Source organism: Cannabis sativa, chromosome 8, assembly GCF_029168945.1.
Source record: "Cannabis sativa cultivar Pink pepper isolate KNU-18-1 chromosome 8, ASM2916894v1, whole genome shotgun sequence".
NCBI lineage: Eukaryota > Viridiplantae > Streptophyta > Magnoliopsida > Rosales > Cannabaceae > Cannabis > Cannabis sativa.
Genome location: NC_083608.1, coordinates 15,729,782 through 15,873,960, shown reverse-complemented (window position 1 = coordinate 15,873,960; position 144,179 = coordinate 15,729,782). Strand labels below are relative to the sequence as shown.

The following is a 144,179-nucleotide window of genomic DNA, read 5'->3' as shown; positions in this document are numbered from 1 at the left end:
AAATAGTGATTCGAATTGTGTGTTGATTTCATAGAATAATACATATTTATATACAGAGTTAGGAGACTAAATATCTACTAAATATCTACTAAATATCTAACTCTCTTACAGCTAATATACACCTAATATCTAACACTCCCCCTCAAGCTGGAGCATAGATGTTAATCATGCCCAGCTTGTTACAAAGATAATCAACCCGCACCCCATTCAAAGCCTTTGTAAAAATATCTCCTAGTTGTTCTCCGGTCTTCACATATCCTGTGGAGATCAGACCTTGTTGAATTTTCTCACGAACAAAATGACAATCAATCTCAATGTGCTTAGTTCGCTCGTGGAATACGGGATTCGAGGCAATATGAAGAGCAGCTTGATTATCACACCATAATTTTGCTGGAATAGAAGTCTTAAACCCAAATTCAGTCAAAAGCTGATAAATCCATATTACCTCACACACAGACTGGGCCATAGCTCTATATTCTGATTCAGCACTGGATCTAGATACAACATTTTGTTTCTTACTCTTCCAAGAGACCAGATTGCCCCCAACAAATACACAATATCCTGAAGTGGATCGTCTATCTACCTTGGAGCCTGCCCAATCTGCATCAGAAAAACACTCAATCTGGGTATGTCCATGATCCTTGTAAACTATACCTCGTCCTGGTGCTCCTTTTAAATAACATAAAATTTGTTCTAATGCTGCCCAATGATGAATTGTTGGAGAAGACATGAACTGACTGATAACACTAACCGGGAATGCAATATCTGGACGAGTCACAGTTAAATAATTCAACTTTCCAACTAACCTGCGATATTTCTCAGGATCTTCAAATGGTTTCCCATCACGTGTAAGATGCACAGCTGGATTCATTGGAGCATTGCAGGGTTTTGATCCCAATTTCCCTGTCTCAGTTAGCAAATCAAGTACATACTTTCTTTGAGACAGAAAAATACCTTGTTTACTCCGAGTAACTTCAATCCCCAAGAAATACTTGAGCTCCCCTAAATCTTTCGTGTTAAACTGGGTGTGAATGAAAGACTTAAGGGATGAGATGCCTTCAGTATCACTTCCAGTAATAACGATGTCATCAACATACACCACTAACAAAATGATACCAACAGTTGATCTTTTATAAAACACAGAATGATCTGACTTACTTTTCAACAAACCAAACTTCTCAACAGCCTGACTAAATTTACCAAACCAAGCACGAGGGCTTTGTTTCAATCCATATAAAGATTTGCGAAGATGACAAACTCGCCCTAACTCCCCCTGAGCAACAAACCCAGGAGGTTGCTCCATATATACTTCTTCCTCAAGATCTCCATGAAGAAAAGCATTTTTAATATCAAGCTGATGCAAAGGCCAATGATGAGTAGCTGCCATGGAAATGAACAGTCGAACAGATGTGAGTTTAGCAACAGGAGAAAAAGTATCACAATAGTCCACTCCATAGGTTTGAGCATAACCCTTGGCAACAAGACGGGCCTTTAAGCGAGCAACTGTGCCGTCTGGATTGAATTTAACCGTGAACACCCATTTACACCCGATGGCCTGTTTTCCGGAAGGTAAATCAACCAAGACCCAAGTACCATTCGCAACCAAAGCATTCATCTCTTCTATCATTGCAGCAAGCCAACCAGGATGAGACATCACTTCTCGAACAGTTTTAGGAATAGTGATAGAATCAAGAGAAGCAATAAAAGAACAAGAAGAAGATGAGAGATGATTATAAGACACAAAAGAAGTAATAGGAAAAGTACATTGGCGTTTACCTTTACGTAGTGCAATGGGAAGATCATCTGAGATTTCCGGATCTGATGACGAAGATAGCATAGGTGTAGGAACAATAGTGCCAGATCCAAGAACAGAAGCTGTTGACCCATCAGCTAAGGTGACAACAGAAGTGGGACTATGAGACTGAAAAGTGGAAAAGAGACGGGAATTACCTGTCATATGATCTGTGGCACCAGAATCAATGACCCATTTTGAGGATTTGGAAAGAAGGCATGCATTAGAGTTACCTGATTCAGCAATCGCAGTGACAGAAGAAGATGAAGACTTAAGTGTTTCCTGATACCTTGAGAACTTGGCAAATTCATCAGCAGAAATAAGGACCGATTTGTCAGATGCATCACTAGTGCTTGCAATATTGGCAGAGTGTTGTTGTCGATTCTTAAATTGTAACTTCCTACACTCAAACTTGGTGTGGCCTGGTTTCTTACAATAATTGCACATGATGCTCCCAGAATTTGGTGTGCGGTTATCAGGTCCTTGTGAATTACCTCCTTTAAATCCACTTGGAGTAGAGTTTCTTTCCGGTGCAGAATTATTACGACTCACCAAGGCGCTATTCAGAGGAGTTGAAGAGGTAGTCTCTGTGCGAAGAACACGAGTAAACACATCTTGTAAAGAGGAGACATCAGAACCAGAGAGAACTTGTGACTTTGCAGAGTCAAATTCAGATGAGAGTCCTGCAAGAAAACTCATAATAGCCATCTGTTCTCGTTGGCGCTGTTGAACTTTTACATCAGGACTAAACGGTAATAGCACATTAAGTTCTTCATATGTTTTCTTGAAAGCCATAAAATAATTCATAAGAGACTTATCTTGTTTCTCCGCGCGATAAAAAGCTTTGCAAACATCATATATGCGAGATATGTTGTCTTTGCCAGAATACAAAAACTCCAAGTAACCCATTAGTTCTTTAACCAATTCACAATGATTAATCAAACTAATTACCTCATTATCGATAGAATTTCGAATTTGAAGGAACAAGCGAGCATCCTCACGGAGCCATATTTTCCTTGAATCGTTTGTTTCTTCAGGAGGATCGTCAGTCAAGTGATCATCTTTGTCAATACTCCTCAAATACAGTCGAATCGTCTTACTCCATTCCAAATAATTCGAACCAATCAACTTATGATCCGTGATTTTAGACATCACGGGAACAACATCAGAAACAACAACTGATTTTGAATCTAATCTTATCTCTGCCATAATCTCAAAAACAAACACAAAGGACAGAGAAAAAGAACAAAAGAACACCAAGGAATGAACACCCAAACACGAAGAAGACAAACAAACACCGAATTACAACCTAGAACAGATGCGAGTGGGCTTAGAAGAACCCAGTGAAGAATCGGCAACAGACCGCCGTCGAAGGCGCCGTCACACGCGCCTCCACGCGCCGGCGCGTGAGCCCCACGCGCAGAAGCTTCAGGCGGCGCGTGAGCCCCACGCGCGAGGAATCCGGCGACCGGACTGCGGGGGTGTGTAGATCGGCGGGTACAGGCGATCCTCACATGTGGGCGGTGAGAAAAGATGTTCACTCCAAATAGGATTTTCGAAAACAACCCTAAACTCAAACCCTAATTTTTTTTTTTTTTTCAGAACCCTAATTTCGAATTTCGAATTTTGAATCACAATGCTCTGATACCATGTAGAAAATAGTGATTCGAATTGTGTGTTGATTTCATAGAATAATACATATTTATATACAGAGTTAGGAGACTAAATATCTACTAAATATCTACTAAATATCTAACTCTCTTACAGCTAATATACACCTAATATCTAACAATTATGTTTCCTATTTCTCATTTTTTTTTTTTTTTTGCATGTTTTTTTTTTGTTAGTCCTATTTTATAGTTTTCTGTTTGTTTGACTCTGTGTCTTGTTGTTGTTTTGGTTTTATTTTGTTAACTCTTAGAGAAAGGGTAAATATCAAGTGAAGATTGTTCAATCAACTGATCTGGTTGAAGACATAATTGGAAAAAGGGTTGTTGAGGTGTGTCATTTAATTTTTTTCAATTTTAATGTTTTTTATGCTTGTTTTTTATGTTCTTTATTTATTTATTTTTTTTTTTGTGTTGTTTTAATTTTGTTTTAGTAGTGTTTTCTTATATTTTTTTATAGGATTGGGAATCCAAGTACACCCGATCGGAATACTACCATTCCAGAATTTTTTTATGCTTGTTTTTATGTTCTTTATTTTTTTTTTTTGTTGTTTTAGTAGTCTTTTCGAGCATTGTCACATTCTCTTGAAATAATTATGTTCTTTTTCCCATTGTCCATTGCTCTTTATGAGAACTGGTATAGATTCTATGTCCTGTCATTTTTCACAATATTTCAGTGACCTTTTTTCATATTAAAACAACAGTAAAATAACACTACAAAATAGTAATTTGTTCTTGATTTAGTAATTTTTTCTCTTTGCCAGATTTTATGGTTTTTTCCTGGTGTTTCTATGATTCTGGTGTTGATTTGTCCGTCCCCAACCACGAAGGAGAGGTGCTGTTTGTGTTTTGTTACTGTTTACAGTATAAAAGTAAATATATTGGGCCTGGGCAGTATAAAAGAAATAAAAATGGGCTTGGACAGTAAAAATGTAAAGTTTGCCGTGTCCCAGTATTTTTGAAAACATTTGGTAAAAAAGTAGTATTTTTGTAAGTTTCCCTAATATTATAATTAAATTGGGTATATTATTTTTTACATGGTAAAATTGTAGTTTTTCTGTAGTATATAATTGTAAAGTTCCCAATATAAATACAGTAGAATATTTATTTAAAAATACATTTGAGATCAAGCAAACTATATTTTAATTTAGAGGTTATAACTAAATAGAGATACACTAGACAAAAAAAATTACCAAAAAGTATTAAATGTAACAACAATAACAATAAATAATCCTAAATGATATGGGATAATTTCAAAAAAAAAAAATACAAAAACAAAAAAAAAATTATAAAAATACGGTTGTACAGAATTTTAAATATTTTTACGGGTTTTAAGATTTTATTTACATAAAATACGGTCTTTTGATGTATTTTTATGTTGTACTCTTGTTATTTTGTTATTAATTTTTTATTATTTGTATATTATTTTTTATGCTGTTATTTTTCTGTTACTTTTATTGGTTTTCTTATGTTTTTATATAATCCTGTAAAAATGTAGAAATAAAACTTTGAAGGTAAAAGTGTATATATTTCACTGAAAATAGCAATTTATGTAATTTTTTCTAATATAATATCATAATAAAATTATTTTAATTAAATATAATATTTATATATATATTACAATTTAAAATAAAAATATTAATTCTACATAAGTAAATTTATAATCTACATATTTTTTTTATTAAGATAAAAATATTCTTATACAGATTTATACATTCTTTAGACAGGACTTTAAAAATGTAAAACAAATTATGATTTAAAGATTATTCTTATTTGTAATTGACTCAATTTCGAACTTAATTTTTTATAATAAATTAAAAGTTATTCTATTGTAATTTCACACCTATAAAAAAAAGGCTATTTACAAAAATGTAGGAAAATAAAAGTAAGTTTTGATATATATGGCATAAAAACTTAATTACACTAAATATGACATTTTTTAAAAAAACTTACAAATATGGGAAAAAGTCACGAGGAATGCCATAAAAAACTTTAAATTTGTGTTTCTTTTTATTTATTTTTTCTTTTTAAAAAAAAATAAAATACTAAAATAAATAAAAAATGATCTCAACTATAGATATTATTTCTTTTACAGAAATTAAACTTGTTTTTTTTTATTTAAACTACTATTTTTTTCTTTATTTTTTTTGTTAAAAACTAATTATTTCATTAAAAGCAGCAGAAAAAAAAACCAGTTTCATCAACATCATCCTGAAAAAAAAAACAATATAAAAAATTATAATTTAAAAATAATATAAACTTTAAAAATCAGTTTCATCAACATTGAAAGAAACAAATAATTTCATTAAAAGAATAAAAAAATAGTTTCATTATGTTATTAGAAATTTTTTTCAAGTTACTTTTTTATTATTTTATTTCTAGGTTTGAAACTTACACTTATATTTTGTTATTAAATTATTGGTATGCATTATGTGTTGTTTTGATTATATTTGTGATTAGTTTTTTTTTTTTTTGTATTTTTGTGTGCGTGTGTGTGTTTTTCTATTTGATTGTCTGATGAAACTGGTTTCAATTAACTTTATTATTAACATTTGTATTTTGTTATGATTTTTTATAACGTCAAAACTGGTTTCACATGTCGAAACTGATTTCACAGGTTTTAACTGTTCTGTAATGGGGTTGCTCCGTTTTTATGATATTATTGTATATTTTTTAGTTTGTATAAAACTAGTTTTATTATTGTATGATATTTGAACAACAATTTTTATTTTATTTTAATTAATCAGTTTCTAAGAAACATATTATTTTATTATTTTCATAACTGGTTTTTTTTAAGTAACTAGTTGTTATAACTGATTTTTTTTATTGTTGTTCATTATTGAGTTTTATTCAATTTTTTATTAATTTATTTCAATAAACTGGTTTTTATTCGTTTGTTTTTATTTTGGTTGTTTTACTAACTGGTTTCTCACATTCCACTGTTTTTTTTTGGTTATTTTTTTATGGTTTTTATTGCATTTTTGTCGCTTTAATTTTCTTTGTTTCTTTTTTTTTCTCTTTGATTTTAATTTATGATTCTCTTTGTTATATTTGCTGCATATTGTATGTTTAAATTAAGTTTAATTTTTGAGCAAGAAAATAGAAAATTAAATGCCAAAATAAAGAATGAAGTTAGAAGTTTGATTATTAGGTATTGATATAAAATTTATAAGTTCGAAACTGGTTTTTAAATTTAGTATCGTTTGTAAAAGTTTAGTTATTAGGCATTGTGTATTTTTTATTATGTTATTGATGAAACTATTTTTTTTTTGCCTCTTTTAATGAAATAATTCGTTTCTTTTAATATTGATGAAACTGGTTTTTAAAGTTAGTATCGTTTTTAGATTGTAATTTTTTTCATTATCTTGTTAATGAAACTATTTTTTTTATTCTTTAAATGAAATTATTAGTTTCTTTCAATGTTGATGAAACTAGTTTTTAAAGTTTGGATTCTTTTTAGATTATGATTTTTTATATTGTTTTTTTTTTCAGGATGTGTTGATGAAATTGGTTTTTTTTTTTTTTCTGCGGTTTTTAATGGAATGATTAGTTTTTATCAAGAAAAAATAAATAGTAGTTTAAATAAAAAAAAATAAGTTTAATTTTTGTAAAAAAAAAATGAAATATAAAAATGTACACTTATTATATATATTAAGAGAAAAAAATTAGTTTGAGAAAAAATATTAAAAAAGAAGAGAGACACGAAGAGAAACTAAAAAAAAAATAGAGAGAGATAAGAGAAAGAAAGAAAAAAAAAAGTAGCAACTAACTTAAAAATTGAAAAGAAAAAAGAAAGCCAAAATTGACTAAAAAATATATAAAAAAGACAAAAAAAAAAACTTTATGAAGCTTCAATAAGTAAAAAACAGTACAAAAGAAAAAAAAAATTAAGAAAAGTATAAAAGTAAAATGTTCTTGTCAAATTAAAAATGTAATATTTGAAAAAAAAAAAATGTAGTATTTGGTGTAAATTTTCCAAATAAAAAAAAAAACCTTAAATGTAAATATAAAATAAATTAAAAAATAAAATAAAACTAATTAAGCTAAAAACAAAAACATAAAATATGGGATTGGATAATAAGTTTATGAAAATATGGCATATCAAATACCATAAAAAAATCTTAAATGTGAAAAAATGCTATAGAAGAGTAGCAAACTTATAAATGCCATATTTTTCTAACTTTTTTTATAAAATTCCATATTTAATGTAATTTTCACATTAAAAAAAAGTCCAACATTTTATATGTTTCCTAGGCCCATTTGTTTATATTTTGGATATGCCTACTTTTCCATTCAATTGTATATTTTTTGGTATGGGTGTTAAAACATCATTCTCTCTAGTTATTTGCGTACATACACACGCATTTCTAGCTTGCCAATAAAGTGATATGAATAAATTTTTCTCACAAACATTTCCCAAATTCAAAACCAAACTATTCTTTTTATAAAAAAAAAAAATAATAAATAAAAAAAGGGGATATTATTCTAATAGGATGTTTCCCAAATTCATGGAGTAACTTAAATCTATACTTAACATTACATATATACATAAGTAAAAAATATATTAGATTTTAAGGTTTAAATATTTGACATTTGCAAAGACAATAGAAACCACAATTATAAATCTCACTCACCAAATCTCATAATCAAATGTACAATAATTAGACTAGACTATTTTAAGTCAAATACGATAACACAATTAAAGGCTCGCTTATGACTCAAATTGACTTACAAAATTTAATAAAGGAATAATTATATAAATCACTATTTTTTATAAAAAAAAAATACATTTTTACGTTTACAAATTTTTTCTTTTTTAATTTTTACGGATTCCATAGAAACAACACGAAAACAACAAGAAACTATATAAAAATAACATCAAAACAACAACAATAAATAACATACATATAAAAAAAAAATCAACAACAAATTATCAAGAGTACAACATAAAAAGTCCGTATTTTCTGTAAATAAAATTAAAAAATCGTAAAAATATTTAAAATTCCGTAAAATCGTATTTTTGTAATTTTTTTTATTGTTTTTATGTATTTGTGAAATAATCTCTTAAATAAAAGAGGAAATTACACTTAGTATGTGATTTTAAAAGTTCTTATGATAAATATGACACATTTAAGTTTGGCCAATTTATATGGTATTTTTTTTGTTTTTAGGTTTTTTTTTGTGGTTTTTTTTTTTTTTTTTTGACAAAGTGATTAAAATCACTCATGAATTTACTACCCCACGTCCGCCGGCTGGAACCTCCTCGAACCAGGATAGCTCATCGTCTAACCGCAGAGCATGCTTTGCCAACCATGAGCCGCGAAAATCTTAGAGCGAGCCCCATGGGACAAAACTGCCCCCGGAAATTTAGACAATAAAGCTATAGCATCTTCAAAAAACGCTCCTAACTCAATAAAATACTGAAGTTCCACCTGAAAAAAAAACATAAAAATAGCATAAAACTTTAATTAGAAAACTATTCAAACTGAAGAGAATCAACCAACCACCAAAACTAAGCAGCTAGATCTCCCTCTAAAATACTAGAACTAGCCAAAGGGATTACCCTTTGGCTAGTTACAACTAAATTATAACATTATATTTCATAACCTTCATAGGATACCTATTCCTTAATTTTACCCTTTTAAAATCAAACATAAATAAAATTTTCCTTTTAATACCTATTATTCCTTAAATATTCAAAATATTATATACTAATTATTTCATTTTATCTCTTAAAAATATTACTTATTTATAGACTAAAACATGTCAAAATCCTTAATAAGTCAAATTATTTATTATTTTATTTATAGCGTAAAACATAGTATCTATAATCTTTATTCAACTTAAATTAAACCAAAATTATATTAATATCCTTAAAACTTAATATTGCAATTTTCACATTCAAAAGTACCATTTTCCTATTACCACTTCATCATACATTTAATTAATAATATTAAATTAATATTAATTAATCCAATTCGGTATTATGACATAATGCTTCCTTAATTATTAATTAAATAGATAACCTCCTAATTATTATACCATTCATATTATTATAAAAACTATTCATATTAGTATTTTCCTATACAACTAATAAGGCAATAATCTCAATACTTCATTAGCATTTACTTTCCATTTATTTCAATATCTTTCCAAAAATAAAAAATAAAATAAAACAAAATATTCTCAATTCACAATTAATGTCCCTATCTCCAATTTATTACAAAATCCCACATTTATAATTTATATACCAAAATTAATATTATGTTATCTATAATAAACTCATATTTATATTTCATATACCCAAAATTAATATTATGTTATCTATAATAAACTAATAAGGCAATAATCTCATAATTATATACCATAATTGTTAGCTATTAAATTTTATAATATTTTTAAAATTCATGATATTTTATAATTTTAATCAATTAACCTAAATAATTAGGGGCCAGCCATAAATCATGCGCAAAAACCTTAAAAGGCACCAAAGCCATAAATAATGGCGCAGCTCATCCATCAAATTTGTACTTCCATTTCTTCCATCAAAAAACTAATAACACTCATCCAGAAACTCTTTAAAAATACAAATAATAAAATAATTTTGGTACATTCCCATAATATTGAGAACAAACTAAATTTTTATAATAATTTGCTTCCCAAATATATCTAAACCAATATATTAACAATTAGTGTTTCCACCTCCCTTTATTACAATATCCTCAAGATTCTTATTCTTCATTTTACTTAATTAACTACAATATTAAAATCTGAATACTAAAATTCCAAAAACTTTTCTTTTTTGCTGAAAATTCCTAAAAAATATAAACCAAAACATAGCTAATAAGAATTAGCGTTTAAAGTAAAACTTCTTAAACCTTATTTCAGTTTAAAATATTCTTTAAATCATATCTTAACCAAAATAATCCTTTTATTCTGACTAAATAAATCTGTATAGTGCATAACTTATTAACTTTAAAATATTATTGTGTCAAAATTTTCTTATACATTCAATACCGAAAAACGTGAAAATTTAAACAAACTACCCTAAATAATTAGGGGCCCAACCATATAATAGGTGCTAAAGCTTGTAAGGCGCCAAAGCCATAAATAATGGCACAAAATAGAACAAAATCAATATAAAACAAACCTATAACAAAAAGAAAAACATTGAAAAAAGAAAGAATATAAAAGAGTTGTGAAACAAAAAAGAAAGAAAAACATTGAACTCATTTACAACAATAAACGATAGACAAAGAAAATTAAAATAGAAACCTCTTAAGGTAACTTGAAGAATGAATATGATCAAGAGTCTTCACTTTTAAATAAGACAAATATATGATGATTGAAAAATGTTAAAGAAAAGAGAATAAATCAGATCCCACTGGAAAATGACAAACAAAGGAATTGTAAACAATGACTCTGTAGAGTAGAGTATTAAAGGAGTGCTTAGCTTAGAGACTTGTTCTTGGAGATGATTCCATAAGAAAGAAGCAGATCCTATAACAACAACAGAAACCGATCGATACCTATTCCAGTCCAGGTTGACGAAGACGAAGACTGCACGCTATAAGAGAGACCCTGCCAATGGAAGCTTGAATATATGAGGCTTTTAATTTGATTCGAAAGATAAATAAACAAAAGGATGAGAATAAAAACCATAATCTTTACAGGGGTTGAGCTTTTTGAGAGAGAGAAAGTGTTTTTTTTTTTTTTTTTTTTTTTTTGAGAGAGAGAGAAAGTGTTTTTTTTTTTGTGGTATTTGATATGCCATATATATGTAATTAGGTTTCTAAATCCCATATTTAATGTTTTTATTTGTTTAGGAAGTTTTATTTGTCATTGATGCCGGAAAAGTCACCGGAGTTTGCTGCCGGTGCCGAAAAAGTCGTAGGAGTAGCGGTCGGTGCCGGAAAAGTCGTCGGAGTTGCTCCCGGCGCCGGAAAATTCGTCGGAATTGGCATTGTCGCCGAAAAAATCACTGAAAAATCACCAAGAAATCGATTTCTTGAAGTCTAAGAAACTGGTTTCTTGGTGATTTTTTTGTTGACAATGCCAATTCTGACGACTTTTCTGACGCTAGCAGCTACTCCGGCGACTTTTCCGGCACCGACAGTAAACTTCAGAAAAGTCATCAGAATTGGCATAGTCGCCGGAAAAATTACCAAGAAACTGGTTTCTGGTTTCTTGATGAAGAAACCAGTTTTTTGGTAATTTTTTCGGTAATTTTTCTGACGACAATGGCAATTCTAACGAATTTTGTGGCGTTGGTAAGCAACTCTGACGACTAATACACCGGCAGCTACTCCGGTGACTTTTTTTAGTACCGACAGTAAACTCTAGAAAATTTGTCAGAATTGGCATTGTCGCCGGAAAAATTATCGAAAAAATCACCAAAAAACTGATTTTTTTTCTTCATCAAGAAACCAATTTCTTGATGAAGAAACCAGTTTCTTGGTAACTTTTTTTCTCTATTTGGTTGATTGATGAAACTGGTTTCAATTATTTTCAATGTATATCATTTTTGTTTTATTTTCATAATCTTTATTATTGTTGTGTAACAAAATTAGTTCCTTGATGAAGAAACCACTTTCTTAGTGAAGAAACCAGTTTCTTGATGAAAAAACCACTTTCTTGGTGATTTTTCTAATGATTTTACTGGCGACAATGCCAATTCTGACGACTTATTTTACGCTGGCAATAACTCCGACGATTTTTCCAACACCAGGAACTACTCCAGCAACTTTTTCGGCACCGACATCAAACTCCAGAATAGTCGTCGGACTTAATATGGTTTTTTTTAGGAAAAAAAACCATATTTTTAGTTTGATCATTTACTTTTTATATCATATTTATAATAACCTTAATAATTTTTCCCATATTTTTGAAAATAACCCTTAATAAAACCACAATAATAATGAAATACATATTCTTACACCAGTTTTTTTCTAATCATTTTTATATAAATAAAAAACACAAACTTAATGAGTAAATTATAAACATATCAATTCAAAACAAACAAAATTCAATTATCACCCACCCTTCCTTTCTACCATACTTTTACAAGTTGATTTTTTTAAAAAAAATTATTAGTATGATTATTATTCTTAAAATAATGTCAAAAACCAAACATGGTGGCCGCTAATCCTCCTAATTATTTAATGGTAAGAAGGTTGGTCGTTTGTTTCGACATGAAAAAGGCCTAAACTTGTTATATTGTGTGGTAGTAAAGCCAGCGTTCATACATACACATTTGCCCATATGGGTCATATAGGCCATAATATAGGCGTAGTAGGTAAGGATATTGCAGTCTTTTTAGAATATGCACCCACAAATTTCTTTTTTCTTTTTTCTTTTTTTTTTTCCATCTTTGTGGTTGGTGAATACAATATATATTATATCATTTTAGAAAACTAGTCCAACCCAATGATTTTGACCCCACTACTTCCCCACCCAAAACTACCCTCACCAACCCCTTATATATAAAAATCTATACCATTATATTATCCATCTCCAACAACAAACTGCAATATTTATTTTTTTTTTCTCCATTGGCCAGACCCGACTAGACTACTAATTTGATTTGACTTTCAAATTTTGAAAATATGCATCATAATTCTATTAAAATATTAAGTCACCAGCCTAGCTTGTTTACAGCAGTCATTTAATAAAGTATGTTTATTGCATGTGGCAGTGGCACCCTTATTTTTCTTTTTATTAAGGGCTCGTTTCTTGACTATAAATTTCAAGAGAAAAAAAAAAAAGAAGAAGAAGAAGAAAGGAATCAAAGGATTTTATTATTTCCTATTTAGACGGAAGTAGTGAATTAAGAATTTTATTTGAAAATAAAAAATAAAAATTAAGTTTAGTATAATCTTATGAAAAACATTTTGCTACTATTTGCCGTCTTAAGAATTTTTCTTGGTAAAATCCAAATTCTAAACAAAGCTTAAAATAAGTTGTCTAAATTTATAAATTGAATTTTGTTAAAAAAAAAACCCAATTTAAGTACTTACAAAATCTTTTCTAATTTATCATTATAGGACACATAATTAATATCCAAATCCTAACCATAATCAATGAACCTTACATTTTTTTTTTCTCAAAAAAAAAACATCATTAGGGTAAAATCACTAGAGTGTTGATTAATCAAAACCAAATTAAGATTTTTTTTTTCTAACAAAAGAAAAAACAATTTTAAATTATTATTACTTTTTTTCTTTCCCAATTCTCCTTTTACACACAATAATGTTTTCCCCATTCTACCCCTTTCACCAACCGCACTATCCAACCAACTAAAAAAACTTCAACTATATCATCACCTCCCCAATCCACCATAGCTCCTTGGGGCCTCAATCCATTTCCCATAACACAAACACAACACAACACTTAACATCGATCAATTCTCTTCATCTCATCATCATCATCATCAAAAAAATGGCACTAGTTACCGAAATAACAAAGCAAGAACAACAACAAGACATAATATTTCGATCAAAGTTACCAGATATTTACATCCCAAAACACCTCCCATTACACACATATTGCTTTGGCAACAAAACACAACACGACCTATCTCACCCCTGTCTCATCTACGGCCCCACAGGCCAAGTTTTCACCTATGCCGAAGTCGATCTCACCGCCCGAAAACTCGCCTCCGGTCTCAACAAGCTTGGAGTCAAACAAGGCGACGTAGTAATGGTTCTCCTCCCTAATTCACCAGAGTACGTCTTCACCTTCTTAGGAGCTTCATATCGTGGCGCCATGACAACAGCCGCCAACCCTTTCTTCACAGCTGCAGAGATTCAAAAACAAGCCAAAGCTTCCAAGACTAAGCTTATAGTGACTCAAGCTTCTTACTACGACAAAGTGAAGGATTTGGATCAAGAAGGATTGGTCAAATTCGTTTGCGTTGACTCCCCTGTTCCTGAAGGTTGGTTTCATTTCTCCGAGCTTTGTAATAATTCAGATGAGAACGACATGGGTGAGGTTGAAATAAGCCCAGACGACGTCGTTGCGTTGCCTTACTCGTCTGGAACGACTGGTCTTCCTAAAGGGGTTATGTTAACGCATAAGGGTCTTGTGACTAGCGTGGCTCAACAAGTGGATGGTGAGAATCCCAATTTGTATTACAGCAAAAACGACGTCGTTTTGTGCGTGCTTCCTCTGTTTCATATCTATTCTTTGAACTCGGTCATGCTTTGTAGTCTTCGTGCTGGGGCTACGATTTTGATTATGCCGAAATTTGAGATTGGTTCTTTGCTTGGGCTAATTGAGAGGTATAAGGTGAGCGTGGCACCTATTGTGCCACCCATTGTTTTGGCCATTGCTAAGTATCCTGATCTACACAAATACGACTTGTCGTCGTTGAAGGTGCTCAAGAGTGGTGGAGCACCATTGGGGAAGGAGCTTGAAGACACGGTCAGAGCTAAGTTTCCCAACGTCACGTTAGGCCAGGTATATACTCTTTTCATTAATTAATGATTTAGAGTCAAATGTTTAAATTGAACTCTTAAAAGATACTATTAGTACCTAATATATTCTTCCATGTTATACCAATATTAGTTATTGGGCGTTCTATATTACTATGAGGGACCAATAGTGTCTAACATCTCTAGATTTGTTGTGTTACGAATGGTTAGCAATACTCTTTAAAAGTTATTACATTAAATTATATGAGAAACGATACTTAATTGGATCAATAGCAATAATGATACATAAAAAAATTCTAAAGCACCGTAGTACTTTTCTCTAAAAAAAAATAATTTAAAAGAATATTGCTAATAAATTATAAGGCGCCATGTGCTAGGCACAAGGAATTGAGTATTCAATTTGTATTTTAATAATGAATTACATTAATTATATTTGAATTATTAAATTAGATTATTTTTAAATTTTAAAATATTTTTTATTTCTAATAGTATTTATTATAAGTTAATTTTAATATAATATTTTTATTTAAATAAAAAATTTAATATTATTTGAATTTATATTTAATATTTAATTTAAAATTAGTTTAAAAATAGAAATAGAAAATTCAAATATAAAAATAAAGAGATTATTAAGAATAGTGAATAGAGATAAGAATGCCCATAGGGCTCTTTAATATTTTTTTTTTGAAAGCAGTGCTCTTGAATATTAAATCTATATGAAACTGCTAAATACATATAAAACATTAGTAAGGAGTATTATATAGTTATCGTACAATTCAATGTAAACAATATTATTTTACTTTTTTTGGATTGTGTTGGCGCATTAGAGTAGCAAATAAGTGATATGGTTAAAAAAATGCAATGTAATATAATAATTTTGTTGTTTCTCAAGTTATCACTAGAAAAAAAAAAACATAAAAGTAGATAATCCACTCAAGGAATTAAAATGTATGTATAGTGCATCAAACTTTTTTAGTTAAAGGAAAGTTGAAAAACAAACAAGTTAGGTGTGTCTCAATGTTTGAAGGAACACATTTAAAAAAATGAAAATTAAACAGTCAACACCCACCCTCGACCCAATTGAATATTAGAATATATGTGAATCAGAGGTGAGTGAGCATGATATCATTATCTTAAAAAGCTTGGCTATAGTTTAGTGAAAAAGACAATATCTTGTTTTGGTAGGGCAAGCAAGATGGTAAAGAATTAATTATGAAATATGACATAAAAATTTAACTAGCCAAATTACAGGACAAATGTCATGTTGTTGGTAAGTTGGCACCTAAATATGACACCCCACACACACTATACTCTCTATAGTCATTAATGTACATATCACTCTCATATTAAAAACAATTATTTTCTTCATTTCAAGAAAGAAAATAAGGGTCAAAACTATGTTATCCAATACGCTACATTATGAAAGTAATTAATGTAATAAATATTTTTGGTTATTAGGGATATGGAATGACAGAGGCAGGGCCAGTGCTAACGATGTCGTTGGCGTTTGCAAAGGAAGCTTTTGATGTAAAAGCTGGGGCTTGTGGAACTGTGGTAAGGAATGCAGAGATGAAAATTGTTGACCCTGAAACTGGTTCCTCTTTGCCACGTAATCAGCCTGGAGAGATTTGCATTAGGGGTGACCAAATCATGAAAGGTATATACACATATATATGTTTTTGGGAAACTTACACAAATTTAATTTAATTTTTATAAAAATACTGTCACACGGATTTTATTTTTAAAAATAATGTATTTTTATAAAATGACAGTGAAACACAAAACAGAATAACTAAAAACAATAGTAGAACAAATAAAAAGCAAAAGTAAAAACTTAACACAATGCACAGTATTTTAGAAAAAAAATATAGTATTTTTGAAAAAAATTCTGCCACACAATATAAAAATAAAAAAAAAATGAAAATTTCAGTATCTGGTGTAAATATCCTATATTTTTGGGGTAAGTTGAAAAATGCAACTTTTATTAATCAATTGATTAAATTTGCCTCTAATTTATATTTAATTGAAACATACTTCTTTTTATATATATTGTACCCAAAATACCCTGATATAAGAGAGTCACATGGAGAGTATCTTGAAGTGACAGGGACAAAATTGGTACAATATTTGAAAAAAGAGGTAAAAATGATAGACTTTAAAAAAAAAAAGATAAAAATAAAAGAGGATATATAGAGTGTAATTTCCTCTATATTTTTTGGTGAAGCCCACCAAACTTGAAGGCTGGGGCCGGGACATAATAGAGATGTTATTAAATCGATGAATATATTATTAAGGAGGAAATTACACTCTATACCCTTTTTATATTGTCCTATTTTATTTTTACCTTCTTTTTTAAAGTCTATCATTTTTACCTCTTTTTTTAAACATTGTACCAATTTTGCCCATGTCACTTTAAGATACTCTCCATGTGACTCTCTTATGTCAGGGTATTTTGGTACAATACATATACAAAGAAGTATGTTTCAAATAAATATAAAATTAGAGGCAAATTTGATTAATTGCTTAATAAAAGTGGTATTTTTCAACTTACCCCATTATTAAGTATGGTCATGAGTTGTAACATTGAGGTGGGTGGGTGTTGGGTGCATATATATGTATGATTAAAGGGTATCTTTTCTTTTGTACTAATAATGTAATTGGAATGATGGATGACAGGTTATTTGAACGATCCAGAATCAACAAAGAATACAATAGACAAAGAAGGATGGCTACACACAGGAGATATAGGGTTTGTGGATGATGATGATGAATTATTCATTGTTGATCGATTAAAGGAGCTTATCAAGTACAAAGGCTTTCAAGTTGCCCCTGCTGAGCTCGAAGCTTTGCTTCTTACTCACCCCAATATCTCTGATGCTGCTGTTGTCCCGTAAGTAGTACTTAATTAATATCAATATTAGTAATTAATTAAGTAGTCTTTTTAATTAATTCATATTTGTTGTTATGTGGTTTTCAGAATGAAGGATGAAGCAGCTGGGGAGGTTCCTGTTGCTTTTGTGGTGCGTTCAAATAACTCCGAGGTCACTGAGGATCAAATTAAGCAATTTATTTCTAAACAGGTATATTTTCATTTTCTTCTTTATGCCTTATCACTCCTAATTATGAAAACAAAAAATCATCTCTTTCATAATAATAAAGATATTAAGAAAGGTGTATTTAACTACAAATAATATAAATAGATTTGTGCTTAAGCACTACACTTAATCGTTAATATCTTTCTAGAGGAGTTTTAAACAAAATACTTTTACTGAAAAATAGATATTTTTTTATATATATTTTTAGAGATTATAATTTACTTTTACGGATTTATATTTTTACTAAAAATATGTAAAAACAACATTAACGTAGCAACAATATGCAAACAACATAAACAATGTAAAAAACAATAGTCGGTATTTTTATTTTAAGAAAAAATCCATAAAAATGTTATAAATCCATATTTTTATAATTTTGGTTATCTAAACAAAATATGAAAAAAAAAAAAAAAAAAATCCCCTTTTCTAAAATATACATCGGTTTTAGTAGTTTTAGGGTCTTGTGTTTTAAGTAACAAATTTTGCGAATTTTTCGGATTTTTCTGGGCTTCAGGCCCAACTGAAAACGGGCTCATTAGCTTGGGCTCAAAAATCTTTAATAATGATGTTTTTTTAGAAGAATACCTCTTTTTTTTATACATTAATCAAATTTATTTCTAAGTAAAATTTAATTTAACTATTGTACCGAAATAATCTTTACACACTCACATAACTGATACGATCTCAAACATAATATATTTGTATTCTTTGTAGATGAATGTGTAAGTTTATTGAAAAGATTGGGTTAAATTTTAATTAGAGAAAAATGAAAATTAGTGTAATTTTTCTTTTTTTTTTCTTAATAACTTCATTTTATCATAACATGAATATTTTTGTTTTGTAAATTTCAGGTTGTGTTCTACAAGAGAATAAGTCGAGTATTTTTCATTGACGCCATTCCCAAGTCACCATCAGGAAAAATCTTGCGCAAGGACTTGAGAGCAAAACTTGCTTTGGGCAATCTTTAGAATGAAATCTACCAATTTCTTTCCAATATATTGAAAACTACTACTACTACTCATCATCATCAACATTATACATCTTAAGTTCAATCCCTTCTTCTCTACCTCCAACTCCACCACATTTATGTATTATTCACCATTCACTTCATTTGAGAAAGAATGTTAATAAAAACAATTTGTTATCAACAACTGTAATTTCTTCACAATATATATAATGTTTAATTATTATGATTTCTTTTTAACATTCCCAATGTTTCTTATTAATGCTCAAAATCACACATATATATATATGTATACATAATATAAAGTTTTTTTTATTATTTTTTTTGAACAACACATATATAAAGGGGCTTTTTTCATAAATGTACAACAAAAATAAAATAATTACAAAAAATGTGCAAAAAAAAAATATTTTAAAAATTTATACATTTTGAAAACTTATTACATGAAACCATACATTTTTAATATGTTTATTAAACCTAAAAATAAACAATTTCGTAAAATTAATTAAACAGTTTTATAAAAATAAACAAGTTAAATATTTTTTTATTAAAAGATAAATGTTTATTATCTATTTTAGTATGAATTATTATAATTTAATAAGATTTGTTTAATAAAATACAATATCAAAATTATAAACATTAATGTATATAAATATAAATCAATACTTAAAATTACTAAAAATAAACATGACACGTAGAGTGATATAATAAACATATGTGAATATTATTATTTTGTTTATTAAAGTAGTATGTTTAATAAATAGCAAACAAAATAAACATATATATACAAAGTATTTTATATTATTAGCATGTTTATTATAATTGTAAACATAAAAATAGATATAGTCAATTTATACTATACTAAAATAAGTATATTTTCTTTCTATTGTTTCTATATATTGATTATTTTCTAATGAGTTAGTGAACGAGTTTTTTATTGAAGTATAATTCTTACATTAAAAAATAAATAAACAAACATAACTTTATAAATACCAAAAATTATTTAATTAAAAAAAATAAACACGACACAATTAATAAATAAAGAAAAAGATAAAGATAAACAATTTTTTTTATATATATATATTATTTATTTTCTAAAAAATTACTAAAAAAATAAACATAACACACGTAGAGTGATATAATAAATTTATGTGAATATTATTATTTTGTTTATTAAATTAGTATGTTTAATTAATAGAATATAAAATAAATACATATAAAAAATATTTTATATTATTAGTATGTTTATTATAATTGTAAACATATAAAAATAAACATAGCCAATAAACACATATATAAAATGTTTTATATTATTAGTATGTTTATTATAAGAGGAGTGCTAAGGGAACTCTCTATCCCACTCTCTTTTGCACTCTCTCTTTAATGTGATGACAAATGTCATATTTTTAATAAGAGTTAGTTTTACTTAATAATTAGTTATAATATTTTAATGTTATTACAATTGTGCCACTGCTACTTCTATTATAATTATTCTACTAATTTTAAAAAATGTATATATATACATATATTTTAAAATAAAACAAAGTAACAATTAATATTTATATAAAAATTGTAAGTTTTTTTTTTCTTTTTAAGAAATTATGCAGAATAAAAATTAATACAACTTAATTTTTTTTTTCTTTCTGTAAAAGTAATATTTTTTTTATGATTATTATAATTATATTATTTATCAATATAAATACACCAATAAACCATCTAATATATTTATGTATGTAATTAAAGACTTTTATTTATTTCTTTTGTGGTATTTACATGTATTTTTCTTTTCATATAGAGTATTGCATATATATATATACTTGTTGAATAGACACATACCATATGGTGTACTCATCCTAATATTAATATTTTCTTATTATAATTTGATATATAGTAAAATAGATATGTATACAGATAAATTATAGTTCAAACATTTATCTATATATTCTATAGTAAAAAGTATAGCAAATTTTTTTTTAAAAAAAATTGAATACTATAATGCTTTTTTTTTTCTTTTCTATCGTTGATATTTTCTTAAAAAAAATACATCGTTGACTTAGTATATTAATTTATTGAACCTCATTTTATGCTATATTAAATAAAGAAAATAATTAAAAAATATTTAAAAAATACTGTATTAGAAGTAGATTGAATTTTCACTTGTATAAGAAAAATAAAAAACAACTTAAAAATAGAGTGATCAATTCGAAAAAAAAACTAGTACTGTATAATAAAAAAACTAATAAAATATAAATAATACAAAAATATTAATAACAATAGTTTTAAGTCATTGATTCTTTTTAATTGTATTAACTTTTGTATACATTATACTTATTATAGTTTTTATTTTCTTATTATTTTTTTTAAAATAAAAACTTGGAATTAATCTATGTATAATTTAAATATACGCATTGTACTTTTTTTTTTAATTTTTTGATGTGTTATTTTTTTTTCTAAATATATATATATATTCTTATAATTAAATAAAAATAAAAAGTTAATGAAATAATTAGATTATAATAAATAACTAGTTATTATAAAATAATTTAGTTAGAATGGCATAATTGTAATAATATTAGAATATCATAACTAAATATTAAACAAAAACAAACCTTACTCAAAATTTGATATTTGTCATTACATCAAAGAGAGAGTGCAAAAGAGAGTGGGATAGAGAGTTTCCTTAGCACTCCTCTTATTATAATTCTAAACATAAAAATAAACATAACCAATATTACCATATATATACTAATCAATAATTATTACCATATATATATATATATTATAATAAAATTTGAAAAAAAGTTTTTAATTATATATAAAAGTGTATGAGAAAATGATAATAAGTTTTTTTGCACATATTTTGTAATTAATTAAAATAATGTATACAAAATTGTAAAATGCCCTATATAAAGTTACCTAAGACTAATTTTGGACCTTGTGTTTTATAAAAGTTACTAATTGGACCCTTTGTTTTGTTAAATGACAAAATAGATCATGTATTTTCTAAAATAGTACAAATAGGACCTGAACTGATTTTTTGTCAAAACAAAAATTAATAATAATCTGATCTAAATATGTTATGACAAAACTGTTTACATTTTCTGTATTTGTTCGTGTTAGGAATTGTCTTTAAGTTGGTTATATTAAAAAAAAAAAGTTGTCGAAAATAAAACTCAGAATCCTATTTTTACCATTTTGGAAAATACAGGGTCCATTTTATCTTTTAACAAAACATAGGATCCAATTTGTAACTTTTTGCAAAACACAAAGTCCAAAATGGTATTTACCCTTTAAAAAATATTGCTAACTAATCTAGGGGTGTCACTTATAAAAGACACTAGGTACTTCTAGTGTCCAATAGCAATGCTTTAAAATTAATGATGCTTTGAATAGCTTTCAAACTTGGTGAGTTCACTAATGGGTCTATGATGCAGTTGAAAAAAGAAATTTGATAAAACATGCTTACATTAAACAAAAAATAACAACATATAACTAAAGTTAAATCACTTTTGGCAATGTAGGTTTATTTTTCATATCTCTTCAAATTGCCCTTCATATATCAAAAATCTCATCCACTCTTTTCTTAGTAATTCTTACTTTTATAACAAAAATTTTAAGCACCTATCAGATCATATTGTGCATTTTATCAATTATTGTACTACTATCAAACTATTACCAGATCTTCATCCATAACTTCTAGATTACACTACTATTGTACCCACCATCATACCCTATCGGACTACACACAAAAAAATGACAAAAAATGCAAATCTCACCAAAACTCAAACTTTTACCAAAAAATAAATAAAAAATACAAATAAACCACAAAGCGTACTCGTGTGTCCATTCGACGACGATGGTCATGGGTTGTTGGCCACGCACAATGGTGAACCAAAGAGGGAGGGAGGGTCGTGGGTGGTGGTGTGAGAATAGAAAAGGCATTTCTTTTTTTAGTTTTTTGAAATAAAAGGACTAATTTAGAAGTATTTAAAAAAAAAAAATTACACATAAAACCTATATACATTAGCTTTAATATTTTTTTTTGAAAAGGATATTAACTTTAATTTAGGTAGTTAATTTTAATCTAAGATGCACATTTAATCTATTTGCTTGCCTCAATGATAATGACTTGTACCAGTTAATACTCAGATCAAATATTATGATACTGTGCTGTGGCAGTGGCACTCATCCCTAAAGTTGAGAATTGAAGATTTCAGACCCATAATTAGCTAGCATATCAAAATAGTTATTATATATACACAATTTTTAAGACCTAATAATAAAATTGTTACAGTAAATTGAAGACCGTACGTTAGAAATTAAGAAAAATAAATAGATAAGAGTTGAGAGTGAAAAAGTAACAGTAAATGTTTCCATTGATCATACCACTTTTGATATACACACCCATGAATGCATATATTTAGGAGGCTTTTATTGAACAAGTACTGAACTATATTTGATGCTACTTTGATATTATTATTTCTGTCAATGAACATTATTAGCATCAAAATAGTTATATATATATATATTCTGATTGGTATGTGATTATAGCGATATATAATTACTGTACTCATATCATATATATATATATATATTATGGATTGGGTGATGAGAAAGTAGTTGATTATTGGTGGTTTGTAGTTTGGTTAGACCATACAAAAACTCTGGGAAACAATCTGTGCTTGCGCTTGGGTTGATGATCATTAAGATTATTGTTATTACTTCCTAACATTTCTGATTCTGTTCTTTGTAGTATTTCCCACATTACTTGAACATCTTCATAACCACACATTTGTACATCATCATGCAGCTTCAATAGCCCAACACCTACAAAATTAATCCACCCCAAAATTAATATACATAACATATTTGCATAACAACTCACTTTTCATTTTTGATATTGTATTTATTTAAAGATATTTGAGGCGAAACCCCCCTTGACATTTGTAATTGTTAGCCTAATCAAAAAATTGTGACAAAAGTACATTATTTTATAATTTTATTAAAGTCATATCTTTTTTTAATTGTTAAGTGTCTATTAAATCCATTAAGTGGCAACTCAAAAACATGTGGGGACATATTTTCTTAACTTATTTAATATGTGGTCCAATAATATGTCGTCACATGTTTTTGAACTGACACTCAATGAACAAAAAAAGATACGACCGCAATAAAATCATAAAGTAAAGTACTTTTATTGTATTTTTTTAAGGTGATTTGTGTAACAGTTATTAGAAAATTTCGTCTCAAATATCCCTATTTATTTATACCCTTTTGTTATTGGAGTTTATAAATATACTCAAATTAAACCTGAGTGAAAGAATTGAAATAAACATATTAAAAATACTACATAATTTCACATTTTCAAGCTAGTAAGCAAACATAGTGCTTAAATTCAAGCTAAAAGTTGTGATGTCATAGAAATAACCCACCTTAGTTCCACCATATATATTAGTGCAACTACACACAATTATGATGTGACAAAAGGTTCAATAATAAATTGATGTCATATTTAGTGTATAAATTGATGTCATATTTAGTGTATATAGTTACTTACACCACATGTTGTCATTAGATGAATCTATTCATAAGCACCACTACTAAATTCTTATATATTATTAGATGGTAATTATGATCACAATAATCAAACAAAGTAGGATTTATTAGTTAGAATGTGTGTTGGGGATTGTTTGTGCAAAAAAAGTTAAATGTTAGAATAATTTGCTTTTTTGAATAATTGGTCACTTTGGTCATGAGAGCATTTACTAAAGCGACTTGGGCATAAAGTTTTGCACTGCAAAAGACATTGATCCTATCATCTATGGACCCTTCTTTCGGCACTATGACAAAATAAGTATTGGGTATTTAGTAATAAGTAATGGGTAGTATATAAAATAATATATATATTTATATGTATAAATTAACACCAAAATAAGATTTGTTTTACTTTTTGAGTATATTTAATTTAACATAGTGATAGGTCCTCCTAGAAATATTGATTTTCTTCTTGTCGATAAAGTGGATTTAGTCTAGTGGATATAAAAGCACTCATTCTCTTTGTGTCTTATACCTATACCATTTTGTTTCAACATAAAAGTTTAGAAATATATAAATAAATAAACTTTATCATACTAGTAGTAATTTGTGTTATGTTCTCTTCTGTGAGTGTGTTTAAATTTATTGTTACTTTCTCTTAAGGAATTTTTATTATTATTTTCTATTTTCTTTTCCTCAACTTATGATTTTTTTTTTTTGGTAAAGAGGTCATTTTTATTGAGAAGTCATGTGTATAATGATAAACTAATTAATGGGTCATATGATATGATATCATATATGCTGTGGACAAAATTTCTGTCTACATGGACCACAAATTGTAGTATCTTTTTTTTAATAATCTTGATATATAAATAATTGAGAATTAAAATACTTTGTATTTTCTTATTGAATAAAACGTGGGATATCTAGATTGGGTATCTCTATTTATGTATTTAAAAATATGTTTATTTAAAGATGTAACATTAGTTAAATAATTCCACGAAAAAACATTTATCTTTTATTAATGCAACTTGACCATTTAAACAATAAAAAATGATGTCTCCATTGCATCAAATAAATTAAAAATTAAGAGAAAAATATGTGCTTGTATGTTGAACCAATAAAATTGAAATTGTCTATATTTTTGTTAGTGCTTTGCTTGATGACAAAAATGAATTATTCCACTAAGCCTGCAAATTAATTTCTTTTTTATATAATAAATATACTAATTACCAATTAATAAAAGACAAATGTGCCTTCTAAATTATAATGATATAGAATATCAAATGAAATTAACCTGAATTAATAAATACTTTTATGAGTAATTAAGGTGTAATGATCACCCAAAATTAAATCAAACTTTTATCTCTTTAGTTTTTTTTTTCCCTTTCATTTTAACAAACTATGAATTATATTTAAACTGTTTTGATTATAGGAAATTAAAAAAGGTGTTTGGGAAGAAGGAAAAAGAAAGATCACATACCTGATTTTTGAGGCTTAAGACGAGAAGTAATAGCAAGAAAAACTCGACGAACAGGGAAAACCATCTTGTTCCAGAAATCCATTAAACTATCTCTCACCTTCTTCACTTTCCTTCTACTTTTCCTTCTTCTTTTCTGCTGATAATTCCTTCCACCTATTCTAACTACTATACTCCTTAACCAGGCCAGAACTATAGTACGTAGTACTACTGATTATTAGTTATTAATTTCCTTCGTGGGAGGAAAACCAATTTCCCTCCTCCAAAGGAAAGAGAGAACTGAGAGAGAAATTAAGAAAGAAGAGATACTAGTAAGAGTTAGTTGTATATATGATATATGAGGTTTGAAAGGAAAAGAAAAAGAAGAAAAGGAAAGTTGTGTTGTTCACTCAAGTCATGTGTGGAGTATTTATTATTATTAAAATTTGATGATCGATTTCTCACCGACACGTGAGGCTGCTCTCCATACAAATGTCACTGCTTTTTTATTTAGGTGGATCTATCATTTTCACTTTACTTATAAATATATATATAATTAATTTGTTACCTGTTCTTTGGATTATTATTGTATTTAATATTATATAGAATTGCTGATATTTTGTTATTATTATACAGTTTATTAATTTGTCTAGTTGTGGGGTTAATAGGTAAGTAGTTTATTAGTCGATATTTTTCAATGGAAGTTATTATAGAATATTTGTTATATGGTAAAAAATTGATTATTTGGTAATGGACTAAAATATTCTAATTAATGATCATCGTTTAATTATTTAATATTTTACTTACTATTTTTATATAATTTTTTTTTTAGATTTTTATGTTTTAAGATTTTTTTTTATATTTGTTCTATGAAATAATACTAAAATAACAAAAAAAAAATTACATAAAAATAACAGAAAAATAACATCAAAACAATAATAAAAAAATCAACAATAACTTAACAAAAATATAACATAATAAAAATACATTAAAAAACCATATTTTGTGTAAATATAAAATCGTAAAAATATTAAAAATGTTACGATTACAGAGACTTTGCCGATAAGTCTAATTCAAGAATTGTCTCTTTTGATACTTATTATTTCTTGGTGTTAGTTATTTTTCAGGTAGTATTACAAGCCAAAATTTGTGCTCTTTTGCTATCAAACAAATGAATGATATTTTTTAGTGAGTTGCAAGTATTGTTTGAGGTTGCTATAGCTTTATTGTTTATATTTTTTAGAGCAATTTTGTCCCATGTGACTTGTGATATTCTGCAGCTATATAGCTCATAATTTAGCAAAACATGCCTTCAGTTAAATAATAAACTATCCTGATTCGATCGAGGAGGTGTCGCCACCAATTATAAATTACTTATGTGTTGTGATTTTGATCACCACGTTTAAAAAAATAATAATCCCAACTTGTGATAATATTTACCCACTAAACATTCATTTCCTTATTGTTTCAATAATATTATAATTATTTAATTCCTTCTTCATCATCATTTTGCGTTTTGGGACACGGCGGTGTTTAATAAAAACCAAAACAATAGAATTAAATAGATCGGTCAATTCTAAATCGATGGCTGGATTTGAAAACCTAACCCCAAAAGTGAATTCTTAGTATTGAAAAAATTTACCGTGTGCTAATTATTGTATATTTTACTTAAAACAATAGTGCCCTTCTCATTATTATTGGTGGCATGCACTAAAAAAATACTTCTCTATGTATTTGTTAGAGAAGTGCTAATTATAACTTCTTATTATAATTTTTTAGTCAAACTTTACTTTCGAAATCATATGCCGAATATTTTTTCATAGCAATATTCGTTATAGTTACAATATCATCCCTGTAAATTTTTGAAAAATTCCAAATAGTTTACAATGCCGAAAGAGTTCCTGATATTCCAGTTTACCACGCGTGTTCAAAAAACTTCAAACGTACTTTCAGCACTGTAAACTATTCGAAATTTTTCAAAAATTTACAGGAATGATATTGTAAGCGTAACGAACACCGCCGTGAAAAAAAATTTGAAAAAATTATTTCCACATGTGTTTTTGAGTGTAAAGATTGACTAAAATTTATAATAAGAGGTTGACGATAGCACTCCTCTTTCGTCTTATTAATATTAGTTACAATCTAATAATGTTTTATACAATATATTGAGTTTTTGTGAACTTAAGTTACAAAATTGTTTAGCTTGCTAGTTTTTATTTTTATAATAATCAATTTTATTGTTGAAATTCATATAATATATTGGTTATTAATATTATACATGTATTGTATTACCATTATTCACATTATATGTTGAAGATATATACTCGTAAAAAAGCAAGAAACTAATAAATCTAAAAATAATCCCATTGGAAAACACCCTAAAAAAAGAATAGACAAAATTGACAACAACTTCAACATCAGAGCATATCAGCGTCTCTTATATATTTTTTAAAATACCTTATTAAAACTCAATTTTATTTATTTTAGCTCACACTTTTACATAATCTTTTGATCTATATTTTCTTTTATAACATTATAATATTATAATTTTTATTAATTAAAATAAGAAAAAAAATGTAAGAAATAGAAAATAATAAACAAATAATTAGTGTTGAGATAAAAATTAAAAATGAAAAAAAAATTGAAAAAAAAAAATATTTAAAAAAGCTCAAAGTATGAATAGTGTTTGAGCTAAAATGAGGAAGGATTTAGCTCACTTGATGTATCACTATTTTATCATTTTTTTAGCAAAAAAATTAAAGATGAATTATTTTAGCTACACTAATACGAGTGCTCTCATCTCTACAAAGGAAGCAAAAAAATTCAACGCATTGAACAACTCTGGGCATGCATGAGGAGAATCTTAGCAGTTGAAGGTGAGAATTGACTCCCTCGAAGAAAGAAAATATTTTAACTGCAAATAAACAAAATATACATTAGTAGAATAAAAAAAAGAAAATAATAATCATAAAATAAACATTGTTACAAATTTTGTAATACATTTTCACTACAAATAAACATTATTGATAAATAGTAACAATAGTTGTTCTATATGGAAAATGAGAAAACTTTTTTGTCAAATACAAACATTACTTCAAATAATTAATAACTTGAATAACTCAATAACTTTACCACTCTAATAACCAATAACTAATAACTTTGATAATAATAATAAGATTAATTATGATTTTTGTCCCCTGAATTTTGATATTTACCAAATCATGCCCCCTGAACTTTTAAGGTCGTTAAAAATACTCTATGAACGATTGAGATTGTTGGATTTATTGACTTTCATCTAATTTCATTCAATTTTACTATTTCAGTAATTGTTTATGTACTAAACTATGCTCATCAGATTTTGATATATACCAAATCATGCCCCTCGAACTTTGACATATACTAAATCATGCCCCCTGAATTTTCATCCATGTTAAATTTTTTTACTAAAATTGGACAAAAGTCCTTAAATCCAACAATCTCAATAGTTTAGTGGGTATTTTTAACGACCTTAACAGTTCAGAGAGCATGATTTGGCACATGTCAAAGTTCAAGGGGCAAAAATCCTAATTATATATGCTCGTTGCACGCTAAGTTCTTTAAGCAAGGTGACTGGGACTTGATTAATAAGGGTGACTTTCAAAGTCTCGTGACAAGGAGTTATGATCTCATGCACTCAGTTAGTTTTTCTTCATTTTGTATTCACATATAATATTTCTTTTCATGTCCTATCCTGCTGACTTCGCTTTTTGCAGGCATCTCATCTGTCTTTTGTAACTTAACAAAGGGACTTTTAAAAAATCAACTAGCTAGAAACAAAACTTCGCAAGTCTAATGAACAATGTGAAGTTGTTGCGAGGCAATGGAATAATTCTCAAAGTGAGATCTCTCTGTAGAAGAAGCAAGTTGAAGAACAAGAGAAAAAGGAGAAAACCCTCAAGACTGAACTTGAATCTGCCAAAAAACAAGCTGAGGATCTCACTGGGGCTCACCAGAAGACCGGGGAGGTGCTTGACGAAGCCAACAAAAAGCTTGAAGAGGTCGAGGACAATGCCATAGCTAGGATAAATTTGATCGCCAAGCGATCTATTTATCGAGCATGGATAAAAAATCCAAACATGGACTTAAGCTTTCTGGGGGAGGGAGCCGAGAGATGCTTGCTTTTTGCGAGAAAATATAAAAGGATGAAGCCAAGGATGCCAAGGATATTGAAGAAGAAGTCCCTACTAAATCTCCAATAATGTAGATTTAGTTTTCATTATTTTATCTTTTGAGCAATGGACTTTTAGGTCGAGACACTTGTTTGCCCCTTGTGGCATTTTGTAATATTTAAACTTTGCTTTATTGATGGTCAACATTGCTAATTTATATATATTTACTGTTATGCCATTTTATCTTGCTTTTCTCGAGCTAATAATGTTTATCTATTGCGTTTTTATTCACAACAAAATATTTTTCTCAATTTAGCTTTGGATATTTTAGGTCTAGGGGTGTTCACAAAGTATCCGATCCAATCCAATCCAATCCACAAAATGCGGATATCCGCACTTGTGCGGATTGGATTGGATTGAAAAATCTAAAATCCGCACTTGTGCGGATTGGATGTTGTTTGACCTCAAAAATAACCGATCCAATCCAATCCGCAGTTAATTATATATATTTTTAAAAAATTATAATATGTAATATATATATTAATTAAAAAAAGACACAAACTTCTAATTTCTTAATCTTTTTTAGTAATATATTGAGTTGGTGCATTTTATTTATTTTGTAATAAAAAACACAAGAAAAATAATTCTTATTTACATAGACACATACACATAAAGTTTAAATATATATATATACTAACTTATTTATTTTAGTAATTAGATACATATATATTTTAGTGTAAATATAAAGATAAGTATATACATATATATTGATATATATGTATATTGGTTTAATTTATATATAAATAGAGATGGAAATAGATTATTATTGGAGATTAAGAAACAATAGTCTTTTTTTAATTTTTTTTATGAAATATTAAATAATTTATTATTAAAAAAATAACCGATCCAAAATAACCGATCCAATCCGCACTATTGCGGATTTGATTGGATTGGATTTAAACTCTTATGCGGATCGGATTGGATCCAAAATATGAAATCCGCACTTAGTGCGGATTGGATGTTGTTTGACCAAAAAAGTACGGATAGGATTGGATGAACACCCCTAATTTTAGGGTTGCACGCGCACCAATATGTTCTTATCCTATTATTTCATATACAAGTAGTTAATATTCAGCTATGCTTTCTACAAGCAGTTAATAATTTGCTATGTTTACTGCAAACTTTAAATATTTTGAACAATTCTTTTAAAAACTATTTTTGAATACTTTTTGATTGTTCATACGAGTAGTACCTCTATTCATACTTAAGCTTGTGTATTATCTTTTATTATCCTATTCATAATACATGCTATATTATGCGATCTGTTATTTATTCAAATCACACTTAACTCTTTGTTGTTTTAAGAGAAAAATCTCACTTACAATGATATTTCAATTTTCACTTAAGGGAAGGTTTTTCAATTCTTGACTTTTGTCAAAATGGCATCCTTTCCTTGGTGAAAAAAATTTAATTTCTAGGTTTTAGTATTTTTGCATATATTTCTTGGTGGAGTCTAGTTATTATACACATATATGCCCCCAAATAATTTTAAAAAAATTAAACTTTTTATAATTACTTGAAATATTCAGATTTTTTATTCAAGACAAGGAACTACTATTACAAAGATTAATATAGCATTACAAGATAAATTAGTAGTAATAAGGTCATAGATGCTCGTTGTTCCGGTAATTTTTTATTAGCGAGCTATTGAGCCAAGCTAATTTGTAAATTTTGATTCCAACTACAACTTTAATGATGTACGGACCTTCCCAGTTTAAGTTAAACACTCTAGCTGCTAGATCTCGCGTCTTTGTAAATAGACATCTTAACACCAAATCTTCTACATTGAAGAGTTTCTTTCAAACTCTTTTATTAAAGTATCTAGTGATATTTTTTCAAAAAAAAAAAAGTATCTAGTGATACAATATTGATAAGCAACATTAGTTACTTGTGACTTGGTGCGATTTTCTTCAAGCAGATCTAATGACATACTCAAAAGTTCTTAATTTTATTCTTGATTGTAGAATTCACGTCTGTAGGTCGTAATATTTACATCTACAGACAATATTACTTTTGAGCCAAATACCAATAAAAATAGTGTGTGCCCTATTATTATTTTCTCACGCAATTCTATACTATAAAATGTGCTCACCCCATAAGTCAAAATAAGGTTGGTACTATAAAAGTGTCTTATATATATAATGTAAGTATGAAAAGGGTAAAAAAAATATGAGGCTTTTTTATTTTTATACTTGAAAATAATTTTTTTTTTTTTTGTATTTTTACAGAATTTTACGTAGAAATTTTTATTGCAACTAGCGCTGTAACTCAAATTGCAACAAAAAATCGTATAAAAATCCTTATTGCAATTAGCGCTGCAACCACTTTAGAAACTCAAATCGTAAATTAAAAAATTAATAATAAAAAAATAGTATATAGAATACTTCTTTACAAAAAAAACATGTTCATTACAGTAATCATTTGTTGGGTTGTTAATAGAAATAGAAAATGTATGATAATTTGAATTTAAGGTGAATAAATATGAGCCAGTCCACTGAAGTGTCCAGCCAGAGAATGAGTGTCGGTGGGTTTATAGCCACGTGTTTAATTTCCCAATAAAAGACACCAATCTTTGGTCAACAACCATTCAAATTATGAAACGTGTCAATGTTTTTTTCTTCTTTTGTCTTTTGGCAATGTCTTCCAACCCAAAGTTTAAATTTGTTGTTGTTCTTGTGAAAAAAAAAAGTTTGAATTTGTTGTTTATACCACCAGCAACAAATTAGAGCTTCATATAAACATAACACAAAATTTAAAATACATATATTAGCCTCCATTTTTTTACTATGGAGAATTACTTTATATACTGTTTTTTTTTTTTTTAAAATTTACGGTTTGAGTTTCTAAAATGGTTATAACGCTAGTTACAATAGACGTTTCTGTACAATCTTTTGTTACAATTTTAAATTGCAGCACTAGTTAAGGGTTTCTATGTAGAATTCCGTTAAAATACAAAAAAAAAAAAAAATTGTTTTGAAGTAAAAAAATAAAAAAGTTCCTTATTAATATTTAATTTATTTTAGATAAAACAAAGTAATTTTACTAGAATTACCAAACCCCATTTTAGAAGAGTTTTATTTAAAAAAAAAAAAAAACTGTTACTGAATATTTGCCACAATTAGCAAACTCTCATATGGGAGCCTTTATTTTTATGCAAAGAAACTGCACAAGAAAATAATTAGCTATTAACATATATACAACAATTTGCTTTTCCAAAGATTCTCTTTTTCATTTTTTCTATATAAAGGAAGGCAATGCTCTCTCTTTATTCTCTTAGTGGCATTAATTACAACTAGAAGAAACTCTCATACTCTTTTTGTTGATGCAATGGTTAGAGAATTGCATGCTGTTGCGGCTGTCATTGTGCAGGATAGTGTGGGAAACATAGCCTAAGCCCTCACAATTATGTTTAGGAGTCCAACTACTTAGAGGTGGTAAATATTAAGTGTTGCCTCATTTTGCATGGTACATGGTTGATATGAGGTAATGGTGGATTCAAAATTAAAGTTGAGGGGGTGTACTTTTTTTCTTGAAATGTGTGCTGGGGAGGATCGAGGAGAAGTTCCCCGCCAAGCTTAAATATTAAAAAGAAGAATTATTTGCGACCAAACTCTCTAATGTTTTGATTTTATATACTTTTTTTATTTTTTTAGTGTAAAAACCCTGCTTATGTTTATTTTTCTTTGCAAATTTAAGGTGTCAGCTAGATATTACCGTTAAATACTAACTGAATTATTATTGTATTAGCTTCAAAGTTTTACTTTCACGTATATACAAATGTACACAGTATTCATCCGATTGATATTTAACAGTGATATTTAACTGGCGTCTCAAATTTGCTAAGAAAAATAAATTTAAGAGGATTTTGCCACAAAAAAATAAATAAATAAAGAAGTTAAGTGTATAAAAATTAAAATATAAGGAGATTTCGCCACCAATTACTCTAAAAATAAAGATGCTTGTGAACCTTCGACCTCTATTATACGTGTAAAATAGCTCAAACATTATACTAAAATTAGTATTATATTTATATTTATCACATTTAATTACAAATATATATTATAACTAAAGCGAGCAACTAACTACCTCTCGACTCTATGTGGGTTCTGTTAGACTGTTATTTGGGCTTACATTAAATTTTATTGGTTTTATTAAAACTTAGGTTGATTGGATAGTTCTTTGCTGTGTTAGCCCATGTTGTTGGTGATCAATTGTTAATGGACTTAGCATCTGTGTGTAAAGTCTAGGTAAAGCAGAAGTGTGAGCTTTTCTAGTTGACTGAAGCTTTTGATGAGCAGGCCCAACCCAACTAGGGTTTTGTAGCTAAGTCCCCTCCCTAAATCTATAAATACATATTGTCTCATCACAATTGTATACCTTTTGATAATCAGATAAATAAACTGCTTCTGATTTAGAGATCTAGGGAGGAAGACTTAGTTAATAATAGGGGTGTACGTCGGTCGGTTTAGTCGGGTTATAGCATATTTTTATCAACCCAATATAAATATCGGGTTGCAAATATTTAACCATAACCCGCCCAATCAAAAATTAGAGAAAGTTCAACCCGCCCAATGATTTCGTCGGTTTGGTCGGGTTAACCCGTCCAAACCGTTCTTCACTTTTTTTTTTATAATTATTATTGTTAGTTTCTACTATTCAAATAATTAGATTTTTTAAAAAATAAAAATATATTATTTATATTTCAAGTTAAAAAATACTATAGTTTAAATTAATTTTAAAAACCTTAATATAAGATAAATATAATTGAGTAAACATAAAATAATTGAATAAAAAAAGTAATAAAATATGGTAGAGATTTTAAACTTTAACTTCAATATCCAAATACAATAAAAACTATTAACTATAAAGTCTAAGTTTTAAGTTAAACACTAAAATGTTTAAACTTTAAATACAAAATAGTTTAACTAATAAATGTAATTTATGTGATATAATATATACACTTTTATAAAAAAATATATAAATCGGTTTAATTCGGTTTATTCGGGTTAATTGGGCGGTTTAGAATAATTTGTAAACCACCCAATATATTCATTGGGCGGTTTGGATTTTTATTGTATTATTTCGGGTTGTATTTTTTATCGGTTTATTCGGTTTGGTTTGGGCGGTTTATTCGGGTTGGGCGGTTTGTAAATTTTATTGAACACCCCTAGTTAATAATATTGCTCTATCGAATTGGAGTAATTGCTGTAGATCGAATTGAGATAATTGCTATGGATCAATCAAGTACACATACCTAATTATTATATATTACTATTGTATTCTATGTTATATACAAATAGATCTTTGGTTAATTATTAATTTTTCTAACATGTCCACCCATGGTCTGAAGTAATCCTAGTGAGTACTGGCAAGATATTTGTGGATGGAATTCACCTCAAGAAAGCTCCAAATTGGCGATTTACTGAATCTTTTTGGATTGTTTTTGCCATTAATGGCAATGGTCATAATTTTGCTGTAAGACATCTTTCTTTGACTTTTTGAGTAAAGAGGAGGTGAGACCCCTTGTTCCCACGTTAAACTTTGGTTCTTCAGCTTTTGTTGTGAAGCTGATGGTTTTTAATATAAGTTTTCTTTAATAAAATATGTATAAAAAAACATAGGATTACAACGTTATAAAGAAAACACCAAAGCTGTTTATTATAACACTAAATGACAACTAACAAAAACAACTAATCATAAACAACTTGCTAACTGAGTTGGTTATAGAAAAAGACCATAGCTTCTGTTACATTAGGTTAGAATGTAATATGAAGCTTAAATTCTTTTTGAAGTTATAAGACAACATTTTAAAAGTTGCGGTGAGTCTGTAGGGCCAGCCCTGAATTGAAATGAGTCGTAGACAAAAAAAAAACTTGGACCCTTACTATAAAAATAAATGGTATTTTTAAAAATTATTAAAATAATATGTATATTTTTTAAAAGATTTTTTTTATTTGGGCCCTAGGCCCGAGCCTAGCCCGCCTTAACCTAGGACCAGCCCTGAATTAAAATGGGTTATAGACAAAAAAAAAAAATTGGGCCCTTACTATAAAGACAAATGATATTCTTAAAAATTATTAAAATAATATGTATATTTTTTTAAAGATATTTTTTTTATCTGAGCCCCTAAAATGGGTGGGCCCTAGGCGCGGGCCTAGCCCACCTTAGCCTAGGGTCGGCCCTGTGTGTCTTCACAATGTGCTCCAATCATCCAAGCATCTATGATAGATAATTATAGGACCTGTTTGTTTAATGTTTTCTAAAAATAATTTTTTAGATTTTTTTATTAAAAAAAACATTTCAATACACCAGATCTCAACACGGACCCTAACCTAGTCCAGACCCAGACCCCTAACTCAACCTTGATCTCGGTCTATGCCCTTGACTCGGACTCGGACCCATGCCCAGACCTCGAACCCTATACCCAAGAATGGACCCCCAGTGCATGATCAAGTCGTGGCCTTGGACCCAACCCGATCCTAAACCTAGACACTAGAGCTCGGATGAAACCTGGACATACATAGCTCCAATTCCGGCTCCAGGCCTAACCTCGATTCTCAACCCTGGCCCCAAATGCAGTGTCAGCCTCGAATCAGGCCCCAAACTTGGCACTTTCCCTAAACTCGACCTCAGACTCGATCTCAACCCTACCCAAATGCCGAACCCAAACCCCCAAACTGTAAAAATGATATGCTAGATAATAGAGAAAATAGTGAGAGAAAGTGATGTGAGAGAATGGAGAGAGAAAATGACGAGGAGAGAAAAAATAATATGAGAAAATAATATAAAAAAAAAAGTGATGTAAGAGAAATTAAAAAACAATATCACAAAAAATAATTATTTGCTAAAATAAAAAGTAACATTTTATTGTTCTCAAAGTTTTTATTTTTGTAACTATGTTTTTTTGCTTAATAAGACTAAACATTTGTTCTCGTAGAAGAGTTGAAAAAAGAAAAAGCAAACAGTTACTTATACTTTTTAATAAGAGTTAATTTGTCAGTTACTTGGACTTTTTATTAAGAGTTAATTGTTTTTTTCCCCTAATTATTACATGCTAAGTACACATTTAATTTAGTGCACAACATATTCATGAAGTGTGCAAAAATACACTAGATTTCTTTCATCAAGTAATAAGTCGAGTTACTCCCATTCCAGAATAGCCAACTAGCCATATCAAGATATGATCAAAATCTAACTAGAGTCATTAGGTACAATATTTGGCTTAAAATTGAATCGTTAATGTAAAAAGAAAATTGTGTATCATTAGTATATTATCTAAGCTAATATTAATAATAATAATAATAAAAAAAAAAAAAACCATTTGGAAAAACATATCTAATAACTTTCCTAGAAAATTACTAAAAACCTTGTAAACAAGACTTCTCTACAAAATTTAATTTAATTTTAACAACTTTTTTTTTTTTAATTTTTTAAAAATCAAAAATATTTTCCAAAAAAAAGAGGACCTTTTAGTCTCCACAATATCTACCACATTACTATTAGGAAAACAAAATCTTTTCATGACCTTAGCAGCCAAAGAGTCAGGGAAGTCATACAATGGTGTCGCCTGCTTAGCCAACAAAGATTGATTAGATAAGAACATATCCTGAAAACCCACACTACTATCAGACTTATGCCAGCAAAGACGAGACCAAGTACACCAATACATCTTTTATTTCTCCAGGTCACTCCCACTAAAATCTGGCATACATACGATGCATCTCATTAATAATACCTACAGGAATCCAAAACAACCCCATTGCATAAGTAGGAATGAATTAAATTACTGAATTCAAAAGGACCTCCCACCAAAGGAGAAATGTTTCGACTTCCACCCAAAGAACTTCTTCCAGATCTTGTCCTTAATGGACTGAAAGAGTCCACTCTTACTTTTCCCAGCAGTACAAGGCCCAAATACTTATCATGGCACGACACAAGAGGAACACCCAAATCATAAGCCAACGTAATACACAAATCCCCATGCATACGAGGAGAGAAGCAAACCGCCGATTTATTAAGGTTAACTGACTAACACTACTACGAAAGGCATAATTCGCGACAGTCCCAAAAATGCTTTTTTTTGAACCCCGTCGCTAAAAAAATGGTGTAAGTGTTTAAAACGGTCGCCTATAGTACACTATAGGCGACAGTTTTAAACACTTGTATAAATTAAGCGACAGTTAATAAATGTAGAGAAAAAATTAAATAAAATATAATCAAATACTATTCCCCACGGTTTAGAACCGTCGGGCAAAGTATTAGCACCCGTAGCCCATACTTTGCTCCACGGTTTAAAACCGTCGGGAAAAGCCCTTTATAATAAAACGCGCGACAAACCCTCTACATTTCAGATCACGTTTTCCCTCTTATTTGCTCCAAACCCTCTCATTTGCCCCAAACCACGGTAAGACTCTCTCTCGTCCTTTATCATCGATTTCACTCACAACTCTCTCTCTCTCTCTCTCACGGTGACGCAGCTCTGCCACCACCGGTGACGCACCACTGACGCCTCTCCACTGCCGAGAGCCACTCCGCCGAGCGCCACCATCGTGTAAGCTGACCCCAAAAATCCCAAAGCCTTTCGCCCCTTAATTTTGATTATCTAGTCGTTTATGTATCCTTTTATCTTTGTTTATAATTATTGTTTTGTTTCTGGGTTTTGCGTATAATCTAAATCTACTATATGCTTCTTTGACTGGTTTTTCGGTATCTGGGTATATTATTAATTTTGTATAGTTTTGTAGAAGAAGTGATTTTTCTTTCCTCACTTGAATCTGTATGAATGGCGTTGCACTTTTATTTGTATTAACTCAATAGAGTATAGTATCATTTAGACTTGTTTAGGATTTATTAGGGTTATTAGCTATAATAAGGGGGGAAGGGCTTTGATTTTGTTTATAGATGTTAGATTTTGACAATTGTTTCAGGGATTTTGAGGTCATTAAGTTTACCAATTTGTGATTGGAAATAAATATTTTTTTCTCAGCGGCCTTACATAAATTTTATTATAATCTATTTCTTATTTTTTCTAGTATTTATACAAGCTTTTCCAGATTTTGGGATTATAATATTACCTCATTGTTTATTGCTGTATCTAAAAAGAACTGGTTTATACTCAGAAATTTTCTGTTATTTCAATTGGGTGTAATTATATTATTAGTTAAATTATTGTTAATAAAATGGTAGAATGTGATATTGAACCTTGATCCAACATATATATAATATATGCATATTTTAATATGTGATTATTAAATAAAGAAGTACAACAAGACATTCATATTCATGCAGAAAATTATAGAAGGGTGCATGATGTTATATGTTAAAGAATTTGAAAAAATTGATTAGTCTCAATTAAACATGTTAATTAACAATTGATGCATATTTTAAATTTAACTTTTAGGTATCGGGTCCGTTGCGTTGATTCAAGATTACACAAGTAGCTAGCTTTATTGGAGAAAGGTATAATCATTAAAACTTCAAAATTCTTTATTTAGTGGAGTTTGAATATCTTAGATATTTATCCGTAGTGAAATAGGTTCTGTGATTATACATGTACTGTGGTCGGATGGGTGGATAGTTTTAGTATTGTTAATGTTGTTTTGCATTGTTTCGTATTGTTTTGTGTGTTTGTTTTTTGTTTTTGTATGTTAGAAATTTTTGGGAACGTCCAATTACACTTGTTATGTTGCCGAAATTTCTGTTGTATAAGAATAAAATACATTAAAAATGCATAAATTTTAAATAAAAAATGTTAGAACTTAGTTAAAATTTATATGTGTGGTGATTAATGAACTTAAGATATAAATTTCTATCAGTAAAATTTATTTTTATAGCCCCATATCTATGATAATAAAGAATTATCAATTCAAAAAAGAATGTAGTGTAATGTACAAGGTCTCCACTCTTGATATCTTGTGACATCTCTGTTGTTTGAATATTTAGATTTGAACTTGCATTTGCATTAGAATTCAATGACTTAGGAGCTAAGGTTAGAATAAAGAACATGTTCATAAGCTTTCTTTTATAAATTTGATACATATGGTCTTGTTTAGAAGCATTCTGAGGCTCTATGTTCATTTTATTGTTTGGTAAGAAGTTTTTTTTAATATAAAGGCTTGTTTTGTGATAATTGGTATAAAACTTTATTGAATTAAAATTAATTTAATGAGTTTGGCTTAGTGAAGCTAAGAGGCTTTCATCATATTGACTGAGAGAAGAGTTGTGCAATGGCCACATCTTACTGTCACCATAGGAAAGCCATACCAATAGCATGGTATTTGGGCCTATTTTCCTTTGGAATGATATTTGGTCAAAGACTTTGCTTCTTTTTTTTTGTGCACTGCTATAGGAATGTCATACCATGGCTCCCTATTTAGCTAAGTTGGCATTTACTTTACAAGACACTAGTCTAGTGGCCAGGGATCTCCTCTGTATTTGGGCTTGATGCTATTAATAATTAAAAAGAACTTTACTGCAATGTTTGCATGGGAATGTGATAAATCATAATTGGGCGAATCACCATGTGAATAGTTTGTTGAATGCTTTGACAGTTGGTACTTGACAAAATGACATCTAGGTTTGGTTGGCAGTCAAATTAAGGACATCAATCTACAAGTATCTATATAAATTAAAAATAAAGTATATAATAAAAGTAATGATAAATGTATGAAAGGATATGCCTTGTTGTGATTCTATTCATTGGTATTACTCCTCTTTCATCGCATCTCATATATATACCCTCAAATGTTGCTTTGGATGTATGGACTAACTGTCCACCATATAATATATATAGCTATTCCTATAGTCCTTTTGCATTTGTAATGATTTAAAGATTATTTTTCATGTTTTTTTCTCTACTTATATTTTTTATTGTCATATTTAAGTCTTAATAACTAGTGTTGTATTGTCATTCGTTGGCTATTTTATATTTGATTCCCCTTGTTTTTAAATCTGAATGAGAATTTAGAAAAAATAATTTATAAACAAGCTATGTACCTAATTCAAGTTTGGTCTTGGTGCATTGTATAGGATTCGGTTGATGATTGCTTAGTTTATAATAGTTATTAAGAGAAAGGGCCTTTTTGTTTTATGTTGTTCTTATGCCAAATTAAGGGAATTTTTTAGTTTTTTTTTTCTTAGCTGGAAAAAGGAGTTTCATAGTTAATCTCCTTTCCCCTCTGCAAGCACATAGCTCCTGACAGTGCTAATTTGTGTAATTAAAATGTTACGCAATTTAAAGAGTATTTTTATGCTCAAGTCTTGGCATGATTCTAGAAGGGTGCATTAAAAGGGTAAAGAGGCATCTTAGAATTTTTTTTTCTTGAAACGAAGTTAGTAAAATTGACATCATAGTGATTATAAATAGATATGGAAATATGTGTTGCTAAGCTAAAAGATCCATTAGAAAAAAAAAAAATACAAGGAGCACTAGAAATTTATAGCCACATATATATTACTAATTAATATATAATTTCTTTCTATTTTCTTTTGTAGGGTAAGAGCAATCGTACTCAAATAACGAGATGAATATTCCGCGTGATCAGTGGATTGAATAGGCCCGAGCACACGCAGGGCGACAAGGGCTATTATGATGATTAGTTTTTATTTTTGTTTATACTTTACACTATAACCAGTTACTTTCATATAACTAAAGATTAATTAATATTTATACTTTATCTTTGAGTACGTAGTTTGTATATATTTCAATTTTTGTTCATTTTTAATTTATGTTTATACTTTATCTTAACTAATTAGTGACAATGTATAAATTAGTAAAAATTAATTAATGCGGAAGAAAAAAGTAGAAATTTTTAATTTTTTTTCCCTTTTTATGCAACTCAATGACTGGCAAAAACCGTCGTTGAAAAATACGAAATTTAAAATTAATCTGAAAATTTTACTATAAACGACAGTTTAAAACCGTGCCTATACCACTATAGGTGACGGTCTAAAACTGTGGCCTATAGTATAGGCCACGGTTTTAAACTGTAGCCTATACTATAGGCCACAGTTTTAAACTGTCGCCAATAGTGTTCATAATAGGCGACGGTTTTAAACCGTGGCTTATACTATTTGCCCGACAGTTTTTGACCATCGTCTATTCTACTCAGTATTCGCGACACTCGTATAGGCGACGGTTTTATGGACTGTCGGGAATTCTTTGGCTGACAGTCTAAAACCGACGGGAATTCCAGGTTTTTTAGTAGTGTAACCTGATGCTAGGGGTGCACACAGGTTGGGTTTTCGGATTTTCGGGGTTTCGGATTCGGGTTTTCGGGCTTCGGGTTTTGGAAGTGCACAACCGAACCCGGTATTCGAGTGTGCGGGTGCGCCGGGTATCAGGTCGGGTTTTTTCGGGTTGGGTGTAGTCGGGTTCGGGTCCTATTGGTATTCTATTAAATCAATTTTTTTTTTTTTTGCTGAACCTATTAAATCTATTTACTACATACGATAGTAATGATATTTTTTTTGTTTTTTGAATAATAGTAATGATATTAATTATTAGGGCCTATCATAGCATCTAAAGATGTGTGATAATAAATTAGTAATTATTTATTACTAAAAAAATGGTGCACGCCACATTGATATTTGATACAGTAATAAATTAGTATGTAATAGGCTTAGCTGTCAAATACTGAAGAATACCAAATTGGCTTCTTTTTGAAATAATATTAATTAGTAATGAATTAGGGGTGCACACGGCTTGAGACTTTGTGTGAGGGACTCGGTATTACCAATAGTCCAGTAAGCTTCTTTTTGAAATAATATTAATTATTAAATTAGTAATTAAGTATAATAATTATAACCCGACCAGGAAAAAATAAATAATCAAACCCGAAACTCGTTTGGCGTCTTTTCGGGTTGAACCCGACCCGACCAAACGGGTTTTTAGGTGATCGGTTTTTTTGGCGGCGGGTCGGGGCGGGTAGTCGGGTTTTCCAGGTTTACGGGTCTAAATGTGCACCCCTACCTGATGCCTCTTCATAACCCGATGCCCAATGATTTATTAAGGTTAACTAACTCACCTGATGCCTCTTCATACAACTCTCTTGATTTTCTTCAAGAAAGAAAAAACTATCATCAGCAAACAATAGATAAGAAATCATTGGGCTACGCCTCCCACAAACAAGATCCGTAATAGTTTTTTGGCCAATCTCATGCTTGATAATAGATGAAAGATCATTATCACATATAAGGAAATGGAATGGGGAAAGAGAGTCTCCTTGTCTAAGTCCACAGGTAGGAATAATATTCTCAATAATGTACCCATTAACATTCAGAGCATATGAAACCGTTGTAATGCATCTCATTACCAAAAATAGATCAAATGTATACTTCATTTTTATTTATAAAGAAAACGTAATCTAAAACAAAATTATATATTTCTTTATACATACAATTTTTTTCTTTTTTTTTTTTTTTGAATTTTTTATTTATTTTATTTTATTGTTGGTGGCATAAAAAAACAATAATTTATTTTATTTCGTTAGTAGTTATGTGATTTTTATTTTGAGTTATTATTTTGCAGTGTATAGTTAATTCAAAATATGGAATATACATTTAGTATGAATCAAATACACTTTAAATATAAAATAATACGAATTAAATTAAATTAAAAGCCCTAATTTCATACATATCTCCTTATCTGTATCACCATTTTGAAATGCAAATTTCACATCAACTTAATGTAAATTCACTTTAATACCGTACATTCTAACAATATATCCTTAATGTTTAATACTATCAATTGTTCTTACTTAATACTTATTATGGATTTTTTATAAATAGATATTTATTATCATTATAAACTAGTACAAAATGTTGTGTGTAATAATCTAGATATAATCATATAAATATATCTTTATATATTAAAAGTGTCTATCTAACGACAATTCTTGGTTTAACGTCAATTCTTGGTTTAACGATATTATTTTGTTTCCTCCGTTAACTTTAACAGAATATTCCCAATTAATTATTATTTTTTTAACAAAAATTTTATATTATTTTAAATCATTCGTTTAAATTGATAGATTGAATTCTTCAAATTTAATAACTAACACTAATATAAATAATATTAATAATAGGAGATATTTAGGATTTTAACAATATAATCCCGAACTCTCTGTTTGAAAAATAAAAATATATAATATAAGATAGAAATTTCAGTCGATTATTTTCTTCTTCTATTTTTATTTTTCTTGGTGAACTGCGATTTTGGGCTTCAAATCTTAACACCTTCTCTCTCCTCTCTAGATCTTACGCCACCGTTGATGGCGGTTCAGCCCTCTCCAACCAGAATCTCCTCCAATAGCTGTGTTCACCAGCAGTAGCAGTGTAGTATCAGCTTTTCAAAGAATATATATTTACTATGTATGATTACTATGTTTTTAAATATTATATTGTGCCAGAATATAAAATATCATTACACATTATAGATATCTAATAAAGCAGTGTATTTATGGGAATTGCATTTGGAACTCAGTGTATTTTTATTTATATATACTGTAAGATCCTTTCTTTTTTCTATACAACCAAACAGAGTGATACTATATTCATCGAACCGGAGAAGCTACAGTCGCGCGTCCCCGTCGATTGCCAGAGCAGGCTGGCTTTTGGGTCTTGGAGAAAAGAAGAAGACAAGCTTGCCCGATATAGTTAACGCGAGTTAGTCAGTTTTGCACGAACCTGTGGAAGAAGTTGAAGTTGTGGGTTAGGCTCCACAATGCGACAAACTGCGGAGGCTCGACAGTTCGATAAACGACGAGAAGAAAATATAATCGGTACACTGTTTCATAGTTTGTTTGCATCTCAGAATCGTGTACTATACATTGATAAGTTTAAGGTTAAATGCACCAATTAAATTTTTGTGAGATTCTGTAATTTATGTAGCTATGACCCTTATATTATTTGTTATCTTTTTTATCTGGTACAACTTATGTACTCAAATTTCATATATATTGTTCATTGGGTCTACATTAATTTCATTTTTTTTCTTTAATTTTGTATTTCATTTGGGTGATTTGATATCAGAAAGGAGATTTGTAAAGAGCAATGTCATCTTCTTCATCGAAAATATTGGATTTGGAGAGGACTTCTACCAAGATTCTCTCACATTTACGGTGTACACTTCATTTTCTCTCAATTTAGAGTGTTTTTCACTGAAATTTTGTTAGATTCATCAAATTAATTCCTTTATTTAATATAATAGTTAATTCACTCTAAATGTTTGTAGAAATGTCTCACTGATTTAGTTCTAAACCCATAAAAGTAGGTGAAGAACAAAGAAGACAAAAAGGAACAGCTGGTTGGGAGAAAAATTCTTTATAGCTTTTGGGTACTAAATCATGCTTTTTCTAAATAATTAAATGGGTTTACTTGAAGCTTTGAGTAAATTTGTATTATGTTTACCAGAATATGCTCAATAATTGTAATTTTGATTTAATTTCAGCGATGTAATCTCACTAATTACATGATTGTAAGAAGGATAATTGAGTGTGGTATATTTTTGTTTACAATATTTATTAATTGTTATTTAGACTTTTATTTTATGTGAATTAAGATACTCTACAGGTCTGAATTCGAAGAACACAAATTTAATTTTAGTTAGTTGCTTACAGTAGGAAGATAATCTTATACCTGGTTGGTTTTGTATTTAATTCACATTCTACATTTTGAACTTTGAGCTACCATCCTATTCTTTGTAATTGAGTTATGTTTGGAATCATGATGAATTGTTATTTGAGTTTTTCTATTCCATCAGCTTAACAAGCTATATTTTAAATGGCAGATGGAAGTGTTGATTCTAACATTTATTAGAGTTGTGGATCTTTACAATTATGCAAGATTAATTCTGAAAAGGCAAAGAAAGGTAATAAAGGTAGTGGATTAGTCATGTGTGGTTATGAAGATATAAACAAACCTTAGACTTCAATTACACTTCTTGTATGTTCTCTTAAGTTATACACTGCATGTAACTTTTATATCCTTTGCTCTGATTTTCCGTCATTGTAATATGTTTTCGTGTGTATGCACATTTAATTAATTCTCTCTTTTTCTTTTACGGAGCTGAGAGCTTTTTTTCCCTTGGGAAGTTTTGAGTATTTCTCTATTTTCATTAGTGTTGCCTCATGATAGTGGCTGTCTCTGTTCAACTCTGAGTGTTAGTTTTCAGCTATGAATAATTAGAAAAAGATCTGAATGTGTTAGATACATTCACCTTAATTTTTGTAATTGGGATTATGGTATAAGTATATTTGAATCATTATGATGTATAAAAGAGGCATTTTCTCTCTCTCTTTTGGGGATATAGTTGATTAAATAATAATATAAAAAAGTAACATTTAGATACTCTTTTAATTTAATTTTATAAGATTAGTTTATGCCATGACAATGAAAAACACCATCATATTTCAAAGTAGCACGATCTAGCCACCCAAACAATTTTGATTCAAAAATCAAATGCTCAATCGTAACATCATAATCGTAGAACACGAGACCAATTTCAATCATAGGTTTATATATATAATTATGGCATAAAACAAATCGTTTTAAAAAATAACTTACAATTAGTTATCGAATTCTTAAACAAAAACCACTAGAACTTAAATAAAACTAATATTTACGTGGCTCGCCACGTAACTTTCATCTAGTATATATATATATATATTTATATATTTATAAATCGTGTCATACCGAAGCAAATACATTTATAAACCATATTGATAAATTTACAGATGACTATAAGATTATACAATATTGCGGTTGACAAAATCAAATTTCAACCATTAAAGAACTACCAATTATATGAATTTTGTTATGATGAATGTGTAGAAGTTGAAATCGGCCAACATTGGATGGTATTGGACTAGGGAAATTTGATTTTCTATACTTAGAAAATCAAAAAAAAATTTCTCTAAACCAAAAATTTAAAACCTAAAAAAACTATTCCTTTTTTTTCAAAACTCCAAAAATACCCCGCTCACAATATTCTCTCTCTCTGCATCATCTCTCTCTCCCTCTATCTCACCCCAACCGCCCACCCTCACCCGAACCACCCTCACCCACCCACGTCAACCCCAACGCCGATCACCACCCTCACCCCCGTCGACCACGACCCCAACCCCTCCGACCCCAACCCCAACCCGAAAGAGCAACCCCAGTCTCTGAAACTTTTTTTTTTCCTGCGATTTGAGAGAGGGAAGAAGACAGAGGTCCGATGGTCGGACCTTGGGGGTCCGATGGGTCCGACCATCGGACCCATCGGACCTTCAAGGTCCGACCGTCTTTTAAATTTTTTTTTTTTTCTGCGATTTTGGAGAGAGAGGAAGAAAGAGGTCCGATGGTCGGACCTTCGGGTCCGATGGGTCCGATGGTAAGGTCCGACCGGCTTTTAATTTTTTTTTTTTTTTTTTCCCGCGATTTGAGAGAGAGGGGAAGAGAGAGGTCTGATAGTCGGACCATGGGGTCCGATGGGTCCGATCCATCGGACCCCATGGTCCGACCATCGGACCTGGGGTGTAGGATTCTTGGGACCGGCTAGATAGAGAGAGAAAGAGAGATAGTTTTAGTTTGGGGGTATTTTTGGGGTTTTGAAAAAAAAAGGTATAGTTTTTTTAGGGTTTAAATTATTGGTTTAGAAATCAAATTTTTTGATTTTCTAAGTATAGAAAATCAAATTTCCCTTGGACTATTGGTAGTGTGGAAGCCCCCTTTTGGATGTTGTGTGGGGTTCTTTTATATTATAGATATAGAGGAGGACCACTAGTTCACCCACACCTAGCTAAATCAGTGGGATAAAGTCACTTTCATTCAAGTCTTTTCTTTGTTTTTTTAGCTCTAGAAAGGTCATAAATCTACTATAAAATCTTGGATGTTAATTATTGATGTTTGCGGTTGGCACCTAGCGTGAATATGGCCTCTAAAACACACTATTATGTCGTCAATCCTATGTGGGCCATTTCTCCTCTAATGTCTTCTTCTTTTGTCTAAACATTCATTATTTATGGCATATATAGTTGCAGAAACATTCTCGAATGACTCGAATGTTTCATAATTCTCCAAATTTCTTGCAATTAATTTAATTATATTGAATTTGGGTCAATTAAATGTTAACATTGAATTTCAGCCTCTACCAATGGGAAAAAAACCATGGAATTAAATCAACATTACAACTACAAGCCTATTGTTTATTGTATATACAAACCCTCACTATAGCCTCCACAACTTGATCATTTCATGATAGAATATGAGGGGCCTGTAGACATTTGAGAAAGTGCTCTATTTTTTAATAATGCTCATTTAGTTAATAACAAATTTTATCAATAAAATCAATATCTTAGTAATTAAATTTGATATTATAACCAACATAACTAAGTGTAATTTGGTCATATTTATAAAATTTTATGGCTCAAATTTTAATAAAAGGTATTAAATTTGTATTTCGATAAAAAAAAAAAAAGTACGAAATTAATATTATTGAAAATATAAATACACATGATACTTAATGAGTACTTACCAGGGCCGAACAATTAGGACCCCGAAATTGTAAAAAAAAATATATTAATATATAGATAAAATATTAAATAAAAAGAAAATATAACAAATATTGTTTGGTGTAGTGGTAAAAAGTCTTCCTTTAAACTAAGAGATCATAGGATTAATTCTCAACCTCTATTTTTTAATTTTTTTAAAAAATATTTAATGTGTAATTATGGAGGATTGAACCTTGTAGCTAAACTCTTTACCAAGCACTACAACTATCATTTATATAATAGTTAAACTATATATATAAGGCCCCAAAATTAATTTTACCTTAGGTCCCATATACTTTAAGACCGGCCCTCGTAGTTACCCTAAGAAATTGATGGACACATAGGTCATCAATGTCTTGTATCAAAATGTGAATATTGAATTAAAACTAACTGAACAATGTTAACATAGATATTTGTTCCTACATAATTTGTGAAATTTATATTACACTTAATAATTTTCAAACCTAATCCTCATAATAAGATTTTGGTAGTTAGATAGATAAAAGCGTGTTTTGTGTGATTAAATTCTATAGAAAATTAAAAAATAAAAATGTTAACATAGATAATGAAATAAAAGAGGAAGGACAGAGTTGGAGTAATTAGGATTATAAATCCTTGTAACTGTAGTCATCTGAATATTTACAACTTAAAAGAGTTAAGCACTGAAAGTAGTACACACCACAAACATGTGCATATTTTAATATCACATTTGTGAATCTAAACAGAGAATCTTTAACATGGTATTTAGTAAAGCAGCCTAATGCTTTCACCATACACAACCATTATTAATTCTTTTCCATGGTGGGATACTTCAGAGCAGAAGGGCTAGTAAAAAAATTGTTCTGCATCAATCAGATACTGATCCCGAAAAGAAAAAAAGAGTCAGACCTGAAATTATGAGCTAGAATCTACGGTCATTGAAAGTTTAGGAACATGTTAGATGGTATATGAAGTATTATCTTGATTTTCTGTTGTTTTATGTTGCTCATCTAGGCTAGAGAATAACCTACATATGGCAAAAATAACAAAATCTGTCATAATTTTCAAGATAATAATCATAATAACAGCATGTATGTACCCGTTTTAGTACCTCCAATTCAATTCAGCTATCTCGTGAAGTAACTCTTTTTCCTTTTCGTAAGCAGCTTCAAGCTACAATAGGGTAAAAATACTCCAATTAAAGCCACATAGCATGTCTCAATATCATTCATAAATAAAAGTAAAAAGCTTATAAAGTATTAGAAGAAGATCAGTGTAACACTACAAGAACTAATTTGGCAAGTTGCATCAATTATATTGGGTCGTGAATTATTATTCGTTGTACACTCATAACATGCCTATAAAACAGATATTTAAAAAACTGGAGTGAAACAAGAAGTTTAAATATTTGGCAGGAATGGGAAAAGTAGAGCAAACAACAAGAAGCTCCATTTCTTGTTGAGCAATTTTAGATTCGATGGTGATCCAATTTTTCGAACATAAATTTAATGCATCAGCCGTCAATCCAAGTTATAATTTGAGAAAAACTTCATTCTTAATATAGGACATGTAAGGGTCTGAACATCAATAACAAAATTTCAAGAAACCTTTAGAGCAAACAACACTCCCTACGTTGCCTTTTTGAAGTTGCATCAGTAGACTTCAAAAGTATATTTTCAAGCATAACAGGCAGATACTAGAAAAGAAAAGAAAAATCACAACTTCTGAAAGTAAATAGCAATTAACATAACCATGTCATTACATACCATAGCTCTTTCTGGGATAGCACTAGCTGTGCATCCTCCATCTGCTCCACATGGTTGGCAAGAGACATTAGAAACAAACCAGATAAAAACTATAAAGTTATTGAATAGACATTAACCTGTACACTTACCTACACCAATGTGCTTCATTAGACTCAATATACTGTCCTGTTGAGAAGAAACATAACTCATCAATAAATTACTCATTTTGAATGTCAAAATCAGAAATATATGGATAAAATATACCCTCTGTACAATATTTGTCTCCAAAGCTGTGTACAACAACGAGAAAAGAGCGTAACCATACTGATTCGATGAAGAAGCTTCACATGGTAATGGAAGACTCGGTAGAAGAGATGGAACAGGTGATGGTAGAGAAGTTTGTGGAAGTGGGGTAATCACCTACATGACACAACATATTTATGAGATGTTGGTCATCCAATGATTTACCTTAGGTACTTAAACTCCCATATTTACATCTGTTGAATCCAAAACCACTGTAACTTTGTACTGCATGCTGAATAGTAATAATGTTGGAATGCCCAAAAAAGTGCTACTCTTACAAAAAGCCAGTTCATACATCAAATCAAATCTTTTCATTTTTCCTTGAAAGAGGAAGAATGCAGGAAGAAAAAACAACATAGTGTTCTGATATTTTTGGAAGACCACTAGTCTGTGTTGTCAAGGGAATTGATTAAGTTCAAACCCTTAAAATGAATCTAGATGCTTTATCAACAAAACTTAAGATAGCACAGAGGAACTTCTAATCGAAGCTAAAGATGCCATGAACACAAATTTAGTGAAGGTGCTTGAAATAGTTGTGTTGGAGGCCAACAAAAAGATTGGATTGCAACCAAGAAATAAGTAAGATAAAATAGAAACGTAAAAAACTCTTAAGAATTTTTAAATCCTGATTTTACATAAAGCGATTATCAAAGATAAAATCTGCAGATAAGAAGTTTAACAGAAGTGTAGGAATTATAGGATTTTAATTGTATGCATAATGATCACCATAAGAACATGTCCTGGAAGTATAATAAGATATAAAGCTTTCAAATGTCAAGAGAACACGAAAGAAACTCTCTCATACATGAATTATAATTTTTTTCGTTTTCTTCCTAATTTTAGTGAGCACGAAAGAGGGAAGAAATGGGAGAGGCAGATAACTAAAATTGAGCATTATAGGGAAGGGTGCAGTTGCAAATCTAAGAGGTAAAGTTACTAAAGTACCACAATTACACTTGCCAATCACAAATACCAACCTGCATACTGTTACTTTTTTGCATTGTAGGAGTAGGGGCCGCCTGAAATTAAAGAAGTTTCTTTTGTTAAGAAAGAAAAAAAGATAATACAATATATTTTCACAAGAGATGGTTTGCATGAAGTCTAATTAATCCAAGTCACCTTATCTATGTCAACATTCTCAGATGTGACTTTGAAACGGCCTTTTTGCTGAACAACAGGTGCCTTTGCTTTCTCATCAAGTTCATCACTGTCTGCTTCAGCGTGATAGATTTTACCAAATTGAAAAAACATAGATTAATTAGAAGATTTATAAAAGTACAATTTGTAAATTTTGTCAGCATTCTAAAATAATGAGGAATAAAAAAGAATCAGCACTTGCCAGGTGATTTCAATGCTCTTGAAGGAACATCAGAAACCACATCATCTACAGGATGCGGAATTGTTGCTGCATTACAATTAAAAATAATCTGTGGCTGACCTTGCAACTTATCATCACTGAAAATTCAGAATTGATCCAAGAAAGTTCTTGTAAATCACAGTTCATAATACAGTACCACATAGAGACAACAATGTTTTTCATGATCTTTAAAAATTTGATATACGAATAGGCACAAAATCTAAAAGAGCCCTTTGATATGTTCATATGAAGTACTGAATAAGAATGTTGATTTATTTTCGATTGTACAAAATCTTTCTTTTTTTTTTCTTTTGACATATTAAGAGTCAGTAGCCAAAACATTTATGAGTCATAAATCCTATAGATGGAAAGAATGGTCATCCACGTATCAATGTCAAAATACAAATTTGACATATAAGAAATAATATAATAATATAGTTAGGCATGTATGTTGAATGTTTATGTGAAAGAAATATGTTTACATATAGTACTTGTCCTCATGACTAGTTGATTCCGGTGATGACAAAATAGCTGATTTAATCTGAACAGGTGATTGAATATGAGCCAGATAATGAATTTCCTGTTCACCACCATCAACAAGAACTCGATAAAAACATCAATATAAGATAATATGCTTATCCAGTGTACAGATTATATTAACGCATTTATTTAAAACATGAAAGATGATAATTTAATATTGTAATGTGTCTAAATTAATTTATACAAATACACAAACATATATATGTGTAAGATAATACCGTCTCAGAAATGTCACGTAAGCTTTGGACTTGTGATTGCTCTTCACTCCCGTCCAAAGCACCGTCCAAAGCAGACAGAGAACCTGAGCTTCCTGTTTGACTATTATCAGATATTGAGCCATCGACATCCTCAATCTGATAGAAAGACAAGTATATTCTTCCATAAGAAAATTGATTATACTAATAATGATAGATTCATTCTTATTATCATTTGAGAAATAAGGATGATAATTTACATACCAAGGAAGCTTGAGCCTTAACAAAATCGATATCGAAATGCCAGCCACTAACTCCCCGTTTATATTCATTCTACAACAAAATTAGGAAGGTCAAATATGAGTCATAGCTATTCATAATCACAATAGCATTTAGGGAAAAAGTCCTACTGGGTCAATGTCCAGACACAAACAGGGAGATATGACCAAAAACAGCATTTGCTGTGACACTATGAGTAGCGGTAATAAGAATCATTATATTACTTCTATGTTTAAAAGGTGATTTATTTTTAAATTCAATTTAATTTGTTCTTGCTTGCTTCTGTACAATGTATTTAAGAAACTTAAAATACTCACATATAAGTTTCAAATAACAAAACTCTTTAACATAGGCTGATTTTATTAAATTTTATTTGAAAATTGATAGATCTATTCACTATTGATATTTTTCACAGTTGGGAAGTTTGTAATACTCGTTGTTGCAAAATTTAATGACCGATTAATGGGTATCACATATTTTGGGTCTGCTATCTTCTTTTCTAGAAATCTTACATGAATTGAATATTATAATATTTAAGCTAATCCTTAGAAATATTTATTTTATCATGTATAATAAGTAGAAAAAATTTGCAACACAAATTAATGTAGCATGATCCTACTGAAAATGAGAAACCATTAATAAACTCTACCTGAGACATCTCCTCCCTCTGATCATCTGGTACTTTCCGTTGTGCAAGCAAATCTTCGTCCTTCCTCTATAATTAATACAAACAAAATGTTAGATTATGGCTGGCTAAATGGTGAACAGCCTCAAGAGTCAAAAATCAACAAAAAAAAAGTGATCATAATGTTAACCTTCAATTCCTTAATGCGGTCACCAAGAACAGGAAGCCCCTCTAAAAGTTTCCTTTGGATATAATCATTTGACCGAGCTTGCTTGAAGAACGAATGCTTTAGCAATTTCTTTGCAGAAGGGCGCCTTGAAGGGTCTTTTATCAAGCAAGAAGCAACCATTTGCCTAAAGCTCTGAAGAAAAACGCCAAAGAAAAAGAAGCTCATTCACATGTACAATTACAATGAATGAAAAGTATAAATAAGATATTAAAAGGTAAAGATCATACATTAGAAAACCTATCATCCGAAGGATTAGTAAGACCAGGAGGTCCACTTTGCAGCGTCATTAGTAGTACCTAATCACAAATTAAAAAATGGTTCAGATAAAACTCTATTCGCAATTAAAGTGATTATAGAATAGCAGATTGAGCAAACTATGAACCTTCATTGGAGGGTATCTTGAGAAAGGAGCATGACCATGAGCAAGCTCTATTGCAGTTATACCAAAAGACCAGATATCAGCTCTGTACCAAAGAGGCCAACCAAACATATACGGTTAAAAGGAAAAATGCAGAATGCAATGAGCTACAATTTTTTTTAGATAGATAGACTTACTTGAAGTCATAACCATGCAGCTGCTCCATGACCTCAGGAGCCATCCTACAGAAAAAGTTCCATAATTTATTGATTTATATATAAATAATGATATTGTGAATGAAAATGAGTGATTTCTTTTTATGGTAACTTGTTCATCAAATGACCATTGCTTGGATGATATAATTCCCTCCAATCAAGTCACCTAGAGGAAACTAAGACCCTGACTTGATTCACCTAAATGTGCATAAATTACAAATATTAGGATTACAGTCATACCAGCAAGGTGTCCCAACAAATGTGTTCCTTACGCGTTGCCTATCCCCTGAATCATAAAGGCAAGCAGAAACACCAAAATCCCCAAGCTTTATTGCACCATGTGCACCAACCAAAATGTTCCCAGCCTACAAAATCATGTATATCAAAATAACAATAAGCATTTGATGCAGCAAAAGAAAGTTTGAAAAAAAGCTAACAATGAATTGTGACAAAAACATGAATAATGACCAATGAAGAATAATAAAAGGGGACTAACTTTGACATCTCTGTGTATGTGGCCGTGAAGATGTAAATATACTAAACCATTCAATATCTCACGCAATATTGTAGCTATAACCACTTCATCAAAACCATTTGGGTGGGCAGCTTTCAATATGTGAAGACAAGATCCTCCGGCCATGAAAGGCATGACTACCCAAAGAAATTGACCATTCACAAAAGAGCAGTGAGACTTCAGTACATTAGGATGGTCCACCAGTGTCATAGTCTGTGCTTCACGAAAAATATTATCCTGTTGGATAATAGCATTCAAATAAAGAAAACAAAATACAAGAAATATTCAATTACTCATCTAAATATTACAATGACATAAAAAAACAGAGCATTTAACACATAAAACTTTTTGTACTTATACATGAAAAACATTGTCTAATGGCCCATAGTCACAGCAGAGCGAAAACAACCTATCCACTAGGATCTAGATATCAGAATTTTACCATTATTATAAAATGCAATTCATACAGAAACGAATGTCTAGAAAAATATTGTGCTATTAGATCAGTGGCTCTAATTAAATAAAAAAAGCTAGAGAAAAACACCACTTTTCTATTCATATACATACAGTATTGTATCAATATAGTTTGCTCATAATAGCAAATCAACCATTGCCTTATATCACTCATAACATAAAGATTGAGTATTTAGCTAGAATAGAATTATGACTATTTTCACCACTTTCTGGTCACTAACGAAAACAATAATAACGAAATCATCACCCATATTTTTAATTTTGCAGATCCCAATATGCAATTTGTGTATATTTTTTTTACACAATACCAAATCTCAAAAATTTAACAATAAAAAAATAGCAATGCATAAACTAATAAAATAATAGCTATACTTAATTAATTCACAATTAAAAATTTTGTGCGTTGGAATTAACAATAAGAAAGGAACGAAAAAGTACCAAATCACAATTCTCGCGCTCGAAATCAAGAATTTTGATGGCGACAATCTCATTTAAGGGCTTACAGAGAGCTCGATGTACAGAAGCGCTAACACCATGGCCAACCTCCTCATAGAGCTCATAATGCTCAGCTCCAGTCGGATATATCTTCTTCTCAACTGGCTCCTCCACACCACCACCTTTCTGATTCTTCTTACTCTTCTTCTTCTCCATATTTCCTCTGTTTTTCCCCAAAATTCAAAACGAAACCTAAATTCTCTCAAAACAGAAATAAATTAATACACAAGGAATTAAATGGAAGAAAGAACATGTTTTGGATTCGGATTCGAATTGAGATCATGAGAATTAATATTAATATATGTATAATGTGATCAATGAGTCACATGATGATGAATTAAAAAGCGAGAGAGAGAGAGAGAGAGAGAGAGAGAGAGTGAAAAGAAAGCGAAAGCCATTGATGAGTAAAATTTGTTTGAATTCAATTCATGTATAACAGAACAGCTAATTAAAAGCTTTCTCGTGAATAATTAATTCCAAAAATAAAAATAAAATAATAATAATTCAAAAAGAAGAACTTATTTCTAAGAAAGAATTAAATAAATAATAATTAGAGAGAGAGTTTATCGGATCACCATTCAGCGATGGAAGCGGGTTAAAGAGAAGAAGTTTGTATTGCATGCATGAAAGGGAGTATTCAGTCCTCACGCCATTTATAGTTACCAACGATCCAACACTTGAAAACAAAATTTCACATTATCATAATCACACCTCTCACTTTCACGTCCCCTTTTTCCTTAGATTAGATATTTATTTATAGTTAAATTATATATCATGTATTATTTATTCATTTTTAGATTTTTTTTTTTTTTTTGTTACGTGTATTTTGGGTTACCTACCTACCTTAATGTTATTTAAAGAAAAACATTTGAATCTGATTTTGAATTTAACTCGATTAATTAATGGTTATTCTTTGTGATAACTGAATTTTTGTGGATATATTTAATTTTATTAATCATATGTAACATGAAAGAAAATTATAAGAGTTTACTTTTTATGACATAAATAAATAATACTATAAGGTTATAGATTTTTTTTATTTTTTTATATTTATATGAATTTTTTATGTCATATTTTTATAAAAAAAAAAAGATAGAAATATCATATTTTTAAAACAATAATAAGTATCGCCAGAAAAATTGTCGAAAAAGTTAGTGTCGTCGAAAAAGTCGTTGAGAAAGTTGTTTGAAAAGTCACCGTCGCTGAAAAAGTCACCGTCGCCAGAAAAAGTCACTGGAAAAATCACCAGAAGTAGATGTCTCAGATATAAATAAAAATAGAACTGATTCTATAACATAATGAAAAAAAAAATACAAAATAACTCAAACCGGTTATAATTGAAATATAACCGATTTTGTAACATAATGAATAAAAACAAATAACACAAAATAACTCAAACGAGTTATAATTAAAATAGAATTAGTTCTATAACAGTGTTATAATGAATAAAAACAAATAATACGAAATAACTCAAACCGGATATAATTAAAATAGAATGAGTTATATAACATAATGAATGAGTATTTTTGGGTAGATATGGTATTGCTGTAATTATTTAGTGTGTTGGAACATGTTGAATGGATATTTTTGTTTAAGTTATTTTATTTAACTGGTTTTTATGTGTGAGTTTTTTATCTTAGTTGTTTTACATAACTAATTTTTTTGTCTCAAATTTTTAACTAGTTGATAAATATAACCAGTTTCTTTATATTATTTTTGAGTTATTGTGTATTATTATTTATCAACTAGTTAAAAATTTGAGACACACAAATATAACCAGTTGTTTTAATTTATTCATTATAACACTGTTACGAAACCTGTTCTATTTTAATTATAACAGGTTATGTTACAGAACCGGTTATATTTCAATTATAACCAGTTTGAATTATTTATTTTTATTCATTATGTTATGGAAACCGGTTCTATTTTTTTGTTTATATATGAGACATTTACTTCAGGTGACTTTGGCGATTGTGACCTTTTCGGCAACGGTGACTTTTCCGACAACACTACCTTTGCCGGTGAATTTTCCAGCACCGACGACTTTTTCGACATCGGTGACTTTTCCTGCGAACCTTATTATTACAAGTTTTATCAAATTTATTTATTGTTTTTTTCTCATATTTTTTACTTTAATTATTTTTTTAATCCCATATTTTTTTGCATTATTTATTTATGCCATAAAAAAGTAAATTCTACTATATTTTCCATATTTATGAAAAAACCCCTTATAATTATTAGAAATAATATACATCTATTTTTAGCTTTAAAAAGTATTCTCATGATTAGGTATGGCCTTGGGTAAATTAAAAAATACCTCTTTTATTTATCAATTAACCAAATCTACCTCTAAATTATATTTAATTGAGACATATCTCTTTTTATATGTACTGTACCCAAAATACCATAGCATAAGGGAATCACATGTAAAGTATCTTGAAGTGACAGGGGAAAAATTGATATAGTATTTAAAAAAAGAAGCGAAAATGATTAACTTTTAAAAAAAGGGTAAAAATAAAAGAGGACAATAAAAAAAAAAGAGTATAGAGTCTAGTCGTGTTAGGCCTATGTTTAGAGCCCACTTAGTCTAGAGGGCCAAAAAAAATCTTTTCCTTTTAAAATATTAGCGATAAGTTGAAGAATACATTTTTTTTTTTTGTATTCATTAATCAAAAATACCATCATGTTATATTTTATTAAAATATACCCACTTTTGTGAGTGGGTTGCCCAATATATATTCACCATCTACTAAAGTTTAGCATATAATTTACCTTAATCTAAAGGGTATAATGGAGACATCATTTATAAAAGTGGGTATATCTTAAAAAATATAAAAATAAAAGTAAAAACTAAAATAAGTAAAATAAAGTGGGTATACAATGTAATTTCCTTAAATATTTATATAATTTTTTTTTGCTGATTGTAAAAAATACCACATTTTTTAAATAAGGGCCCAAAAATAATTATTTTCCTATGTGTTGCTATATTTTTAAACACTACGCAAGTATACGCAATCAAGTAGTAAATCTCACACAGGTGAGGTCGATCCCACAGGGAATTGGATTAAGTACCACTAAATTATACTTATGATTCTATTCGGTAAATCAAAAGCAATTATGATTTAAAAACAAGAAATATGAAAGAAATTCGAAAACTTAATAACACACTTTAAAGTCGAGCAAGATGAGGCAATAGGGAGGAGAATCCTGTTGTTGTTTACCCAATTTGTTAATGATTAATTACTATCCTATTCTTGGAGTGAATGACAGATTATGAAATAACCTAGCTCCTTTCAGATCTTCTAGATTCTAAATCACATGTTATCTAATTAATTCCTTAATTAAACTAACATGAAATCAGCATTAAGTAATAATCTACTCGTCACATAAGTCATGTAAATACTTTCGTTTCACATAGAACATCGATTATCTTAATTTTAGCATTCTCAATTCTCACTTTTCAGATTTTGAATTGAGATCATAGAACATGCACAAGGTGATCAATCTTAAACATGAAATTAAACACAAATTAAGATAATTTCACACACAAGAATTGAGGAATGGTAATTAAACATTAACTAGGCAAAACATTAAACAACAATCATCATCCTCCCTAAATGGGAAATTTAGTTCAGAAACAAATCCATAACCATTCCTATAGCAATATTCAACATAAATAAATTAAAGAGGAATAAAGAAAAGAACTGTTGGTGGATGAATCTGGATCTTCACTTTGATTTCCTTTGCTCTTCTTGCCTCTTTCGCCGTGTTTTAGTGGTTCCAAATCGCTCTCCATGACTTCCAATCGCAAGCTTTTCTATTTATAATTGAAATTTAGGGTTCGATGGACGAAAATGCCCCCGGTCCGTACGGATCTCGCCGCGGCCAAGCTCCTCTCGCCGCGGCGAGAATTTGCCAAATTTAGGCTCTCTCTCGTATCTCGTAACTCGCCGCGGCGAGCCTCTTCATCGCCGCGCCGTATATGCAAAAACTCAAAAATTAAGTTTTTCTTCTGGCCAAAGACGTCTTTTAATGAATTTCTCGCACCCGAGACCTCTTTTACTCCAAAGAACCCGAAAACATAGAAAACAAGCGTAATTCCGTCCCAACACAGCTAAAAATGCACATAAATTGGATCCAAAACATAGGCTAAAAATAGCCTAACAAACTCCCCCAAACTGACTCTTTACTCGTCCCCGAGTAAACTAAGACTAAACTAAAAAAAAAAACTGACAATGATAGCCGAACTTTCCAACAATTTAATTGTTACCACCACCTGCACAACTTCAATCCATCAATAACCAGAATTTCAACTTGCCAACTCTAAGAACTAAGTTGAATGTGCCCTTTACAAGTAAGTAATTCATACAAACATAAAGCATCGCAATTTCCATCAATATCACAACTGTTCTAACTTTCCAACATCCCACTAACACATGATCAATAAGTTTGAATGACATACCTCTCTCCACTAATGTTGACAAATTTCTATCTGGAATCAATAGGTCTTTTTCGGTTAAAATCACATGGCTTAGATACATGGGTAGGTGAGAAGTCATTTAGGCTATACTATACCATAAGCACAATTATACCAAACAAGCCTAGACATTTATTTTGCTTTCTTTCCATATATCCCAAAAACAGAAATAAGAGATTGCAATTTTTTTCTTATGTGTGTGCCTCATAATTTTCTTAACTTTTTTTTTCAAGAAGCCACATTTTTTTCTTTTTTTTTTTTTTCATAGGCACAACACACAATATTATTCTCTTTTTTTTTCAATCTCTCATTCCTACACTTTATATTTTTTTTCACTTACAGCACTTATTCCCCCCAAACTTGCTTCAAGGCTCATGGCATAATAAGATATGTTCAGGGTGAAAAGAGTTTAAGATAACGAATTCAAATTTCGCTTAAGTGGTGAAAAAAAAAAAAAAAAAAATTTTAAAACAGGCTAAGGCTCAACTTTGGGTATACTAAGGATAAAACTTTTCTAGGTAGGCTTGAAAGGCTCAATCGTTCCAAAGAAAACTTGCCTAAATCACTTTCCAAACAAAAATCATCAAGGATTTCGCTTCAAGAGAGTATGTCAAACAAATTCTATTCCATGTTCAATCAGTCATTCCACAATCCAAATAGAACACAAGTGATATGTGAGAATAGCAAATGTTTTAAATCTACATGAATCACTTCCTAGCACACATCCAATTTAATTCAAACAGTTGCAAGTCAAGCACACAGTTATGTTTCAATCCATTGCACAAGTGAATAACAACAATTTAATCCATCTTTCAATTTAGCTATCACACAAGACTAAAAAAAAACGAAAACAAACTAAACTAAAACAAATAAACTAAACTAAAACAAATAAATGCGAAAAAAATAAATTAAGTTTCCCCCCCCCCCCCCAAACTAAAATGCACATTGTCCCCAATGTGTCAAAATAAACCAGGGTGAGAGAAACTTACCTGAGCCCCATCAGAAGGGATCAAGTCCACCCTTTGCATTCAAAAGAGCCCTCGCACTAAATGAAGAAAATTTACCACCAATAGTGTTGATTTCGCAGTTTTGCACAAGAGTAAGCTCACCTTCGTAACTACCACACATCAATCTTTTCCAACGACGCTCGAATCGTTCGAAGTCGCTCTTTAGGCTTTGCTTTCTTCTTATCACTTTAACAAAAGAACCCTTCACCACCTCAATCTTGCAACGTAGGAATGTCACGCTGGGGCAAAAACATTAAAATTGACCTCTTCATCTTGGACTCGCAACTTTAACTCCCCCTTTTGAACATCTATTAATGCTCGACCCGTGGCCAAGAATGGTCTTCCCAAAATAATGGGAATAGTTGAATCTTCCTCCATATCAAGAATTAAGAAATCAGCAGGGAAGATAAACTTACCAACCTTCACCAGTACATCTTCAATTATGCCACGAGGATGAGTTAGAGAACGATCCGTTAGTTGTAGAGTCACTGTTGTGGGCTTTGCTTTTCCCAATCCTAGCCTTTTGAAGACGTACAACTAAGCATTAGATTAATGCTTGCTCCCTGCATCACATGTAGCTTTAGTTTCCACCGAACCCCCCTATGTAGCATGGAATATCGAAACTACCCGATCTTTAAGCTTGGCGTAGTTTCTTTTGCAAAATGGCGCTACACTCCTCGCTAATGCCACCGTTTCATAGTCCTCCATTTTTCGCTTCTTAGACAATATCTCCTTCATGAACTTCACATAATCCGGGCATTTGTTCCAAGGCTTCAAAGAAAAGGAATGTTGATGTGTAGTCTTTTGAAGACCTCTAGAAATTTTGTAAACTCGCTTGTCTAGATTGGTCTTTCTGAGTCTCGAGGATAAGGTATTTTCACATGATGATCAATACCGATTGGTGGAGATCGTTGTTCAGTGGTGCGGGACTATCGCAGCCTTCTTTTCTATCGACGTTGGAGTTGGTGCCGATTGATCTTTAACTTCTTCATTGAATGGTTGTACCACATCGTGCCCATCATAATTCTTTCCACTCCTCAAGGAAATTGCTTTACATTGCTCTTTTCCTTTTGCCTCACTAGTGCTAGCTCGAATTTCGAGCTTGGTTTGCCACTTGAGTAGCCAATTGTTCCATTTGAGTTTCTGTGAGTTTTGGTCAGAGGCTCTAGTTTCCATCATGAATTGGAGCAATAAATCGCCTTGGATGTTTGGAGCCACTGTGACTTTGTTGTTGGTTTTGTCGGGCCGATTTCTCTGCCTAGAACCCCCGTTGGTCGTGCCCATAATTATTATTTTGGAGTAGTTCCCAATGGCTTTTGCTTGATCCATTGGCAAATTATCCACATCCGCTCGACACTCGAAAAGTGATGGTTGCCTCCACATATCTCACAAATAACTCGGGGCTTGTTTAGCTTGCCCCGCAATGATTTTAGTCAATGCCTCAACCCGAGCCGTTAACTTTCAGTGATGGCATCAACCTCTAAAGCACACCGGCCTACTTTCTTAGTTTGACTCCTTTCGCCTGGCCATCGCTGATTATTTAGAGCCATCTCCTCTAATAGATCGTAAGCCTCATTAGCACTCTTTCTCATAAAAGCTCCACCAAACTCGCCGCATCTATTAAAGTTCTAGTATTACCAACCAGCCCGTTATAAAAGTTGTGAACCAGCATCCACTTCTCTATACCATGATGAGGGCATTTTCTGATTAGATCTTTAAACCTTTCCCAAGCCTCATGGAGAGATTCATTATCTTGTTGGCAGAAGTTGTTTATTTCTCCTCGCAGCTTTGCAGACTTTGCTGGAGGGAAGAATTTAGACAGAAATTTTGTTGCTAAGTCTGTCCATGTTGCTATAGAATTTGGTGGCAAGGAGATCAACCAACTCTTGGCTCGCTCTCTCAGAGAGACTGGACACAGTCTCAATCGGATGGCGTCATCACTAACCCCATTGACTTTCAAGGTCCGACATAACTCCATGAAGTTCGATAGATGCGTATTGGGGTCTTCGTAAGGGAGTCCACCAAACCGAACCGAAGATCGCACCATTTGAAGGATGGCAGCTTAATCTCGAAATTGTTTGCATCCATCGCCGTGGCCCGATACATGACCGCACTCCCGTCGTAGTAGGGAGAATGTAATCTCTCAAGCTACGCCATTAGCTTGATCTTCCACGCACCTCCATTATTACCGTTATTACCCCCATTGTTTCCGCATTATTGTTCACATTGGCAAATTATGATCTTCGATGTTTCAGCTTGCCGAAACTCTTTCTTGCCTCGTTCTTTCGATTCTTCCTGCAAGTTTTCTCAATTTCAGGATCAACTGGTAATATGACTGATTGTCCTTGACGGCGCATGCACTTAGGATTCCTGAAATAAATAAAGAAAATATTGCAAGAAAAAAGGTTAGAAAAATCAGCAAGAGAAAATATACCAAAGTAGAAGTTAGTATAATTTTATGTAATATTAATCTTTAACAATTCTCCTAACGCGCCAAAACTTGTTGCTATATTTTTAAACACTACGCAAGTATACGCAATCAAGTAGTAAATCTCACACAGGTGAGGTCGATCCCACAGGGAATTGGATTAAGTACCACTAAATTATACTTATGATTCTATTCGGTAAATCAAAAGCAATTATGATTTAAAAACAGTAAAATATGAAAGAAATTCAGAAAACTTAATAACACACTTTAAAGTCGAGCAAGATGAGGCAATAGGGAGGAGAATCCTGTTGTTGTTTACCCAATTTGTTAATGATTAATTACTATCCTATTCTTGGAGTGAATGACAGATTATGAAATAACCTAGCTCCTTTCAGATCTTCTAGATTCTAAATCACATGTTATCTAATTAATTCCTTAATTAAACTAACATGAAATCAGCATTAAGTAATAATCTACTCGTCACATAAGTCATGTAAATACTTTCGTTTCACATAGAACATCGATTATCTTAATTTTAGCATTCTCAATTCTCACTTTTCAGATTTTGAATTGAGATCATAGAACATGCACAAGGTGATCAATCTTAAACATGAAATTAAACACAAATTAAGATAATTTCACACACAAGAATTGAGGAATGGTAATTAAACATTAACTAGGCAAAACATTAAACAACAATCATCATCCTCCCTAAATGGGAAATTTAGTTCAGAAACAAATCCATAACCATTCCTATAGCAATATTCAACATAAATAAATTAAAGAGGAATAAAGAAAAGAACTGTTGGTGGATGAATCTGGATCTTCACTTTGATTTCCTTTGCTCTTCTTGCCTCTTTCTGCTGTGTTTTAGGGTTCCAAATCGCTCTCCATGACTTCCAATCGCAGTTTTCTATTTATAATTGAAATTTAGGGTTCGATGGACGAAAATGCCCCTGTCCGTACGGGATCTCGCCGCGGCCAAGCTTCCTCTCGCCGCGGCGAGAATTTGCCAAATTTAGGCTCTCTCTGTATCTCGTAACTCGCCGCGGCGAGCCTCTTCATCGCCGCGGCCAGATATGCAAAAACTCAAAAATTAAGTTTTTCTTCGCCAAGACGTCTTTTAATGAATTTCTGCACCCGAGACCTCTTTTACTCCAAAGAACCTGAAAACATAGAAAACAAGCGTAATTTCGTCCCAACACAGCTAAAAATGCACATAAATTGGATCCAAAACATAGGCTAAAAATAGCCTAACACTATGATCCACTAAATTTTAGAACCGACCTGCTCTTGGTGTGATAATAGTTATACGCTAAAAGTTTCATACTTCTCCTCAAGTTCAAATTCTACTTTCCCAATATATATATCTACTCTATATAAAGTGTGCCTATATAACAGAATTCTTAGTTTTTGAGAAATTCATGGGTGACTTTTTATTTATATTAAAAATAAGATGGTTTATTATTAAAAAGAAAATAGTTTATGAGAAATTCATGGGTCACTTTTTATTTATATATAATAAAATAAAAATAAAATAAATCCCATTAAATCCAAAAAAAAATAGGGTTATAGATTTTTTTAATTACCGTATTTCTAACCCTATTTGATTATTTATGCCTCTTTTATAAACCCTATTTGATTAAAGTTAAGATTATAAGATTAATTCAAATTATTATAATCTTAATATATGAACAATAATTTGAATTAATCTTATAATTTTAACTTTTTAATTCAATTAATAATTATTTCTCACGTAATTATTAAGTCTTTTTCCTCTAATTTTCTTTTTGTTGATGATGCTAATTTATTCATTTTTGATTTCTACAATTTTTGTGTTCAGACCATTAAGGTAGTGTTCTACTAGGGGATCTAACGAGTTTCAACCCTTTGCTAATGGCCTCTAAGAGTTCAAATTCCAGTATTGTATAAATCTTCAATTTGTTCTATTTCTTATATTAACTGAAATTTTGCTACTTTATTTTTTTAATTTACAACTTTATTGTTTATATCTTATTAGGGACATTCATAGAAATTTGGGTTTCTTTGAAATATACAATTAATGAGCATTACTTTTTGATCATAGTGTGTTGTCTATGGCTGAAAACCTCAATAATCTCTATCATTTGATATCAAATAAAATAAAATTATCATGATGTATACATTATAGTTATTTAATGAGTAATTAGTGTGTTGAAATTGTCAAACTGATATTTAGAATTGTTTCTTTGTCAAAATTAATATTAAGTATATTTATATGTTTATAGGTTTATCTATTTTCTCTTAGATCAATCATGCTCATATAGCAAAAAAATCATACTCATATAGACATGTTATTTTCATTTTGTAATTTAGATCTTCTTAGTCATTATTTAGTTCACTTAAACCTTTTCCGATTAGGGTAACTGAAGTTTTGTTTCTTTTAAGTACTCTATTACAAAGATCTGTATTACATGTATTATTTATTTTTAACTATGAGGAGGTGAATTTCTTTATTGGGAAACATATAGCGTGACAAATTATTGTTCATATATTGAATAATTATTTTTGATTAATGGGATTCATATATATAACTGATTAACTGTGTATATTGAATTCTTTATTCAAATAATTATTTTTGATTTTTACATGATTATTTATTGTTCATATATCTAGAATCCTATTTGATTAAAGTTAAGATTATAAGATTAATTAATTTGTGATTTCTTCCTATACACATAATAATAATCTCACCTAATAACTAATAATATTTTTTCTTTAATTTTTAATTGTATCACTTTCAAATAAAATAGAAAAAAACTAGCATAAAATTTAGTATACGTGCCTCGTACATATCTTTTTACTAGTATATATATATATATATATATATATATATTAAAAAAATGGTATCCTAATCAAATTCTCACTTTAGTATACTATTTAAAAATTTATATCCAAATGTAAAAAACACATATTATTATTATGAGAATAATATATATTTTAGTATTTAAATATGTAATTTAAGTGTGTAAATTTTTATATATATATATACATTTATATCTATTTATATATGTTATATATATATATATATATATGTAAAACTAAGATATAAGACAGTCACATGATACTCTATAATTACTCTAAATGCTCATATAAAACAAAATATCTATCACAAAATGATGCTTCTATCACAATAACTAATAAGAGCAGTCCTATAAGGCGTCGAAGCTTGAAACTTGTCAAGTCACCAACCAAGAAGAAAGTTCCCTAAAGCGGAAGGGAGGCCCGTAATTTGTCAATTATATAGAATTATCTGTCTCTCGTGATCACATTTATGCTATTGAAGAACACAAGAGTGTATTCAAGAAACCGCCATTAATCAGAAGCAATCGTGACAAGAGAAACCCAAAAAAATAATTGTAAGTTTTATAATTACATATAATTAAATATAATTTATTTTTGTTTGTTATGTATAATTTTTAAGAATATAAATTTAAATAAAAAATATAAAAAACTAATATAACTAAATATATTTTTTTTTATATAAAATAAAAGTTATTTATTTATTTATTCTTTTTTTTTTTAATGAAAATAAAAGTTAATAAATGGAGAGTGTTAATAAAACTGGGTAGCACAATCATAAAGAGTATCTCCTAGCCGTTACTCAAAAATCAAATCTGGCGCCCTATTTTGTTAGCCCAGCTCAACTATATAAAAAACCAAAGAGGTTTCCCCTTCATTCTACACTTGATATTCTTTGCCCTTACTCAATATTCAAATTCCTCTCTCTATCGCGCCCAATTTTCTTAGCTCAATCATAAAAACCAAAGAGGGTTTCCCCTTCATTCTACACTTGATATTCTTTGCCCTTACTCAATATTCAAATTCCTCTCTCTATCGCGCCCAATTTTCTTAGCTCAATCATAAAAACCAAAGAGGGTTTCCCCTTCATTCTACACTTGATATTCTTTGCCCTTACTCAATATTCAAATTCCTCTCTCTATCGCGCCCAATTTTCTTAGCTCAATCATAAAAACCAAAGAGGGTTTCCCCTTCATTCTACACTTGATATTCTTTGCCCTTACTCAATATTCAAATTCCTCTCTCTATCGCGCCCAATTTTCTTAGCTCAATCATAAAAACCAAAGAGGGTTTCCCCTTCATTCTACACTTGATATTCTTTGCCCTTACTCAATATTCAAATTCCTCTCTCTATCGCGCCCAATTTTCTTAGCTCAATCATAAAAACCAAAGAGGGTTTCCCCTTCATTCTACACTTGATATTCTTTGCCCTTACTCAATATTCAAATTCCTCTCTCTATCGCGCCCAATTTTCTTAGCTCAATCATAAAAACCAAAGAGGTTTCCCTTTTCACTCTATCCTTGATATTTTCAATTCAAATTCTTCACTGATTGCAGATAGACTATAGGTACGTTTATTTCTTTTCATGATGAATACCAAACGTCTAATTTCTTGTTTAGGGTTTGGTTAGTGGATCATTATGTTCTACGATAGAAAATTTGATATCGGTTGGGTTGTTTCTCGGGTTTGATTTTGTCAAATTGAATTGAATTTCTTTTTCTGATCGTTTGGGATGTGTTGATAACTTGATTTATCTATTATTACAAATTACCCTGTTTTGAGAAGTTTTGAACCAAGACAATACTTTTATGTTTTCTTCTCCTACAGGTACTATGGGTAAGAGAAGTTTGGAAGAGGGAGAAGAACAACAACAACAAAAAAAACAAAAACAACAAAAAAAACCCTCTAATATGCTTGTCAGTTTCTCTAAGAGACGAGATGGGCTTTTCAAGAAGGCGAGTGAGTTGTGCGTCAAGTGCGGCGCTCAAATCGCCATTGTCATCTTATCACCAGCGGGAATTCCTCATGCTTTCGGTCACACGTCAGTGGATGAAGTTCTCCAACACTACCTTCATCAAACTACAATCATTCCCCGTTGCCTCACTGATGAACACAAACACCAAAACCGGAGAATTGAAGGTCTCAAGTACAGCCGAAAGCAAGAGCGGAAACTAGAGAGTATGGATGAGGAAAGTAAGGTGGTGATGGGACTCAAGCATTGGATTGAGAATGAGGTTGAAGATGATTGTAAGACTAGTACTGATGTGGAAGAGTTGGAGTTTTTGAAGCAAAAATATTTGGTATTGCTTGACCAAATTAATCAGAGAATATTGGGATATGATAGCTCTACTTGGTCTGTGGAAAGTGGAAAAGAAGTTGTTACTAGTAGTGGCTGCACTCCTTTTAGTATTGAAGAAGTTATTACTAGTAGTAGCAGCAATCCTTTTACTACTGAAGAAGTTATTACTAGTAGTGGCAACACTCCTTTTAGTACTGAGGAAGAGTATTTTGACTTTGACTTTGACACCACTTCTTTTGAGGAAGAGTTTGGTATTTCCTTGGCTGATTTATGGTCTTGAGAGAAAAAAGTCTTGTATTGATTATAGTTAAACAATATAGCTAGCTTAAGGTGGGGTATATGTCTATATGAGATTAGGATATTCATGAGTCGGAATGTTACTAATGCAGTAACATATTTTGAGTTATAAATGTATGTTCATTCTTTGTTTTCATTAAATTTGTAATTTTCATGCCTTTAAATGGAAATAAAATAGAACCTTTATCAATAGAACTAAGAAATTATACTTGAGAAGTTATAGATAGAATTATACTAGAAAAAGAAAAAAATCAAAACACCACAATATATTATTTTAAAATAAGTTTTTTAAGCCTAATTGATTCTAAATTAATACCATATTAATGTAATTAATTAAAATAAATAAGAAAGTGTGTTTCTATGTAAAGTTTATTTTTTTACACGATGTAAAGTTTATTTTTTAACTACCCATTACATTCATTTAACTTTACTAAAACACTTTTTTAAATAAAGTTAGAGTCATTTATAAATGACCTATAATTAGTGTAAAAATTTAACAAGATAATAAAACTAAGTAGTTTTTACGCAAAGCAATTCATATAAACAATTTAGAACAATTTTAATTATCATGTTTCTACTATGAGATGCGTAACAAAAAATTACGTGGGATTTTCATAAAAAGCATAAAATGCATGAACATGTTATCAATCTCATGAAAATAAGTATTTAAATAATTAAAATAATTAAATAAACAATAAATGTTTAACCGAATGCTTTTGGGTATTTTTAATTTTACAACCTTTTATAAAAATAAAATTAAAATGAAAAATTAAGAAAGGCTTGATGATCTCCATCGAATTTCTTCACTTTGCTTTCGGAAGGATATGTATCATTGGTCCAAAATAATTATTTTTTATTATCTTTGATTAAATAAAAAAATATTTTTAAATAATCAATTTGTTAAATTAAAACCCTTTTAATATAATGTCTTTAATTAAAAAAATAATTTTAATAAACCTATTATTTTAAACTTCAAAATTATACTTCAGCTTGGGTTGAGACGGACTGTTTGTTGGTGGTCCAAGCGCTAAGGAACTCGACTACTCTGTCTTCTCAGTTCGGGTGTGTGATTCAGGAATGTAAAGCCATGTTGGCTAATCTAAATGATGTTTATTTTTGCTTTGTTAAGCGGTCAGCTAATAGAGTCGCTCATGAGTTTGCTAGGGCGTCTTTATTATATCCTGATTGTATGTTCAGTATGGAAAATATTCCAACTGAGTTGTTACCAGTTTTGGTGACGGATTTTGAAGGTTAATAAAGATTGATTTTACCTTTCAAAAAAAAAACTTCAAAATTTTAAAAATATATCATATAACAAATTTATCTAATTTATATATATTAGATATCTTAACAATCAGGATTTTTAACAAACAATAATAAAAAAAATATCAGATTAATTTTAAAATTAAAAAAAAAAAAAAAAAAAAAAAAAAAAAAAGACTAATGACGGAGAACACGGGGCAGCAAAACGGAGCCAACAAAACCGGGTCATACAGGTCCGTACAGTATGAATTCGTACAACTTTAGCAATGTTGGTTGGTCTTAATTGAGCTCATATGTGTGGTCTTCCCATTCATGCAGTTTATTCAAATTCGTTTGCTTTGGTGACAACTATCAACAACGGAAAGATGTATTTCAACGAACTAGGAGCGTTGTTTGAAGATATTATAACTTTATTGTCTAAATTTTCAAGAGCAATTTTATCCCATGTAGCTCACTCTAAGAATTTAGCAGCCCAAGGCTTGGCAAAACATGTTCTGCGGTTAGACAATGAACTATCCTAGTTCGAGGAGGTTCTAACGCCGGTAGCAGACGTTTGCGTCGTAAATTCACGAGTGATTCTAAATTCTAATCACTTTGTCAAAAAAAAAAAAACATGAAAAATTTTGATGAGCTACTAAAATATTATCAAAAATGATCTTCTCCGAAAGTCGAGCACCATGAGAACTTGAGATTTGAGATGAGGACCATCACAACATGTTTTAATCTATTAACCAAGATTCTCAAAATGACTTTACAAAATATAAGAGAAATTGCATTACGTTTTTTGTGGATTAGGAAAACTATTACTGTTGATCCATCAATAATATATATCAATGATTTTTTTCTTTTTTTTCCCTCTTTAAACCTCACAAAATAAATGATCCCCCAATACAAAGAGAAAAAAAATCTCAAAACACATTAGTAACTAATATTTCACCAGGGCAAAATTAATCATAATAAATTCACTAACCCTAGAAAAGAAGCGGAACTTAGCTCGGATCCAACACACTAAAACTATGAATCCAATGGTATAGTGTTGAGTAATCAATCCTCAAAATCCGCAGCATTCTCCAATAGGTAATTTGCTGCCAATTCCTCATTACGATCGCAAGCCAAATATGCTTCAATGACTAAAGCTCTGTCAAATCCCATTCCCTCAAGCTATACAGAAAAACAACATCAGCTATCAGTAAAATCTTTCTCGAATAGGATAATCCTCTAAGCAAATAAGTTGTTCATCCACTCTAAGAGCATGCATAGCTAATCCATAAACTTACAAATTTTGCTGAGTTAGCAGGTTTACATCTCACAAAAAAAAAAAAAAAAGTTCACCGATTCACAAAAAGTAAGCATACCCGTTCTATAGCTTCCTGCTCAGCTGGGGTGACATTGATGGCATGGGGCATGTCTTGATCAGGCTGATCAAATAAGTCACTGAAACCAAAGACAAACTATAGATGTTAGTTCCCATTGAGTACAAATGTTACGAGCATATGGTTCGTATCTTTTGTCTTTCTAATTGAACCCTCAAAGATTCATCTTCCAACAATGTGATGAGAAAACAAAACAGAGAACTTCCAAATATTACTACAGTTAACCCACCAAACAAGAAAAAAAACAAGAAAACAAAAGGCTCACACTTCTGCTTTGAAGTTAGGTTGAGAGTTTCTATGAAAGCAAGTAATTTGTAATTGAGTTTTCTGTCCTACTGTTTGATGTACTCGCAAGTGCCAAACAATAACAGAAAGCTAAAATTGGTTGAGAATTAGAGTTACTTATTGAATTGAAATAAAGAACAGTAAGACCCAGGTTTTCAAGAGACCTGGTTCTCTCACAGAGCCAAGGTTGACAAAACAAGATTCAAGCTCCTTCCATCTAAAACCACATTGCTGAAATAAACCAGATCTGGCCATTACAACTTTCCATATTCATCCCTATATAAAATCTTCCTAACTAAATTCACCCACGTTGTGCATAGGTGTACTTATTTTTATTTTATTTTTTATTGAAAAAACTCGGGTACTTATTTGAGATCCATCACTGTTACACATGTCCACTTATATCTTATGAATAGTTAAGTATGGGATGGTGTAACAATGGGTAAATAGAGCTCGAGTGATAATCCAAAATCCAGAAAGGGGTCTGGCCCTATTTATTGTGGGAGCTATTTGTTTTGTTAGGCTTCGTCCAGTACAGTCTTTACCTAACTATATTTGTCCAAGGTGATGTCCTCAATATTGAAGCCATGATTTCTTGTCGTAAGAGCTTAAAGGAACAATCCTGGTACCACTTCTCAAGATGGAGGTCATGTACCATGCCAAAATTGTAGTGCGTAAAGCATAGCACGACAAATTGTACCCACCCTTATTATTCACCTATCTACCAAAATCTGTGAGATATTTCAGATTCAGAATAAGGACAAAGTGCTCACCCTTCAGAACCCTCAAGGGGTTCATTTATTAGCTGAAGGAACTCTGCATGGTTCTCCTCGATTAATCTCAAAAGCTGGGGGTTTTGTTTTCCAAGCTCCTGAAGCATGGGCTGTAAGAGTAGAAGCAAGCAATAAAGCTTAGAAAATATATTAAAAAAAAAAACAATTAGACTATAAATGTAATAAAAGATTATAGACCTGTAAAATTTGTGGATTAGATTGCACCATTGATCGTAAAGTCTGAAACTGAAATTTAGAAAAGAAACCAAAAAAAAAATCAGTTGCCAGATCTCCAACAATGACACTGAGGAGCATAAGACTACTTGACAAAAAGCTTTTGCTTGGTGGGGGTATGCAGTTGTGAAAGCCCATAATATGGCAGAACAGAATTATAAACAAAAAGCAATGAAAAATTATTTTACTTGAAGCCAACCTGTGGATTGTTCCTTAGGAAATCAAGAGTTCCAAGTGCTCCACCACCATCACCAGCAAGTGTTTCCTGAAGAAAACCAGTTTAATTTGAACATACACACAGAAGAAAAGAATGCAAGAAAGATCCTTATATATCAGAAATCTTACCTGTGGGAACATATTTAATGGAGATGAGTTAGGAGCACCAGACACTGGAGCAGTGGTTCCACCAGTTTCAGTTGCCTGATTTGCAGGGAAATGAGCCGCTGGAACTGCAACTTCTGCTGCTTCTGGAATACCCTGAAGAGAAAACATCAATAGTTAAAACAAGATAAAACAGGTGTCAACAGATTCAGTGAATTTAAACATACAGAGTACAAATAGTCGACTGCGCGTTCTGGATTGTTATATGCTGCTCGAAGTGCACGAGTAACAGTTTCTCTGTCCCAAGTTCCACCACCCATGTCCATTAATTGTTGGACAGTTTGCTCAAGATTACTACCAGCAACCAAATTTGAAGCAGCTTGGCCATAGGTATCAGCAGTATCACTGCAAGACAAGCATTATATAGTACCGTTGTTTACAACAGATTATACTTATAGAACTTACAAAAGAAAGGGAAAAAAAAATCTAGATTTCCTAAGTCTAGACAAAACTGTGCAGCCATCCCCTTAACTGAAACTACTACAATATTCCCACCCATTTGACCATCAATTTTTTTAGGAGTGGCTAACATCAACTCCTATGAACCACCTAAACTAAACAAATTTATTTATTTTTTCTGCATAACAAAAAGTAGCAATGTGTAATAGTATCGATTCCAATTATTTACTCTTTTATGACCTCATAACTCAATCTAATTTTCTAAAATATAGACCAGTGGTAAGCAAATTTCTTAGGGAACAACATGAATATTTATTTTGCAATATTAGTTCAACTCTACACAGGCACTACCAGTGCACCACTTCCATAGATCCAAAATTCTAGGTAATAGTAAACCATTGAGCATCCTATCCCAGAAAAGCTACAAGGTCATGCAAATTAGTCAAATATATCCCAGGACCCTAACAGTAATATAAATACCTAAGTAAAGGCTCCAACATATCTAGTTTTATCAATGCATCACATACGTAAATCATTACCATATCCATTGACTGCTTAAATCATACATTAAAGTTTATTTAAATATGTATTCCACCTATGTAACGATAAATCAGCACCACACCAATCGCAAAAAGATTGGTTCTACACATACTGTTCTTTCTTGGTAAACTAGTACAAAGCTATCATTTTAATATAAGATTTTAGAAACAAAAGAATGGAGGACATGTTGTTTACTAAATCTAGCAACAAATGACGGGTGACAGGAAGTAGGACAGTTTGGCAAATCAAGCAGCTGGGCAAAAAGACTAGGTACACACCTAAAGGGATCTCTATGCATCTCAAACCAAGAACTAGCTAAAACCTATATATTTTTAAAAGTCTAATGGGACCATTCCATAAGAGAATGAAATGTCGCTTATTTTACCATGTAATCTGAAAGAGTAAAACCTGATTCTCCAGTCTGTCATTTTTCTCTCCCATAATAAACTAGAATTTCATGAAAGGGAAGACAAAAAAAGCACATAACAAGTCCTCACAGAGAAAAAACACAAGGCGTTCATCTAATTTTAGTCTCACTTTTCAATATTAATGCCAACAAAGGTCATATAAAAACATTATATACATATATATAAGTGACGTGATGCTCTCTCCATGACCAGAATATCAACCCTATAAAATACGAAATACATGTAGGATTAATCAATCTAAAAAAAGATTTTTTCAAGTACACTGACGGGGCTTGGACCGGAGCTTCAGCAGGAGCAGGAGCAGGGGCTGGAATTGTAGCAGTATCAGGGGCTGGAGCTGGAGCTGGAGCAGCAACAGGAGCAGGAGCAGAAGAATTTGAGGTTGGTGCAGCTGCAGAAGGATTTGTAGAAGATGGCTGTGGCAGACAGGTAGAAAGAGATGTGACTATACAAAAATAACAGAAGTGAGAAATAAGCCTATGACAGGTAAGAACAGTACCTGGGTGGAAGAAGCCGTGCCAGCTGAGCCGGAGCCTAAAGTTTTACTCTGTAGACACGCAGAAAGGAAGTAAGAAAAACTAGGAGCAACAAAAATAGACACAGGAAACAAACAAGATTGCTAGAAGGTTACAGCAATGAATTTTAGCACCACAAAATATTTTTGGAGCATCAATGTCAGTATATCATTACCCATAATATCTCCCTCCTAGACATCATACTAATTATCTTACCAACAAAGCAGCACCAACATGCATTAAAATGTGAAAGAAGTAAACAAATGCACTGTGAAATCATTCAAGGACTGCTGTCCCAACATATAAATGAGCAGAGAGGTGAAGAAGAAAAGAGAGAAAAAACAAATAATCTTATCTTTAAAAGAGGAAATTGTCAATGATCTGTGATTCATACCAAGTCTAGCAAATAGATAGAAGTTATAAATCATCAAAGAAACTACAAAATCTAAATAAATTAAGTCTTAAGTGCTCAAATAATAAAATTCTAAATAGCCACCCCACAGCAATATGCATCGCCATATTCCTCTTTTTTCTTCTCAAGATAACAACAACAACAATAGCAATAATAATCAAATTAGAAGTACCTGAATGTGTTTTCATAGTTTAATGTAGATTTATTTCAAATTTTATCGGATGTCTCACAAAGGACAATGTAGACTAATCTTTGATATAATAAGGTTTTTAAATTTGAACCAGAGAAAACCAGCACATTGAAATTAATTATCAAATTAATCCAATAAGTTACATTGTTAAGGCTTAACTTAAATTATGGCACTGCTTTTTTTTTTTAGGTAAACATCATAAATTGAGTGTGGTCACCACTCAGACTCTAACTAATTCCTAAAATGATGAAGTGTTACCACAGGTTTCCTTTTTGTGTACAAATTCTTCCATTACCTATTCTCCCATGTTTCTCTCTTTCTTTATCACTTGCTACATCCTCTATAATATATTAATGGTTACAAAAGAGTATCACGAAAAAAAAAAATTCCACTCCATCAGTACCTACCATTAATTAAGGTAAGGTGTACAGAATAATTGGGTGACCTCGCCAGTAAGGGAAAGAGAACTGTCACAGACTTGTAATTAAAAAAAATGGTAACTTAATTAAGGAGTACAAAATAATGCTGGGCAACATTGCCAGTAAAGGAAAAAGAATAATAACATACTTATAATTAATAAACAAGTAGCATGTGTTCACATTTTATGATTTAGGTTGAGACAAGTTACAAATCATAAAATTCAATTCATTTTTTTTAAAAAGACCAACTAAATCAGTTTAGCAACAAATATCTTGAAGGTATTCAGCAATTTATCGTAATTGCTTTCTAAAACAGCCAAAAAAGATAAGAAAATCCTACAAACATGAAAAATCCATATTCAAACCACCACTCAAAAAAAAAAAAAAGCAAAGATATGCAGAATGAAAAAAGAAACTCCACATCAAACAACTGAAAAATCAAAATGGTAATGTTAAAGTCGAACTGCCCAAGCCAAACACAAGAAAGACTTTAATAAAAAACTATTATGGAATGGAAGAAAAAAATAAATAGTGTACCTTGCTAAGCATGACAACAAGAAAACCATCTTCGGTAACCTTGTTCTCGGCTAGTGTCGTTTCATCTTTCAAGACCTTCCCATTGTGGATTAGCAACTGCTGTCCACATGGGTAATTGTCCTTTCCTTGTATATCTTCAATGTTCTTCTTAACAGCCATAATCTTAAACACATGAAAGCCACATTTCAACCAATCCATCATTTATATCAACATCTTTCCAAGCCAAAAACTACACATCTCTAAAAAATACCATGAATTTATATTTTGTACTAGTATTATACCAAACACCATTGAACATTTAAACAAATATGCCTAACAATGAGATTAAGTCTATAACAAGAAATAAAAACAAATGAGAGAAATAACTTTATGACCATAAATCAACAATTATTGAAGCAATACTACCCATTTGCAAACATATAAATTACATTTACACATAAAATAACCAAATTATAAGACTGTAAGAAACGTAATTGACTATAAATACAGTACAATTAAACCAATTACTCCATCACAAAATTAACCAGAACAAAAAGCGAATCAGCATTGCCTTTCGGTGGAAGTTCAAATCAATTCAGCCACATCATTGTGCTATAACTAATTTTAATTGGGTTAAGGGTTGAAACAATCGCAAATTCTTCATTTTCATTCAGCTTTCTTTAACATAGTAATAATAATTTAGCTCCAAAAGAACAAAAAAAAAACAAAAATGGAAATGAGATTACTGACCGTATCGGTAGGCTGAACCTTGATTTCGAAATGACTGCCCTTGAGAGTCTTGACAGTGAGCTTCATATCGGCGAGAATGGGGATGCACGACGGGGTTCCAAAACGTCGGCGTTTAATCGGAGGGAGAGAGAAGAGAACCCTAGTTACCACAAGCAAAAGGAAAGGAACTACACACACCCAAACCAAACTTTAGGAAAAATAAAAGAAATAAAATGATAAATATACATAGAGAAAGAACCTCTTACATAATTTTTTTTTTTTTTTTTGACAATGAACCTCTTACATATTAAACAATACATTTTTTATTATTTAAATAATAATAATAATAATAATTAAAAAAAATAAAGTAACAACGTGTTTATCCATATAATAATAGACTATTTAACTCTTATTAGTTATTTGTGTGTCTTAATTTTTTTTTTTAAATTTTAATAAATGTCTAAATAACTATAATATATATAATTATAAAAAAAAAAAATTCATTTAAATACAGAGTGTATAGAATATACTACACCAAAAATAAATTGTAAAATTTTTATTATATATTTAGATGTCATAAACATCAAAGTTAATAATTCAATTAGTTGTCACATTAATTTATTTTTCATCGTATTTTTATTAAAAAGAAAAGAAAAGAAGGATATAAATTCTTATTTTCTTTGCATTCTCTTCTCATTTGCATAAATGGAAGAAATTATTTATTATGAAATTTTAATATTGAAATCCACTTAAACATTATGTTTCCAAAAACAACAAAATAAAATCAAAATTATGATTTTTTTCTTCATTATATTTACAAACAGGTTAAAATCTAAATATTTAAGTATAAAAAATCATTTTACTTTTTAACAAACTTTAAAAAAAAAAAATATTTGTATTACAATTGATCAACATGAAAAATTGCAATTTGTATCACAAGATTTCAAATTAGTAAGTATAAATGTTTAATGTTACTTTTAAATTATAATTGTGTGGATAAATAATTGCTAGTCAATGTTAGAAGTAACATATTTCACATCTTAAATGTGCTCCTATGTTGCAGCAGCAATACATGGAACGATATTATAAAAGATACTATTTCATACCTTAAAGTATTATAACAAAATAATAAAGTTTTGACTAAAAATTACTCCCCATTTAAATTTGCATTTTTTCCTTTAAGGGAATGTTACAATCTAATAACCAAATAAGTTGTGATCTTAGTCGTGACCGTAATAAATATCGTGATCGTAATCAATGTCACAGACGCGATATTTTTTTTTTGAGAAAAAACGTTTCATACATTAAATCAAATAGTTAGACCTCGCGGTCGTTACACAAGATATTGTTTGGTAAATCCGAAACCGGGATAGACCCAAAAACCTGATGAGCAAACGCCCATCTAGCCACATTATGAGCGGCGAAATTACAAGTTCTTCTGACATAAATAAAGTTACAACTAATAAAAGAAGGAGAATTCTTAGTACAAAATGAGACATAGTTATCAATAGCCCAGCGAGAAACCTTCCCGTTGAGAGCATTGATAACCACACTCGAGTCATTCTCCACAATCACAAATTTAGCACCAATCTCTAAGGCTACGGAGACCGCCAGGCAGCAGGCCGCAGCTTCTCCACAGAGAGCATCCGAGAAATCTTCCCGAGCAGTCTGAACTCTAAAGACTCTGCCAACATGATCTCTAGCAACAACAGCAATACACATACTATTATCTCCCACCTTGACATCACAATTCAGCTTAATCCAATCCGGAGGAGGAGGGGACCAAGCTTCTTTTAGAACAGGGGTGGGACTAGGGAGCAAAGTAACCTGTAAGTCTGCATAAGAAGTACAAATATTATCAATACATTTTTTTAAATCAGGAGAGCAATTATTGTGAACTTTCTCATTGCGCGCCCTCCAAATTGTATCCACAACAATTGAGGCATAAAGAAACACGTCGTCAGCTCGGACCCCTCTTTTATTTAGATCCCAAATAAACTTGACCCAATCCCAAACTCGGATACCAGTGTCACAAATTGGATAGATGCCCCAGGGAGAGGAGCGCCAGAAGTGGAACGCCACCTCACAGGATAGATGTCACAGACGCGATAAGCTAGAAATAATATTTACTAGCATTGTAATGTTCAAAATATCAACTCATTATACTTCAATATAAAAAAAAAAAAAAAAAAAAAATAGAAGAACAATAAAAACATTTTAAGACAATTGAAAACTTTTTATTTCATTATAAAATGTTTTAACATATTTAACTTTTAAGAAAACAAGTTTTTGGTTACTAGTAAAAAGCTTGAACCACTATTATTATTGGAAAAAAAAAAAAAGTATGAAGTATACGGTCGGTAAACGGGTCAGACACGATAACATGAATTGAAACTTGTACGAGAGTTAGTAGGTTTGAGTTTGCCTTAAATGGGTTTGAGTCGTGTTCGGGTTGACTCTTCTAACTTGTTTAATAAACAGGTCGTGTTTGGATTAACCTACGACACGAAACTGACCCGTTATAATCTATTTAAAATTATTTTAGTATTAGTTGACATGTTTAAATAAAATATACTTATAAACGGATTACACGAGTCGTCTTCGGGTTTTATTTTCTAACATGATTATTAAACGGATCGTGTTCAGGTCGAGCATATAACTGTTATATATGGGTATCGATACGACACAAATACGACTCACGATCATGAATTGTCACCCCTAATAAAATACTTCTTTTTTTTTTTTAGAAACAAAAGTTTCTTTAAGCCAAACAACAAATAGGATCCACAGCAGTATATTTTTCTCCAATGTTAAAGGTCAAACCAGTATTTAGCTGCCTAGCCCGACAAACTAATGAGTCCACATACATTAAACAATCACGCTTAAGAAAAATAAAATCAAAATTAACAAACAAAAAATTTAAACTTAGCAAATTAAAGAAAGCCTTATGCTACGTCCCGAGTATTTTATCGGGACAAGCAGCTGGTGGCAAGCTGCTTGAGCTGCTTGGAAAGTAATTCCCAGGATTAAGCACCTGATTGTAGCACGCCCAGTATGAGCGTTCGGCAAGCGTCGGGGTGCATGCAACATGGATTTGGTGCAAGTTAGCAACCTGCCATGTTTTGTCATGCTGATGTCACCCCAAGTGGGCAAAGGGTCAACCCCAAATTGATGGGACACTTCCCATACGCCCAAGTGGGCTGAGCTACTTGGAGGAAAACTATTTCCTTGGTTTTGCTTTATGCTTTATGCTTTAAAGATATTGTTGGTTGGCTATTTAATTAAAGGCATTACTCTTGTAAAGTTAGTTGCATTTCATTTGTAAAGGAACTCCCATTTTTAATATAGAGAGATTTCTTTGGTTAGTTGAGTGTTCTTCAATTGTTCTTGTTGTTCTTCATATTTTTCTGCTGTCTTTGTTGTTTCGATTGCTGTTGCACTCGGTTGGTTGGCTGAACCTCGCAAGCGGACCTGTGGGGCACCGCACACTCCTTCGACGGATCGTTCGGAGCGTGTCAAGTGGTATCAAAGCTGGTTAAAGGTAGAGTACCCAGAAAAAAAAAACATGACGAATCTAAGCACCATTGAAACGGTTTTAAAGTCTTCGAAGAAGACGAAGGAGACCAAAGAAAAAGAAAGAGATTTGAGGGAGACTGTTACAGATTTGGAAAAGACTCTAAAGAAGAGTGTTGTGCTTGCTAAAGACCTGGATACTCAGGTTGAAAATGTGGAGAAGAAGCAGGACGAGTTGACGGAAGAACTCGCCACTATCCACTCGCTGATCCCGGGAAAGGTCCAGGAGCATGCTGCTGTTCTTCGAGCGGAAGTTGCTACTGTCTGCGACTTGTTGATGACTGAAGTTGAGTGTTTGCGTGGGTTGAACAAGGAACTTCAGGACAAGAATGAGGAAATAGAGAGACGCCACAGAGATGAGTTGGAGGCCTTTACAGCACGGCTCGACAAAGTCCAAGCGGATTGGGCGATGTGCAAGCGAGCTGCTGCGGGGATGGGAGGAGGCATCCCAACAATTCAGAGACTCGAGATTCCCAAGCCTAAAACATTTGCGGGTTCTAGAAACGCCAAAGAGGTGGATAATTTCGTGTGGGGTTTAACCCGTTATTTTGAAGCTACATGTATTACTGAAGAGGAGGTTAAAATTCGTACCTCTGCTATGTATTTAACTGATACAGCGATGCTATGGTGGCGCCGAAGGCATGCTGAAATTGAGAAGAATTTGTGTGTGATGAATTCTTTTGATGATTTCACCAAGGAGCTGAAGATTCAGTTCTATCGCGAACATGCTGAGGATGATGCTAAGAGTTTGCTGAGAAAGTTGAAACAAACTAATGGGATTCGTGAGTATGTGAAAGAGTTCACTAATCTGATATTGGAAATTCTGAACCTGTCTCAAGAGGCTTCGTTGTTTTATTTTATTGATGGCATGCTGCCATGGGCTAGAACAGAACTGAGAAGAAGGAATGTGACTGATCTCTCCATAGCCATCTTGGTTGTTGAGAGTTTGACTGATTATACTACTTCAAAGGGTGCTGAGAGGCCCAAGGATAATAAAACAGTGGGTTCGAGTAAGAGTGGGGGAGGATAAAAGAGTAGTGGTGGTGCCACTGCTGCTCAGAAAGGAAAATCAAAGGTTCCATTCGACAAAGCTAATGTGAAATGCTTTATTTGTGATGGACCTCACTGGGCTTGGGAATGCCCGAAGAAGAAGGCATTGACAACAATGATTGCTGCCAATGAAGTTGTGTTGGAAAACGAGAAGAAACAAGGGTCTGGTGCGTCCTTGGGTTTTATAAAGTTATTGAAAGCTCTCAAAGCGTGTCCACGAACGCATGAGAATGGTCAGATGTTCGTAGAGCTCACCCTCAACGGATCGAGGATGACAGCCCTTGTTGACACTGGAGCTTCCCATAATTTTTTGTCGAGATTGGGTGCAACTAAAGTTGGAGTGACAACTGCTAACGAAGGTGGGGTTCTGAAGACAGTAAACTCGGGGCCGGTACCGATCGATGAAGTTGCAAACAATGTCAAGACCAGCCTTGGTGCATGGGTTGGTCGAACGAATTGGACTATTGTCAATATGGATGACTATGAAGTTGTCCTAGGAATGGAGTTTCTGAACCAAGTGAAAGCGATACTCATTCCACACTCCAATTCAGTGTGCATAACGAACGGTGCACAACCTGCCATAGTGCCGACTGTGAAGGCCCAAGATATTGAGACGAGATCTTTATCCGCATTACAGTATGGGAAGGGGATGAACAAACAGAGTTGTATCAACTTCCTTCCTGGTTATACTGAGTGAATTTGACAATGAGCCACTTGCCCCTCCAGTAGTGGAACTCAAAGAGATACAAGTTGTTCTCAATGAGTTCGAGGATGTGATGTCTGATGCTTTGCCAAAAGGGTTGCCGCCTCGACGTGGTGTGGACCACGAGATTGAACTGGAGCCTGGTGCGAAGCCACCAACTATGTGTCCTTATCGTATGTCACCTTTGGAGCTTAGTGAGCTTTGAATCCAGTTGAAGGAGATGATTGATGCTGGAATCATGGAAGCCTCCAAAGCGCCCTTTGGTGCCCCGGTGTTGTTTCAGAAAAAGAAGGATGGTAGCCTAAGAATGTGCATAGACTACCGTGCCTTGAATCGGATCACTATCAAGAATCGATACCCCATTCTACTTATTGCTGACTTGTTTGATCAGTTGGGAAATGCTCAATTCTTTACCAAGCTTGACTTAAGGTCAGGGTATTACCAAGTGAGAATTTGGGAGGGGGATGAGCCAAAAACTACCAGTGTGACTCGGTATGGCTCTTATCAGTTCTTGGTGATGCCTTTTGGACTCACGAATGCCCCTGCAACTTTTTGCACTTTGATGAATGAAGTATTTCATGCATTCATTGATGTGTTTGTGGTGGTATATCTTGACGACATAGTGATCTATAGCAACACCCTTGCTGAGCATGTGGAACACTTGAAAATGGTGTTCACTGCCCTCAGAAAGAATTCCCTCTATGTGAAGCGGGAGAAGTGCACATTTGCTAAAAAAGAAGTGATGTTCTTTGGCCACAAAATAAGAGACGGACTTCGGATGATGGAGGAGGAGAAAGTTCGGGTTGTCCAAGACTGGAAAGCGCCAACAAAGGTACCCGAGTTACGATCATTTCTTGGTCTAGTTGATTACTATCGACGGTTCATTGAGAGCTACTCTGCAAGAGCAGCCCCTCTTACTGAACTGCTGAAAAAGAATAAAAGATGGGATTGGGATGCTTCTTGCCAAAGGGCATTCGAAGACCTGAAGGCTGCGGTTGCCAAAGAACCTGTGATGGTTCTTCCTGATTGTTCGAAGCCATTTGAAGTGCATACTTATGCGTCTGATTTTGCTATAGACGGGGTGCCTATGCAAGATGGCCACCCTATGGCGTTCGAAAGTCAGAAATTGAATGAGACAGAGAGAAGGTATACAGTCCAAGAAAAAGAGATGACTGCCATCATCCGTTGTTTGAGAGTTTGGCGGCATTATCTTTTGGGATCTACCTTTGTGGGGATGATTGACAATATAACAACAAGCTATTTTCAGACTCAGAAGAAGTTGAGTCCCAAACAGGCTCGGTGGCAAGACTTTCTTGCTGAGTTTGATTACAAGCTGGAATACAAGCCTGGGAAAGCAAATGTTGTTGCTGATGCTTTGAGCAGGAAGGTTGAATTGGCAGTTTTGAGTAGGCCACTTTGTCCATTAACTGAAAGAATAAGGGAGGGATTGGCTAGTGATGCGCTAGGCCAGACCCTGGTTACAATGGCTAAGGAGGGAAGGTCGAAGAGATTTTGGCTGCAAGATGGTCTGCTGTATCCTAAAGGTAGTCGCCTATATGTCCCAAAGGTTGCTGGTTTAAAAAGGGAAATTATTAAGGACTGTCATGACTCGCTGTGGGCCAGGCATCCTGGAATGAAACGCACCTTGGCACTTATTAAGGCAATGTATTACTGGCCACAACTCAGAGAAGATGTGGAAGCTTATGTTCGCACCTGCCATGTTTGTCAACAAGACAAACCTCTTTAACAAGCACCTGCTGGTTTCCTTGTTCCTTTGCCTATCCTGAGTCGACCATGGGAGAGTGTCGCCATGGACTTCATTACTGGCTTTCCAAAATCAAATGGCTGTGTGAGTATTATGGTGGTTGTTGATCGGTTCAGCAAGTATGCCACCTTCATTGCTGCCCCGACGGAGTGCACGGTAGAAGTGACTGCACAGTTGTTTTTAAAGCATGTGGTGAAGTTTTGGGGGCTGCCCTCAAGCATAATCAGTGATCGAGACCCGCGGTTTACTGGCAGGTTCTGGAGAGAGTTGTTTAAACTCCTCGGCACTGATCTGAATTTTGTGAACCTCATTCGATCCTCAAAGTGATGGATAGACTGAAAGGGTGAATGCATTGGTTGAGTTATACCTGAGGCACTATGTGAGTGCAAACCAGAAAGATTGGGCAAAGCTGCTAGACATTGCCCAGTTTTCTTACAACCTTCAAACAAGTGAGTCTATTAGCAAGAGTCCATTTGAGCTGATCATGGGGTTCCAACCCCAAATGCCTCATGCCTTGGCAACAAGATACGAAGGGCAAAGCCCTGCTGCGTTCAAATTTGCTAAGAACTGGAGTGAACAAGCTGAGTTAGCAAGGGCTCAACTCATGAGAGCTCAAAAGAGGATGAAGAAGTGGGCTGACAAGAAGAGAAGGTTTCTTGAGTTTTGAGAGGGTGACTTGGTACTAGTGAAGATGCTGCCGCAACAGTTTAAGGCATTGCGGAAATTTCACAAGGCGCTGGTGTGCAAGTATGAAGGACCCTTTCCAGTCCTCAAGCGGGTACGCGAAGTAGCCTACAAACTTCAGTTGCCACAACAGTTGAAGATTAACCCTGTATTTCATGTAAGTATGCTGAAGCCATACCATGGTGATGAGGAAGACCATTCTAGGGGAGTGTCGAAGCGTGCCCCGACTACTGTAGTGACTTCTTATGATAAAGAAGTTGATTGCATACTGTCTTCGCGGGAAGTCAGGAAGAAGAGAATTTCTCGGTATACTGAGTACTTGGTGAAGTGGAAGAACTTTCCTGATGCAGAGGCAAGTTGGGAACCTAACTCCCAATTATGGCAATTCAAGGATCACATCCTTCGGTTTAAGGATGGTGAAGCGACGGGGACGTCGCAGGCTTGAGTGGGGGAGGGTGCTACGTCCCGAGTATTTTATCGGGACAAGCAGCTGGTGGCAAGCTGCTTGAGCTGCTTGGAAAGTAATTCCCGGGATTAAGCACTTGATTGTAGCATGCCGAGTATGAGCGTTCGGCAAGCGTCGGGGTGCATGTAACATGGATTTGGTGCAAGTTAGCAACCTGCCATGTTTTGTCATGCTGATGTCACCCCAAGTGGGCAAAGGGTCAACCCCAAATTGATGGGACACTTCCCATATGCCCAAGTGGGCTGAGCTACTTGGAGGAAAACCATTTCCTTGGTTTTGCTTTATGCTTTATGCTTTAAAGATATTGTTGGCTGCCTATTTTATTAAAGTTGTAAAGTTAGTTGCATTTCATTTGTAAAGGATCCCCTATTTTTAATACAGAGAGATTTCTTTGGTTAGTTGAGTGTTCTTCAATTGTTCTTGTTGTTCTTCATATTTTTCTGCTGCCTTTGTTGTTTCGATTGCTGTTGCACTCGGTTGGTTGGCTGAACCTCGCAAGCGGATCTGTGGGGCGCCGCACACTCCTTCGACGGATCGTTCGGAGCGTGTCAAGTGGTATCAGAGCTGGTTAAAGGTAGAGTACCCAGAAAAAAACATGACGGATCTAAACGCCATGGAAACAGTTTTAAAGTCTTCGAAGAAGACAAAGGAGACCAAAGAAAAAGAAAGAGATTTAAGGGAGACTGTTACAGATTTGGAAAAGACTCTAAAAAAGAGTGTTGTGCTTGCTAAAGACCTAGATACTCGGGTTGAAAATGTGGAGAAGAAGCAGGACGAATTGACGGAAGAACTCGCCACTATCCACTCGCTGATCCCGGGAAAGGTCCAGGAACATTCTGCTGTTCTTCGAGCGAAAGTTGCTACTGTCTGCGACTTGTTGATGACTGAAGTTGAGTGTTTGCGTGGGTTAAACAAGGAACTTCAGGACAAGAATGAGGAAATAGAGAGGCGCCACAAAGATGAGTTGGCGGCCTTTATAGAACGGCTCGACGAAGTCCAAGTGGATTGGGCGATGTGCAAGCGAGCTGTTGCGGGGATGGGAGGAGGCATCCCAACAATTCAGAGACTCGAGACTCCCAATCCTAAAACATTTGCGAGTTCCAGAAACGCCAAAGAGGTGGATAATTTCTTGTGGGGTTTAACCCGTTATTTTGAATCTACATGTATTACTGAAGAGGAGGTTAAAATCCGTACCTCTGCTATGTATTTAACTGATACAACGATGCTATGGTGGCACCGAAGGCATGCTGAAATTGAGAAGAATTTGTGTGTGATGAATTCTTTTGATGATTTCACCAAGGAGCTGAAGATTCAGTTCTATCGCGAACATATCGAGGATGATGCTAAGAGTTTGCTGAGAAAGTTGAAACAAACTGGCGAGATTCGTGAGTATGTGAAAGAGTTCACTAATCTGATATTGGAAATTCTGAACCTCTCTCAAGAGGATTCGTTGTTTTATTTTATTGATGGCATGCTGCCATGGGCTAGAAAAGAACTGAGAAGAAGGAATGTGACTGATCTCTCCACAGCCATCTCGGTTGTTGAGAGTTTGACTGATTATACTACTTCGAAGGGTGCTGAGAGGCCCAAGGATAATAAAACAGTGGGTTCGAGTAAGAGTGGGGGAGGATACAAGAGTAGTGGTTGTGCCACTGCTGCTCAGAAAGGAAAATCGAAGGTGCCATTCGACAAAGCTAATGTTAAATGCTTTATTTGTGATGGACCTCACTGTGCTCGGGAATGCCCGAAGAAGAAGGCATTGACAGCAATGGTTGCTGCCAATGAAGTTGTGTTGGAAAACGAGAAGAAACAAGGGCCTAGTGCGTCCTTGGGTTCTATAAAGTTATTGAAAGCTCTCAAAGTGTGTCCACGAACGCATGAGAATGGTCAGATGTTCGTAGAGCTCACCCTCAACGGATCAAGGATGACAGCCCTTGTTGACACTGGAGCTTCCCATAATTTTTTGTCGAGATTGGGTGCAACTAAAGTTGGAGTGCCAACTGCTAACGAAGGTGGGGTTCTGAAGAAGTAAACTCGGGGCCGGTACCGATCGATGAAGTTGCAAACAATGTCAAGACCAGCCTTGGTGCATGGGTTGGTCGAACGAATTGGATTGTTGTCAATATGGATGACTATGAAGTTGTCCTAGGAATGGAGTTTCTGAACCAAGTGAAGGCGATACTCATTCCACACTCCAATTCAGTGTGCATAACGGACGGTGCACAACCTGCCATAGTGCCGACTGTGAAGGCCCAAGATATTGAGACGAGATCTTTATCTGCACTACAGTATGGGAAGGGGATGAACAAACAGAATTGTATCAACTTCCTTCCTGGTTATACTGAGTGAATTTGACAATGAGCCACTTGCCCCTCCAGTAGTGGAACTCAAAGAGATACAAGTTGTTCTCAATGAGTTCGAGGATGTGATGCCTGATGCTTTGCCAAAAGGGTTGCCGCCTCGACGTGGTGTGGACCACGAGATTGAACTGGAGCCTGGTGCGAAGCCACCAACTATGTGTCCTTATCGTATGTCACCTTTGGAGCTTAGTGAGCTTCGAATCCAGTTGAAGGAGATGATTGATGCTGGAATCATGGAAGCCTCCAAAGGGCCCTTTGGTGCCCCGGTGTTGTTTCAGAAAAAGAAGGATGGTAGCCTAAGAATGTGCATAGACTACCGTGCCTTGAATCAGATCACTATCAAGAACCGATACCCCATTCCACTTATTGCTGACTTGTTTGATCAGTTGGGAAATACTCAATTCTTTGCCAAGCTAGACTTAAGGTCAGGGTATTACCAAGTGAGAATTCGAGAGGGGGATGAGCCAAAAACTACCAGTGTGACTCGGTATGGCTCTTATCAGTTCTTGGTGATACCTTTTGGCCTCACGAATGCCCCTGCAACTTTTTGCACTTTGATGAATGAAGTATTTCATGCATTCATTGATGTGTTTGTTATGGTATATCTTGACGATATAGTGATCTATAGCAACACCCTTACTGACCATGTGGAACACTTGAAAATGGTGTTCACTGCCCTGAGAAAGAATTCCCTCTATGTGAAGCGGGAGAAGTGCACATTTGCCAAAAAAGAAGTGATGTTCCTTGGCCACAAAATCAGAGATGGACTTCTGATGATGGAGGAGGAGAAAGTTCGGGCTGTCCAAGACTGGAAAGCGCCAACAAAGGTACCCGAGTTACGATCATTTCTTGGTCTAGTGAATTACTATCGACGGTTCATTGAGAGCTACTCTTCAAGAGCAGCCCCTCTTACTGAACTGCTGAAAAAGAATAAAAGATGGGATTGGGATGCTTCTTGCCAAAGGGCATCCGAAGACTTGAAGGCTGCGGTTGCCAAAGAACCTGTGATGGTTCTTCCTGATTGTTCGAAGCCATTTGAAGTGCATGCTTATGCGTCTGATTTTGCTATAGGCGGGGTGCCTATGCAAGATGGCCACCCTGTGGCGTTCGAAAGTCGGAAATTGAATGAGACAGAGAGAAGGTATACAGTCCAAGAAAAAGAGATGACTGCCATCATCCGTTGTTTGAGAGTTTGGCGGCATTATCTTTTGGGATCTACCTTTGTGGTGATGACTGACAATATAACAACAAGCTATTTTCAGAGTCAGAAGAAGTTGAGTCCCAAACAGGCTCGGTGGCAAGACTTTCTTGCTGAGTTTGATTACAAGCTGGAATACAAGCCTGGGAAAGCAAATGTTGTTGCTGATGCTTTGAGCAGGAAGGTTGAATTGGCAGTTTTGAGTAGGTCACTTTGTCCATTAACTGAAAAAATAAGGGAGGGATTGACTAGTGATGCGCTAGGCCAGACCCTGGTTACAATGGCTAAGGAGGGAAGGTCGAAGAGATTTTGGCTGCAAGATGGGCTGCTGTATGCTAAAGGTAGTCGCGTATATGTCCCAAAGGTTGCTGGTTTAAGAAGGGAAATTATTAAGGACTGTCATGACTCGCTGTGGGCCATGCATCTTGGAATGAAACGCACCTTGGCACTTATTAAGGCAATGTATTACTGGCCACAACTCAGAGAAGATGTGGAAGCTTATGTTCGCACCTGCCTTGTTTGTCAACAAGACAAACCTCTTCAACAAGCACCTGCTAGTTTCCTTGTTCCTTTTCCTATCCCGAGTCGACCATGGGAGAGTGTCTCCATGGACTTCATTACTGGCTTTCCAAAATCAAATGGTTGTGTGAGTATTATGGTGGTTGTTGATCGGTTCAGCAAGTATGCCACCTTCATTGCTGCCCCGATGGAGTGCACGGCAGAAGTGACTGCACAGTTATTTCTAAAGCATGTGGTGAAGTTTTGGGGGCTGCCCTCAAGCATAATCAGTGATCGAGACCCGCGGTTTACTGGCAGGTTTTGGAGAGAGTTGTTTAAACTCCTCGGCACTGATCTGAATTTTGTCAACCTCATTCGATCCTCAAAGCGATGGACAGACTGAAAGGGTGAATGCATTGGTTGAGTCATACCTGAGGCACTATGTGAGTGCAAACCAGAAAGGTTGGGCAAAGCTGCTAGACATTGCCCAGTTTTCTTACAACCTTCAAACAAGTGAGTCTACTAGCAAGAGTCCATTTGAGCTGATCATGGGGTTCCAGCCCCAAATGCCTCATGCCTTGGCAACAAGATACGAAGGGCAAAGCCCTGCTGCGTTCAAATTTGCTAAGAACTGGAGTGAACAAGCTGAGTTAGCAAGGGCTCAACTCATGAGAGCTCAAAAGAGGATGAAGAAGTGGGCTGACAAGAAGAGAAGGTTTCTTGAGTTTCGAGAGGGTGACTTGGTACTAGTGAAGATGCTGCCGCAACAGTTTAAGGCATTGCGGAAATTTCACAAGGCGCTGGTGCGCAAGTATGAAGGACCCTTTCCAGTCCTCAAGCGGGTAGGCGAAGTAGCCTACAAACTTCAGCTGCAACAACAGTTGAAGATTCACCCTGTATTTCATGTAAGTATGCTGAAGCCATACCATGGTGATGAGGAAGACCCTTCTAGGGGAGTGTCGAAGCGCTCCCCGACTGCTGTAGTGACTTCTTATGATAAAGAAGTTGATTGCATACTGTCTTCGCGGGAAGTCAGGAAGAAGAGAATTTCTCGGTATACTGAGTACTTGGTGAAGTGGAAGAACTTGCCTGATGCAGAGGGAAGTTGGGAACCTGAGTCCCAATTATGGCAATTTAAGGATCACATCCTTCGGTTTAAGGATGGTGAAGCGACGGGGACGTCGCAGGCTTGAGTGGGGGAGGGTGCTACGTCCCAAGTATTTTATCGGGACAAGTAGCTGGTGGCAAGCTGCTTGAGCTGCTTGGAAAGTAATTCCCGGGATTAAGCACCTGATTGTAGCACGCCGAGTATGAGCGTTCGGGAAGCGTCGGGGTGCATGCAACATGGATTTGGTGCAAGTTAGCAACCTGCCATGTTTTGTCATGCTGATGTCACCCCAAGTGGGCAAAGGGTCAACCCCAAATTGATGGGACACTTCCCATACGCCCAAGTGGGCTGAGCTACTTGGAGGAAAACCATTTCCTTGGTTTTGCTTTATGCTTTATGCTTTAAAGATATTGTTGGCTGCCTATTTTATTAAAGTTGTAAAGTTAGTTGCATTTCATTTGTAAAGGATCTCCCATTTTTAATACAGAGAGATTTCTTTGGTTAGTTGAGTGTGCTTCAATTGTTCTTGCTGTTCTTCATATTTTTCTGCTGCCTTTGTTGTTTCGATTGCTGTTGCACTCGGTTGGTTGGCTGAACCTCACAAGGGGACCTGTGGGGCGCCGCACACTCCTTCGACGGATCGTTCGGAGCGTGTCACTTAGGTATAGTTGGTGAAAGCAATTACAACAACTTGACAATCTAAAAAAACTGTTACAAAAGTCCAATTAAGCTTATTGGCCCAAGTAACAGCAAGAATCACACCTTAGATGAGGTAGCAGTCCCACAAGAGGTGAATTCAAAACAAAGCCTAAAATTACAGGGGCGATATATAAATAGATTACACAATAGAGCATTCTTTGATGTTCGTTAATTTTTGTATTTAGATTTTTCTGGCCATGACTTGGGACATGAAATAGGTTGTATAGAAAATTGAGTTTGAAAGACTTCATTAATAAAAAAAACTTAATTTTACTACCAATAAAAAAAATTCTGTGAGATTTTACCTTGAATTAATATAATTTGAAAAAACAAAGAATATACATTCATGAAACTGATAATTATTTCATATATAGTAAAAAAGCAACTACTTGCTTGTTTTAGAAAAGTGGAAGTAAAAAACATTTTTTTACGCTTTTCTTCTTTAAAATCTTTAATTTGAAGGTTGTTATTTAAAAATAATAAACGATAATCCTCTTTGAATGGGAAATTTGAAATTCTATGCTTAAAATGCCATTTTATTTTTTCCCTAAATGTATAGTTATTAAAATTGTTCCTATATACCAACTTTTTTAATTTTCCTAAACTACCCCTCACATTTCAAACAATCATCCTCTCTCTTCCTCTCTCTTCATCTCTCTCAGCCGAACCCCCTCTCTCAAAAACACAGCCAGCCGAACTATCACTCAACGAACCAACCCTCAACCCCGAGCCCGAGCCCGAGCATTCCTTCGTCGAACTGAACCCCGGCCGAACGCTCAACCCCGACTCCTCTGAAATCTGAAGAAAAAAAAAAAAAAAAAAACCCACACAGCCGATGGTCGGACCTTTGGGTCCGATGGGGTCCGACCAATCGGACCCATCGGACCCCAAGGTCCGACCATCGGGCCTCTCTACGAAATACGAAGAAAAAAAAAAAAAAAAAACCCCACGGCCCATGGTCGGACCTTGGGGTCCGATGGGTCCGATGGTCGGACCCATCGAACCCCAAGGTCCGACCATCGAGCCTCTCTCTGAAATGCGAAGAAAAAAAAAAAAAAAACCCCACAGCCCATGGTCGGACCTTGGGGTCTGATGGGTCCGATGGTCGGACCCCAAGGTCCGACCATCGGGCCTCTCTCTTCCTCCCTCTGAAATCTGAAGAAAAAAAAAAAAACCCACAGCAGATATTGGTCGGACATTTTTGCAACAAAGTTTCACAAACAAAAAACACATCTAAATCAATCTTTTAACACTTAAAAAAAAAACAAAAGAAGAAAACCAAACACACCTTCGACATTTTTGCTTCGGGTTCGCCTGAGATTGGTCGCCGTGGTTGGTCGGGGTTGAGCTTCGACGGCGGTGGGTAGGTCGGGTTGAGCGTCGACGGAGATGGGTGGTTGTGAGAGGGATGGGTTGAACAATTTTTGGCTGTGATAGATGGGTATCGTGGGGGAGGGGGTTCGGCTGAGAGAGATGAAGAGAGAGGAAGAGAGAGGCTGATTCAAATGAGGGGGTAGTTTAGGAAAATGAAAAAAGTTGGCATATAGGAACAATTTTAATAACTATACATTTAGGAAAAAAATAAAATAGCATTTTAAGCATAGAATTTCAAATTTCCCCTTTGAATTAATATAGATGTGTATAAAAGACATTAAATACAATATCTATATAAGAACATTATATACTAAATAGCAGTAGACTAATAATATTAAATATGAATTTTATGACTTAATAATAACAAATTAGGAATATATACATCTATAACCTTAATAAAAAGGAAAATAGTTTCGGCCTTAAATTACATTAATATCCTTTAGTTATTCAATTTATTACATTTAGTTATATCCTTTAGTTATAATCTCTTACATAACTATATATATATTTATTACATTTATATTTAGTTATAATATATATATTATAATGATTATATTTTTTTTTTCTTAAATCTACATATTTAAATTTTAATTCTATAAATTTTTTGAATAATACTAAAAAAAATATTAAGTTTTCTTGTATTTTTTTTTTACAAATTTATATACAAGATTTATAAAATACTTACTGTTTCGTTAATAATTTATTTTATTAAAAATTATTTAGATGCTTAAATAAGTTATGCAATTTAATTTTATTTTGAAAAATTAATTTGTAGCAAAATCAATTAGTATTCTACATTTAAGCTATTAAGTATTAATAAAGTCACTAAATATTTTTTTTTATCTTACAAAATAAATTTTACAGTAGTCTTTATCCATCTTCCATTATATTAATAGAACAAATTCTCTTTTTGGTGATGTAATAAAAGAGTGTCAAAATCTGCTTGTGAACTTATGTGGTGTTACTATTTTTTTTGTAAAACGGTCAGCAAATTTAGTAGCTCATGCGATTGCTAGAGCTGCTATTTCTTACACTGATCGTATTTTCAGTATGGGGGATGTCTTTGCTTCCTTTTTTGGTTGCTGAATTTAAAGTTTAATAAAAGCTTGATTACTTTCTTAAAAAAAAAAAAAAATAGAACAAATTCAATTAGTTTATCGTTGTTTTAACTTATTCAATATTTTTCAAAATGATGTATTTTTTTTTTTAAAAAAATGAAAAATAATTTAAAAATTTTAAAAATATTTCTAACATACGTACATTATTACATTAACAAATTATTTGAAAATTTAAAAGTGTATTATAATAATTTAAAAAATTAATTTAAAAATAATTACTAAAATTAGTGTACATAATTTCGTAAAGCTTTTACAACTAAAAAAAATTAAATGTGTGTGGTACTTAATTAATAGGTAATTCAGTTGTTTTTACAATAATTATTATAAGGTATTGTTTTACAAAAAATGTATATAGAAAAATAATTTAGTTTATTTTAATATTATTTTTACAAAAAATTTAAGTCTTCTTTTCTCGTTTTAGAATAGTAAAAGGGTTTTTTTTTTTATATATATAAGATATAAGATAAATCATATGTTATAAATTATATAAGGCTATGCACGTGTTTTGTCCACTAATATATATCATACTATATACTAAGAGCGTATATACCCCCTTTCAAAAAAAAAAAAAAGAGCCTATATACCCTTTACAACAAAAAATTCGTCTAATCTTTAGTTCTATTTCCATCAGTATCCTTTATGTTTTTGTTTTTTTTGTTTTTTTGTCTTTTAGCTATGAAAGTAATACATATCCTAAATATATTTTACTTATAATAAAAATAAATTATTAAATTATTACTATAAACAATTATATGTATTCATTTACATTGCCCATTTATATTATTACAAATAGACGTATATAATATTATTATCATAGTAACAAATTAATGTTAATGGGTAAGTGTATAGTATATTTATTTTTAATAAAATATTTTAGTAGATCTTTTATTTATTTTGGTATTTATAAGAGAGTATTTTAATTTTTTTTCTTTATTATTGTGTATATTATATTTATTTAGGATTATTTGTAAATTTTTAGAAAATTCTGTGTGTACAATATCAAAATTAAGGTTTAGATATTTTGTTGCACAATTATTTTTTTTATATGTGTATAGTAAGTAATTGTTTAAACTTTATTTTCGACACTATATATTATACTAAATTTTTCAAAAATTTATAAATAATTCTAAACTACTACAACATATGTAATTATGAAAAAAAAAATTAAAGTATTTTTTTAATTTTAAAATATATAGGAGTGTGTCTTATAAAATGAGTGTACTACAAAAATTACCAATATTATTTACAATTTTTTTTATATTTTTTTATAATTACATACCGATTATATTAAAATTATTCAAACAATATTACATATAAATACGTTTTTTATAATTTTTTTTAATAATAAATACGTTTTCAAAATAAAAATAATAGCACAATTACAATGGTTATATCAAAATTATCCGAACACTATAAATGTCTAGTATTTGAAAATTATTTTAGGACATTCACATTGTAGATATTGTTATTCATATATGAATTCAAATTAATTAAATATTATTACTCTCATATAATTTAATTTCAATCCAAAATTTATGGTATTATTAAATTAAAATAAATTATTACAATTTCAAATTCAATAAAATTATATATGTAGCACTATTTGTTAGAAATTTTAGTTAATTAATTTTTTTAAAAATAAAATTTAATTTATTCAATAATTATAGATATAATTAATATTATTTATTTCAAATTATATTAACAATAATTTTTTATTATTAAAATTAAAAATAAAAAATGTCAGCACATCCCTTGGATGTGCTTTGCCACCAGTATATATATATATATACTAGTAAAAAGCTACGTGCGAGGCACGTATAGTAAATTTTATGCTAGTTATTTTTTACTTTATTTAAAGTAATACAATTAATAATTGAAGAAAATATATATATATTTTTTTGAAAATAAAGCGTAATACAATTAATATTTTTTTTTAAAAAAAATATTATTAGTTATTACGTGAGATTATTATTATGTATATCTAACCAATGTAATTTATAAATTTGACAATTAAAAGTTAACTTTGAATGCAATATATTAGTGTTTAAGAAAGCTTGATAATTTAACTCTAATATATTTTTAACATAATATAAAAATAAATTAAAAATTAATATTCAAATACTAAAGAAAACACAACTTAAATATGTGAAAAATAACAAAAAAAATTAAAAACCACTCAGTAAATTGTTGATAAAGATAACATCTGTCTAAAAGTTGTAGATAAGAAAAATAAAGATACTCTTAATGGGTGGAGTTTAATTTTCATTTGGATTGTCTATTTTTTCGCGGATAAATTGTATATGGTAGTGTCGACAGAGTGACAATATTCCAGCAAATAGTTAGTTAGTTTCTTTTTTGGATAATGTACTATATTTTTTTAATTATTATATAACTAATGTTGCTTGTAGTTTAATTATTTAATTAAATAATAATTTTATTTATAATTTAAATAAACAATCATTTTTAAAAAATTGAATATTTGATATAAAGTATGAAATAAAAACATCATACATTGGAAGGAGAAAAAAAGAAAACAATGTTCGAGGTTTCAAAAAATAAATTCTTAATTTCAATGTCTCCGACCCAAAAATTAGAAAATTAGAAAACAATACACCAGAAAGATCACCCATGCTAACACCAGATCAGGTCCAACAAGACCCAACGAAAGCACGCTTAACCAAAATCTGGACTATTTACTCCTCTGTCTGATGGCACAATAGACATAACAAGACTTTCGCCCCTTTAGACCCATTAGTCCTGCATATGTTGCATCAAAATTGGTTGCTTTGCTGTCATTTACCCATGTAATCCCGTGGTTATCATTGCACACTGCATAAGAAATGCAGTTGAAAACTATGAGCTGAATATGTTGTATTGTTATTGAAATAAAACACCCGAATATCTTAGGACAATGTTGAGTTGAAAGCTCGAGATTAACAAAAAGAACAGGCCATCGAGTACGGTGAAAACAAAAGAACAGCACGAAAAGATAGTTGCAAGTGTATGTAAAATCCAACAAGAAAGAAGTTGCAAGTACGCATGTAAAAGCCGTAGACCAACAACAAAGATGTTGAATTACAAATCAAAAACTTGAAAACTTTTAGATCAGGTGATAACCTCCATTAGAACTATGAACATAACAAATAATTCATTTTCGGCTTTTAACAAAGAGAACAGAAAGAGGCATCAACTGTTAGAGATATTATTACAATGGAAGATAAATCAAGACATATACAACTCAATTGTAAAAATAGTACAAGGATAATAAAAGAGATTGATTAAATATATGTTATATTACACATAGATATACACTATATATATCGCATATATATGAAAGGTATAGAAGAAGAATATTAATGGAATACACAATATTATATAATGTATATATAATATGAAGAAGAAAAAGAAGATCACTCACTCACAACCTTGAGTGTAGATTAGTGGGGATCACCATGACTTGAACAAGGTATTACACTTTTGTCCAAAAGCTTATTTCCCCCTATCTCTAAGCACTAAGGGAACTCTCTAGGAAATAGCTTTGGGAATTATCAAGCCTTTTAGAGTTTTCTAGCAATGTGCTTTCTTGATAGAAAACTTGACATCTCTTACTCCCAAATGAGCACCATAGACCTCCTCTATATAGTGTTTAGGATATCACCATTTTAAATTCAAACTCATAACCCCTATAGATGTTATGGACTCAAATGTAACTCTTACACACACCATAACTCCTATAGCATTAAGAATTTCAAATAAAGGTGTGTAACATCTTTTACACTCTTAATGTTGGTGATAATGGTGGAGGTTACTCATAGTAACAACTCCTCAAATGTTACAAAAAGATGACAAGTAATATAGTCATATGTTACATGTTATTAGTTTATTACACATATTTAATCTATATATTATATTATTATAAATAATATAACATCAACTTGTTCAGAAGTCTTTGCTATCTTTCCACAGAAAAACTATAAGTCCAATAATAATACTAAGCAAGAATTATTGTTTTACTAATCAAATCCATCAACTCAGTCATTTTTTCTGAACTTTTTGTAGTATTATGTTATAGTAAAAAACAATTAAATATGTCATTTTATTTCTTCACCAGCCTTAGCTTTTCAATAGTTGAACCAATGGCTTCAACATCGACTCCAATTCCCAGTCCAACAACAGCAGCATTATAATAGTTGTGGGTTCCCATAACTTTCATTGCATCTAACTTTAGCTTAGAATCAACCCCTAAGGCAGAAACTTCTAAGTTGGCAATTTTTTCCTCAGAATCAATCTATTTGAGTAAAAGTAAAATTAAGCATATGGAGCAACTCTAACCAGGACGAACTCTAGTTCATTAAGAAAGTTCTTAAGCCAAATCTCATTGCAAAGGGTATAAAGACAGCTGTGATCGATTGCTGGTAGAAAATATTTCTAAAATATATTATACACTACAGTCTACAAGGGAAACAATGAAAATTAAAATGAATCAAATTCTTAGCTTCTTGGCAAGCTAAAACTAACAATTACACCTATATTGGCCACTACATAGAAAAGAGAAAATGCCAAATTATGTATGTTTATATGTGTAAGTAAATGTAATACACATGTAAATATATGAAAGAAATATTTCTTACTTTAATACCAGGGTAGTTTCCTATCCAAGAAAGAATAAGTTTGATTCTCCAATCGGTCAATTGCTTCATTTAAGTAGTGGCTATCTGAAAAGAAATTCAAAATTGGATGTTTAGGATATAAATAATAGCATACGCATTAAAAAAATTGTGGGATGTATGAAGATGATGAAAGGCTAACTTCAAATTTATATTGTTAATGAATTTCACTCATACCAGACATGTTTGTTCATTTACTTGTAAGGCATATCCTTCATAATGTAATTTTTTTTTCCTTCATAATGTAAATTGATTCTAAGTTCAATATCAACTTTTATATTTATGTCACTTTTATCAGGAACGTACACAGGGATTCCTTTCAAAGCTCAAGTACTATGGCAAAAGTTATCATTTTCCATCCCTTAATCTAACAAAGATGACAAATTAGATTGAATACTTCAAAGATAAGAGAAATAATACATTTAGGCTAACAAGGGCTTACAAGAAGAATTGCCAACTAAGCATCAGTCATGTTAGAATGGTTCTTCTACACTTGCTTTGTCTGTCTGCAGCAGAGTCTGTGTGTGTGTACTACAGCTATTTTTAAAGCTATAGCGTAAAAGATGCTGTCATATTAGCTACCCCATTTCATCATCCTCTCCAGCCTGAGTAATATCTAAACATTAAGTTTGTCTCTCTTTAGGTAAAACTGAGTTCTAGTACAATGCCAGAGAGTTTAAGTTGTCCATCTAATTCACCCAACAGCTTGTAGACTTCGGGACAAGCTAAATGAGCATTCTCAGATGCAGCAAACTGGTGAATTTTGCTTTGTATTTCAATCCAACTGGACCCAGGACATCTCTTTTCCACTCCAAGGCCCTTCATTGTTGTCCATATCTTTGAAACCTCTTTCCACCGATTCTCTTCAGCATACATGTTCACTAAAAGGTGATAATAACCACTATTGTTTGGCTCCAATACCATTAATTCATTGATAGCAATCTGACCAATAGTCATGTTTCTATGAAGCTTACGTCCACCTAACAGGGCCCCCCAAACAACATTGTTGGGTTCCATGAAGCTTCTTAATCCCATTAACCTATTTGAACAATTCCAAATAATTTAACCTCAGATAGAACCCCATGTTTTCAAAAGAAATAAATAAATCAATAACCAAACCAAAAATCAACAAATCTCAACTGTAATATAAATGATTCAATGAATGATAATAATAAAAGTAATTTTCAAATTTAATAAAAGTAATAAAACTAAATCATCATCTCACCTAGATACCATTGACGCAAAATTACACTGAAAGAAGTTGATCATGGAATTTGAGTGGAGTGGAAAAAATAGACACTCACGTACAGAGAAGTCAATCATGATATTTGAGTATAGCGGAACAAATAGAAAGACGAGAGTGCAGATTTTAGGGTTCGAAAAAGAATGTGCTCTGCGTTTTAAATAGCAACATCGGTTTTTGGGTTTGAATTACAATAACGGAAACTGTTGAGTCACACCAAGAGAGGTGCTGAACGATTGGGCTCGCTAGTGGGTAAACTCTAGATCTTTGATGCTGCTAAGATCATCAAATATATATAAATATTTATGGAGACTTGAATAACATAGCTACTTGAGTAGCTTCAAGTAGTTATATTTTGCGAATTGAAAGAACATACTGATTAGGTTCATCTAGAGATCTCTAGAAGCATAAAATCTGTTATTTTAAAGGCCAACCAATCTATAAGAGAAAATTCATATAAATAATCTTTTTTGAATAAATCGATTGCATAAGTGCATAAGAGAAATCAAAATAAATATAAAGTACTAAATTAAAAATAATTTAAGGAAATAGAAACACAACTGTGTATTATTGATGAAAATAAACCAAGAAAATAATACACCGAATATAAATACACATATGAAGGCCCAAAATTATAAGACACGTATCAGAATGTTGCACCAACCTTTTCAAAGAAGATAGTTTGGGGAATTTGGATTGTGACGATATTGAGCAATTACTCTGCTCCATTTCTCTCTGCTTCTCTATATTTAGATATTTCTCTATGGTTGCTTCCAAATTACTTCCTCCTTCCTTGAAGTTGAACAATATACATGTATAATATAATTTCACAGTTAAATGAACCCCAATGAGAAAAATTCAATGAGAAAGATGGCCTTACCCCATTTTTTTTCAGCTTAAAACCCAACATTTCATAGCCAGAAGAAAACCCTAGCAAAGAACTTCCTATCACAATTTAAAGCAAACCACAAAATAAAATTTGAATAATGAAACCCTTATCTGAGAATCGAAAGAAACGATTTCTCTTTACAAAATCATTATCGTCTAAGCAGACTTATCCGGACAGCTTTTGAAGTAATTTTGAATCTTTGATTCTTTCCAAAAATGGTTATATTACTTCGAGTATACGATATACCTCAAATATTAATAGAATTTGTTTTATTATTATTTTATTATAACCCATAAATTTCTCGTAAACCAAGAATTTCAGTTATATAGACACACTTTATATCTTTATATATATTAAAAAATATTAGAATATGAAAATATTATTGGTGCTTATTAGTAATTTGCAAAGAATGTGAAAGTCTATAAATATATAGTTATGTAGCTATTATTAGATATGAAATGAGATAATAGAATTTTTTTCAATTAGAAGATTAATGTACATTTTTACTATTAATAACATACATTATTATAACACAACTATATTTTACTTACTAAATATACTGACACATATTTTATTTTTATAAAACAAATCGTTCAAATAATTATACTATTTTAATTATTAATTCAAATAAAAAACTAAAATATTAAATAAAACTAACACTACGTGGCTTGGCACGTAACAATCACCTAGTATAATAGATATATATATAAATATAGGGTATTTTTAGCGTAGGCTTAGTATATTGCACTTATACTATAAGGTGTTTATGTTAACCAATCTAAACTTAGAAAAGAAAAGATGTAAATAACTTTTGTTCAAAAAATTTAGAGGATTATTTCAAACTCTGTATATTTATTTTTTCACTAAATGAAACTTTATATATTGTTTCATTGATTGAGTAGCCTTAAGACTCAGCACACGCCTTAGACATGGGCACATGGGATATTTGGATTTTGGCCTTCTCTTGATAATTAATAATATTATTTTATCATTTTATTGTTATACTTTTATCATTTATAAAATAGATAAGGGGTTTTTTTTTTCTTTTTCATTTTTACACTTTATAATAGTTTTTTTTTTTATTATTTTTTTTTGTTCTTTTTTTTACATTTTTACGAAATTCTACATAGAAACTCTTATTGCAACTAGTGCTGCAACCTAAATTGCAACAAAAAATCGTATAGAAACTCCTATTGCAACTACCACTGCAACCACTTTAGAAACTCAAATCGTAAATTTGAAAAAAAAAATAGTATATGGGGTAATTCCTCAATAAATAATTTGTGACATAAATATTTAAGTTTACTTTTTAACAATAATAATACTTAAATTATATTTTTAAAATTTCGATTAAATGTCAAGTTAATGTTGTTAATATTTTCCAAATAAAAAATGAATTATTTTTATAAACATCCAATAATAACAAAAAATTATATTTCTACAGATTTATAATTATTTTTATATTTTTGCAGATTTTAATTTTCTTTTTTCAAATACGGAGTGTTGTTGTGTTCATCCAATCCAATCCACACTATTTTCCTCATAGTGCATCCGATTCGCACTAAGTGCGAATTTCATATTTTGGATGTAATCCATTTCGGACAATAGCTTAAATTCAATCCAATTCAATCAGTAAAAATACAGATTGAATCAGTTATTTTGAATTGGTTACTTTTTAATATTAAATTATTTAATATTTATAAAAAAATATTTTTTTTTTCACATTTGATATTTTATATTGATTAATATTATATTGATAGCAAAGTTGGTAACTAAATTTTTTTTTTTGAAAATAAATATTTATATAAAAAAATTAAACTAATTTTTTTTAAAAAAATAATAATAATTTAAATTAAAAATAATATTTTTTTTTTATAAATTATTAATATTATTTTATTTTTAAAATAAATATATCATTAAATATTATTATAATGTATAAAGTTTTAATTGTATACAAACAGTCTTATCGTAAGAGTATATACCTTACATCATAATAATCACATGATCTAAAATCAATGGTTAAAAAAAGTACCCTTTGGGAATATATAATATATATATACGTTTACCAGTATAGATAAATGCAAAAATAAAATGAAGAGTACTATATATGCTACGACCAAAAAACTCGAAAATTTTATTAATAACCTCATAAATGACATAAAATTACATTGATTATGATAATTAAATTATGATTTAATTAACATTGATAGTGAGTTTTTGGCCCTTGGCACAATCATCCTTTACACTGCTAATAAAATATTTGGATCCAGAGCTCCTTAATGGAATTACATCATTTCCACTTGTCAATGGAACACTTTGACCAGAATAACAGTTTGCATAGTCACTTATTTGATTCACTTGAACCACATTATGAGCTCCCTTTAGATACTTGAACACTATAACACAAAAATTCAAAACATAAAATTATGATTAATTACTCTCTTAAAAGATCATAATCCAGCGAGACTAAAACAAGTATTATATTTGTGTAATTTATGTGTACACATATCATTATATGTACATACCGAGTGTGTCACGAACTGTGAAAGTCTTGCTTGCGGCCCAAGCATTGTAATCAACACCAGGTTTCCATCCAGATGAATCACCAACAATGTAATCAACTGCATAGCAAACATTCACAGCCATTGCAATAACAACAATTGACACTAGTGGAAATGACTTTGCCATTTTGTTTTTGAATAATTATAATTATATATGTATATCTATGCTCTCTATATATAATATTGTGTAACAACTTAATATTGCTTTGTAAATTCTTCATGTTTGCACATATATTTATAGTGCTTTCCATGGGAGAGAGTAGTTGTGTACTGATCGAGCAAATCAAATAATCTTTTGCAATTTAAGTAATTAATGAATGCAATTAATCTAATTAATATAAATATTTGACTGTAATAAATTAAAAATATTTGTTTTGCCATTGATATCGTATATTTAATGTAATTTACTTCTCTACTGAACAATTTCTGTATTTATTATTTTTTATCTGAATAATTATAATTAAAGACCTTTTAATTGTGTTTTATATTTTAGGAAAATTACCCCATTTATCTCTTTGTAACTTTTTTTGTTCTTTACAATTTTTGTTTTCTTTCTATTTTTACGATTTGGGGTTGTTCTATAAGTTACAATTGGGGTTGCAATTTGAATTAGGTTATGATTTAAGTTGTTCGGTAAATTACACCGTATATTTTATATAAATGAAAAAAAAAATTATAAATAAAACCTTATATTTTATATTTTTTATCATTCTTATATTTTACTTTGCACATATATTTCTATTTATAGTGCCATGGGAAGAGTTTAAACCAAATAAAGTTTTGTATATATGAATTAATTATAGGAAAAATTACGGGTCCTAAAAACATATATTTGGTGCTGATAAGTCCTAACTTTAAAAATTGGTATTAAGGTCATATTTTTTTAAAAGTCTATTAGTTTGTTTATAATTGATTTGTTAGATAATAAATATTAATAAAATATCATATGTTAGGGCTTCTTGGACACTAAAATCATAAAAATAGTGGAGTTTAGACACAAATTTGTTCTAATGAAACACTAAATTCTATCCTATATACATGGGAGTCTATAATATTTCACTATTTTTAGTGGAACACTATAGATTACACCAAATTTTCTTTTTCTTTTTTTAACATTAAAATAATATAGTTATGATTAAATTTTTATATTTATATGATAATTTAATAAAATAATATAATAACAAAGAATATATTTTTTAGTGCAATTTTTAGTGTTATGGTTGGAATTGAAAAAAAAAATAGTATTAAAATAGTATTCTTTAGTGTTGATTTAACAATAAATTTGGCTTTTGCCATTGAAGTTGCCCTTAGTTTTTTATTGGTCCAAATTACAATGGAGCTTTTTTATTTTTATACTTTAAACAGTTTTTTTTTTTTTTTTTTTTTTTTTTGTGTATTTTTTACGGAATTCTACATAGAAACTCTTATTGCAACTAGCGGAGACCTAAATTGCAACAAAAAATCGTATAGCTACCCGCATAGAAATTACCGAAAAACCACATTAGAAATCCAAACCGTAAATTTGAAAAAAAAAATTTAAAAAATAGTATATGGAGTAATTCCCCAATTATAATTTAATTAAAAATAATTTAAAACTGAAAAAAAAAACTAAAATAATTATTTTAAAATCATAAAATTTATTTTTTTTCTTATTTTTTCTTTATTTTTTCTTCTTCGTCCTCTTCATGCCACCAACGTCCCAAACACAACCAGAGCTCCCTATCCCAGTCAGAACTCCACGCCCTTTCCCTCTACTCCTTCTTTGCCTTCGACGTCCACTGCACTAACGACATCATTGTCCCCAAAATCAAACCTTCCACCTTTACAAACAACCGAAGTCCCATTTGTTTTTCCCCAATCGGAGTCCAATTCGTAAATAGTGACATAAATACACAAAGTTTTAAGTTTGTAAACTGCATAAACTCAATGTTTATTTTTAGCTGCATAAGTACCTAATATTTGTAAAAATATTGTAATGTTTATCTAATTTCATCACTACAAACTCTATTATTATCTTAAACAGGAGACATATTAGACTCAATTTCTAGATCATTAGGTATAGACAGAAATATATAGTATGAATTATTTCTAAATATTCTTTTAATAAATTCAAAATGGAGTTTGTACTGATAAAATTAGAAGAAAATTATAGTTTTATAAATATTAAGTACAAATAAGAGTTCCAATACAGACTTATTAGTTTTTTTTTTTTTTAATAAATAAAAAAACTAAATCTAATACCTATTAGCCTAAATATATATTTTGGGGGTTGAATTTTATTTTTTGCCCAAGTTCCTACAAATGCTTGGATCGATCCTGGTTATTACAATTGCTATGTAACAATGATGCCCAATCTTTTTTATTATTGTTGACTGAGATTTTCGTCAACTATTAATTAGAGTTGCATGAAATAATTAATGAATATTAGAAAAGAGAATTTTTACGTGGTTGGAACATTAATGAGTCTTAGTACATGAGTTACTATATTAATGAAAGTGTTTATTATAAAATAAATAATTACTATTTTGACAAATCAAAACAAAAAAATTTTCCGACCATCGATATACAACTTTTATTCATACCCTTGACAGTGTTTTAAGCTAATGATCCAGAGACCATGGACCTATAATTTAAGCTCCAATAAAATTATAATTTCATTTTCAAAAAAGAAAAAAAGATAATATCCTCCTTTATATTCACTCAAACATCTAATTTATACTAAAGATATATTAAGATATTCCAAATAACAAAATATCAAAATAACATAATAGAATAGCTCATAATATTTTTATCAACTATCTCATGCATTACAAATTCATTTTCTCAAAATATATACAAAATGAATATTATTATTAGGCACCTTAAGATTTTCAACACCACACTAATGTGACTCAATTTTTTATATTAGTTATTAAATCAAAAAATGTGAGACCTGATATTAAATTACACCAATAATATTTTGTCACCTTTTGTAGTGTTTGACACCTTATTAAAATAGTATAAAGCCATTAATTAAAAATAATAATTATTTTGCAAAAGTGCAGTAATGACAAGTAAGGGGAGGTTGCTATGCTGTGCTGAGGGTTATGAAAGGCTCGAAACGATTTAGTTTGAAACTAAAAGTATGCTACGGTGGATGGTATTCTTATCTCATTTATGAGTTGTCTTGTGCAATAGAAGTTAGCGCAAAATAGAGGTTAAGAGGTTTGTTTTTCAATTTTAAAAGACGGTGGTGAAGCTGAAATTTGGGTTAAGTCGTAGGAGAATGCAATCAAAGTAATTGTTGATGCCACCATTTTTTGTGATCGAACTGTGTTGGTTATGGCATAGTCGTTCGAGACTCTCAAGGGGAATTAGTGATGGCTAAGTCAGGGAGTTTTGTTTTTTTAAGCACTCCAAATTTGGCTGAAGTAATTGGTATAAATGAAGTGCTAAGCTATATTTAAACTCAATCATGACGAAAAGTGAAGGTGGAATCAGATTGCTTGGTAGCAGTATAAGCTATTGGGAATTCATTACCTATATACTTTCTTATTTTGGATTATTATAGAAAATTATCGTAAACTTCTTGTATCTTTAAACAATGCTTCCTTGTTTTTAATTAAACGATATGCTAGCATGGTTGCTCACAGTCTTGCTAAAACATCTTGTTCTTTTCTAGATCGAATTTTCAACAGGGGTGATGTTCCTGTTTAATTACACTCTTATCTTTTGGTTAATATGACAAATTAATATAAGTTTTATATTTATATTAAAAATAATAATAATAATTATATTAAATGTAATTGAGTGACATTGTTTGTAAATTTAGGGGTGTTCATTGGATCACATCCAATATTTTTAGGTTTATCCAAATTCGATCCAATTATATATTAGATGTTAGATTTTACCATCTGATCCAATCCAATTAATTTCAGTCATCCAATGAATGTTGGATTGGATCGGTTCTATTCGTTAGATGTATTTCATGTATATTTATTTGTTTGATTTAGATTTATTCAATATTTTAATATTTTAGACCTAATATTTTTTGAATCGGATCAGATCCATTTAATATTTTAAGTCGAGTATGTATTGGATTGGAATAGATCCATCTAAACTAAGAAAAAAGAGTAAAATTTTAATGTTAATTTTTATATATATTTTACGTATAAGAATATAAAATCTAATTACTCAATCAAACTAAATTAAAATACTAATTAGTTCAATTGGATATTAGATTTATTAGATTTTTAGATACCACATCCAATAGAGGAAATTGTACTGTATACCCTTTTTATATTGTTCTCTTTTATTTTTATCCCTTTTTTAAAGTCTATCATTTTTATCTCTTTTTTTAAATATTGTACAAATTTTATCCGTGTTATTGCCCATGTTACTTCAAGATACTATCATGTGATTCTCTTATGTCAGGGTATTTTGGGTACAATACATGTAAAAAGAGGTATGTTTTAATTAAATACAAAATTAGAGGTAAATTTAATCAATTGATTAGTAAAAGTATTATTTTTCAATTTACCCTATCTAATATCTAATCTGATCTAATTGGATTTCAAAAATAACATGCAATTTGATCTTATAACAATTGGATATCTAATTAGATATCTAATATTTATCAGTTGGTTATAATTGTATGATTGTATCCTTCGATTGTTATTGAATTGTATTGAACATCCTAATTTAATTTAGTGGCCTAGTGTGTCATTTTACCTCCAAATCCTAAAGAATAGATCATGTGTTTCCGTTAACTTAACTTGTGGCGCCAAACAGAATTTCCCTATCCACATAACAACTCAAAACTCACTCATCCTCAGCAATGGCGTCAATGGCGCTCTGCAGTTCATCTCCTACATTTTCCTTCTTCCCAAACTCTTCTACTCTCCCCAACACTAACAAATTGTCTTCATTTTCCCTTTCCTGTGCACCGAATTCGCCTCCCGCTGCCGAGGATGATGCCCCGAAGAAGAAGAGGCTGTCAAAGCAGTCGTCCTGGGAGTCCAAAGACTCCCAAGGTCAGGATTACCTCTACAGATTGGGTAAAGAAGCAGATAACATGAATATCGCCGTCGGAGCTAGGTCTGGCGTCATCGATGATCTCTTCGCCGGGAATTTTCTCGGCCGAGACTGTAAGCAGACTTTTAATTCTCAATTTTGTTTCGCATACGAAAGTCTTAGGGTTTTGATTGAGAAGTTTTCATATGAATTTGGCAGCGGATATTGTGTTTGATTATCGCCAAAAGGTGACGAAGTCATTTGAGTACCTTCAAGGAGATTACTACATCGCTCCTCTCTTCATGGTAGTTTCATCTTCATCACTTCACCTTTACACAAACTTCAATTTTCCTAGTTGTTATCGTTGTTACACTTATCTCCATTTCCACTGCTGCATTGGATCATATTCATCATTCCTGGTCGATGTTAGTTTTGCCAATAGTTTTCTTTCTAATATGTTGTTACGATGCATCTATAATTTATTTCATTTCATGCTATTGCTGGCCTAATTATAAATCAAATTTTATAGCGATTTCTAATCTCTCTCTTTCTCTCTTAATGATTTCATTTACCTTACTGATTGTTTGTTCTTTCTCTCTTTAGTATGTTGTTTTGTTGAATTTCATCTTACGAATTAATGTTTAATGATACGTTCAACCATTTTACTAATTGCTTGTGGCTTCTGTTTGAATTGACAGGATAAAGTTGGTAAGTTCAGTGTAATTTGAAAACAGTAAAGTTCTTTGAAGACTTCACAAGGAAGCTATATCGGAAATGTGGTAGAAATATTCTAGTTTTCTTCATATTTATGTTGAGAAGGATAATACTTTTTGTTTAATTTCATTGGCAACAATTGTTTAGTTGCTCTTATTTTCTTGTTTTCTCTTCTGGAAAATATGCAACAAACCATATGCGGTGAGATATGGTAGAATTTCCCTAGGTCTTGGTTTGAGTGTAAGTCATGGGAGTGGGAGTTAAATGAGGTTCCATATGTCGTCTTTTATTTTACATAAGATTTCCATATATAAAAAACCATAAAGCCAATCATATTATTCTTTATTGAAGAGTGAAGCTTCTCTGCCTCTTCTTATATGTTAATGCATTGGTGCAACATTTTCTCGCACTCATGCCTCTTACTTATTTTTCTTGTTCTGTCTCACTCTAATGCTTGTTTGTTTATGCAGTGTGCCACATTACCAAAAACTACCTAGCTCATATCCTCAAGACAAAAGTTCCTCTGATCCTAGGTATTTATGTCACATTTATTTTTTTAAATGTTATTCTTACTTCATTATAATAGTTTAAGTTCCAGCACATTTTCCTTAATTCCATATATTATGGGTTAGTCTCTTTTAATAAAAATGTCAGGGAACTGAATTTTCTAATTGTTATGCTTGAGAGAATAGGAGTTTCTGTTGTTATTTTTGCTGTGCTGTTGTTGGTGCAGCGGTAAGGTTGATTAGTTTTAAGAGATTTTAGCTACTAGCCCATACTCTTTTGTTTTGTTATGTTTAGATGAATATACTTAAAATTTTGATGTGTAACGGTGTAACGGTTGTTGAGGGCAGCCAATTAGAGTCTTGTGTCTTATAGATAATATAAGAAAAGGTGAAGATCTGTTTGATTGTTCTTTTAAGTTTGTTCTGTGTAAATATAGTATAGACTTTTGGATGAGAGTGCTGCTCCGGCACCAGTGCTATTCCAAACTGGAGTAATCTATAGTATTACTGAAGCAATGTAGAAATAAATTACATAGATGATGTTGTACATTACTCCATGGAATGGTTCTGGAGCGACACTACATTGGCGTAAATAGTCCTGTTGCTCTGGCTGAGGGATCTGGCAACCAGACCCTTCTATTTGAATTCTGTTGCAAATATGTTTGTTTACGATTACGGCATTTTAGTTTGTAGAAAATGAAAGTCCCAACAAGGAAATTTATCGGTCAAGTTTCTTATGAAATGGAGTCTGAACAAGGAAAACTACATACAGTTCTATATCAATCAAACCTTTGTCGAAATCTAGGAACTTAATAAAAATCTGGAGAAGAGATTGCTACAGTTCTATCAGTGCACCAAGGTTCCTCCCAAAATCTGAATCTTCTTCCATTTTCCACTTGATATTTTCACAAAGCTATTACACTGCCAGAATACAGCATTCCAGGATTAACTCTCATAGGCGAACCCAGATAAATGAATGGCCAACTACCATCTTTGTACCTCACTGAATCAGCTAGTTTCATATTGAAATCTTCTTGAGCATTGATGCCTAAAAGCACTCTTTGCTTATTAATTCAAATACCATAGCCAAACAAAAAACTTTCAAATTTTACTAAGATATTGCACTAATAGCAATCCTTTGCCTCTATAAAGAACAAAGAATAATCGGAAACTGGAATTGTGACACCCTCCTTTATTATATCACATTTACACTAAAGAAGAACAAAGCATGGCAAACTGTAATGTGATACCTCGTTTATTTGTAAGAACAGATGAATTTATCAATATTACAGGAAATCTTCACATTGATTTTTATATGTGATTTTTTCTTTTTCTGAATTTCTTCTCAATAAACTTTTGTGCTTTGAAGCTATTTTATTGTCAACCTCTTGTACTGAGTTGTGAATGGTTGATAATGATTAGAATTTAGAGCTTTACATAACATGCTGAATTTTAAAATTTACTCTTACAGGTATTTGGGGAGGAAAAGGGCAAGGAAAATCATTTCAGACTGAACTTATATTCCAGGCCATGGGAGTTGAACCTGTAATTATGTCAGCTGGGGAACTAGAGTCAGAAAGAGCTGGTAAGATGATTCTCTATCATGACTAAGATCACATGCCTGATCATATTTTTACAGCTATTATTCTTTTCTGTTTGGTGTTCTATAAAAATACATGTGGGAACTTTTTGTTTTATGTTTTCTATGAATAGTATTACTGCAAGGATGTTTCATTTATATATTTTTGTACTGAAGTATGTCTGATTCTTTTTCTTCTGAAAGTACACATCTGAATTCCGCAGCAATTTAAAATGTTTTACTTCAGGAGAACCAGGGAAACTGATTCGCGAACGCTATAGAGCAGCTTCTCAAGTGGTCCAGAACCAAGTTAGAAGCTTTACCACTTTCACTACTCCTTATGTGTATGTCTTGTGAAATTAAATAGTATATATTGTCTCTCTCTCTTTTTTTTTCATTTCATTTCATGCTTCATGTTAATTATTTCCTGCTTATAATTTTTTGTTGTTGGTTATGATAAAGAAGAATAAAAATTTCTTAACCGCAGTTACAAGAGAAATAGGGGCAAGGAAAGTTCTCTCCCTATAACATAGATGAAGAGTTCAAATTCAAAAACAGATCATTAACTAGGTTACTTTAGAATTTAAATAAATAAAAAATACAACTCCATTCCATAAGTATCAATCCTACTCTTTTCCCTCTGCCAAAATTGCTTTGCAAATACTCATAACAAGAGCAAAAACAAGTAAAATTGTTTTGTTGCCAACTCACTTCACAGCTGCTGTAACAAGGCGCACTTGAAGTTGCTATTTGCGCTTATACCTTGACTTGCTTTTAAAGGAACTCTTGGATTTTTTCATTCCTTCCCCACTGAAGTTTCTTTTCTGTTTTCTGTCAGTCATGTCGCTTTCAAATAGCTCTTTCATCTCTTCTGTCCTCGATGGAGTTCTTTTCGAAGAATTCTTAGATTTCTTGACAACCTTCATCACAATCTTGCCAGCATCCACGGCCTTTTTCTTTGCCTTCACAGCTTTAGCACGCCGATACGCCAGGTCAACTAGTGACATTTCTTTTTTATCACCACTATCTTCTAAATTTTCACTTTCCATCTCCAACATTTCTCTAGCTGCTTCAAGTTTTCGGCGCTTCTTCCTTGGTAAGTTCTTCTCTCGCTCCCGTTTCCTCTTTTCCTTCATCTTTAGATCTTCAGCTTGTTGGGCACTGGTTATTTCATTTCCAGAGATCTTTCCTTTGTCAGAAAATGACTTAGCTGCATTCACAGTAAGCTGCTTCTCCTTTTCCGTCACAAACCACGTCCTTTTAGGGCGAGAAAAGATTTCATCTCTGTGAGCAATCAAATTTTCTGCCTTTGTGGCCTCCATTTCAGCTTTTCTAAGTGCTCTCTCTTCAATCTCATCTTGAATAACTGCAGCCACTTGATCTTCCATCTTCTCGATTAACCTGGACCACTTAGCTATAGTTTGCTCCGGAACAGTGCGGCTTTTCAACTTTGAACCAGCCCTCTTTGCAATAGCTTTCAGAAGAGATCGATCATTATCCGTGACCAATGTAACAGCATATCCTTCTCTACCAGCTCTGGCCGTTCGGCCCACTCGATGAACATAGCTTGTGAGATCACGAGGGCACGCATAATTTATGACTGTTTCAACACCAATGATGTCAAGTCCACGAGCTGCTACATCAGTTGCGATTAGAAAATCCACTCCCTGCTTCCTGAAGAGTTCCAAAGCATCAAGACGCTGGACTTGAGTAAGATTACCATGAAGCTCAGCAGCTTTCAAGCCAGCTAAACCAAACAAAATCTTTAGCCTATGTGCAGCCTGTTTTGTTCCACTGAAAATGATCACTTTAGAAGTAAATGTTCTCGAGCATAATGAAAGAAGAACAGCTTCTTGGTTTACTTCGCGCATTCGTCGTAGCCGAACGACCTCCTCTGTAAGCTTTGCTGGTCGTTTGCTGGATGGATCAGCAGAGAGTCGCAATGGTTTATTCAGAGAAAGCTTAACAAGTTCATCAACTTGTTCGGTCATTGTTGCCGAAAAAAGCATGGTCTGTCTCTTCTTGGAACAAAGCCGAACCAGCTCATGAATTTCAGCACTAAATCCAAGCTCCAAAAGACGATCAGCTTCATCAAGAATAAGAACAGCAAGATCTTCCAAATCCACTGACATAGAATTACGTAAATGATCTATCATACGACCTGGAGTAGCCACAACAATATCTGGCATTGATCTCAAGGATGCCTCTTGTTCCCTTACTGAAACTCCTCCAATAATCCGACAACATCTGATATCGGTAAATTGGGCAAGTTTCTCAATCATGCTGGTTACCTGGAGGGCCAACTCTCTGGTTGGGGTGAGGATAAGAACCCTAATTGCTGGCATTCGTTTTGGGCGATACAGTAACCTCTCCAAAGTGGGCAAAGCAAAAGCAGCAGTCTTTCCCGAACCAGTTATTGCACTCCCACAAATATCACGACCAGACAACGCCAACGGTATACACGCCGCCTGAATGGGCGTAGGTTTGGCGTAACCCAAAGCCTCGCAAGCACGAAGCAAAGGGCGTGACAAATTGAGCTCCAAGAATGAATTAGCATGGAACGATGTTCCATCGGAAGAGGAAAAAAATGACTTACTGTTAACAACAGCGTTGGAATCATCGTCTTCATCAGCTTCCGGTCTGTAATCTTCTTGTCTGTCTGGCTCCTCCGATTCGGAGCTATCGCTATCTTCGTCTTCTTCGGCTGTAGCGGTAGCGGCGGCTGGGTTAGACTGTCTCTCTAGGACTTTTGAGATCTTGAAATCGACCGAAGTCGTGCTTCTACGGGCGTGTTCTTCGGCGACTGACTCAGAAAATGCAGCGAAGTCCCACGGAGATTGAGATTTTTTTGAGGGTTTTTGTTTCTCAACTTCTTCTACTTCTCCTTCTTCTTCTTCCTCATCTATTTCGTCTTCAGCCTCCGAAAGCTCGTTTTCTTCATCGCTTGGGGGTTCGAATACGAAGCTTGGAGCCATTGGATTAGAAAGAAGAAATCTAGACGCAGAGGTTTCGAGGGTTTTAGAGTGGTTTTTGCAAAATAACTGAGACGGCCGAAAGTTATAGTTATATGTATTTTTAAAACAATTTATTTATTAGTAATATTTCTGAAAATATATAAATACCTAAATGACCTAATTTTAAACCCTAACCCCTCAATACTCTTCTATCTCTCATCAACCACGAAACCTCTGCTCACTCCCTCTCTTTCTAGGTCACCCAGCCAGCCACGGCTCTCTTTAACCCTTCGGATGCCCAAAGGTGGAATATTCCGATAAATGATTCGGTCACGTGCAATCAAAACCTGGATGGGATAGGGATAAGGCTTATAAAGCCAGCCATTTCTGTTGGAAATTAGTTGTTTATGGTACAAAGGCTATCGAAAGCAAGTACCCTATCGGCTGTGGGATACGGATAAGGCATATAGAGCCATAATGCTACTGTCTTGTATTATGTGGCATCTGGTGGGTTGTTAAATTTAAATGAAATTTAAGGAAATGGGAGATTCTGCATAGAATCAGTTTGAGTCTGTGCTTGAGTGTAGTAGTAGCATTTGAAGGCTGAATGGAATTGTACTCCTGTAAAGTCTTCTATTTTTTAAACTTGTTTCGTTGAATGGTTCATTACCACTCTCGCCATGCTCGTTTGTGTGGAGGTCAAATGCCCCATCTTTACCGGGGTACTTCCTCTGGGTAAGCTCAACACTAGTGAGGACTGGAGTGACAGAAACTCTTCTTAGTTATCTTGCCACATAAGCGATTTGGGTGTTTTTGCTGGGATTTGGGAAGAAATGGCAGAATTTGTAGATTTGGTGAAAATATGAAATAGAATAAAATTGTATGAAAAAGTAAAAAAAAAAAAAAAATACAAAAATACAATTTAAGGGAATTTTAAATATTTTTCCAATTTATAAGTTTTTTTTTTTCCAAAAAATATGAATATTTTTTCATGTTGTTTTCTTGTATGCTGTTTTTTATTTGTATATATATATATTTTATGTTGTTTTATAGGTTACCATAAAATTAAAACAAAATAAAAAATGTAAAAAATTATTTATTTATTGTAAAAATATGAAAAAAAATTATTTGACAGTTAAATTTTGCCAATATTTTGAATAAATTTTTCTTTTAATACTTAAACTCTTCTTAGTTATCTTCGTTTGATTGGACTATTAGTTAGAATTATATTGGATTGGAGGGATTATTTTAGTATTGGTGTAAGACTAAATGGAGTATAATTTTTTTAATAAATGTATATAAAAATTTTAACTTTTTTGTTAATAATAAAGCCAAATATTTTTAAGAAATTTTATAAAATTTTACAAATTATATTTTAAGTTTTCTGAATGAGTGGACCTAAAAAAGACTACAAGAGTAGTATGAGAAGCTTCTGTCTCGTGTGAGTAAAGAAGTATTAATAAAGATTGTTGTTCAATCTTGTGTGAGTAAACCACTAAGGCTAGCTTAGTGGTGAGGCAGGGATAGGAAAAAAAGGAGAGATCATGGGTTCGAACCCAAAACTTTTAAGCTATTAAGCTATTAAAATGATTGTAATACCATCACGTTACATTCAAAAAGCTGTTGTTCAATCTCTCCCAAGTTATGTTATGAGCATTTTTTTGTTCCCTTTAGAAGTGAGTCGAGACCTTGAGAAGACTATGTCTAGGTTTTGGTGGCGTTCTTCTTCCACTCAACGGAAAGAAATTCATTAAATGAGTGGGGATCGTATGACTTATCATGAAAATCAAGGAGATATGAGCTTTCATAATCTACGAGATTTTAATCTTTCCTTGCTTGGGAAGCAGGAGTGTTGAATATTCATTAGTGGGTCATTTTTTTTAAAGCTAGGTATTTCTCCAATGGTTCGTTTCTTGTTGTAGAGCTTCGTGATAATCCTAATTTTGTTTGGAGGAGTATTTGGAAGACTGAATTTCTTGTTACATCTAGGCCTTGTCTGCGAATTGGTGATGGGTCGCATGCCTCTATTTTGGAGGCTCCTTGGTTGCCATGAGGTGGAGTCGTATGTTGTTTCTCGTCATCTAGGGCTGGCTGGTAAGGTGGTGCAGAGCTTATTTCAAGTTAATGTTAAGCGATGGGATGAGGATGTGATTCATGATTTGTTTGATGAGCGAGATAGGCAGCTTATTTTGAGTATTTCTTTAAGTGATGAGGTCATGAATGATTGTTTTCATTGGAGTAAGAGAGGCTTAAGGTTTCTATATGCTGAAGAGTGTGTATAAGTTGCTACAATGTTTAAAGGGGCGAAGTGATGATCCAAATTCTGGGTTTTGGCGCAATTTGTGGCAACTAAAAATTCCTCCCAAGGTGAAGGATTTTATATGGCGTGCTTGTACTTGTGTCTTCCGACAATGTATTGACTTAGTTTAAAGCATGTCCCAGTACAAAGGCATTGTCCTTTTTGTCGTTTGCTTCTCAATGTTTGGCTTGTGATACTGTTGGTATTGGTTTGAATGATGTTGGGGATTACTATTCTAGTTGGTTCCAACAGTTGGGTGCTAGGGTGGGTAAGGAGAAGCAAAGCGAGGTAGCGGAGATTTGTTGGGGTATTTGACGAGCTCAAAATAAATTTGTTTGGAATAAGAAAACTCTAGTGTGAATAATGTAGTTACGTTTGCAAAATTGTATCTTGAACAATGGAAGAATACTCATACAAATGGTGATTACACCATTGCTGAGTGGTGTGGCACAAGATAGTGCTAAAGTTTGGGTAAAGCCTTATGAGAATCAAGGTAAATGTTGATGTTGCATTATTCGCTGTTGCTCATCAGTTTGGATATGGATTGATAGCTCGCAATCAGTTGGGCCCTCTTATTTAATCTCATACTGTTTATTGTTGTGACCAATGTGGCACCACAGTTGGCTGAAATTATGGGCATTCGGGAGGTTCTTAGTTGGATCAAGGAAAAAGATTAGTCAGCAATGGTTCTTGAGATAGGTTGTTTAGTGGTAGTAGAGGCTATTTACACTCTCTTTTTGGTTTAGTTGTTAATGACTGTATACATTTGTTTAATTATATGAGCGAAGTCTCTTTATTGTTTATGTATCGTTTTGCTAACAGAGTGATTCATAGTTTTACTAGAGCAATCTATTAATTTCCAAATTGAATTTTCAATGAGTACTCTAGTAGACGATTTGTCTTGTTAATAAAATTTTATTTCCATTTAAAAAAATTTATGATTTTAAAGTTTAAAATTCATATTATAAAAATAAAAATAAAAAATATGAATTTTAACCCAAATTCTAAGACCTTGTTAAGGCTTGGGATTGGACAAAATAGTCCTAAGCCTTGTTTGGTACTTTTTTATATTTAGATGGGATTGGGTAATTATATCCCTTCTTTCAAATTAATCGCATGAGCTTGGGACTATTTTAACCCACCAGAAGGTTGGGATAATTTAGTCCAAGGTACTCACGATTTTTTTTTTTCATATAACCTAATTTTTAAAGGTATAATATATATTATTTTATTTAAAAATTAATATAAAAAGATTTCAAATATTTTTTATTTACTTAATTTTTAGAATTTTTATTTTTATTACATATTATTTAATTTAAATTACAATTTTATATTTATAAAATAATTATTTATATAAATTTATTTTAAAATATTTTATACTTTATTTAATTTTGTATTACACCAAACACGACCGAGTACTAATATATCCAATCTAATTCTAATTTTTAGTCCAGTGTAATCCAATTGAACATATCACCTTATTGGGTTAAAATAGCCTTAATTCCCAAATAGAATGGGATTAAATTGGTAGGTTGGGATATCTTTGTCCAATCCCAAACTTAAAAAATGTGTCAAACATAAGTTTGGACTAAATTGTCCAATCCCATGAGGATTAAGTTCTATCTTGATTTATTGACTTAGTAATAGGAAACTCTGGCTGTACATGTTTTAGAAGATGATGTCTGTTGTAATTTTTTTCTTTTTTCTTTTTGGGAGATATTCAGTTTTAAACAATTTCTTTAGTACAAAACAAAATTTGAGATACATGCGGCTGCAGAGTAAATAATCCATAAAACATACAGAAACTTTCCATAGGTTAACATAAGAGCTTAATGAACAGAAGTTTACTCAAGTCAAATCAAATAAGATTAAAGTAGCACCAAAGGACCATCTTATGGTGCATTGCATGAATTATTTTGTTCATAAAAATAAAACATTAAAGATATGAAGAGTTCTATAGCAAAAATAATCAGCAGGAAGGAGCTGATAAAAAAGAAGGCCTACATAATTGAATGTAGAGAACTGATGCCTGGCAAGACATTTCACTCAGCATTGCAATTCTCTGCTTCAGTACTAATCTTGTTACTTGCAATTTCATCGTTAACTACTTCTAAATCCGGATAGTTCCTGTGGTTGAGAGAGTGCAACCATAGAGCCACCACACCTTCTTTCTGCTCAGTCAATGCAATATGAGCGTATATATGCTTCATTTTAAAGGCTAACGCCTCTTGTTCATACTCTTTCATCGATAGCTCTTCATGAGTGTCTTTCCACTTTTGGTTATATGATGTAAAGAAACACTCATCCAAGTACAACCCAACTTCAGGGGCAGTTGGCACAGTCATGTTAACATCCTTTTGCAGGGCCTTCTCTATCAATGACTCCGGAGCACAGTTCCTCATCACTGCAACAGCAAGCCCAATCAGCTTCCTTATCTGATGAAGCATGAAGCTCTGTCCCACCACCTCACACTTGACAAATTCCATGCCTTCAACTGTTACTACGGTGTCAGCATTGAACGAAATGATGAAGCGCCAAGCTGCAGGGTCTACGGCTTTTGTTCTGGTGGTAAAGTTATGGAAGTTATGAGTCCCCACATAATAGTTCAGAATTCTATTAAACCTTTCTTTCTCATTCTCACCATAAGAGAAATTAGTAGTGTCCTTTGCAGCATTACCCTCGTTCGAATCCAAGACTCCATCTTGAACCTTGTTGCTTTCAGCATTCTCATATTCAGGTTTAATTTCGCCTATCTGCTCCGAACTTGGATCACTGGCATTACCATTTGCTGAAGAAATGCCAGCATTCTCAGTGTTCGACGAAATGTCCAGGTCAAAACGCGAACCACTTAATTCATAACTACGCTTGCCCATTAAACCAACAACCTTACGCCCCCTCTCAGAGCATTCATGGCACTTGAAGAGCTCATTCCCAGAACCCAAACTAGCCATTACGCTCTCCCTATTAGGATGCGAATTTGGATCAAGAGCAAACACCGGAATAAGATACACATACCTTCTCCGATCACAGAACTTTTTGGCGTTAAACGAACCCGTCACACGCTTGTACCCAAATATCCGAATCTGCGGGGAAAGATTAGCATTCAGGCGGTCGACAAAGCCTGGTGGGTCCACGTAGAAACGGCCAGAGACCACTTGCCCCACAGCGCTGACGCCCTTATCGGTACGGGCCGACCGAGCCCAATCATAGCGTTGGGGTTTGTTACGATCATGTTCCGGAACGGCGCCGGCATGATAGAGTCCTTCCTCAAGATCACCCTCGATGGTTTTCGCACCTGGGTTTTTCTGCATACCTTGATATCCAACACCGCAATATGCAAAGAAAATTGCAACCTTTCGTCGCTTGTATCTCGGTTTCTTGGTCTCTTCGCCTGTAGCGGCGGCGGCTGTAGTAGTGTGTTCGTCATCGGAAGTGGTCGTCGTGGACATCTTGAGCTTTTTGGAGTCTGGTTCTTGTTCCGGAGGTGGTGGTGGATTTATTGTTGTTTCTGTATTGGGGTTTTCCATTAAAAGCAATGTATGAAGAAGAGCTTATAAAGTTGATATACTCCGTTCAAGGTCTATGCCTGTTGCAATGAAAACCTGCAAATTTTCAAAAAAGAAAGAAAAATTAAAACCCTGCAAATGTTCTTATCTTGGTTCAAATTGAAAATTAAAAACTTACATTCTATATTACATTCTCTTTTGAATTCTATCAAATCAATTGTTGACACATGTATTTTACTAATAATTTATAATATAAAATCAATTAAATATCAATTGTTGTTTTGTCCTACATGGAGAACCGTAATTAAGAAAACTTTGGGTATGAAATTCTAGGTAGCGTTGTGTCTGTACGTTTTAGTGATGTTTACATCATTTTGATGAACTCCGAGGTCTGAGGAGACTTGAATTTTTTTAATCTTAATTGAAAAACGGAAGAAACAGAACCTGACCTTTTCTTTGAAATAGAATGACACACAGTTCTCAAATGTTATTCATGATTTCTGGGATTTGCTTAAAAGTTAAAACCCATGTATTGGAGTTGGAACTTTTCTGTTATTGTTTGTACAATTTCTTTTGAGACAAAATTCCAAAGTTAAGACACACACAGATATATATATATATATAAAACGTTTATGAAACTTATTATCTGATTCTCCTAGTTATCTAGTTATCTTTATTTTTGGATATTTTCATTCCATTATAACTAGATAACTAGGAGAATCAGATAATAAGTTTTTCTTTTGGATATTTAGTCCACTAGCTTACTACAGCTATCACTATGCTATTTCTCAACACTACTGCACTCCTATGCCAGATAGCATTAGATTGATAGATATTTAATTTGTTTAGATCCACTGGTTTTGTTGAATCTAGGGAAGCCCTTTATTGTTTTTGTCATTCTCTTTTCCTTAATTGGCAATAGAAAATGTGAGAAATAAAGCAAGAAAGGAATGTTTCTTGTATATTGATACTGTCTCAGCTTGAATCTGAGAAGAAGAGTACAAGTTTTATATATAGGCGAATTGTAAGCTAGTGGACTGAAGTTAGTTAGGGGTTGACTAATTTAGTTGCAACTAACTTAAAAGGAACTAACTGACTAACAGCCCAAAAGATGGAGTGTATAAATTTATCGCACCCATCTTTGATACAATTTCAGTAAAGGAAGATGGAAATAAGGCTTCAGTGAAGATATGAGCTAGGTTGTTTATTGATTGAACATGTATGAGCTTGAGAGACCCTTGCTTGACTTTCTCCCGGATGAAATGGCAGTCAATCTCGACATGTATTGTTCGTTCGTGGAACACCGGATTCTTGCTGATGTGAAGGGCAGTGGTGTTGTGGCAGTAAAGGCATGTGGGTGGTATGTGATTGATGCCAAGGTCTTTGAGGAGGGCAAGGATTCAAGTGACTTCACATGTTACGTTGGCCATTGCTCTGTACTATGCTTCTGCTGAGGAACGGGACACGGTCTGATGTTTTTTTGACTTCCAGGAGACCAGAGAGGAACCAATAAAAACGCAATATCCAGAGATAGATTGTCTGATGTCTTGGCAACTACCCCAGTCGACATCAGCAAAGAAAGAGATTTGGACATTGTCAGTTGAAAGGCTGGTCTTTGCATAAGTTGATACTGTTGGGGAAGTGTTGAACGGGAAGAAGAGTCCCTGACCAGGGGTAATTTTGAGGTATTGTAGTATTCAGTTTTTTGGTTGAAGATGTGGAAGACGAGGGCAAGTCAGATATTGACTTAATTGATTGACAACAAACGAAATATCTGGTCTCATAATGGTGAGATAGATTGCCTATAAGGCTACGATAAGAAGTTTGGTTAGGTAGAGGTTCACCTTTGTCTTTACTGAGTTTGAGACTAGGTTCACTTCCATTGGTATGGAGGCTGGTTTTGCTCCTAAATACCCTGTATCATTTAGTCATTGAAGTGTGAATGTCTCTGGACAGCATTATGGTTATGTAATGTTGAGTTTAATGGAGTCTCTTTGTCTGATTTTCTTAGAGATTGATATTATTTTTCTGTAATCTTTTGTTGTCTTTTTGGTGGTTGCTTTTAGTGATTGTTTTCAACTTATTCATGTATGATAATTATTTGTCAATTTTTTTAATAAGCAACGGAAAGAATAGCACTTTGAGAGGTGTCTGCTTTCTACTTGTTATATACTCTGACAGAAAAGTTTCTTTTAACCATCTCAGGGCAAGATGAGCTGCTTAATGATCAATGACATTGATGCTGGACTTGGTAGATTTGGTGAGTTTTCTTTTTTTTATAAGAAGTTATGAATTTTACTTCCTATAGTAAGCGCTAGGATAGCAATTTGATTTCTTTTTATGTGTGTCTTTGACTCCTTGTTTTCATAAATACTTCTAGCAGTTCATTATTGACATCCTCCACATTTTCCCTTTATAATTTGAAGTGCATATTAGTTTTTCTATATCGTACTTGTGCTAATTTACTTTAGTAAAACATGTTTCCTCTTTGCTGTCACATAGGAAACACTCAGATGACAGTCAACAATCAAATTGTTGTTGGGACACTCATGAATCTGGCTGATAATCCTACAAGAGTGAGTGTTGGACAAGACTGGCGAGAGTCAGATATTTCAAACCGAGTTCCTATCATTGTTACTGGGAATGATTTCTCAAAAATTTATGCCCCCTTGATTCGTGATGGAAGAATGGAGAAATTTTATTGGTACGTGATTGTTTCCTTACTCAGTTTCTTGCCTTTTTGTTTGGATTATGCATTAGATTGTGTGAGCCTTCTGTGTTATTAGTGGCCATTGTTTCCCTATCAATCATATGAGCTTTCTACCTTTTTTTAAGCAATATGACTGGAACCAGTCGCTCGTGGTGTTAACTTCATTTTTTAGCACTAAATAATTTTATAATTGTTAGCTATGTTGTATGTTTTAAGTCCTATATTATCCAAATAAAAGATAAATGATTTATATCAGATGCAGTATTGCTTCCTTTCCATTAGCTAAAAGCTTTTGATATTTTATCATTTTTGGGTTATCAGGCAGCCAAATCTTGAGGACATTGTGAATATCGTTCATAGAATGTATGAGAAAGATGGCATATCTAAAGATGAGGTGATAAACATTGTGAAGACATTTCCTAATCAAGGTATCTTATTTACTATTTTTAATGGTGCACACAAGGAACGATTTTAAAGTAACCAAAACTTTTTGTGGGGTTTCGAGTTATTTACTGAAAATTAAAGAAACTACTATGAACGAAATTTATATTACTTGCTTAAGTTACATGAGAGATCTTTTTAGTAGATCGTGACTGTGCAAGCACAATCTCTTCTGTCTGTATTGTCTTGCAAAAAAAAAAAAAAACCTTTTTTTGGAAATATATCATTATTATTTTATTTATTAATTTTGGTGATTTTACAGCACTAGATTTCTATGGAGCCCTAAGGTCTCGAACATATGACAGGTCTATTTCCAAGGTATGAATCCATCTGTTATAGAGATTAGGCTACTTTATTAGTATTTCAAATCTTACAAATACTTTTTAAGAGTTTCTGGAAGTTTGTTTACCTGCTGAATATTTTATGTTTTATAATTATGTGACAGAGTTTTTTATTTTGTTCCACTATTAATTAAGTTATGGGTTATTTGCGGCATAACCTCCTATAGTGGTCAGGTATTTGCAACTAACCCCCAATTCTAAAATTTTGGTGGTAAAACCTCCTAAACTGATATTCTGTTAGCAATTAGCCCTTTCCGTCTATTTTTGGCTGTTAAATGCCATGTTGGAATGTCTACGTGTACACAGTGTACACGTGTCACAATTTTATTGGTCCACATAAATAATTATTTAAAAAAATAAAAAAATAATTAAAAATAATTTGAAATTGGAAAAAAAAAAATTGAAATAAATAAAATTTAAAACATAATTAATTTTTTTTTTTGAAAGAAAAACATAATTAAATTAAAAACTAAAAAAAAAACCCTAATATTATCACACCACATCTCCCTCCTCCCTCCTGCATCACCCTCTCCCTGTCATTATCGCACAACACAACCACCCATCTGATTGTCTCCGTCCATCCACAGTGTCACGGGCTCACCTTTTCAGGCAGCGGAACACCCGTGCGGCACCTTGACTTCTCTAAGCCAAGGTCAGCCTTCCAACCATCCGAGTAACAATGGGCTCATTTTTCGCGCGACCGTGTGCCTCGGGCACACTCCCGTCTCTCGAACAACTCCCGCCGAGTCATGCTCGCAAGCATCCATGAGTGCATTCATGTACCGAGACTCTCTAGCCAAGATACTCGCACTGTCCATAGGTTCCCACCATGGTCAGACAAATCCCAACACCGACGCTCACCTTGTCACTCGTGACCAAGGTAGCATGTGTGGCGAGATGCCAACACCAAGCCAACGTGCCAACGCCTCTATCATGCCCCATTCGATACTGTCCGAATAGTCACCCTCGTCGCCCAAGGACTCCCATACGTCCATGGACCAATCCTCAAGGCGCCATGCCTCCACGCATGTTGGCAGGCCCTCAAGACAAGCCACCAAACCAGTTGCATACATTCGACCTCTGTCCTTTTCCAACATGGTGCATCCGTCCCATGCGTGTATGCAAGCTAGCCCACGAATGACTACCCGTGTCATCTCGTGTTGAGACTCGTGGCCTAGGCGCACCACGACGTCTCTTTGAGGATCTAGGCTACGTCCCGTGCAAGCGGCATACCGACAAGCCAAGGGAAACGTACCATTGAACCTCTGGTAGCTTTCTTCGACGCACTACCGGGTCGGCCCGATAATGTCCATGAGTACTCCAACTCATGGAGACATATGAGTCCCCTCGTGGTCCTCATATGCCCGCCCTACTAGTCCCCACTGGCTAGTAGTAGCTCACTTAGCACAAAGGTGCAAGGGGTGGTGGAGAGCTGACACCAGAGTACCCCCTTAAAGAGCATTCTGAGCTTTTAGCCTTCTACCAGAAACATAGATGATTTTTGCTCTGTAGACATATGGGAAGCACCATATACCAAATCACCTAGTTTCGCCAAACCGATTGCACCATTCTATTTGTAGACCCAAATAAATGGTGAATACCAAGTCCCGTCCCGATCCGGACAATATTGAAGATATTTACGAAAATGCCACTGCATACAAACTAAGCATCAGCATGCCACCTGCATGCACCACAACATGCGCCACCACTTGGCCAACTTGTGGGCATCACTTAGCTTGTAACGTGCCATCATAGACTGCACGTAACACACAGCCAACCCCAAACCACCATCCGATTTCTTTCTTTCTTTCTCTCTTTGCGTTTAGCTCGACCCAACGCCGGAAGGTTGTCTCCGTCCATCTACAGCAAAAATACAAGCCACGAATGGCATCCCTCTTCATCTGTCTCGATCTCTCCCTCTTCTTTTTAATTTTTTCTTTGGTTCAGATTCTTAGATCTGATTTGCAGATCTCCATTGGCCGCCATTAATGGCTCCTCATCGTTCGCTCTCTTCGGTTTCTCGTCCCCTCTCTCTCACGTTCCTCTCGGCGTGACTGTGATGGGCCACATCCGACCACCGTCGGCTTAGCCATTGATGGCCTCGCCAAGTTCGAAATCTCCTGATCTCGCTACACCCCTTTTCTTCTCTCCGGATCTCATCGCACCTTCCGCTCCTCTTTTTCTCAGTGGGTATTAATGGCTCCAATGATAGATGTAGGTTTTTTTTTTATTTGTGATTTGTTATTTTTTTTTTTTGGGTTTGTTTGTTTCATGGGATTTGGATATGAAATGTAGGCAGGTATTTGTTTGTTTGTGTTGACATATGGGTTTATGTTTGAATCCTGGTGGATGATTTTGATAATGGTGGGTAGTGGTAGTAATGGTGGTGGTGTTGGGAGATAATGGAGAAGAAGATGATGAAAGAGAGATGAAGAAGACGATGGAAGGTTCTGGAAAAAAAAAATAGAAAATGTATTAAGAAAAAATAAAGATTTTTTTATTTGATTTTTTTTTTAAAAAAAAACTTTTTAATTAAAATAATTAATTTTTTATTTTTTTTTAAATATTTATTTACGTGGACCAATACAATTATTCCATGTGTACACATTGTCCATGTAGGATAGTACAACATGGCATTTAACAGCCAAAAATAGACGGAAATGGCTAATTGCTAACAGAATATCAGTTTAGGAGGTTTTACCACCAAAATTTTAGAATTGGGGGTTAGTTGCAAATACCTGACCACTATAGGAGGTTATGCCGCAAATAACCCTTAAGTTATTAATAGAATCTTTATACAAACTAAACTTGGATCAAAATGAGGACGCAGTAACTTTAAGCTAGTATAACCTGAGTCTTATTAAATTTGTTACTACATAGTTTGAGAATGTGAGAAAATGATCAAGAGAGAAACATTAGGATTTCAACTAATACTTTATAAACTATCATGAAAGTATTTTGTGAGAAATTTTACATGATGTATGGAGGATTTGATTGGTAAAAAAGACAACCAGTAAATTTGAGCTTTTGGATTATGGTCAAAGAAAATGAGACTTAATATGAAATTCCTAGAAGCAACCTTTTTAATGGATACATACAATACACTTACTAGATTGCAATGCATCCATTATGAATAACCAAATTTGTACAAGTTTTTCATGCATGTTTATATGTCTGATTCTGATTCTTCTTTAAATGATATTTTTTATATTAGTGGGTAGAGGATATTGGTGGTGTTGAAAATCTTGGCAACACACTACTCAAAAGAAAAAAGCTGGAAAAGCTTCCTGTTTTTACTCCTCCAAAGGTAATTTTACTAAAATCAACATGTGTTTTGAAATTTGTGTTTAGTAGGGGTGAGGATGACTTTAATATTTTCCTTCTTTTGATGAACAGCAAACAATAGAAGCCTTGCTTGAATCAGGTTATTCTCTGATTAAAGAACAGAAGTTAATAATGGAGACTAAACTTTCAAAGGAATACATGAAGAACATGGATGACTAGAATAGAATTTTGGATGGTCATGCTGGATCATTTTCATTTTCATCTGTTTTGTTTTGTTTTGTTTTTTTTTCTTTGAAATTATTTCCATTTTTGTTTTGTTAGCGTCAAAATTTCTCCTTCAAATTTAGAATGATGTCTTAATAAATAACAAAATAATCCAATTTGTTAATATATCTCTGAACACAATTTCGCTATTCATAACAATAAAAATATTTGCATCATGAATTTAAAATTACAACATCATTAAGGCCACCCAAAATGTAAATTATAATACAGTACATGAATTTGTAAAGTCTAAAAGTGATTGGTTTGCTGGAAACAATCAAGAAATATATTATCACATTTTCTGCTTTCACTTAGGAATGAGATCATATTTTATAACAAGGATTATTAAAATGTTTATCATGAAAGATAAGGATTATCAAATTAATAGCAATTTAAATGAAAATTTAGCCAAAAGTTGAGATGGCCGAGTTGGTCTAAGGTGCCAGATTAAGGTTCTTGTTCGAAAGGGCGTGGGTTCAAATCCCACTCTCAACAAAATAAGTTTTTGTTCTAAAACTTCATTTTTCAAGTCATCTTCTATTATTGCTGCTGAAATAAAATGAACATTGTTTTTGTTTTTAATTTTTTTAAGCAAAACTAGTGCAAGAGAACTGGTGTCCTACTCCCACACACAGAGAGTTATTATATGCAGAGCAAATCTTGGACTGGACTGGCTTGGCTTATAAGGGAAAAAGAAGTGATGAAAAAAGACTATATGTGAATGTGAACACACTTAATGACAAATGTATCCATTATGAATTAACAGGTAGAATGACTATTTTGTTTTTGAGGCTCATTACAAATTCTGCTTTGTAGAGAATTAATTCCCTATATATGGCAGTTCTAGTGTACTTGTTCTTATTATTAGAGAATAAGAGCAAGTGATTAAAAAAAAAATGCTCAAGTCAAGTGAATGAATTTGAATTTGAATTATTACTACATATAATTAACTCACAGTAAATACAGAATAAAGTACCAATGTAATATATATGGAAAAATGGGGTGGGAGGGTTGCAAGCATCATCGCAGCCTTGAGCAGATCTCAACTATGTTGGCACCTACTCAAACCACCAATCATGTGCATAAGCATAGCCCAACCCAAAACTTACAATTATTGTTCATTAATTAGTATACACAGTTCAAATACAAGCAATAGTCAATAACAAACAATGTAATAATATTGTATTCTAAATTCTGATGATGAGGAGGTTGGATTGGCTTGGCTTAAAGATTCATCTTCCAGACAGTAGTACGGCCAGAACCATCCCCTGTAAAAATCTGTCCTCCTGGACCCTTTTGAATTGTCCTGACTTCTTGTGTTGTGAAGAATCTACCTTTCTCTTCAAAGCTTGGCAATGCATACAGACGAACAGAATTATCATTACAAGAGCAAAGCAAAATGTTGTTTTGGTCATCAGATTCTTCTTTTTCTTTTGCATCACAAGTCTTAGGAGGGAGTGTTATCCCATTAAGTGCAAGAACACCCTGAAACAAACATATCATTACATATTATTATTATTATTGTAATTATAATTAGTAGTACTAAGTAATAGATTAATTAGGATGAATGAATGAATGCATACATGTCCTTCCTCATGGGTATAGACTGTCTCTACGTGGCCTTTCTCAGTGGTAGCCCAAATTTTGATAGTGCCATCCAATGAAGATGAGACTAAATAATATCCACAAAATGCAAGGGACATGACACCATCTGAATGACCTTTCAAGGTGGCCACACATTGTAAATTGTGATCCCACACCTACAAAACAATACAATATATATGATTATATATGTATGCAAGTAAAAGAGTAAGTAATGCAATATATATATATATATATATATATATTTATATGAGTATATGTACTACCTTGATTGTGTGGTCTAAAGAAGCTGAAAAAGTCTGTTTCCACCATAACACAAACACACAACTGGACCTCCATGTTTCATGGAAGATGGAACACCAAGAGGGATGAAGGTTAGATTAGCAGTAGGAGAAGCTCCATCAGAGGAAGCTTGCCAAGCTAATATCTGACCACTTTGGGTACCAGCAAACAGAGTACCATTGACAACAGTCATACAGTTGACTTGACCAACAGGTCCCTCTCCATCAAGAGTGATTGTAATTTCAGGTCCAGTGGTAGCATTATTCTGAGTGTTCCAAACCTTGATTTCATTTGGGAGACCAATGAAAAGCCAAGGGCCTTCATTGATCAAACACCCAATTGGGACTCCAAAATTGATGACAGCAGTTGTTTTAGCAGTGTGGCAGTCCCAAATGTAAAGCTTACCATCGTAGCTTGTTGTGTAGAGTTTATCTCCAGAATTCGAATGAGGCAGAGCAATACCAGTCACCGCCTATAACGAGCCAATACCACATTTTCCAGAAGGAAGAAAGAAGGAACCATCATCCAATCCAATCCATGAATCCAATCTACGAATCCAATCCAAGAATCAAAAACAGTGAAAAGTAAAGAATGTAGCAAGAGTACCTTAGTGTGGCCGTGGAGATTTGCGAGGTAGGAGTAAAGATCACCCCGAGACCAAGAATGGACGAAACGACATCGACCCCCTCTGACACACCTCCCTTCAGCCCAAAATTTACACACTTTTTCCATTGATCCACTCTTTACATTCCCACTCACACTCTCACTCGCTCTTCGACGAAGATACGTAATACCCATATCTTCTCTTTCTCTCTCTTACTCTCAATCTCTCTCTTCTTCTTCTTCTTCTCTCTCTCTCTCTCTTCTCTTCTTTGGCTCTCACCTTTGCTTTCTCTTTCTTTCGCAGTTTCTCAATAACTCTCCTCTGTATTTATACAAAGCATCCGCCGACTTACAAAAAATCTATTTCCTTTTTAAAATTATTTCGTTTATTTGAATTTAAATTTCATTTTTCCTTTTTTAAAAATAAAATTATTATTATTATTATTAAAGAAAATGAAAATTATTAATATTTATATTTTCATTTTGATTCCACGTTTTTCTGATATTTCCCTTTTTTTCTGATATTTTTATTGTTAGAGAAATTGATATTTACAGTTATCTTTTTAAAAAAATTGATATTTACATTTTTTTTTTAATGATAACAGATATTTACAATTAATATAGAGAAATTTACGCCAAACAACATTAATTTGATTTTATTTGTAATTTTAACTTTGTTTATATTAATGCATAATATACCGCTTATTTTTTTAAAAAAATTGGACACGTATACTGATTATTTATTTTTACATTTTAATTGTTCTTTCGTTTCTTTTTCTTTGTGTCAGTACTTCAACTCACACATAACACACACTTCTTACTTCCACATCATCAGAATTTTATTAGTGCCAACCATGAAATTACCATACTTACCAAAAACAAAAACAAAAAAAATATATATATATATATAAAATTACCATTATACCCTCTCTACCTTAATGTAAGTAGTTAATTAAAATTTAATTAAATAAGATTCAATATAACAACTAAATTTATAGTTTACTATTTTATTTTCAAATTTAAAAGTTATTAAATAATTAATTATATTCTCACAAATTTCTTTTATAATACCTTTGAATTTTTATAAATAAAATCAATTTTAAGTATAATAGTAACCCATAAAATTAGTTGGTATATTAATTTTATTCAAATATAAATTTTAGTTACTTCTTTGTTAATAATTTATAAAAATAAAATAAAATGTTACTTTTATCTTGTTTATCTTTTTTTATATCAGAATATATATATTTTTCACAACTTAAAATATGATTTAAAATTGCTAAAAACAAAAGGTAACCTCAAGGTATCTTAAATAATTAAATAACATAGTATAGCATAAACGTTAAAAAAATAAAATCATAGTTTTAAAGTAACTGATCAAAATAAGCAACCAAATGTGTATTAGAAAAAAATTATCTTAAAATATTTTTTTTTAATAAAAAGTAACTAATTGATATATTATTTACATCAAAAGCAACTAAAATGTTACTTTTTTTAAAACTTACAAAACACAGAAATTTCTGAAAGCGAGATTTTTCAAGTTTTTTCTACTTTCGGTAATTATTTAGATTTCGGTATTTGTGCTGATGTGGCACACCGGTATTTGTGCAAATAATTTTCTTAAAGGTATTTTTATAAATAAAATCAATTTTAGGTATAATATTGAAAAGACCCCATTAATATACCGTATATTGATTTTTTTTTTTATAACACCCATTTTTGGATATTAATTATACCATATAAAATATATATATTGGGATTCTCTGCGACTAGTGTTCTCCCATGCTCTCTTCGGAAGGGCTAATCAAAGGATGTGCTCAGCAAGCATAGATCAAATGGAGGAACTTCTCTCTCGCACTAGCAAATTGAAGGTTACAGATGAAGAAGGATGAGAAATTAATGAGGAAGGGGAAGAAGACATAGGCAAGTCTTGTCTAATTGGAAGGCTCTGCACAATGAAACCTTTCAGCCGTTCTTTGCTGAAGAACATACTGTGTCGACTATGGAATCTGGGGAAAACAGAATGGGACCTAAAAATCAAGAAAACCACTGCAACAACCATTTTCTTGGTTCTCTCCTACAAGACAAACTCTTCATTGGAAAGGATACTGGGGAAAAATCCGTGGGTTTTAAATATGGCTGTACAAAAAAATTTGTAAACCGCCCAAACTGAATAACCCGCCCAAACCGAATAACCCGCCCAAACCGAACCGAAAAAACCGATAAAAATTACAAACCGAAATAACCCGAAAAAATTACAAACCGCCCAATCTGTTAATTGGGCGGGTTGAAAATAAGTCAAACCCGTCCAATTAAACCGACCAACCCGACCAACCCGATTTTGCACCTTTAATTTTTTTTTAACTTTTTAGTTTTTATTATATATAACATAAATGATTAAATATATAATAATATAAAGTTATATACTTAATTATTAGTTTTAAAGTCATATATATGGTGTTGTACTTTGGTGGAATATAATTTTTTTAATTTATCTTTTTAATTTTTATTGATTTTGACTTTAAAACTAAAAAAAAAAAAAAGTTTGGCCGGTTTGGGCGGGTTAACCCGACCAAACCGCCCAAACCGTTGGTCGGTTTATAATTTTTTGTTTTTACATTGGGCGGGTTGCACTTAAATTTTAGCAACCCGAACTTTAGATTGGGTTAGAAAATATATAGGATAAACCGCCCAAACCGACCGATATACAGCCCTAGTTTTAAATGCGGGCTTCCTGATTTTGGAACGGATGAAGGGTATACTAGAGGATTGGGAAACGATCCTTTACTCATACACCATTACAGGCCGTGTGCTTAACCTCCCAATCAAAGCTATAACTAAATCAAATATGGCTCGATTTGTTGGAATGGCAGGGGAGATTCTTGAAGTTCAAGAAGCGGATGTCAATAAAATTGCTATCAATGGATTCTTCAAATTTAAAATCCAGAACTCCATTCAATCCAAAATATTCCCAGGTTACCTATTTCCTCATGAAGGACGGCGAATTTGGCTTCAATTCCAATATGAAAGACTTCCATACATGTGCTTCAATTGTGGAAGAATTGGCCACGAGATGCGCCAATGCACTAAACCTCGAGCAACTGGGATTCAAGAAGATGGGGTAGAAAGACCGAGTTATGGTTCTTGGCTCAAAATTGATTCGACGGGAAGGAATGCTATCAAAACCAGCACTGAGGCCAATCAATCCCAATCTGAAGGAATACAAGGAAACAACAAAATCTATCCCCCCAAATGGCAGAACAGAGAATTGCAGAGGAAAGGGACTCACTCTTAATCACCAAATCGCAAGGAGGTACCAATAATATGAATTCTAATATCAATAATTATACAAATAATATGTTAAATCTTAATAATACCAATCTAACCACCAATGTTATTCCCTCTCCTATGATGATGAATGAGATGAATAAGGAGAAGACAACAATGGAACAAGGGAATCATGGAATACGCAAAAGATTGGGAGAAGATGTTCATACTGAGACATACATGAATTACATGGGGGGTAGGACATGTAAAGCAAGAACCATGGAGGCTGAATTTGGTAACACGGGGCTGGAAAACAATCTTTTTGAGGTTCCAATAAGCTACGATGGCGGCAGTAATAACCAGCAGAAAGGAACAAGGGAAAAAAGAAGGAAGTTTGTAACAAGGAAAGGGAATCGTCAAACAAAGACACAGGACAATGGGGAGGACAGGAAAAACCAGAACAATGGCAAGATGGTATCGGGATACGGGGATAACACAATTACAGGGGCAGTTTCCATGTCAAAGGATTCAACCTCTGGAGAGAATACAGAAGCGGCGAACTCTGCTGAGCAGGGTCGCCGAGAACAATGAATTCTCTAATTTGGACTGTCCAGGGGCTTGGCAACCCTTGGACAGTGACAGCATAAGCCACTCTTGTGAAAGATTACAATCCTGGTCTTGTTTTTCTCTCAGAAACTCGATCAAAAAGTCCCTATATGGAGTCAATTCGCATTCGGCTGGGGTATGAGGGATGTTTCTGTGTGGATGCCAAAGGCAAAAGTGGGGGGTTGGCTCTCTTATGGAAGACTCCTTTTAAGGTTCAATTGAATTCTTTTAATGCTTACCACATTGATGCTTGGATTACCATGGATGAGGATCTTAATTGGCGTTTTACGGGTTTCTATGGAGATCCCGATCCATCTCAAAGGACACACTCTTGGCAACTACTTAGACGGCTTGCTGAAAATAATAATGGTCCATGGCTTTGCGGGGGCGACTTTAATGAAATTAGAGCGATTCATGAGAAGCTTGGTGGTGGTGGCAAACCCGGTTATCTCATGAAGAACTTTAATAATGCAATTGATAGATGTGCACTACGGGAACTAGAATACAATGGCAACAAGTTTACTTGGTGCAATGGAAGGGCAACCAACATGGTTTTCGAAAGATTAGACCGAGTCATGGTAAACAACAGCTGGTGGCAGATTTATGCAATAGCTAAAGTCAAACACCTTAGCAGATGGTGTTCGGATCATAGTCCATTACTAGTAACCTTTAACACCATGCCATGTGATGCGAAGACTCAACAACGGTGGGGACACAGATTTCATTATGAAAAGGCTTGGGCGGATAAGAAAGAATGTCACCAAATTGTGCAAGACGCTTGGACTGAGGTTATTCATATAGGCTCGGCAGCAGACCTTAATGACAGAATAAACATTTGTGGTACTTTATTGGATCAATGGAATACAAGCCAAAGGAAAACCAACCAAGCCAAAATAAAAGAGCTGAAAAAAGAAGTGGAAAAGTGGTCTCGAGATCATACCAGCCACGTATTTGCCAAGCTGAAAGAAAGGGAAAGGGACCTCAATGGACATCTTGAGAAGGAGGAACTTTTTTGGAAACAAAGAAGTAGAGCCATTTGGTTAACCCATGGAAATTGCAATACCAAATACTTCCACCAAAAAGCGACTTCTAGGCGAAAAAAGAACCGAATAAAAGGCCTCTTTGATAACAATCTGCAATGGATGAATACTAAGGAGGACATTGAGCGAACTATATGTGACCATTTCAAAGATTTATTTTCAGCACCTGATCATGAAGAAACTACATTAGCAACCATTCAAAGCATTGTTCCCCTACGACTTAGCCGACATCGAAATGAACTTCTGCTTGCCGAGTTCACAGAAATTGATAAAAAGGTGGCGCTGTCCCAAATTAATGCTCTAAAAGCACCAGGAATTGATGGGATGTCTCGGATTTTTTATGAAAACCATTGGGAAATCATAGGCGAGGATGTTACTAGAGTGTGCTTGGAAATACTAAACAACAATGGCGACTGCAGGCAGATAAACAAAACCCTCCTTTGTCTCATACCGAAAGTAAAACAACCAAAACTAGTTGGCGAGTACAGACCCATAAGCCTATGCAACGTAAGCTACAAGATCATCGCCAAGTGCCTTGCCAATAGAATGAAAGATAGCTTGAAGGAAGTCATATCTGAAAATCAAAGTGTATTCATTCGGGGCCGCCTCATTCAAGATAATGCAATATTGGGATTTGAAAGTCTTCATTGTATGAAAAAAGGAAGGTTCGACAATGGGAAAAAGATAGCCCTCAAATTAGACATGTCCAAAGCATATGACAGAGTGAGTTGGAGTTTCCTTGAAGCAATGATGCTTTGCTTGGGCTATGACAAACGGTGGGTGGACAAGATCATGAACTGCATCACTTCACTTTGATTCTCAGTGCTCATTAATGGAGAAATTAGTGGTCAAATTCAGCCTCGGTGGACTTCGTCAGGGAGACCCCCTCTCGCCTTACATGTTTCTTATTTGCTCGTAAGGCCTCTCTTGCCTTATCCAAGAGGCTGAAAGAGCGGATAGGATCCATGGTTAATTAATTAGTGTGTAGAATTACATAAATTTAATTACTTTGGTACTTTATTCTGTATTTATTTAGAATTAATTACATGAACTAATAATAAACCAGTCCAGTCCAAGCCATATAATCAATCAATATATATAATAAAGGAATGCACAAAAGATTCCTATGTGGCAGCTTATATGAGTTTTTTTTCCTAATCTTCTTTTTCTTAATTTTTTAGCTTATATGAGTTTTTGATTTTATTCTTCTCATTTAATTAGCTTTAAATTTTGATTTCTCTTTTTACAAAACCTTTGCCTTTACAGTTTTCGTAACTTCAAATTTTAAATTACATTTAATTGGCATTTTCTTTAATAAAACCTTTCCCATACCATTTTATCAAGATTTCTATTGCCTATTTATTTTACAAAACCATACCCTTACCATTTTCTCAAGTTCTCTGACTAAACTCTTTGTTGCTCTACCTTCATCTCTTTACACTCGGCGAATCGCGATGTAGGCATTGGAATCATCACCTGGTCTGATCATCTTTTTTTTTTTATTATTATTTTAGATTTTTATTTTATGCACGTTTATCCAAAAAATTAACTTTGGAATTGAAAAAAAGGGAGCTATTTCTAAATGCGAGATATTCTACTCAATTTATCTATATGAGAGGCGTTTCTTCTATGAGTGTATATTTTTCTGTTGCATACAATTATCTATTTCTGTTTTTTTTTTTTTTAGGTTTTCTCTTAATTGGATTATAAATTATGATTTAAATTTTATTAATCTCTCTACCTTTCTTTTTCTCGCTTTTATGTTAATTTAATTATTAAATGTGATTTCAATTAAATAAAAATAAGTCTCCATGAATGTACTTAATCTGTCATTGTTTTGTTTTTTGGCTGGATCGTAAATAATAGATAGATCTTTATAGTTCTGAATCTATTTTTTTGTTAGGCAGTACGTGTTTCAATATATTCCTTGGTGGTAATAAGCCTTCTAAGAACTGCTAACATTCAAAGTGATATAAGTATCTAAAAATTTCTTTGAATTTAGCAGGTGTTATGGTACTGCAGTTTTATTTTTCTTCTCATAATTTGGTTATCAGATTTATTTTTTTTAGACAAATTAATCTATAGTTTACGTATTTAAAAGAACTACACATTCAAGGAAAAGGAAATGAGTCAATACTTTCTTTTTTTTTTTTTTAGTTTAAGAATAATGTTTTATGAGCAAAACTAATTTGTGTCTTTTTAGAGCAAAGCTAATTAATAGCTGTAGGATTAAAATTATTTATATGATAATCTATAGATTAAGCTTTTTTGGAAAAAAAAAAATTCTAATTTCTAACAAATAATCTATTGGTGATTGGTGATAGGTACTGCAATTTTATTTTTCTTTTCATAGTTCTTATAGATCTTATACATAAATCTACAGTTTGCATATTTGAAAACGTTAGAGAAATGAGTAAGTGCTTTCTTCTTTCTTTCTTTTAGTGGACTTAAACTAATTTGTGACTTATTAGAGTGAGTTTAATTAGTGGACTATGATTTTTATAATTAAAATATATATAACTTTTTTGAAAAAAAAAATTCTTATTTATATCTTACAAAAATTCCAGTTCACAAAGCAATAATTTTTCATAGAAGAAATATAACATTCAGCAAAGTCAGTATGAAAGCAATTTATTCTTGTATATTTGTGGCTATAGAAGAAGCTTTAAAGGAATGCACAAACGATTCCTATGTGGCAGCTTATATGAGTTTTTTTTCCTAATCTTCTTTTTCTTAATATTTTAGCTTATATGAGTTTTTGATTTTATTCTTCTCATTTAATTAGCTTTAAATTTTGATTTCTTTTTTTATAAAACCTTTGCCTTTACAGTTTTCGTAACTTCATATTTTAAATTACATTTAATTGGCATTTTCTTTAATAAAACCTTTCCCATACCATTTTATCAAGATTTCTATTACCTATTTATTTTACAAAACCATTCCCTTACCATTTTCTTAAGTTCTCTGACTAAACTCTTTGTTGCTCTACCTTCATCTCTTTACACTCGGCGAATCGCGATGTAGGCATTGGAATCATCACCTGGTTTGATCATCCTTTTTTTTATTATTATTTTAGATTTTTATGTTATGCACGTTTATCCAAAAAATTAACTTTGGAATTGAAAAAAGGGAACTATTTCTAAATGCGAGATATTCTACTCAATCTATCTATATGAAAGGCGTTTCTTCTATGAGTGTATATTTTTCTATTGTATACAATTATCTATTTCTGTTTTTTTTTTTTAGGTTTTCTCTTAATTGGATTATAAATTATGATTTAAATTTTATTATTCTCTCTACCTTTCTTTTTCTGGCTTTTGTGTTAATTTAATTATTAAATGTGATTTCAATTAAATAAAAATAAGTCTCCATGAATGTACTTAATCTGTCATTGTTTTGTTTTTTGGCTGGATCGTAAATAATAGACAGATCTTTATAGTTCTGAATCTATTTTTTGTTAGGCAGTACGTGTTTCAATATATTCCTTGGTGGTAATAAGCCTTCTAAGAACTGCTAACATTCAAAGTGATATAAGTATCTAAAAATTTCTTTGAATTTAGCAGGTGTTATGGTACTGCAGTTTTATTTTTCTTCTCATAATTTGGTTATCAGATTTATTTTTTTTAGACAAATTAATCTATAGCTTACATATTTAAAAGAACTACACATTCAAGGAAAAGGAAATGAGTTAATACTTTCTTTTTCTTTTTTTTTTTAGTTTAGGAATAATGTTTTATGAGCAAAACTAATTTGTGGCTTTTTAGAGCAAAGCTAATTAATAGCTGTAGGATTAAAATTATTTATATGATAATCTATAGATTAAGCTTTTTTGGAAAAAAAAAATTCTAATTTCTAACAAATAATCTATTGGTGATTGGTGATAGGTACTGCAATTTTATTTTTCTTTTCATAGTTCTCAGAGATCTTATACATAAATCTACAGTTTGCATATTTGAAAACGTTAGAGAATTGAGTAAGTGCTTTCTTCTTTCTTTCTTTTAGTGGACTTAAACTAATTTGTGACTTATTAGAGTGAGTTTAATTAGTGGACTATGATCTTTATAATTAAAATATATATAACTTTTTTGAAAAAAAAAATCTTATTTATATCTTACAAAAATTCCAGTTCACAAAGCAATAATTTTGCATAGAATAAATATAACATTCAGCAAAGTCAGTACCAAAGTAACTTATTCTTGGATATTTGTGGCTATAGAAGAAGATGTAAAGGAATGCACAAACGATTCCTATGTGGCAGCTTATATGAGTTTTTTTTTTTTTCCTAATCTTCTTTTTCTTAATTTTTTAGCTTATATGAGTTTTTGATTTTATTCTTCTCATTTAATTAGCTTTAAATTTTGATTTCTGTTTTTACAAAACCTTTGCCTTTACAGTGTTCGTAACTTCAAATTTTAAATTACATTTAATTGGCATTTTCTTTAATAAAACCTTTCCCATACCATTTTATCAAGATTTCTATTGCCTATTTATTTTACAAAACCATTCCCTTACCATTTTCTCAAGTTCTCTGACTAAACTCTTTGTTGCTCTACCTTCATCTCTTTACACTCGGCGAATCGCGATGTAGGCATTGGAATCATCACTTGGTCTGATCATCTTTTTTTTTTTATTATTATTTTAGATTTTTATTTTATGCACGTTTATCCAAAAAATTAACTTTAGAATTGAAAAAAAGGGAGCTATTTCTAAATGCGAGATATTCTACTCAATCTATCTATATGAAAGGCGTTTCTTCTATGAGTGTATATTTTTCTGTTGCATACAATTATCTATTTCTGTTTTTTTTTTTTTAGGTTTTCTCTTAATTGGATTATAAATTATGATTTAAATTTTATTAATCTCTCTACCTTTCTTTTTCTGGCTTTTGTGTTAATTTAATTATTAAATGTGATTTCAATTAAATAAAAATAAGTCTCCATAAATGTACTTAATCTGTCATTGTTTTGTTTTTTGGCTGGATCGTAAATAATAGACAGATCTTTATAGTTCTGAATCTATTTTTTTGTTAGGCAGCACGTGTTTCAATATATTTCTTGGTGGTAATAAGCCTTCTAAGAACTCCTAACATTCAAAGTGATATAAGTATCTAAAAATTTCTTTGAATTTAGCAGGTGTTATGGTACTGCAGTTTTATTTTTCTTCTCATAATTTGGTTATCAGATTTATTTTTTTTAGACAAATTAATCTATAGTTTACATATTTAAAAGAACTACACATTCAAGGAAAAGGAAATGAATCTATAGTTTACATATCTAAATTTTTTTTTTTTTTTAGTTTAGGAATAATGTTTTATGAGCAAAACTAATTTGTGGCTTTTTAGAGCAAAGCTATAGATTAAGCTTTTTTGGAAAAAAAAAATTCTAATTTCTAACAAATAATCTATTGGTGATTGGTGATAGGTACTGCAATTTTATTTTTCTTTTCATAGTTCTCAGAGATCTTATACATAAATCTACAGTTTGCATATTTGAAAACGTTAGAGAAATGAGTAAGTGCTTTCTTCTTTCTTTCTTTTAGTGGACTTAAACTAATTTGTGACTTATTAGAGTGAGTTTAATTAGTGGACTATGATCTTTATAATTAAAATATATATAACTTTTTTGAAAAAAAGAATTCTTATTTATATCTTACAAAAATTCCACTTCACAAAGCAATAATTTTTCATAGAAGAAATATAACATTTAGCAAAGTTAGTACGAAAGCAACTTATTCTTGTATATTTGTGGCTATAGAAGAAGATTTTATGAGACCAAGTATTACTCATTATGTAAAATTTGTTAGCAATGAAATTATTTTCACAATATAAATATATATGTTTGCTTCTAAAAGCATTTCCTCATACTAATTAAAGGAGATATATAACACATGTGTGGATAAGTTGAGTTGTTCTCTCTTTTTTTTTTTTTTTGTTTAATTTTAAATACATGTATTCTATGTTATTTCAGTCATCTTCTTTATTTGTCACAAATAACTACATTTTTGTTTACATATTTTGTAAATACCAAATTTTATTTTTTAAATCCTATCATTCTATCATGTTACTTTTTTGTAATAATTCTAACATCACAATGTCATATTTTATATTGTACCACTGAATTAATACTAAAAAAAAAATAACAAATATTGTGCAATACCGCGCGAAGCGCGGCTTAGTTCTCTAGTTAGAATATAATAGAAGTATTCAATCTCTCTACAAAGCAGAATTTGTAGTAATCTCTACAAAAGCAGAATTTGTAGTAATGAGCCTAAAAAACAAAATAGTCATTCTATATGTTTATTCATAATTAGGTAACAAACCGCGCTTTGCGCGGTCTTTAGACCTATATATATATATGTAAATATGATACTTTATATTCAAATTTTTGTTAATAAAATTAGATGAAAGTTTTAAATCTAACAATTTTAATAGTTCGGAAAAAATTTTAACGATTTAAAAAGTTAAAGAACATAATTTAATACACGTTAAAATTCGAGAAAAAAATTATTGTTTAGCTTTATAATTTTGTAACATAATCTTAATGATAAATTATCTAACTTGCGATTAGTATAGATACAAATGAACTATAACTATAACCTTGAAGAGATAGTAAGTCTAAAATTTATAGGTAGTAAGTACCCTTTGTTACTATTATTTAAAATTTTTGAAAATAGACATAATCTATACTATAAATATAATATATAATAAGAATGGTATTATTAATTTGTGACCATTAACTGTAATTAATTAAAGTAAAATATCAATAGAAGGGTATAATTTAGACTAAGGAAATGGTTTCATGAAATTGATTGTACTATTATTTCTTATTAATGTTCCAAAATTTCGATTGATGGTCTTCTTAATTTAACAATTGATAATATTTACACAGGTAATTAGTACTAATGCAGCCAATCTATAAACAAATATATTGGAAAAAAGCAAATCTGAAATTAAATAAAATAGAATTTTATAATTGAATTAACCTCGATAAAATATAAGATTGAATCAAATATAGTTATATAATAAACTTTCGATAAGTATAGTTATATAATAAAATAGCAATGTGATAAAATAATAATAAGGCAATAATAACATGTAGTGATAGAAAAATAGATATAAAGCTCAAAATGGTACTCACAAACCGTAACACTTTACTTCAATAATAATTATAACTCAAAAAATAATAATAATAGAATGAGTCTTTTCAACTAAGCTTCCATTAAGATTCTATAATACAAAATGAAAATAATTTTTATTGGATTTATGATTCTATAATACAAAATAAAAATAACTTATAATAGATCTATGAATAAATCAAGTTTATTAGAAATTTTACAATGCAATCTTCACAAAAATAATGTCTAATTTCTGCATATATGTGTTACTCAATGATGAGTACTCATTATAATTTAGTTTGTAACACTATTACATAGCACTGACAAAGAAAAAAATATTAATACATTGTAATCACTTTTTACTTTTGCCAATAAAAGTGTAGTAGCATGTCTACTAAATTGCTTCAAATATTTTTCTAAAACTCTTCTCTATACCACCTTTTGACATCCTCCCTCTTCTTCCTCAATAACAAATTCTTATATATATATATATAAAAAAAAACACATACTAAATTGTAAAATATTTTACAATTCAGAATAAAATTTCAAAAATAACAAACTAAAATTCACATCAAATTTTAATACACAATTACGAAATTTTACATTCTGCAGTTGATAAATTAATAACATTTCATCACTAATCACATATTTTCAAAATAAAAAAGAAAGTTCTAAGCAAAAGAGTTTAAAATTTATCTTTTTCACTTACAAAAGAGTTTTGAGCTACCTAAAGTAAAAAAAATCATATCAATTATCAAAAACTAATTTCTCTCCTTTCCAGCAGAACTGTGTTAGAGCCAAATATACATCAATGACATTCTACGCACTCTAAGAAACTCTACTTAGACATTCCCTTTTCCTTTTTCTTTGCCCTCTTATCTGGCTACTTAAGCCAACCTGCACCACTTCATCCTTCAATCTCTTTTCCATGTTTTATGTGGAAGCTCCTTTTCATGTTTTCTCCTAGTAAAAGAGAATAAAATTAGTGGTGTAATTCAATTTTTTGTCTTATTATTTAATAAAATATAACCAAGGTTGAAGAGTTCACTCAAATCCAACCATAACAATAGACAAATAATAAAATATAGAATAAGATATCTATCAATAAACAAAACTTAGTGGCTAGAAAAAAAAAGTGAGAGATTTACCTTTAATGTGATTTTCTATTGTAGGGTGTTTTTCATGATTTGTGGTCTTGATTATAGCAATGTCTAATTTCTGAAAAAAATATTATTACCAATTATGAAAATCTATTATAATTTAGTTTGTCACACAAACAAATAATACTACAAAAGAAAATAATTCATCAAAAATCCATATTTTTTCAAAAATCTCACAAATATAAAATAGAAACTCAAAATTTTAACTTAAAGAGAAAATAAAAATTATAATTGTTTAATTATTTATATATATTGTCAGTGTTGTAAGACAATTTAGTTCAATGATCCAAGAAAGATGATTTTAGAAATATATCTACTTTTTAAACAAATAATCATTATGTGAAGCTTTTTGTCATTTTTTAGTTTGACTTGATCTAAACAAAATTTATAAATTTATGAAACAAAATCATCTGAAAGAAAAATTGATATGCCAATACACTTCATTATTTAACATGTAGAGTAATGATACCATATACATAAACTTATAAAAGAGTACTTTATTTAATAAATAATCTCTGCATCAATATAAAGACATACACTCACAGCGTCAAGAATCACTTTTTCACCAACCAAACAATCAAAAATTGTTAAGTTCATATTAAGGCAGAAGACAAAAGAAAAAAAAAAAAACTTAATTAAGATTAATGACAACACTAAACAAAACAACATTCTCATATGAAAATTATTTTTCAATGGCAGAACATCATCATCTCTAATAACTACACATGGTTATAGTAAGCTTTCCATCTTCTCATAATAATAATACAAAGAACACTAACACTACTTTTGAAATAGAAACAGTAGAATTTTCCCATTAGTCCCAATTGCTAAAATGTTTTACCCTCTTCGATCATCCTTTCCAATTAGAAAGTGTCAGTATTGGGTCGAGAACCCATGCTATTCTACAGATTTGAAAAATATAAAATTAAAATTAAAATTTTACAAATTGGTAACAGTAGAAGAAGAAGAATACCAAAAATAAAAAATAGTAACCAAAGCTGCATTTTCAAAAGACCAAAATACTATTTTAAAGATTAAGCCAAAACTAATTTCAGAGATTCAATTCGTGAGATTTAAGACTCAATCCAAACCAACACAACTAAAATCAAATCATTAGAGATAGTCATATTGTCATTGTTAAACTTTCAGAGATTAAACCCAAA

At 32.0% G+C, this 144,179-nt stretch overlaps 12 protein-coding genes, 1 long non-coding RNA gene and 2 other non-coding genes across 26 annotated transcripts; 6 read left to right on the top strand and 9 right to left on the bottom strand.

Annotated features, from left to right (window-relative positions):
- Positions 1-13,651: 13,651 nt before the first annotated feature.
- On the top strand, positions 13,652-19,192 carry LOC115699364 (4-coumarate--CoA ligase 1). The gene is made up of 5 exons (XM_030626724.2): positions 13,652-14,916; positions 16,350-16,548; positions 17,568-17,781; positions 17,869-17,971; positions 18,838-19,192. The coding sequence occupies exons 1-5, from the start codon at positions 13,897-13,899 to the stop codon at positions 18,952-18,954; spliced, it is 1,653 nt and encodes a 550-aa protein (XP_030482584.2). The 5' UTR covers positions 13,652-13,896; the 3' UTR covers positions 18,955-19,192.
- Positions 19,193-23,300: 4,108 nt separating this feature from the next.
- On the bottom strand, positions 23,301-26,351 carry LOC115698656 (uncharacterized). Its single transcript, XM_030625786.2, has 2 exons — positions 25,969-26,351; positions 23,301-23,777 (listed from the first exon to the last, which is right to left on the bottom strand). Exons 1-2 carry the CDS (start codon positions 26,048-26,050, stop codon positions 23,575-23,577), a joined length of 285 nt encoding a protein of 94 aa, XP_030481646.1. The 5' UTR covers positions 26,051-26,351; the 3' UTR covers positions 23,301-23,574.
- Positions 26,352-38,189: 11,838 nt separating this feature from the next.
- Positions 38,190-41,907, top strand: LOC115712108 (uncharacterized). The gene is made up of 3 exons (XR_004010790.2): positions 38,190-38,703; positions 39,553-39,611; positions 41,646-41,907. It is a non-coding gene; the product is annotated as an uncharacterized LOC115712108 (long non-coding RNA).
- A 7,312-nt stretch (positions 41,908-49,219) lies between these two features.
- Positions 49,220-56,760, bottom strand: LOC115701427 (uncharacterized). 4 transcript variants are annotated; one of them, XM_061102453.1, is made up of 20 exons: positions 56,565-56,760; positions 55,933-56,181; positions 55,003-55,257; positions 54,747-54,871; positions 54,489-54,533; positions 54,316-54,397; positions 54,161-54,229; positions 53,895-54,065; positions 53,729-53,794; positions 53,065-53,133; positions 52,825-52,959; positions 52,558-52,646; positions 52,045-52,164; positions 51,829-51,916; positions 51,687-51,728; positions 50,671-50,826; positions 50,556-50,592; positions 50,428-50,468; positions 49,773-49,834; positions 49,220-49,688 (listed from the first exon to the last, which is right to left on the bottom strand). In XM_061102453.1, exons 2-20 carry the CDS (start codon positions 56,143-56,145, stop codon positions 49,619-49,621), a joined length of 1,935 nt encoding a protein of 644 aa, XP_060958436.1. In that variant the 5' UTR covers positions 56,146-56,181; positions 56,565-56,760; the 3' UTR covers positions 49,220-49,618. The 4 variants fall into 4 exon arrangements, with proteins under 4 accessions (XP_060958436.1, XP_060958435.1, XP_060958434.1 ...); XM_061102452.1 differs by having other exon boundaries at positions 52,549-52,646; positions 56,565-56,728; XM_061102451.1 differs by having other exon boundaries at positions 52,549-52,646; positions 55,933-56,152; positions 56,565-56,722.
- A 6,395-nt stretch (positions 56,761-63,155) lies between these two features.
- On the top strand, positions 63,156-63,262 carry LOC133030687 (small nucleolar RNA R71). The gene has a single exon (XR_009684234.1). It is a non-coding gene; the product is annotated as a small nucleolar RNA R71 (small nucleolar RNA).
- Positions 63,263-67,447: 4,185 nt separating this feature from the next.
- On the top strand, positions 67,448-69,555 carry LOC115701193 (agamous-like MADS-box protein AGL29). 4 transcript variants are annotated; one of them, XM_061102442.1, is made up of 3 exons: positions 67,448-67,713; positions 68,243-68,310; positions 68,571-69,555. In XM_061102442.1, exon 3 carries the CDS (start codon positions 68,576-68,578, stop codon positions 69,320-69,322), a length of 747 nt encoding a protein of 248 aa, XP_060958425.1. In that variant the 5' UTR covers positions 67,448-67,713; positions 68,243-68,310; positions 68,571-68,575; the 3' UTR covers positions 69,323-69,555. The 4 variants fall into 4 exon arrangements, with proteins under 4 accessions (XP_060958425.1, XP_060958427.1, XP_060958426.1 ...); XM_061102444.1 differs by having other exon boundaries at positions 67,448-68,031; XM_061102443.1 differs by having other exon boundaries at positions 67,448-68,137.
- A 1,793-nt stretch (positions 69,556-71,348) lies between these two features.
- On the bottom strand, positions 71,349-78,035 carry LOC115699759 (ubiquitin receptor RAD23b). Of its 2 annotated transcripts, none has more exons than XM_030627300.2 (11): positions 77,818-78,035; positions 77,089-77,250; positions 75,515-75,562; positions 75,283-75,431; positions 73,816-73,993; positions 73,613-73,744; positions 73,467-73,532; positions 73,232-73,279; positions 73,034-73,143; positions 71,958-72,036; positions 71,349-71,763 (listed from the first exon to the last, which is right to left on the bottom strand). In XM_030627300.2, the coding sequence occupies exons 1-11, from the start codon at positions 77,881-77,883 to the stop codon at positions 71,647-71,649; spliced, it is 1,155 nt and encodes a 384-aa protein (XP_030483160.2). In that variant the 5' UTR covers positions 77,884-78,035; the 3' UTR covers positions 71,349-71,646. The 2 variants fall into 2 exon arrangements, with proteins under 2 accessions (XP_030483160.2, XP_030483159.2); XM_030627299.2 differs by having other exon boundaries at positions 75,277-75,431; positions 77,818-78,026.
- A 1,078-nt stretch (positions 78,036-79,113) lies between these two features.
- On the bottom strand, positions 79,114-80,915 carry LOC133030427 (uncharacterized). The gene is made up of 2 exons (XM_061103166.1): positions 80,909-80,915; positions 79,114-79,631 (listed from the first exon to the last, which is right to left on the bottom strand). Exons 1-2 carry the CDS (start codon positions 80,913-80,915, stop codon positions 79,114-79,116), a joined length of 525 nt encoding a protein of 174 aa, XP_060959149.1.
- A 15,984-nt stretch (positions 80,916-96,899) lies between these two features.
- LOC133030173 (pentatricopeptide repeat-containing protein At1g06143-like) lies at positions 96,900-101,410 on the bottom strand. Of its 3 annotated transcripts, none has more exons than XM_061102441.1 (5): positions 101,183-101,410; positions 100,967-101,094; positions 99,480-100,098; positions 99,024-99,107; positions 96,900-97,221 (listed from the first exon to the last, which is right to left on the bottom strand). In XM_061102441.1, exons 1-3 carry the CDS (start codon positions 101,210-101,212, stop codon positions 99,699-99,701), a joined length of 558 nt encoding a protein of 185 aa, XP_060958424.1. In that variant the 5' UTR covers positions 101,213-101,410; the 3' UTR covers positions 96,900-97,221; positions 99,024-99,107; positions 99,480-99,698. The 3 variants fall into 3 exon arrangements, 2 of the variants coding, with proteins under 2 accessions (XP_060958424.1, XP_060958423.1); XM_061102440.1 differs by having other exon boundaries at positions 96,902-97,221; positions 99,502-100,098; XR_009684025.1 differs by having other exon boundaries at positions 96,904-97,221; positions 99,502-100,098; positions 100,285-101,410.
- A 1,943-nt stretch (positions 101,411-103,353) lies between these two features.
- Positions 103,354-104,206, bottom strand: LOC115699134 (blue copper protein-like). Its single transcript, XM_030626380.2, has 2 exons — positions 103,717-104,206; positions 103,354-103,587 (listed from the first exon to the last, which is right to left on the bottom strand). The coding sequence occupies exons 1-2, from the start codon at positions 103,877-103,879 to the stop codon at positions 103,385-103,387; spliced, it is 366 nt and encodes a 121-aa protein (XP_030482240.2). The 5' UTR covers positions 103,880-104,206; the 3' UTR covers positions 103,354-103,384.
- A 4,257-nt stretch (positions 104,207-108,463) lies between these two features.
- Positions 108,464-127,469, top strand: LOC115700590 (ribulose bisphosphate carboxylase/oxygenase activase, chloroplastic). Its single transcript, XM_030628182.2, has 12 exons — positions 108,464-108,878; positions 108,964-109,049; positions 109,443-109,452; positions 109,929-109,991; positions 111,436-111,549; positions 111,791-111,852; positions 122,508-122,562; positions 122,805-123,006; positions 123,334-123,440; positions 123,716-123,771; positions 127,009-127,101; positions 127,191-127,469. Exons 1-12 carry the CDS (start codon positions 108,569-108,571, stop codon positions 127,296-127,298), a joined length of 1,266 nt encoding a protein of 421 aa, XP_030484042.2. The 5' UTR covers positions 108,464-108,568; the 3' UTR covers positions 127,299-127,469.
- Positions 112,043-115,338, bottom strand: LOC115700588 (DEAD-box ATP-dependent RNA helicase 28). Its single transcript, XM_030628181.2, has one exon. It carries the CDS (start codon positions 114,516-114,518, stop codon positions 112,290-112,292), a length of 2,229 nt encoding a protein of 742 aa, XP_030484041.2. The 5' UTR covers positions 114,519-115,338; the 3' UTR covers positions 112,043-112,289.
- Positions 118,609-120,876, bottom strand: LOC115700589 (uncharacterized). 2 transcript variants are annotated; one of them, XM_061102449.1, is made up of 2 exons: positions 120,752-120,876; positions 118,609-120,398 (listed from the first exon to the last, which is right to left on the bottom strand). In XM_061102449.1, the coding sequence occupies exon 2, from the start codon at positions 120,321-120,323 to the stop codon at positions 118,839-118,841; it is 1,485 nt and encodes a 494-aa protein (XP_060958432.1). In that variant the 5' UTR covers positions 120,324-120,398; positions 120,752-120,876; the 3' UTR covers positions 118,609-118,838. The 2 variants fall into 2 exon arrangements, with proteins under 2 accessions (XP_060958432.1, XP_060958431.1); XM_061102448.1 differs by lacking the exon at positions 120,752-120,876 and adding an exon at positions 120,481-120,652.
- Positions 127,470-127,757: 288 nt separating the features above from the next.
- TRNAL-AAG (transfer RNA leucine (anticodon AAG)) lies at positions 127,758-127,838 on the top strand. Its single transcript has one exon. It is a non-coding gene; the product is annotated as a tRNA-Leu (tRNA).
- Positions 127,839-128,304: 466 nt separating this feature from the next.
- Positions 128,305-130,297, bottom strand: LOC133030174 (zinc finger CCCH domain-containing protein 48-like). Of its 2 annotated transcripts, XR_009684026.1 has the most exons (4): positions 129,834-130,297; positions 129,212-129,699; positions 128,927-129,103; positions 128,305-128,828 (listed from the first exon to the last, which is right to left on the bottom strand). XR_009684026.1 is itself a non-coding variant. In XM_061102450.1 (3 exons), exons 1-3 carry the CDS (start codon positions 130,023-130,025, stop codon positions 128,568-128,570), a joined length of 630 nt encoding a protein of 209 aa, XP_060958433.1. In that variant the 5' UTR covers positions 130,026-130,293; the 3' UTR covers positions 128,305-128,567. The 2 variants fall into 2 exon arrangements, 1 of the variants encoding a protein (XP_060958433.1); XM_061102450.1 differs by lacking the exon at positions 129,212-129,699 and having other exon boundaries at positions 129,834-130,293.
- Positions 130,298-144,179: the final 13,882 nt, after the last annotated feature.

Excerpts from the sequence above, each read along its gene's own strand:
- LOC115701193 (XM_061102442.1), top strand. The coding sequence starts at position 68,576 with ATGGGTAAGAGAAGTTTGGAAGAGGGAGAAGAACAACAACAACAAAAA.
- LOC115700588 (XM_030628181.2), bottom strand. The coding sequence starts at position 114,518 with ATGGCTCCAAGCTTCGTATTCGAACCCCCAAGCGATGAAGAAAACGAG.
- LOC115700590 (XM_030628182.2), top strand. The coding sequence starts at position 108,569 with ATGGCGTCAATGGCGCTCTGCAGTTCATCTCCTACATTTTCCTTCTTC. Across the intron at positions 108,879-108,963 it reads GAATTTTCTCGGCCGAGACT|CGGATATTGTGTTTGATTAT; the intron begins GTAAGCAGACTT and ends TGAATTTGGCAG. Across the intron at positions 122,563-122,804 it reads TGCTGGACTTGGTAGATTTG|GAAACACTCAGATGACAGTC; the intron begins GTGAGTTTTCTT and ends GCTGTCACATAG.
- LOC115698656 (XM_030625786.2), bottom strand. The coding sequence starts at position 26,050 with ATGGATTTCTGGAACAAGATGGTTTTCCCTGTTCGTCGAGTTTTTCTT. Across the intron at positions 23,778-25,968 it reads TCTTAAGCCTCAAAAATCAG|GTGTTGGGCTATTGAAGCTG; the intron begins GTATGTGATCTT and ends TTAATTTTGTAG.
- LOC115701427 (XM_061102452.1), bottom strand. The coding sequence starts at position 56,145 with ATGGAGAAGAAGAAGAGTAAGAAGAATCAGAAAGGTGGTGGTGTGGAG. Across the intron at positions 52,165-52,548 it reads CATGAGGACAAGTACTATAT|TGATGATAAGTTGCAAGGTC; the intron begins GTAAACATATTT and ends CTGAATTTTCAG. Across the intron at positions 50,593-50,670 it reads AGACAAATATTGTACAGAGG|GACAGTATATTGAGTCTAAT; the intron begins GTATATTTTATC and ends TCTTCTCAACAG.
- LOC115699134 (XM_030626380.2), bottom strand. The coding sequence starts at position 103,879 with ATGGCAAAGTCATTTCCACTAGTGTCAATTGTTGTTATTGCAATGGCT. Across the intron at positions 103,588-103,716 it reads CACAGTTCGTGACACACTCG|TGTTCAAGTATCTAAAGGGA; the intron begins GTATGTACATAT and ends TTTGTGTTATAG.
- LOC115700589 (XM_061102449.1), bottom strand. The coding sequence starts at position 120,323 with ATGGAAAACCCCAATACAGAAACAACAATAAATCCACCACCACCTCCG.
- LOC133030173 (XM_061102441.1), bottom strand. The coding sequence starts at position 101,212 with ATGTTGGGTTTTAAGCTGAAAAAAAATGGG. Across the intron at positions 101,095-101,182 it reads TTAAGCTGAAAAAAAATGGG|GAAGGAGGAAGTAATTTGGA; the intron begins GTAAGGCCATCT and ends TTCAACTTCAAG. Across the intron at positions 100,099-100,966 it reads AAACTATCTTCTTTGAAAAG|GTTAATGGGATTAAGAAGCT; the intron begins GTTGGTGCAACA and ends TTGTTCAAATAG.
- LOC115699759 (XM_030627299.2), bottom strand. The coding sequence starts at position 77,883 with ATGAAGCTCACTGTCAAGACTCTCAAGGGCAGTCATTTCGAAATCAAG. Across the intron at positions 75,563-77,088 it reads TTGTTGTCATGCTTAGCAAG|AGTAAAACTTTAGGCTCCGG; the intron begins GTACACTATTTA and ends GCGTGTCTACAG. Across the intron at positions 73,144-73,231 it reads CTAATCCACAAATTTTACAG|CCCATGCTTCAGGAGCTTGG; the intron begins GTCTATAATCTT and ends CTACTCTTACAG.
- LOC115699364 (XM_030626724.2), top strand. The coding sequence starts at position 13,897 with ATGGCACTAGTTACCGAAATAACAAAGCAAGAACAACAACAAGACATA. Across the intron at positions 14,917-16,349 it reads CCAACGTCACGTTAGGCCAG|GGATATGGAATGACAGAGGC; the intron begins GTATATACTCTT and ends TTTGGTTATTAG. Across the intron at positions 17,782-17,868 it reads TCTGATGCTGCTGTTGTCCC|AATGAAGGATGAAGCAGCTG; the intron begins GTAAGTAGTACT and ends TGTGGTTTTCAG.
- LOC133030174 (XM_061102450.1), bottom strand. The coding sequence starts at position 130,025 with ATGGGTATTACGTATCTTCGTCGAAGAGCGAGTGAGAGTGTGAGTGGG. Across the intron at positions 129,104-129,833 it reads ATCTCCACGGCCACACTAAG|GTGTGGGATCACAATTTACA; the intron begins GTACTCTTGCTA and ends ATTGTTTTGTAG. Across the intron at positions 128,829-128,926 it reads ATACCCATGAGGAAGGACAT|GGTGTTCTTGCACTTAATGG; the intron begins GTATGCATTCAT and ends TGTTTGTTTCAG.